Source organism: Pyrus communis, chromosome 6 (genome assembly GCF_041283825.1).
Source record: "Pyrus communis isolate YQ-2024b chromosome 6, ASM4128382v1, whole genome shotgun sequence".
Lineage (NCBI taxonomy): Eukaryota > Viridiplantae > Streptophyta > Magnoliopsida > Rosales > Rosaceae > Pyrus > Pyrus communis.
Window position 1 is genome coordinate 9391603 of NC_142570.1, and position 141889 is coordinate 9533491.

General features: G+C 38.1%; 14 protein-coding genes, 2 long non-coding RNA genes and 1 other non-coding gene across 20 annotated transcripts; 13 read left to right on the plus strand and 4 right to left on the minus strand.

The window, feature by feature from the left end:
- Positions 1-2181: 2181 nt before the first annotated feature.
- Positions 2182-4382, minus strand: LOC137723979 (uncharacterized). The gene is made up of 4 exons (XR_015963260.1): positions 4210-4382; positions 2807-2897; positions 2563-2667; positions 2182-2300 (listed from the first exon to the last, which is right to left on the minus strand). It is a non-coding gene; the product is annotated as an uncharacterized LOC137723979 (long non-coding RNA).
- Positions 4383-15058: 10676 nt separating this feature from the next.
- On the plus strand, positions 15059-15699 carry LOC148696253 (secreted RxLR effector protein 161-like). The gene is made up of 2 exons (XM_088695167.1): positions 15059-15442; positions 15544-15699. The coding sequence occupies exons 1-2, from the start codon at positions 15059-15061 to the stop codon at positions 15697-15699; spliced, it is 540 nt and encodes a 179-aa protein (XP_088551293.1).
- A 472-nt stretch (positions 15700-16171) lies between these two features.
- On the plus strand, positions 16172-16681 carry LOC137709828 (dirigent protein 5-like). Its single transcript, XM_088696212.1, has one exon. It carries the CDS (start codon positions 16229-16231, stop codon positions 16679-16681), a length of 453 nt encoding a protein of 150 aa, XP_088552338.1. The 5' UTR covers positions 16172-16228.
- An 8585-nt stretch (positions 16682-25266) lies between these two features.
- Positions 25267-26155, plus strand: LOC137711626 (disease resistance response protein 206). The gene has a single exon (XM_068450882.2). It carries the CDS (start codon positions 25385-25387, stop codon positions 25940-25942), a length of 558 nt encoding a protein of 185 aa, XP_068306983.1. The 5' UTR covers positions 25267-25384; the 3' UTR covers positions 25943-26155.
- Positions 26156-32580: 6425 nt separating this feature from the next.
- LOC137711688 (putative disease resistance protein RGA3) lies at positions 32581-35980 on the plus strand. The gene is made up of 2 exons (XM_088695735.1): positions 32581-35434; positions 35814-35980. Exon 1 carries the CDS (start codon positions 33185-33187, stop codon positions 35432-35434), a length of 2250 nt encoding a protein of 749 aa, XP_088551861.1. The 5' UTR covers positions 32581-33184; the 3' UTR covers positions 35814-35980.
- Positions 35981-36181: 201 nt separating this feature from the next.
- Positions 36182-40777, minus strand: LOC137711687 (uncharacterized). Of its 2 annotated transcripts, none has more exons than XM_068450952.2 (10): positions 40577-40777; positions 40272-40377; positions 39970-40069; positions 39237-39380; positions 38947-39005; positions 38011-38078; positions 37872-37923; positions 37368-37535; positions 36619-37218; positions 36182-36531 (listed from the first exon to the last, which is right to left on the minus strand). In XM_068450952.2, the coding sequence occupies exons 1-10, from the start codon at positions 40582-40584 to the stop codon at positions 36316-36318; spliced, it is 1521 nt and encodes a 506-aa protein (XP_068307053.2). In that variant the 5' UTR covers positions 40585-40777; the 3' UTR covers positions 36182-36315. The 2 variants fall into 2 exon arrangements, with proteins under 2 accessions (XP_068307053.2, XP_088551863.1); XM_088695737.1 differs by having other exon boundaries at positions 40272-40389; positions 40577-40722.
- A 923-nt stretch (positions 40778-41700) lies between these two features.
- On the plus strand, positions 41701-48041 carry LOC137711487 (GDT1-like protein 1, chloroplastic). Of its 2 annotated transcripts, XR_015963575.1 has the most exons (14): positions 41701-41996; positions 42441-42525; positions 42665-42967; positions 43251-43304; positions 43998-44059; positions 44435-44503; positions 44888-44939; positions 45079-45153; positions 45277-45406; positions 46312-46382; positions 46618-46665; positions 47432-47505; positions 47670-47736; positions 47846-48041. XR_015963575.1 is itself a non-coding variant. In XM_068450733.2 (12 exons), the coding sequence occupies exons 1-12, from the start codon at positions 41818-41820 to the stop codon at positions 47501-47503; spliced, it is 1200 nt and encodes a 399-aa protein (XP_068306834.2). In that variant the 5' UTR covers positions 41701-41817; the 3' UTR covers positions 47504-47629. The 2 variants fall into 2 exon arrangements, 1 of the variants encoding a protein (XP_068306834.2); XM_068450733.2 differs by lacking the exons at positions 47670-47736; positions 47846-48041 and having other exon boundaries at positions 47432-47629.
- A 10912-nt stretch (positions 48042-58953) lies between these two features.
- On the plus strand, positions 58954-63269 carry LOC137710541 (uncharacterized). Its single transcript, XM_068449593.2, has 3 exons — positions 58954-59217; positions 60372-60452; positions 60607-63269. The coding sequence occupies exon 3, from the start codon at positions 60874-60876 to the stop codon at positions 62878-62880; it is 2007 nt and encodes a 668-aa protein (XP_068305694.2). The 5' UTR covers positions 58954-59217; positions 60372-60452; positions 60607-60873; the 3' UTR covers positions 62881-63269.
- An 812-nt stretch (positions 63270-64081) lies between these two features.
- LOC137710542 (aluminum-activated malate transporter 9-like) lies at positions 64082-68356 on the minus strand. The gene is made up of 6 exons (XM_068449595.2): positions 67722-68356; positions 67125-67265; positions 66695-66970; positions 66159-66298; positions 65871-66017; positions 64082-64829 (listed from the first exon to the last, which is right to left on the minus strand). The coding sequence occupies exons 1-6, from the start codon at positions 68056-68058 to the stop codon at positions 64218-64220; spliced, it is 1653 nt and encodes a 550-aa protein (XP_068305696.2). The 5' UTR covers positions 68059-68356; the 3' UTR covers positions 64082-64217.
- An 11874-nt stretch (positions 68357-80230) lies between these two features.
- Positions 80231-85965, plus strand: LOC137710717 (calcium-dependent protein kinase 1). The gene is made up of 8 exons (XM_068449825.2): positions 80231-81256; positions 81823-81966; positions 82381-82533; positions 83151-83266; positions 83461-83628; positions 84174-84301; positions 84411-84510; positions 85371-85965. Exons 1-8 carry the CDS (start codon positions 80572-80574, stop codon positions 85452-85454), a joined length of 1578 nt encoding a protein of 525 aa, XP_068305926.2. The 5' UTR covers positions 80231-80571; the 3' UTR covers positions 85455-85965.
- A 903-nt stretch (positions 85966-86868) lies between these two features.
- On the plus strand, positions 86869-91775 carry LOC137710891 (potassium transporter 3). The gene is made up of 9 exons (XM_068450048.2): positions 86869-87104; positions 87402-87645; positions 87734-87982; positions 88107-88157; positions 88255-88515; positions 88595-88647; positions 89404-89518; positions 89711-89965; positions 90172-91775. Exons 1-9 carry the CDS (start codon positions 87102-87104, stop codon positions 91266-91268), a joined length of 2328 nt encoding a protein of 775 aa, XP_068306149.2. The 5' UTR covers positions 86869-87101; the 3' UTR covers positions 91269-91775.
- Positions 91776-92015: 240 nt separating this feature from the next.
- LOC137711332 (uncharacterized) lies at positions 92016-95765 on the plus strand. Its single transcript, XM_068450562.2, has 4 exons — positions 92016-93034; positions 93285-93440; positions 94305-94376; positions 94605-95765. The coding sequence occupies exons 1-4, from the start codon at positions 92882-92884 to the stop codon at positions 95271-95273; spliced, it is 1050 nt and encodes a 349-aa protein (XP_068306663.2). The 5' UTR covers positions 92016-92881; the 3' UTR covers positions 95274-95765.
- A 375-nt stretch (positions 95766-96140) lies between these two features.
- TRNAL-CAA (transfer RNA leucine (anticodon CAA)) lies at positions 96141-96224 on the plus strand. The gene has a single exon. It is a non-coding gene; the product is annotated as a tRNA-Leu (tRNA).
- Positions 96225-103689: 7465 nt separating this feature from the next.
- Positions 103690-109810, plus strand: DAA1 (P-loop containing nucleoside triphosphate hydrolases superfamily protein). Its single transcript, XM_068449692.2, has 16 exons — positions 103690-104501; positions 104882-105003; positions 105111-105199; positions 105334-105369; positions 105635-105731; positions 105818-105860; positions 105953-106053; positions 106435-106499; positions 106599-107095; positions 107175-107262; positions 107361-107492; positions 107677-108242; positions 108473-108611; positions 108697-108765; positions 108857-109000; positions 109193-109810. Exons 1-16 carry the CDS (start codon positions 104284-104286, stop codon positions 109304-109306), a joined length of 2520 nt encoding a protein of 839 aa, XP_068305793.2. The 5' UTR covers positions 103690-104283; the 3' UTR covers positions 109307-109810.
- An 8419-nt stretch (positions 109811-118229) lies between these two features.
- LOC137711556 (reticulon-like protein B2) lies at positions 118230-120612 on the minus strand. Its single transcript, XM_068450805.2, has 5 exons — positions 120119-120612; positions 119324-119504; positions 119072-119213; positions 118774-118843; positions 118230-118679 (listed from the first exon to the last, which is right to left on the minus strand). Exons 1-5 carry the CDS (start codon positions 120333-120335, stop codon positions 118513-118515), a joined length of 777 nt encoding a protein of 258 aa, XP_068306906.2. The 5' UTR covers positions 120336-120612; the 3' UTR covers positions 118230-118512.
- Positions 120613-123502: 2890 nt separating this feature from the next.
- Positions 123503-127568, plus strand: LOC148696255 (uncharacterized). Its single transcript, XM_088695168.1, has 5 exons — positions 123503-124324; positions 124595-125089; positions 125195-125284; positions 125480-127152; positions 127244-127568. Exons 1-5 carry the CDS (start codon positions 123503-123505, stop codon positions 127566-127568), a joined length of 3405 nt encoding a protein of 1134 aa, XP_088551294.1.
- Positions 127569-136674: 9106 nt separating this feature from the next.
- LOC137711495 (uncharacterized) lies at positions 136675-141604 on the plus strand. Of its 2 annotated transcripts, XR_011065062.2 has the most exons (3): positions 136675-136944; positions 140026-140110; positions 140766-141604. It is a non-coding gene; the product is annotated as an uncharacterized LOC137711495 (long non-coding RNA). The 2 variants fall into 2 exon arrangements; XR_015963577.1 differs by having other exon boundaries at positions 140026-141604.
- Positions 141605-141889: the final 285 nt, after the last annotated feature.

Here is a 141889-nt window from a genome sequence, read left to right on the forward strand (position 1 = left end):
CGATGTAGTACAAAATATATAAATTAAAATCTACTTACTAAATACATATACCATTGAATTTGATGGGGGTACGAAATTAGATTCAATGATTCAACCGTCAAACTTGTTTGTATATACTTTGAAATCGCATACGCAAAAAATCGCAAAAAAAAAACATTCAGAGATCAAGTAACGGGACAAAAAATTTCATCAGTTATAACCAAAAATCACAATTTAATGGTTATTTTAACTTCGATTTTTATGATTTTTTTATAGGTACACTCCTTAAGCCTACGTCACGCAAAGTTGGCAAAAAAAGGGTAAAGTATTCTTTGTTTGGTGCCAAGATCTTGCGCGACGCATAAAACGTCGCGCAAAAAGCATTTGCGCGACGGAACTTTGCGCGACTAAGGCTAACGTTGCGCAAAATACCTTTGCGCGGCGCAGGAGCTAATGCGTCGTGTAAAGCTGTTTTGCGCGACGCCACTCTTTGTTGCGCAAAGTTTCGTCGCGCAAAGTCCTTTTGCGCGACGTTTTGTGTTTTTGGTCGCGCAAACATACTTTGCGCAACGAAATGTTATGCGTCGCACAAAATTCGGTCGCGCAAACATGTTTTTCTACTAGTGTTTGTACTGTGTGGTGTCATTTTTTTTAGGGTTTGATTATTAGATGTAAGTTTATTTATAAATCTTATTTAATTGTTAATTATATCTTGTACGAATATTGACATTTCATATTTAAAGTTTAAGTTGGGTGTAGAAAGAGGTTATATGGATTCAAATAAAATTTCCCAAATCATAATCGCTTTGCGCCACTGCGGTAAAGCGCCATATATATGTAAGAGGTCTTATTATATGGGTTTTGTATTTATTTTATAATATTTCCTTTTATGAAAAGCAAAAGTTGATTTGAATGTGTATTGGACAAGGATAATGCTAAGGGGAACTAAATTTTTAATCAAATTTGCAAACCAAAAGTTGTGTCATCTATAGGAAAATAAGCACGTTAATCAATACTTAAGTAATAATTTAATCATCAACACGAAAGATTTTTCAATGTGACTGGCACACAAGGTGGTACACCACGTGTCACTATACAAATGATGAGATCTGTGTGTTAAAAGTTAATAACTTAAAAAATAATATTTATCACCAAAATGGTGTACCACTCTTATTTCCGTCACAATTAAAAATTTCTCCAACAACATAACCACATTATTTGGTTTACAAAATTTAGTTTAAAATTTTAGTTTAAAATTTTTGTCTTCCTAGCATTACTTACTAGATAATACGCAAGTTTCAGTTAAAAAGCTTCAGCGAAACAGAGTCGTTTTGGTTGGTGGGTGTTAAAAGAATTAGGGCATACCTGTCTCATCTTCTTTGCTCAGTTGTATGACATCTACATCACACCACCATGGGTTCATCAAGGCAATACCACCGTCGTCACAGCGCTTGGGCTACGACTAGAAGTATAGCTTGTTTTCTAAAATTTCGCCTGGCTATAGCCTACGTAGCCCTAGGCGTCAGTCCGTTCCTGCCTCAAATTACATCTTTATTGAGTCTTCGTTTGAATGATCGCTCACACTATAATATGTAGATTAATAACACTATAATGATTCGTATGCAATTTTCTCCACATCAACCATATCACTTGAGCTAAACACTATATATATGTGTGTGTGTGTGTGTCATCACTTGAGTTCAAACTACATAACATGTATAGGGATAAATGAGTGTTTTGTCATTTATGCTACATTCACTACAAAAAATATGGGCACTGCACACTATAAATTATTTGTGCCCTTTGAGGTCAAAGGGCACCAACATATGCGTCCATAGACCAATGGCAACCGTGCAGCAACTAAGTTTGTATCTGTGCCCTCTATGGGCGTCACCATTACTAAAAGGGCACAATACACTGTTTGGTGCTCAAAGACACAGGCACAAATAAAGGCCTTTTTGTGTCTATGTCCTGACAAACTTGTCAGATGACCTTCTCCATCCATGTTTGCACTATCTTTGTTATTGTGCCCAGTAGGTTCCATTTAAAAAAAAATAGAAATGCAAAATTTTGAAATAAAACCAAAAATTTAAAATTTTCATAAAATCAAAGATGGCAAGCAATCCAATAGTAGAAATGGAATGTCTATAATGAAACTACAGAAATATTCCTCATAAAGAACATGTTTACAAGTGTTAAAGATAAAAGACCAACAAAATAATGAGATTTTCCTATCAATGTATCCATGCATTCCTACATAATTGCCACCCGTAACTGATTTTACCCTTTTTCCCATCTCAGTGGATTATGCAATCACCTTCCTGAAATCCAAACCAAAGGAAAAATGAAAAAGGGAAAGGATCACATATTTTCAGTGATGTTTAACTACCCAAACATCCAATCAACATTGAGAATTCATAGTATCCTGAAAATCGATTTAAAATAACCAAATGTGATCAGAGCTCGTAACACCAGCATGCTTATGTTTTCAAGCGCATTCTAAGTGCTGCTTGAAATATTATATGATTAACATATTGGAATCTGGTAGCCTGTTGTTACCAATGCGTAGAAAGGGTAGCTCACCTTAAGTTCGACTCCAGACTCTAGACGTGAGCGCGCACCCACAATGGAGTGTTGAACGCTACATTCTCGCAAGAAGCAACCATGAGAAATAATTGCATCCATAATCTACAAAATTCATTTGGCCATGAGATCAAATATGTTCTCAATAATTACAAATCAAGTGCTATAATATTTTTAGAGCCAGAATTTGATCCCAAGTGCAAACCAATCCACAACTATAATGCCAGTGAAGAAAAAGACCAACCTCTGCCTTCTCGATGACTGGAGACTTCTTGAATGGCAGTAAAATATGTGGGAACAAATACATATAGACCACAATTGATCAAATCACTCATCTGCATTTAGAAAATAGATAACCCTTACATAATGTGGCATGTAACAAAGTACATAAAACAAAGAATTGAGATCATGAAGCACCAACTAAATGAACAATTTTGGGACAGTAATTGCATCGTGTACATACAAAAGTCACTGGATTCTCAGTATAATGCAATAGTTCTTTGGTGGCAGGATCAACAACCAACTGCCAAAACTGGTTCAAAGATTCAGCAAAAACTTACAGATGAACCCAAAAACGAAGTATGGCATGACGAAAAAACAAGAGGAAAGAACATCAGGAATATGGGGTAGAGTTGCAACATTATTCAATAGTTCAAGCAGTCTGTCAACAAATTAACCCTTTATTACTAACATTGTACCCATCACCTTATATCCTTTATGAGCAACCGCAATGACGAACAAGAAGAAGCAATAAAAGTAATTAACTTTTCAAAATCTTATCTATAATTCCAAGCAATAATCACAAACAATTTTGATTAAATTCCAGAAATGAATTGTATAGTGGTACGACTAACAACTACTAATTGATCTTTTGACATGTCGCAACAGGCCACCCCGCAATCAAAATTTAGGTCCAGTGACATCAATGGCACTCTAGATTAGAATTTCATTAACCTTCAATGTTTATCGTGTTTGAACTCCAATCCAAATCAGTCGTGACTATGTGTTCGATATATGCAAATGGATTTGAGTGTTTAAAAAGGATTAAAGGCAACTGCAGAAGAAGATGGAATGGTGCTTAGATAACTACACATGCTTAGAAACAGAGAGCTATTCTTCCTACTATCCAATCAACAAAATTTGAAACATCAATTTGTTGCTTTCCTAATTTTATTATGCCAATGCAAAATGCAATGCTAATTAATATGCAGTATGCTGTGTTTAAGGTTCAACAGTTCTTACCAAAGAAACATGCAAAACTCGCCAGGGCCTAGCTCGTCCCATAATCATAGCAAAGATTAAGAAATAATTAGATGAAAGTAAAACCCATAACCTCATGTATTCCACACACAAAAGTAATAGAAGAAAAAAGCACAGCAGACATGCAGCAGAGCTATAAACAATCAACGTAAACAAAATTAAGAACCAAACAGATGAGTGAATCGTTTCTGCACCTCAGAATCGCTTCAACTTCGTAAAATTTGGAGTCTGGGACATAACCCACGAGCAACCAACAATATGGAGTCAGAAGCCATGCCAAGATTTAAAATTTAAAATCCGAGACACCTAAATCATAATTTGAATGGAACATGCAATAACATTGAAAACCCATAAACCATTTTTCCAGAAAATGGGAAGAAGACAAACCATTTTTCCGAATTCGAAGGTTTCCACAACGGCGATGAAATATTGATGACGACCACGACTCCTCACTCCCTCTTCGACTCGCACCTGCCCTTCCCTCACCAACACCTCCTAACCTGACGCACCTCCCTCCCATGATCCCTCCCTATCGGACTCCGATCCCAACGCGATTTCCGATTCAGGCTCTACATCCACCGATCATCCCAAACCCGACCCACCCCCTCCCTTGATCTCTCCCTACCAGACCCCGATCTTCCCAAACCTTCCTCCATCACGTGCATGGGGTTTCTGCTAGGGGATTCTGGCGATTATGGGGCTCAAGAGCCTCCACGATTTGTCTGGAGAAGGTAGAGAGAGAAAGAGGGGTTGGAGAGAGAAAGAGACAAAGGTGAGAGAGAATTTGAGGGGAAGCAGGGCGAAAAGGGAAACTAAAGGGAAAGAGATAGAAGGGACCCGAGATAGAATTAGGGTAGAATTTTAATTATTATTATAAGAGTTAGTGGGCACAATTGTGTAATGCGGTGGTGGAAACCTAAGTTTTTGAATTTAGTAGTGGGAAACCCAAACTTGCACCATAAAAGATAGGGAGAAGTCCAATTTGGAGAAAGGGGAAACTTATTATAAATCTAATTTTATAAGCTTGTCACTTCCGATCTCGACATACGTTCCGGATTGACGCGTGACGTCATCAAGTATCCGTACGTCTATCATACCCCATCTTCAAGATATGGCAAAACATAACTCGAGCATTGATTCGCATAGTTTTTTTTTTTCTTCCTAATTTCTGATTGGTTGCTCAACCTCCAACACCCCCCCCCCCCCCAAAATTCTGATTGGTCCTTCACCATTTAACTTATTGGTTCCTTCCCTTTGGCCTGAATGGCCTCTTTCCCACAAGGTGAGAGTTTATATTCATTTAAATCTATAGTTTAGTGAAATGACTTCAAATGTTTGTAACTATGCCGTTATAATCCAGATTCGCAAATGGTTTTCATCTGTGCGTTCGTTGTCTCGAGATCTATTTGAAAACATCAATTGTGAACTTGAAAGGTCAACGAATTTTAAAGATTGATTACGAAAATTCAAATCCGATAGTTATTCGATTTAATTCCAAAAATCAATGGAATTAAAATTAACTAATGAAAATAATGTAAACGTGAAATACGAATTTAAATAACGAGATATGTAATTAGTAGTGAAATTCCGAGGATGGGATTTCACAAGGCCATTATTAGTTATAGTCCAATTTTGTTTTAATTTTGAAGCTCTATCGAAGGTTAATTGTGTTTAGCATGATAAAAGGCTTGCGTTGTTCTTTTATTATTTTTTTTCTTTTTTTCTTTTCGTTTTTCTTTTGTTTTTTCTTTTCTTTTGTTTTATCTTTTTTGTATGAACCGGGAAACATAATTATAAACCAAAAAATATATTATGTTGGGAGTATCTATATCATGGGCCAATTAGAAAGAAAATATTATTATATTGTAATACTACATAAGTTGATAAAAGGACCCAAGAGGAGTCCAGCATAGCATAAGATAGTTATATTTTCACAGTACACCAGTGAAATATAACATAATACAAAATATATTAATTGTCCTCGTCATCGCTGCTTAAAATCTCAACGGTAACATTCTGCATATTTCGTGAGCTCAAATGTGGGAGAGACAGACCTCTAGGACGAATTTGTGCTTGATAAGTGCGTGGTTCTTCAATAATAACGACAGAACTGGTAGACTGTTCAGTTGTTGTTTCAGCAGAAACCAAATTGACAGGATATTGTTCTGCCCTACCTGGGTTTGCCCATGCTGGCAATACATGTCCTTGAGGTGCGCGTACGCATTCGTTATTGAAGGGTAATGCGTAGCCAAGGCGACCATCAGCAAAAGTAGTAAGAATGTACTGATTATCAAAAGAACAAGGCGACCATCAGCAAAAATTGTAATGTTGGAAGCAATATACGAATGTGATGCTGGAGATTCAGTTCCAATTCTAACTCCACGACGTCGCCTGTCCGCCATTCTCAATGATGTAGAACTTGATCAAATTCAAAAGAAACACAAGTGTATGAAGCAACCTTCTTAATTTCCATATACAAATTAGTAAGGGAGTGTGTGGACATTTTATAGTAGAATAAAGGCACAAATCCATAATTGTGCCAACATATTCTTTTGCTATAGAGTATTTATTATTTATTAATATTTACTGGACACAATTTCTAACATTTGTGTCAGAAAAGAGGAATTTATAATTATTAAAATATATTCTCTATTTGAAGACCCAATGAGAAGTAGAGTGATTTATTATTTATTAATATTTAGTGGACACAATTTCTATCATTAGTGTTATAAAAATGAATCTACAATTATTAACTCATTTGTCTATCTGAAGACCAACTAACTTTTGCACAGAGACCAACCCTAAGGGCACAATTGTTGGTTATGTGTCACTGCAGGTAGGACTTTAAAACCAAAAACCATATCACCAAGTATAAAAGACAAACCTGCAAGAAGATAACAATCTAAAAAGCAGTTCAAAAAGATACGAATCTAACAAACATTCATTGCACCTGGAAATGATCCTTTGTAAATCTAAAACATGCCACTTAGTACTACGGTGTAGTGGTATTCTTCTTTACTTGTAAGTGAGAGATCTGAGGTTCAGCTTTCGGGTAAAACAAATTTGAACAACATTATTGCTAACTTATTTTGAGGCTAAAATATTGCACGGTAATAAACAGCTTCATACAATTATTTACCACAATTTTATAAATTTTAATTATTGGTGTGCTAGTGGAGGTAAAGACAAACGAGAGAGAACATATAGTGCCTCTGACAAATAATTTTTATAAACACAAAATATTTTTTGTGCCCATTTTCAGTAAAAAAGTTGTCATGTGACCCCACTCGACACGATTTCCGTGCCCATTAGTGTTTTGTGTCTACTTTTTTTAACATTGGGCACAATAGATGGTGCCCTCTATGGAATGGGAATTGTTTAAGCTTTTTGGTGGTCAAATTGACACAAAATTCTCAATTGTGCCCTTTATTTTGTACCCAAAGCTCATTTTTCTTGTAGTGATTTACTGATCAGCTCTCTAATATTAGTAAATCATACACATGAGCACGGATCATCTCTCTAATATTAGTAAATCATATATGAGCGGAGTCTACCCTTATTAAAAAGGTTGCCAACAAGATATTAAGTTCAAATATTTTGACCGAGATAATAAAGCTAATTAATCCATGGTTGGAGACTCAAGTCTTTATATATATATGTGTGTGTGTGTGTGTGTGTGTGTGTGTGTGTGTGTGTGTGTATTGACGCCTAGGATATTTAAGTACAACACAAGAGTTAGCCTTTATATTATCAAATTGTGCCCAATGATTTCTTCATTCAATCCGCAATTAGCAACAATGACAACTTTTGCAGAAAAAAGTGTCCTTTTGCTTGTCCCAATTATATTCCCATCTATTTTAGCCACCAAAACCCAAAATTCCAAGCGCATAAATAAACCATACAAGAGGCTCGTAGCCTAGTGCTTTATTACCATGCACGAATCCTATTTGATGGCACGAATGCAGGCAACAGCTGCATGCCGTCGCAAATGCAACCGACCTTCTCTCCACAAACTTTGGTACGCTGGATTGCTGGTTGCCTTTAACGACCCCGTGACAAACGACAAGCTTCTGTTGCCACCTGTGGCAAAACCTCAAGGCTTCTATTTCTATGACTAGGACGACTGCAGCGCTTGGTTTGCGTACACTTTGGTTTCCAACTCGAGTGAGAACAAGTATAATATGTTAGAGTAGGTTAATTAATACATATTATACTTTGGCTAGAGGGATGCCCCATTTAAGACTAATACTCAGCAGGGTTTATATTATTTTCACCTGAAGATGGACATCAAGTTGCATGAATTTTATTAATTACGCTCAAATTTGAGAAATTCTTGTATACAATGCTCTTTATATAACTAGTCATGTGAGCAGCACATGTGAGGCAATTTGGAGAGAGTTGTTGTATATGCATGCAAAGAAATAAAAAAGAGACAAGGTTCGATTATAACTATTCTTAATTAGTTTGCTTTCCTTATGAGTATGGTCTGCACTTCTGTTGTGATTTCACTAATAAAAGAGGATTAAGGATGGTTTGCCGGTGTGCTATGATCATTATTAGTGATTCTATAATTTTCAGTTATCTTGTAAAACTTCTCGTTTGCAGTTGCTTTTCAGCAAGTATAAACAATGCCTATATGTTGTATTTGAGGTTAATATGGCAGTCATATTTCAAGAATTGATTGAATACATTTTAATGTCTACAGAAAATTCAACAAAAAAGCAGTAGCATTCGCATTAAACACCAAGATTTACTTGAATTGAATTCTTATATCAATAATGTTATGATCACCAAGTTTGGTCACTCAATCATGTGGCGGCTAGTAATAATTTAAAAGCTAGCACTGGCACAGAAGCATTTCTTGGAATCAAAATATGTATGAAGGACGGAACAGATAGAACAGAACTATATATGTAGGCGGCTACCTAGGATAACTACAAAACCCTAAAAACTATATGTATGTAGTTTCGATTTAAGCCATTCTAATCTTGTGGAGGGCTATGTTGGTGAGAGCCAAGTCTTAAGAGATTGATCCCAAGTTACCAAGGAATATATCATAAAATTAAATAGAGAGGATTAAAAATGCCCGTCATGAGCATCATATATGTATGTGAGAGAAATTTGCAATTTCTTTCTTAAAAAAATCATTTACAAATTCCTCTTCTATACGTTTGAATGCTCAAAAAGGGCATCTATAGTCCTTCCTATCTAACATTTTGTGGTCCATCATTTATTCACTTGGCATCAATCCTTGGGGCTTAGAAATTACTCACTGACACACCCAACCTGAAATGTCCATGTGGACTTCGAATCAAGCTGTGTTGACCGACACCAGAGGGTGACGAAGCCATAAAGTGTAGTGATGTGGAAAATGTGAGTAAATTTAAACCTAAAAGTGCCTAAATGTAAGAGTGTGCTAGTGAGCGGGAATGAACTCATTCACACGTAATGTCAGAGCATAAGTAAAGTACAGTAAGGTAGAATGAGAATTATACTATCGGAGGTAAACACTTATACCAAAGTTTGCCAAGAATCCTCGTCGACACGAAAGCTCAACTACTAAAACCTGGAGGGGTGAAAAACAAAGGTGAGTGGGCCTAAAAATAAAGCTTTGTAAAAACCTTTTTGAAAACATAATAACCCCTCGTCGTAAAACAAGTATAGTTTCCAAAATATACATACTACGCATAGTATGAAAATACTTATTGTAACCTGCAATATCTCAAGAATTCAATACGTCACAAAATTGGTAAATAAGCATATAACTTCTAGTAATCACAATACCTCGCAGAAATAAACATATCACATTAAGTGCTCATTGACACATGCTGACACACGAGTTCATGTAGAGGTATTCTGACATGAACAGGACGGGGTGTAATAATGATTTACGCTCTAGTACTACAATCTGGTGAACACTTGCATTATGTGCATCCATATACGAGTACTAATTGCCTATAGCAATCTAGGACATGACCGGCACCTACAATTGATCCAAAGTGGGCATACGGTGTGACGTGAACATACACGTGAAACCTGGCCCTCGCTCAGGTGATTGTTGACACTAGTGTAGCACATGATGAGCAGATAACATAAATATAGTCATGCCACAATAATTCGATAATTCTAATCAACATAATACTATTCATAGCCATAAATCTAATTAAAGCATCACGTAGGATTTATAATGATTTCCTAATTCTCATCATTACGACATTTCTTATAAATGTTAATTTAATTACGGCATCACATAGAAAATTCGTTATTAGATGTATATATGGAAACTAAACAAATATATATACATATATATATATATGTATGTATGCATATATAAAAGAAAAGACTCATTCACAGATACTTACAAGGTTGCAGCCGTTCGAGCAAGTAATTGCGGATTGCTAATGCTAATTTACCTAAGCATAATAGACCCATTAGTAAAACTCAATTAAAACATTTGAATTTGGAGAAACGGATGGCGGATTCGAAATTAGCGCGTTGAAATACCCTAAGAAGGGTCTCAGGTAAATTTCATAAATAATCAACGAAAAAGTCAAAGGTCAACCCTAAAAAATCGACCGAGCCGCCTCGGTGGTCAACTATGTTAAAACTTTGAAGTTTCACTAAATAGATGCCAAAAAAGGACTTGGGGCGTTGAAATTAGCCTAGAAGGGTTTTCGAGAAAATTTTGAAAAAGTCAACTTAAGGAACCTTCTAAGAGTATTTCAAAGAATATTCTACAAATATTCCAGATACATTTTTGGAAATGGGCCGGGTAGGATCCTGGTTTGGATCCAGATCTGGATCGTGAATCTAGGCTTTAGAATTTTATGTATTTATTTTTTTTCTCGAGTCGGGTTAACCCGTTTGGGCTCGCTGGTCGGTCTAACCTAACAAAGAAGAAGGCCAGAACTAGACCGAGTTTGGCCAGGAAACTTCCCGAGCTCTGTTCAAGCTTGATTCTTAACTATTTTCATTGAAATAAAGATCAAAATGAAGCTTAGGAGATCAGGAATAAGGGTATGCCAAAATGAGGTTAAGCCAAGCCGGGATCGGCCCAAAAAAACCCTGCAAAGGCTGGGTTTCTCGTCGGAAATCTAGGGAACTTTCCCCCGTGTTATTTTTGTATCAAAACCCCCACCAAAAACCTTAGAATAACTAGAAATACAAACCAAGACACGATCCACTAAGTTTTAGGTTATTTTCGAGACTTACCCTCACCAAAATCCACGAGGTCCTCGCCGAAAAAAATGGAGGTCACAATCTGGGTTCTCGTTCACCACTTGGTTCTCTATTTCTATACTTGGACATTGGTAACTTGATGAGTGGTGAGGTTATTTGGTGGTGGTGTTGTCACATCCCTGCCCAAGCGGAACCATTTCCCGAGCCCGACTCCACTACCGTAGCACGATATTGTCCGTTTTGGGCTTACCATTCCTTCACGGTTTTGTTTTTGGGAACTCACGAGCAACTTCCCAGTGGGTCACCCATCATGGGATTGCTCTAGCCCTCTTCTCGCTTAACTTCGGAGTTCCTACGGAACCCGAAGCCAGTGAGCTCCCAAAAGGCCTCGTGCTAGGTAGAGATGGGAATATACATATAAAGATCACTCCCCTGGGCTATGTGGGATGTTACAGGTGTGATTTTCCGTGGAAGGTGGCAAGGTGATGGTCTCGGCCTCATGGCCATTTGGTGTTCGCAAAGGTGAGAGGGAGTTAGAGTGAGAAAGATGAAAGGGACAAGAGAGAGACTGAGAGAAGAGGGAAGAGAGAGGTCTGGGAGAGTGAGGGAAGAGGGACACGCGGTAGGGAGAGGGTGGAGAGTTTGTGATGTGTGGGCCTACTGGCCAAAAATAAATTATTTAAATATTTAAAATATCCAATCAGGAAATATTAAAATAATAATATGATAATTATGAAAAATATATAAAATATAAATAGTAATTTTTACCAAAGTATTTTTAGGATTTGTAGTTCCGTAAAACCTTCATCGTAACTCTAATTACGATTCTACTTGCATCTACGCTTTTGTACCGTTGAGTACTTCAAGAATATGGTAAAATAATAACTCGTACGAGTCATGAAATGACGGTCAATGAAAGTCAACAATCTCGCCTCAAATGGCATTTTCACAATTTCACACTTTTAAAATTTATAAAATCGTAAAATTAGGAACGGCTTGTTACACTCACCTAGTTTGAGGTCAAGTTAAAAGGTTAGATGGATTAGAAATGTACCATATCCTACGCGCTTTATAAAGATATGTCAGAAGGATTTGCAAATTCCTACTTAGAAGGTATTCAAGGGCAGAGCTAGGATTTGTTTTATAGGTGAGCTATCTTAAATAATTATCTAAAATAACATCTTTTGTTCCTACATAAAATATATAATAATCAAATAAAAATAAAACTGTAAAATCTAACATAATAATCCAAACAAACAAAAAAGATATAGAATAATAAATAGTAGTTTTTATTGGAATCGGCGATATAAGTATAATATTTTAGAATAAGTTAATACATAGACTATTAGCAGGACTTCAAACTAGGATCATTATAATCACAATTAACCATGTCAATAACTAAGGTTGAAGTTAAAAATATAGAAGAAAAGAGGGTTTTTTTTCAGTGTAATGTCTTTAAGAAAGACAGAAAATTTCATACACAGAGAGAGTCCACTAGAGAAAATACCAAGTTTAATGAAGCGTCGAGGCTTATAGTGTGAATAGTGAATAGAATTCATTTTTATGGTTTTGAATTCAAAATTAAAAGCTTGCTATAATGTTTGACATAAAAAAATCAAAATGATAGTATAAGGCATTTTTAATTGTTTTTTTTTATCTTATGGAGAAGCATCTAGTTGGTGCAATTGTTTTAAATAAAATATCCGGCATGTTTCTATTAAAAATATCTATAACAGAAACACATATGAGCAAAAATGCTTACAACAATAGTGTTAAAGCACTTTCCATCGTTTGCGATCTTGTTTAGTCCCCCAACGTAAATAATAACAATAATAATATGCTTGTCATTATGATTAGACAATGAATAACTTACATAACACGAATACATTCATACAAAGTCATGTGCCAATAAATAAGGATATTTGGACCAAAATTTGCACGTACTAATTTTATTAGCACTGGTACACTCACATGGAGTCATGTGCTAATAACAGTGTTCTAAAAATCGACTTAGGTGGTCAAGTAACGCCGCAATTTAGGGCAAATCGTTTCAAAAATTCGGTTTGGAGCTAGGCGGTTTGGTTTTTTTTTTTTTTTTTTTTTTTAATTAGCTGTGTCTTTTCGTTTTTTTTTTTTTAGTTTCATGGTGGTATACTTATGGAAATGGTGTACCTAATTTGCAAAGGATGGATTGACTACAAGTTCATCCAATTGTGAAATGAATTGGAGCACTTTTAAGGTGATACATACAAAGAAAAGAAATAAACTAGATACAACAAGGTTAAATAATTTAGTCTACGTCCAATCCAATGTAAGGATCATGAACAAGAAGAATTTAGTCTATCATTCAAGAATACTCCTCATTATGATTATATGCTTACTGCTTTTTAAATATTGAACTTGTTCGATGGATGTACTTTGTGTATTCTTCTACTTCTATTTTTGCATATTTTTGCATTTTATCATTCTTTTATTATCCATACAAGTATATATTTTTTTTATTTTTTTTTAAAGTGTAAATAGGCTTATTTACAAGATATATAATAAATTTACATAAATCCGTTTAGCCGCCTAGGGTTGCAAAACAGCCGAAGTTGATACGGGCCACTTCAGTTTCAGGCCATTTGGGTACTGGCTGCAGCAGCATCTCGACCTAATTCACACAGGAATCAAAATATGGTTGGGGATAAGTACAACACCCTAAGTCTTTTCATTAATATTGAACCATAATGATTCCCGGACGGCCCAAAATATTGAATATTTCGGCAATTTCTAAGTTTTCTATTGTTAAAAAAATAGAGCAAAGTACAAGACTTTGTGCTTAAAATTTTGTAAAAAAGAAGTCCGGCATATTCTATTGGAATATGTCAATATTTAAGAAAAAAGGAATGTAAATATTTTGTAATTATCAGAGTCATGTTTTAGGAAGGATATTGTGTCCTTTATTTTTGTTTCCTTTTGTAACAAGGATTGTATGTATCTTTTATTCAGAATTATGGAATACAGAAAAGTTAAGCCGTAAAATTCTATTTGGCATCAGAGCCAAATTTTCCGTAACCCTAGAAACTGTAAACCAATATTTTCTTCCACTGTTGTGTTCGGTCTACTTTTTCCTGCGCTGCTGGTTGCAGAAATCGGTTAGGCCGTGTATATTGGATTTGCAGCAGTGTGATCTTGCTGCTGCCATGTGTGGTGATGTGCTTTGTATTCCAATACAGCAGCACCGTGTTCAGTTGCTGTAACAATTTGGTCGTGCCATGTATTGGCTTCTGGTTGTGCTATGTGGATTGTAGCATCTTGGATTTTGTGCCTTTTTTCTGGATTGCAGCGTGGATTCTTGGTGGCAATTGAAGCTTTCAATCGTTGCCTTGACTTCTTACTTTCAATTTTTTGTTTCTCTTTTTGACATGAATTATTGATGTACTTAAGCAATTGGAGGATAGTCTGCTGCTTTGCCGTGTGAATTGCAATTTTGGAATGAGATTTGTGTGTTTCTTGTAGCGTGTGGTTCTGTTTGTTTGGTACTATAATTGTCGTGTATTATTATCGCATGTGTGATTACAATGACCAATACAGGTTAGATTTTAGATTCCGGTGCAACGGATCATATGACGTATGATAGAACATTGTTTCAGTCCATGAAAGATTCTCATAGAAAGTGTGTGGCAATTGCCAATGGTACTACTGCTGCTGTTGTTGGAGCGGGAACAGTGTCTATTGCGCCCTTTCTTTCGTTACATGATTGTTTATTGGTTCTGTCATTGTCCCATCACTTATTGGTTCTGTCATTGTCCCATCACTTATTGTGAAGTGGAGAAGTGGTAAAGAGACGGCCTTAATTATTTATGTGGATGACATGATAATAACGGGTGATGATTCTGAAGAGATGATGAAGTTAGAACAAAACCTTGCAGCCGAGTTCGAGATGAAGAATTTGGGAGATTTGAAATATTTTCTTGGTGTGGAAGTCACTCGGTCATCTAGAGGTATTTTCTTGTCTCAACGTAAATACGTTTTGGATTTATTAAAAGAAACAGGCATGCTGGGATGTAAACCTATGGACACACCTATCGTGGAGAAACATTATTTGAGGATTTATCCAAATCAGGAACCGGTTGACAGAGGTAGATATCAAAGACTAGTGGGGAGGCTGATTTATTTGTCTCACACTCGTCCGGATATTGTCTATGCCGTAAGTGTGGTAAGTCAATTTATGCACTCACCTAGTGTGGATCATATGGCGGCGGTAATGAGAATCTTGGCATATTTGAAGTCTGCCCTGGGTAAAGGAATTTTGTATGAATGTCATGGACATATAAGGATTGATGGATTTACTGATGGTGATTGGGCAGGTGATGTGACTGATAGAAGGTCTACATCTGAGTATTTTACATTTGTTGGAGGTAATTTGGTTACGTGGCAGAGCAAGAAGCAGAATGTGGTATCACGGTCTTCTACAAAGCCGAGTATAGGGGTATGGCACATGGTGTGTGTGAGATTCTTTGGCTACGAAAATTACTTTGGAGTCTTGGTTTTAAACAGAAGGAGGCAATGAAGTTGTGTTGTGATAATAAGTCCGCTAGAGAAATTGCTGAGAATCCAGTACAGCATAACAGGACTAAGTATGTTGAGGTTGACAGACATTTTATCAAAGAAAAGCTGGAGAAGAAGATTGTGTCCATACCGTTTGTGAACTGAGAGGAACAACTTGCAGATATTCTTACCCATGCCGTGTGTAGTAGGAGGTTCGATGACTCACTTGTCAAGTTGGGCATGAGTAATATATATGCTCCAACTTGAGGGGGAGTATTGAAATAAGTCAATATTTAGGAAAAAAGGGGAATGTAAATATTTTGTAATTATTAGAGTCATGTTTTAGGAAGGATATTGTGTCCTTTATTTTTGTTTCCTTTTGTAACAAGGATTGTATGTACCTTTTATTCAGAATTGTGGAATACAGAAAAGTTAAGCAGTAAAATTCTATTTATTCTTCAACAAAAATCCTTCCACTAAAAACTAAAATGACAGACCAATCAACCTCCAAACTCCACTATAAATGGAAACAAGTAGGTAGTTCTATCTAAGCAAGACAACAATCCGATCAAAAGTAGGAAAGTAATACCTTGACAACTTTTGCAGCAAAATTTTGTTTCCTTATTTTGTCCTCATTATTTTCCCCTCCGTGTTATCAACCAGAACCCCAAAGTTCAAAGGAGAGAAACCATGCATGAGAATGCAGCTGTATTATCACGACAAACTATTTGACGGCACGCAGAAGGATAAGACTAATGCAACATCTGCTGCAACCGTAAATCCAACCAAGCTTGCGCCAGGCTCTCAATTCGGTATGCTTGTTGTCTTTAATGACCCTATTACAAGGGACGACAAGTATCACTCTCCGCCCATCGCAAACGCTCAAGGCTTCTATTTTTACGACAGGAAAGACACCTACTCAGCTTGGTTTGCATTCAATTTGGTGTTCAACTCAAGTGAGCACAGGGGTACATTGAATATTATGGGTACGGATTTGATGCCGGGGAAAACTAGGGATCTTTCGGTGGTCGGAGGGACTGGAGACTTCTTCATGGCTAGAGGGATTGCCACTCTTCAAACTGATACTTTCCAGGGGCAATATTATTTTCGCCTCAAGATGGATATCAAGTTGTATAAATGTTATTAATTACGTTAAGATTGGAAAAATATTGCTTAGGATTAATGTGCCAGTACAATGCCCTTCCTATAATAATTGATCAGGTGATCTTTACTGGAGGGATGATTGGTTGTGAGAAAGCTGTTGTATGCACCAGCCCTTTTCTATAACATAATGCTAGGGAAATTAAATTTAGAAACTAAATTATGTGTCATTAATAGGAATGAGCACGTTTATTAACGCTTAAGTAATAAACCAATAATTAACTTTCATGTCTTTTAATTTTCAAAATTTAATCTACAAATTTAATCTCCCTAACATTACCACGTTATACTGCTAGTCACATGTCCCCTAGTGTGAAAGTGATTCCATGATAATTTTCTAGATATTTGCTTGCACTATGTAGCGATCGAGGTACTTCTATCGCAATCTTAATTACTAGTAAATATATAGAGATGATTAAGTTCTAGGGTGCTGTGACTAGTCATCACAATTAGTTTCGGAACTTCTTGTTTGAAGAGTCGTATATGCCAAGGTTAATATACAAGTCACCTTTCGAGAGTTGATAGTTCCCATATTAATTTCTGGTGATATATTCCAACAAACAATCATCATTGGCATTTTCACAAAGAATAATAACAGATATCCTATTTCTGTTGTTCATTTTTTGTCAATTTCATCAAATGATACGACAGTTCATTAGTTAATTTAACTAATTGCATTTTATGACTAAAATTGGATTGTTTTAACTTTTATAGATACCCTACAATTTTGGTGATAGACCCACTTTATTATTTTATTTTTACACTCACATTATAATCTCATCCACGATAAAAAAATAAAAAAAATTAAATGTTATTCCTCTACCTACCATTTTTCTTAAAATAACCTTTAATATATTTTATTTTAACACCTCCACCCAACCCTATCAAAAACCAAAACCTTTGACACCTGCTTGGTGGCATCTCCTTTGGAAAGAGAGAGAAACAAGAGCGGGAGGAAGAGAGAATCACGGGGGACAAAGAGAGAGAAACAGGAGGGGAGGAATAGAGTGAAGACGGGGGAGGAAGATTGCTCCAAATCGTTTATTCCAATTGGGATTTGGGTATTATTCGATTTGAAAATCTTGGTTGTCATCGTCCTCTAGCTTCCATGGCTGCCTCCTTTGTTGCATCTCTATTCTACACGTGATCGGTGACCATTGTTGTTTATCTATGAGGAAGAGGAAGAGAGGTTGGAGGTGGTATTACCAGAATTAAAAGAGAGAGTAGGGTGATGTTTGCTGCTGGAGAGGTGTGATGGATGATTGGAGACTTGATAGTCGTCGGCCCATGATGGCTGATTTAGGAGGGTGATGGATTTATTTTCGTTAGTTTTAGTTTTTCTTTATTTTGTTTTAGTTATTTAATTAAAATTATAAAGAATGTATAGATATGGATATAAAAGTCTTTTAATAAAAGGATAAATAAGTGATTAACATTTTCATTAAAAAGTGAGTGGAAAAATAACACAATGAGGATTTTTTTTTTTTTTTTGAGTACATTGATATTTTTTACACTAAAAAGATGGGGAGTTCGGCAAAGTCACACGATGAGAAGCCTCATTTGATATCAAATTCGCCATCCATGAGGTTCGAATCTAAGACCTCTTACTTCCAAATGAAAAGAAATATCACCAGACCGCAGTATTGAGTAACAACAATAAAGTGGTTTTAGTAGCACTCTTATGAAAACACCTCACATTCATTAAAATTCCAATTTTGTCCCTCATTCTTCTGAAGCCGCCCCACGCACCCACGCACCCCACCAGAAAAAGGTAAAAAGACCAAACAACCCAATTCGACGAGCACCCAACGCAACACCTCAACTCACTCGGATACTCCTCCACCTCCATCACCTCCGACGCCAAGCCGTCATCCCATGCGGCCACCGCGTCTCCGAATTCCCTATTGCAAAACCTCACCAACCAAATGCCTCCAAATAGATTTGAAGAAGCATGAGCAGGTGGTTGGAACTTGTATTAATTTCTTCCAAAACCAACTTGTTATCTAAATGAGGAGTTTTGTTCTTTAGAGAGTTATTCTGAGGTTATGAGCCACCTAAGGTGAGTGCTCCGATATTCTCTGAATTATTGTTTGTCAGCTACCACACAATAATTTAGAAAGCATCATTAATTATACTAAAATAATAATGACAATAATATATAACATATAGCTAGTCCAGATCAGAAGATTGTGTTTGAGTATTAGTAGGGTGCATATTCCCAATTAATAAAGATTCGATAATCAAAAAGGCCAGTATTGACCAACCAAAGCACATGACTAGGTTAAATGGTCTACCGGCCCAACCAACCTAACGTTAACCTTTCGCTTTCTATAAAATAATGAAATGAAAACTTAAAAAAATAGTTTGAAAACTTTGAATTTTAACGAAAACGATAAAAAAAAATGTTGTACGTGAATAGTACCAGGATTGACTTTTAAAAATAAAAATGTGGTTTTTCGTTAAGGTAAACGTACATGAAATTTTTCGTTAAAATTCCCAATAATTAAAAGAATATTCAATTTCATCCATAAGCAAAGACTCCACTAGTTGTAACACTACCTGATAAATTAACCAAATAAATCATTGCATCCTACTTTTACTTAAAAGAAACTCGAAAAATACTTCTTAAAAAAACCAAAAATATTATTATCGCAAATTAAGAGCATCTCTAATGGAAATGTCAAAAATATAAATTTCAAATGTTAATTTGATAGTTGACGTGGCAATGTTATATTTTCTCTTCCTCCAACCGATATGTTTTTTTTTGTTATAAATGATATTTGCAGAACTATTTTTTAAAAAGAAATCAATTAAATAAATTTTCAAAATCTATAATTTGTGCATTAATGGAACTTACATAATAAAATGATTAAAAAATTATTTGACATCACCTTTTTTCATATGTCAATCCACATAGGATTGACATATCTGTTCGACCTTATTCCAACCTTCAAATTTGATTACATGACATTCCACTTAGAATTTGACATCTCATTTGAAGATGGTCTAATGGAGTCAGTTTCTCACACGGAGTCAAGACTTAGAGCAAGTCCACCCTATGCCAATTAGTTAGACAATAGAGCAATTTAATCCCCAAAATCCAAAAAAAAGTCTATCCACCCCAACCTAATCAGTTGGGCTATAAGGGACCCCAGCAAAACTGCACTACTCTATCGGCAGGAATGCCTCATCTCAACGATCGAGTTGATCTAACGTGAGGATGATGTCAGCCACGTTGCTTTTTTCTTTTTTTTTTTTTTTTTTTTGTCAGGCACATAGTTTTCACGTGTGGATAAAGGTGATTGAGCCGACCAAAAATTGGTGTTGGGGCCCGCACTACAGGCGCACTCAACCCAACCGAATGAGGGGCGATGTGGCACATTATGGGCCATTGGATTTCTAACAACTATATTTCTAGACCGTTGGATTTCCAATGATTTATATAATTTTGAATTTAAATCCTAAAAGCCAGGACACGTGGTGCAACTTCGGCCGTTAGCATTTATTATTACTAGTCTATATTTTTCCTACTTAAAAAAATTAAAAAGAAAATTAACAAAAAATGTCTTATTGTATTTAGGCCTGAGTGGCACAATCTAGGCTGTTGGATTGCAAAACAAATATAATCCAACGATCTATACTAATTAGGTTATCAAAAATTTAAAAAAAAATACAAAATAAAAAATTTCCTATAAATACTCAATCATCCTCTTCCACTTTACACCATATTTCAATTTCAAAAATACTTTCAACTATCCTCATGACATGTAGTGCTACAAGATTGGTTAAAAATCTAATTGAAAGTCTATCCATATAAGTTATAATTTCAAATAATGATACGTGGCATTACGGAATAGTTAAAATTTCTATCCAAAATTAAACATAAAATTATCTTTGATTATTTAAAAATAATAATTTTAATACAATTGCATGTGCAATTCATTTATGAGGTAGAGATGCACTCGGACACTTACTATTCACTAGGCAATGATTGTCTTTACCTAATTGCATGTGCAATTATTGCCTTAATGGGATGAAGTTGCTCTTAAGTCTGTTGTATGGCAATGCAAGTCACTAAATTTGTTATGAGTAATGCTAGGAAAACTAAATTTGTAGACAATGTTTTGAAAACTAAAAGATATGGAAGTTGATGATTGGTTTATTACTTACATGTTGATAAACGTGCTTATTTCTATTAGTGACATATCATTTAGTTTGTAAATTTAGTCTCCCTAACATTACACATTTATTACAGACCACTCATTCTCTACTGACCACTTATATTATTGCTACGACTTATTATTTGAGGAGCTTAACAAATTATAATTACCATGTCCTTGTTAGGTTTTGGTCAAATTTTCAGATCTATTTTATTCAGCCACTGTCATAAAATTAAAATAAGTTTGAAATCCAATAGGGTTAAAATTAAATACCTTATGTACAAAAATGTTTAAAAGGCTTATGAGCTAATTAAGAGGTAAAATGTTAAGAGTCATTTGGTGATAATTTTCGTTTTTGTATTCCTCTTTTTATAGATATGAGCTAACAAAGGGGAATAAATCCAACGATCATATTCACAATATAAGGTAGGTTTGAAAAACTAAAACCACTTATAAACTGATCATGGCAATCCCTGAAAACTCCTTCACATGTAGTAACACCAAGATTTCCTTTAGACAAACTATCTGTGTTAAGTTTAATCTAAGGAAACCAAGGTGGAGACTAAAGCACAGGAAGAATAGTGGGCTCATTTCGAGTGATAGTTTGGATCCCAAGAGAAGAACACGAGTGTCATAACCTTGAGAAGAAGAAATGACATGAGTGTCATAACCTTGAGAGTAACCAAGTATAAACTTCCTACCATAAACCAACCTAGAATTGATAGACATGTAAAGTCGACGAAAGTAGATTGGCCGACCCTCAAAATAAATTTATTTCGAGCTTTCCAAATATTTAGAGATTATGCAACTGTTGGAAAAATGGCTTATGCACATAGACATCCCAAAACTCAGCCAAAGAATCTGAAAGAGGCAAAGAAGTACCAAATTGACATGCTAACACCTCCAAAGCAGCCTAGATATCGGACAACCGAATAAAAGATGAGCAGTAGATTCCTCAGAATTATGACATAAACAACAAAAAAAAATCAAAAGATATACCACGTCATTTTAGTGCACCCTCAGTTGGAATCTTATCATGAAAAAGTAGCCAAGCCAAAATAGATAGTCGCGGCGAAATAAAATGACGACAAATAACCTCAGCCCAAGCACAATCACTATGTTTCTTTCAAATAAGATGATAACCAGAGAAAAGAAAAGATAGGCCCCTGCTCAGAGCATCCTCCACCACATAGAAAATGAGTGGAGAAAGAGGGTCTCCCTGATGTACACCTTGAGAGCAAGAGAAAACCCATGTAGTGTGCCATTTACGAAAATTAAAAAGCGAGCTAACTATGATAAAACATGCACACAGTCCACAAATATACGAGAAAAACCAAAGCTAGAAAGCACATGGAGAAGAAAATTTCAGTTCCAAGTATCAAAAGTTTTAGCAATATCGACTTTTATGCCCACGTTACCATCAAAAGCCTTTTTGTCCATAAAATTGAACCCTTCTAAAACTAGAATCAGAAATACGTCTACCTTTCAAAAATGTCGTTTGTTCAAGAGACATGATATAATTGTATATAATAACAAAAATAAAAATGGTAGTCGAGGTAGTTGCAACGACAACGATTAGGGTGTAGAGGTAACGATAGTAGTAGGGGTGGAGGTAGCATCAGTGTTGGCAGTTGTAATTGTGGTGGCAGTGATGACAATTGTGCTATTGTTGGTGGCAATTACAACAATGATGGTGATGGCAATGGCGGTGATGTCAATGGCGACGATTGTGGTTGTGGTAGTAGTCATGGTGGTTATGGTTGTGGTGGCAATGGTGGCTGTGGTGGCAATTATGATGGTCGTGATTATGGTTATGGTGGTGGTGGCAACAATAACTGTAGTAATGGTGGTGGTTTAATGTTAGTATTTGTAGTGGTAGTGGTGGCAGTCACTTTGTTTGACAATGGATGATATGTGTGTAAAAGGATAAATAATGTCATTTAAAAAAAAACAAACTAATGAGGGTATTACAAAAATTGAAAATATTCATTAAAGACTCAACTCTTTTTTTTTTTTTTTTTTTTTTTTTGTTGGTTAAAGAGAAGTCATTGCTTTTAAAATAAGTAGGATATTTTTTTACTAAACTTTTTTTTATTACTTAACTTTAATGTAAATTAGCTTTTGATGAAAAAAATGCAATACCAGACAAAACCTTATGATGTGTGGTATATTTAACATAAAAGTTGTGTGAATAAAATGACATTTAATATTCGGAAATTATGCAAAAGCTAATGTTAGGCCGAAAACCATTTGCAGTAATTAGTTAGTTTTTTTTTCTAGCGTTTTGGCCTTAGTTTTTTTTTTCTAGCGTTTTGGCCCCAATATAATTAGCTAGGAGATAAAATTTCACAAGGTCGATATATGAGTCCTGATCGAGATATCATCTCCCAATCTCAATCCACATATCACTTTCGACACATTTAAAAAGCAAACAACCATACAATAATAAAATGTGGTATTTTCTTTCAAATAAAAACATAATGATTAGATTTTTCTTGATTAATGATAGAAATCCAGACTTCCAATGAAAAGATGCTTAGTATCTTCTTTGAATTTTATGAGGCAGACATGGACTACTCGAGATTGGACTTACCAGGACTTACGTACCATTTTATGTCACTTTTCATTTGGACCAACAGTAAAAGCTAAATCGACACCTACCTCCACTAATCTCCCACCAGAATGGAACGCAAAAAGGTGCACAAAATTGAGAATATATATGGACCCCAATCAGTCTTAATACTTTTCTCCTGCTGCAACTAGTCTTGTGCACATATAATTGTTTTCACCCAAAGGCTAAGAATATGAAAAAGGATCATTTCCGGATCCACTTTGGGATGATCTTAGGGATTCCCATATAGTAATCGTTCATCGTACATCGTTCGGTCAGTTTTCGTCAGATACTATTTGCGTTTAATTTTAAATTAAAAAAGTCAAATGATTTTTGATATACACAATGAATGATTAAGATGTGAAAATTCTTAAGATCCCCACAAAATAGATCGGGATGGAATCCAATTCCCAAGAATATCACTCTAAACTTTGGCAATTTTACATTTTATGAATCTGTCTTTGGAAATAAAACATTACTCTTCTACTTAATTTGCTTGTTTATGACTTGTGACATCTCATCCTCGTATTTCTTTTTGCTCGTTTTTCCTGGTCCATTTTTCCCCATTTTTTAACCTTACTTTTATTTTTCAATTTGTCATCATTCTTGAAGATCGAGTAACTTTACACTTTACAAGTCCACTGGAATTTGAGGCCAACACTTATTAAAGCTTTTTCTCTTTGTTATTATATTTAGCAGCCTGGCCTGAAATTTTGATTGATCTCGTTCTTGTCGTGCTCTTCACTGTACAACTTGAGCAAAAATCATAAGTGGCTAACTTTTGCTTAGAAAATATTTAAATGATGAAAGGCAATCGATAAAACTAGTTAGTATGATATATTATTTGATTAGCATCAATAGGAATTGTTCATGTATTTGGCTGTTAAGCCTACAACTTTTGGAAATTTTTTTGAACTGCTTAATGCTTGGTTTATCTCAAAAATGTCAAACGCAAAAGACGAACCGTCTTTCAGAAAACTCCTCTTAAAAAATAAAATAAATAAAATAAAATAAAAAGTAATGTTATGAAGGTTAAATTTGTAGATAAAATTTTGTAAGGATAATGCTAAAAGGACCAAAATTTTAAACTAAATTTACAAACCAAATAATGTGTCGTCAATAGGAAATAAGCACATTAATCAAAGCTTAAATAATAATCCAATCATCAACAACCACATCATTTTAGTTTGCAAATTTGGTTTAAAATTTGGTCTTCCTAGCATTATTCATTTTGTAAACCAAATGATATGAAAGCTGATGATTGAATTATTATTTAATTGTTGATTAACGTGCTTATTTCTTATTGGTGACACATTATTTGATTTGAAAATTTGATCTACCTAGCATTACCTGAAGAAGAAAAAAAAGATAACCATTCGTGTATTCTCTACCTAGTACTAGAAGTGATATTACTAGGGACTTTAATCACTACATATAAAAACACTTGGGTCATTTTCTTGGTGATGTACATTATATTATATTATAAGGTCATAGTACTGGTGGTGGGTGGCAAGCAAACCGACAATAAGAGGAAAAGTCTATTAACAGAAGCTTGGAATCCTCATCTCCATTCATACAGTAAACAACAATATATATATATATATATATATATATAATTAATTTAATTTGGAACATGATATTAACATTTTAAAAATCTCATTCTACACTCCTTACAAGTGTATTTTTCTTTCTAAATATAGAAAATTTGAAGTGTAGAATAAGAAATTTGAAGTGCCAATAACAATTCCCTTTAATTTTAGCTTTTTAGGTTTTGAAGCGTCCAAGTGCTTATAAAAAGACAGAGACAGATAGCAAACTCACAAGTAGAGCAATAACAAAAGCTCATTTTACTGAGCTTGAAGTATTCCTCTCCTTTTTGTTTCTCTCTTTGCATCTGGTCTTCATTGCATATCCCACAATGGAAGCAAGAAGTTCCTCAGTTCTAATATTCTTCTTCATGTTCCTCGCTATATCTTCAGCCTTCCCAAAACACAAAGACAAGTACAAACCATGCAAGCACTTGGTGCTATTCTTCCATGACATTATTTACAATGGAAAAAATGCTGCCAATGCTACATCTGCGATTGTGGCAGCCCCTCAAGGATCCAACCTAACCATCTTGGCACCGAATTTTCATTTCGGGAACATAGCGGTTTTCGATGACCCCATTACCCTCGACAACAATCTGCACTCCAAGCCTGTGGGCAGAGCACAAGGGATGTACATGTATGATACAAAGAACACATTCACTGCTTGGCTTGGCTTCTCATTTTATCTAAACAGCACAGACTACCAAGGCACAATAAATTTCATCGGAGCCGACCCCATTTTGATTAAATATAGGGACATATCCGTCGTGGGTGGCACCGGGGACTTTTTCATGCACCGGGGAGTAGCAACCATACACACGGATTCATTTGAAGGTGAAGTCTACTTCAGGCTCAAGGTGGATATCAAGTTCTATGAGTGTTGGTAAATTTGTGGTTGTTAATAAATATATATTTAGTATTATGAGTTTTGGTATGTGGGGAATTACTGAGAATGGTGTTCAAATATGTTCCGCTTCATGGAGTGCTTAATTAGAGTTTGCTAAGAATGCGCTTGTAGTCCATCAATAAGTGATATGCTTAAACAGTCACTTTTGTAATTTCAATCATTTTGCTTACATATACTTCTTTTTGACAAATAAGCTGCATTTTGATCCAGTGCATGAATTTTAAGACTATCCAACTGCAAGCCTCATATGGAAATGCACCATTGTTTTATGAACATATACAACTACACAAAAGAAGTTCAAGAACAGAGGGGATTTAATTAGTACTTCATCGTGATTAGGGGATGATTACAAATAATTACGATCACAACGTGGAAATAGCAGATCATGTACTAAACAAACACACAAATTTTGCCATTTTGAGAGAAGGGATGAACTTAAAAGTTAAAACAGTGATACTTTTTACGAGAGATTCTAGCATATAACCGGAAGATATACTTATTAATATGTCTCATTACGTCTTTCACATCACTTTGTTGAAAAGCAGGTTATGAACATCACTTTGGTGAAAGCAGGTTAATTATGAATCCTAAAAAAATATGAAAAGCTTTAGAGGCAACTTGATGACTTCTTGAGCGGACTTGAGAATGCGTCACCCGACTACTTGTGATTGATACAATACTAAATTACTTATCATTACTTGATTACATCATGGAAAACTCAAATGTTTTGGCTCAATATGACTGATCGCCAACGTCATTGATATCATTATTAGTAGGTGTAGAATTTTATCGCTAAGTCTCAGTAATATTAACGAACCTCCCATGTATGAAATATATATTATTTTGTTTTATATTCGATGTGAGACTCCATTCTTCTGCATATAAAGTGGGTAGAAAAATAAGCGTGTAAGTGTGTACAACAAATACACAAGATGGTAACTGCTTGTCGGCTACGACCACTATATCAAATGCTTTTCCTGCTTAATGACATTCAACAAAGATCACCCTCAAATTAACTATGTGTATCTCTTAAAACCGCAGCCCAACACCATACTTGTTGCCCCTTACTCCGGCTTGAGGGTACAGTGGCATCATCTATCGCCCTCCTCTTAACCACCCCCTCCTAGTCCATAGAACCCCTACTCCCATCCCCCTTCATTTCCCCTTGACCGATGCTTCGGCGCCCCTTCCCCTTTTCCCCTTTTTCTTCATTTTATTGGTGTTGCCCAACACCTCTTCTCCCCCACCGCTTTGTGGGCAACCATTTTCCATGTCTTTGATGGAGCCTCTGCCCAAAAATAGAGATCTACCCCTCCCAAGCCCTTTTCCCTTGATTTTGAGCTCTAGATATATGACTTTGAGTTGGTTTTCTTATTCTTGGTGGGTAGGATCCACCTCCTATAACTGATCTTCATAGTGGATTTACTCTTCCTAGTCCTGTTTGTGGGGGCACAACCTTATTTGGCTAGATATGTGGTAGCCCCACCTTACTTAACTCTCGGTAAGCGAGTGATGTGGCCTCACTTGTCAACAATGATTTTGACGTGATCTCACTTGCTAGTAATTACATTGCGTGTGTCCTAATATGGTAGTTTATTGCACCTACCGTCTTTGTGATAAATCTTTACCGGTGAAAAAATAACTTTTAGGGTTGCATTTCAAGCATCTTTTCATATCTAAACTATATATTAACATAACTTTCTTTGTCAACCAAAACAGGGTGAAAAAACAATTTGTTATTATATTACAAAGTAAAATCATCGATAGTAATGTAATTTCACACGAATCATATTTTGCTATTTTATTTTTTGAGTGTTGATCAAGCCACACACATGTCCTATTTCTCCAGCCACCTGTTAATAAAAACTTTAATGACATATTTAACCATTTATCAAAAGACTTTTAAAACCCTATTTAAACTAATTTAATATGCAAGTGACACTTTACTACAATGGTGGAAAGGTGTTAGTCTTTGCATGACGGCATAAGTTCAAATCCTGTCAGTGGCATCTAATCTAATAAAATATATCGTTTGACTAAAAAATAAAATAAAATAAATAACTAATTTAATATATTTCTAGCAAAAAAAGAAATATAAAATATGAAAAAATAGCTAGAAATGGGATGAAGAGCCCAATTCATTTCTCCCTCTTCCTCCCCCTCCTTCATTTGTCTTCCTACCCCCAACCCTAATTCTCTCTTTCCCCTTCTCCCTTGTTCTCTCCCACTTATCAAGTAATGAAATCATATCTTTCATAATCCAATCTCTCCCTACATTTCTCTCTCTCTCTCTCTCTAAAAACTCAATTTTCTTACTCACTAAGATAACAGTTTCTATATGGTATCACGTCGCTCTGCCTCACGACGATCGATCCTCTTCCGCTGTTCAAATCGATGAATATTCATTGATTTTCTCTCATTTTCTTTGAATTCATACCTACAATTTCTATTTTGAGCATTGATTTAATTTCTGTTAGTCATGGCATTGCCCTCGGAGTCATCTTCTCCAATCAAACCGACATTGCCAAACCCTAATTTTTCTTGAATTTCTGGAATTTTTCCAACATCAAATTCTTATACCTCTCTGACGATTCATAATAGGTAGTATGGTTCTGATCAAGTTGAAACGATGGAACTACCTTCCATGGTGTGCCTTGTTTGCACCTATTCTACGTCAATTTAAGCTCCTCGGCCTCATTGACAACATTGAACCATGTCCATCGGTGCTCTTGCCTGATTTATCTCTCAACCCTGCCTTTGAATCATGGTATGAAAAATATCAAAACCTACTTTTTTTTGTTGAACTCTACACTGTCTGAGGAGATTATTCCCTTCACTGTTGGTGTTTCATCATCGCATAATCTCTAGATCAAACTTGAGCAACGATTTGGTGGTGTATTGGATGCTCATATTCATCAACTACGATCTCGTCTTCAATTAGTTCAAAAAGGCTCTGAATCGATCTCTGAGTACCTATAACAAATCAGAGAAATCTATGACTCTCTCACAACTGCTAGATCTGTTGTCTCTGATCGCACCTTAATTGCAGCAACTCTTCATGGTTTGCTTGACGAATTTGAGTCCTTCACTGACTCAATTATGCTTTGTCTCTCATCTACCTCTCTTGATAAACTTCATGGCTTGCTTCTTACAAAAGAGATCTCTATGGCTCGCATAAAACAATCCATGTCATCCACCATCATTGAGCCATTTCAGGCTTCCTCTGTGCAGTTTTAGGCACCTCTTCTCCATACTTCTCCACAAGTCTTTGTTATTCAAAATCAGCCACTGCAAAACTCATTCAGGCACAATTCTAATCGAGATCGTAATAATCGAGGCTACAACACCAACAGAGGGAACAATCAAGGAAATTTCAATCATAACAACTATCAAGGCAATAATCGAGGTAACTATTCTCGTGGCAATTATTAAGGCTCTCCTGGCAATTATTAGAACTCTTCAATTCACACAGATTATAAGGTTCCTTGTCAAATTTGTGGCTCCACTAGTCATGAAGCAATTTATTGCTTTGATCGCATGAACCATGAGATCTTTAGAATAGTACCACCTGCAAAATTGGATGCTTTCTGTGCTCCCTACTCTTCCAAGTCTAATCCATTTTGGCTGATCGACTCTGGTGCCACCTCTCATATCACAAATGATATCACAAATATCTCAGCACCATCTCTATATACTAGTGAAGACAAGGTTTACATTTCTCATATTGGTCATTCCTCTTTGAATACTTCTCATGGTTCTTTAAACTGAGTAATGTCTTACTTGTTCCTCACATGAAACACAATTTATTGCCTGCTTATCAATTTCTAAAAGACAATAATTGTGCATTAACTCTTGACCCTAATGGAATCACTGTCAAAGATCGTATTTCAGGAAAGATGCTTTTGCAGGGACCAATTAAAGATGGCTTATATCCATTTCAAGCATCCAGTACACCCTCTTCATTTCCTTCAGCCTTAATAAGTGTCAAAGCTCATGTCAAAGTTTGGCACAAAAGATTGAGACATCCTTCATCATCCATCTTTAGAAGGATATTGTCTAGAAATAAAGTAGCATTACAAGAAAAGTATGTTGTTGATTTCTTTTGTGCTGATTGTTCTCTTACTAAGAATCACAAACTTCCCTTCAATACTACTAGATCTATATCTACACAATGTTTAGAGTTGCTTCATTGTGATTTGTGGGGTTCTGCCTTAAGGATTTCACTTAGTGGTTTCAACTATTACATGTTACTTGATGACTATAGCAAGTATACCTGTTAGTCACCCACCAAGGCTCTCTTAGATGGCCTAGGTGGTCTAGGCGGAGGAGTGAAGGGTTTATGGGAAGAAAGTTCAAATAAAACCCAGAATTGAAAACACTCTAGCCGCTTCGACTCCCTCTCTCTGCACCACGACTTCCTCTCCCTCGCCATCGCGACTACCTTTATCTCTGCACTCCATCGAAGAAGGAGAATTATAGAGCAAAACAGAAGAAGAGGAAACGGAACACAAAAAGAAGATGAGAATTTACAGAGTAATCGGGGAAGAAGAAGAATAGGAAAAGGTAAAAAACCCAAAGTTATAATGCTTTCCTCTTTCCAAAGAAGAAGAGGAAACCAAAAAATCTACTTTCCAATGCGTAAAAATGACACACTTTAATCAAATTTCAAAAAGACACAAATGTTTAGTCTAAAAGACATAAAAAATTTGTAAGGGATTCTAATTTTCTCTTTCCATTTTTCATTCCCCTCTTTTCTCTCTTATCCCCTGCCTCCAGACTCCCTCCATGTCCCTGCCTCCAATTTCTCCATTCTTCTCTCTCCGTTTCTCGATCTTCTCACTCCAGGGTGAGATCTTTAGTCTCTCTTATTTATTTTGTCAATTTATGGGTTTTTTTTAGGGTAAATTCCAGAGAGGGAGGCTGAAATTTTGGTGTAAATTTATGGGTTGTTGTTTTGGTTCGTATTGCAGATTTCTTCGATTTTTGTGTTGTGGGCTTGTTAGTTATTTATGGGTTTGTGTTGTCAGTTCGTATTGCAAATATGCTTTCAAGTTTTGGTTCTTTAAGGATATTTCTTTATGATTATTGTTTGATGATTTGTTGGGAGCAGATTTTCATGGAGGGATTGGTTAGAACTCATGTTGAAGATTTGTTGTATTCTTGCTACCCCGTCTAAGGGATTATTCAACATTAAGGACTTTAGGATTTACAAATGTTTATGTTTGTATTGCAAATATTGATGATTTGTTTGATGCAACCATCATTGCGAGTCGCCCCAGTTTGTATTCATTTGAGGCAAAAGCACCAATATCCAGATTAAAAAAAAATCACGAAAAAAATTGAAACGGACCGAAACCAAATCGAAAAAAAACCAAAACCGAAAAAAACCACACTAAAAAAAAAATGAAACAAACCAAACCAAAATTTTGGTTCGGTTTCGATTTTGGTGAAAAACCAAACCGATTTAAACCAAACCCAGCCCTACTTCCTTTCTTCGTATGCTCTTATTTTATAAGCAAATGATTACTATAGCATTTCTATTCACTTTACAAACTTTCCTCAAATGAATAGTGAAATACTGTGCATGAATAGTAACACATCCGTTTTTCTTAATCCATTTGATTTTTCTTTGGATGAATAGTAACAAACTATTCATGTGAGCCATCCATATATTATATTCAACAAACTTATTATTTTATACCTATGAATTAATTAATTTAAATTACTAAACATTCAAAATGTTATGATTTAAGTTAATTTATATAATATATAATATATAATACATATACTTAAAACCGTCTAGCCCGCCTAGACTTTCGCCTAAGCGCTAGGCTCCAACCCAGAGCTCGACTAGCACCTAGTTTTTTTTAGAACCTTAGTACAAAGATAAGCACCAATATCTAGATTTAAAAAACAAAAACAAAAAAACAAAAAAATCACGAAAAAAACCGAACCAGACTGAAACCAAATAAAAAAAAAATCAAACTGAAAAAAAATGTACCGAACTAAACCGAAATTTCGATACGATTTCGATTTTGGCAAAAACCAAACTGATTTAAACCGAACCCAGCCCTACTTCCTTTCTTCGTATGCTCTTATTTTATAAGCAAATGATTACTATAGCATTACAATTCACTTCAGAAACTTTCCTCAAATGAATAATGAAATACTGTGCATGAATAGTAACACATCCGTTTTTCTGATTTTTCTTTGGATGAATAGTATCAAACTATTCATGTGGGTCATCCATAAATTATATTCAACATACTTATTATTTTATACCTATAAATTAATTAATTTAAATTGCTAAACATTCAAAATATTATGATTTAAGTTCATTTATATAATATATAATAAATATACTTAAAACCATCTAGCCCGCCTAGACTTTCACCTAACCGCCTAAGCGCTAGGCTTCAACCCACAGCTCGACTAACGCTTAGTTTCTTTTAGAACATTGGTACAAAGATAAGAATTACTACTCTACGAAGAGGACCCGGCAAGGCATATGGAACCACATTGATCACACTTGCATTATGCAAGTTGCATATGGAACCACATTGATCACACTTGCATTATGCAAGTTGCATAAAAGAAGAGATGACCGCCCACTCGGTTGGGCCCTCTCCTGCATCACACAAGTGTTTTGGTCAATTGGATTTTACATTTTATATTTTGTATGGCGTGTTTGTAGCGTTTGTTTTCTGGGTTCCGAGTATGTTTCCTTGAAATTGCTATCGGTGACTTCAAGTCTTACAGCTTGCTCACCAGCAAACACAAAGAAAAAACAAAGAAAGAGCTTGCTTGTGTTGTATGTGTGTACCTCCTTCAAAACATCTCTCTTGTTTCCTCCTCAATAACTAATGGAGTCATTCTCCTTTAACGTTGTAGAGAGAGTGTTGGAAAGGCTTGCTTCCCATGCTTACCAAGAATTGTTTTTGGCATTTGATGTCAAATATGAGCTCAACAAACTTCGGGAAACCCTATCAACCATCGCAAAAGTTCTTCTCGATGCGGAGGAAAAACAGCGGAAGGATCACCTTCTCACTGATTGGTTGGGAAAGCTGAAAGACGTTTGCTATGATATAGACGACGTCCTCGATGAATTCGAGTTTCAAAAGTTGCGGATGCAGGTGCTCAGCCTTGGACTGGGAGTAACACCATCAAAGGAAAGGTACGCAACTTCTTTTCACATCGAAATTCATTCGTGTCAAGCTACAAAATGGGCCATAGAGTCAAGGATAGTAGAGAAAGGTTCGGTGAGATTGCAGCTGCAAAAGCTCAATTCAATCTCGCCGAACGATCTGCAGATTGGCATGGCATGCACATGGAGAGGGAGACCCACTCTTTTGTGCACGCCCCAGATGTTATAGGGAGAGAGAGCGAAAAAGAAGAGATTGTCGTCCAACTTTTTAAGGACACTCACACTGGCCCAGGTGATGAGGAGAATGTTTCTGTTATTTCAATTAATGGATTAGGAGGATTGGGAAAGACTACGCTTGCTAAATTGGTGTATAATGATAACATGGTAGTGACCAACTTTGAGTTAAGAATATGGGTTTGCGTCTCAGACGATTTTGATAGTAAAAGATTGCTTCGCGAAATTGTTACTGCGGCAACCAGCCAAAAATCTGGTGACGAAAGTATTGAACAGATGCAAATGAAGTTGCGACGTGCTTTGACTGGTAAAAAACTTTTGCTGGTGTTGGATGATGTCTGGGACAAGGGGCCAATGGGAATAACAGTCAAAAAATGGATTGATTTAAAATCTTTGTTAAATATTGCAGCTTGCGGGAGTAAAGTTATTGTAACAACGCGCAATGAATCAGTAGCTTTGCTTATGGGGTATGCACACATGCATCTGTTGAAAGTTCTTCCCCTCTCAGATTGCATGACCATATTCATAAAAGTGGCATTTGCAAGAAGAGAAGAGCAAAACCATCCGAACTTGATGAAAATAGGGGAAGATATTGTGAAGAAGTGTGGAGGGGTTCCACTTGCCTTGTATACCCTAGGTGGCCTACTCTGCTCGAACAAGGACGAACGTTATTGGTCACATGTAAGAGATAGTGACATATGGAAATTGGAACAAGGAAGTGACGGCATTTTACCTGCACTCATGTTAAGCTACAATGCGTTGCCAGTTTACTTAAAACCTTGTTTTGCCTTTTGTTCACTGTTCCCCAAGGACTACATATTTCGAAGTTCAGAATTGATCCCGTTGTGGATGGCTCAAGGCTTTGTTCAATCCTCCAGAGGATACCAAGAACTTGAAGATATCGGTCTGGACTACATTAGGAAATTATGTTCTAGATATTTCTTCCAGATTGAGGAAGATAATGTCCTTTTTGTACGGTTTAGAATACACGATCTAGTTCATGATTTAGCAATCTCAACAGCACAGCTAGAATACTCGTCTCTAAATTTTCGTCCTGGTGAATCTTCCACGATGATCCGGCATGTGTCAATATCTCAAAAGGAATTGTCCAAGGATAAAGAAGAAGACCCCGAATTCTTACTCCCTTTTGAGAAATTGCGAACCATTCTAATTCCAGACTTGAATAGTGAATATCTTCCTACAGAAGTTGGTGTCAACAATCAATCTTTTTTGAAGAGATGCATCTCAATGTTCAACTACCTCCGGGTTCTAGATCTTAGTAACTTGACCCTCAAGTTACTGCCTAGTTCCATCGGTAACTTGAGTCACTTGAGATACCTCGACCTGTCATATAATCAGCGGATAAAGAAGCTTCCTGGTTCCATTTGCAAGCTGCAGCATTTGCAGACCTTACTGCTTATAAACTGTGGAAAAATCAAGGAGTTACCTGAAAACATGGGAAACCTGATTAGCCTCAGGTACTTGGGTTTAACCATAAATCAGCGCCATTTGCCGGAAGTAATTGGACGTCTCACCTCTCTTCGAACTTTATACATCACTGCGTGCAAATATCTTATATCCTTCGGGGAAGGGGTGCGAACCCTGCCTAATCTTCGAACGTTGATTATAGTGAACTGTCAAAATATGAAGTCTCTGTCATGTAATATGACTGCATTGGAGAATTTGGCTATCTATAATTGTCGTGTTCTTGATCTGATGAGGTCGGGAGAAGGTATCCGAGGTCTTCAATCGTTGTGGATTGTAGGTTCAAATTTGGAGGAGTTGCCGCATTGGCTTCAAGAGTCTGCAAACACTCTGAAAACGTTGCATTTGGGATATTGTACTTATCTCGAGTTACTCCCGGAGTGGTTCGAGAATCTCACTTTTCTCCAACAAATAAAGATTAGAAACTGTTCCCATCTGTCTGATTTTCCAAAGGGCATGCATCGCCTCACGGCATTGAGAGAGTTGGAGATTTACAACTGTCCTCTAACCAGAAGATGCAGACCGGAAGAAGGTGAGGATTGGCACAAAATCGCTAATGTTCCGAAGATTATACTTAATGGGCGTATTATCTCATCGGCTGCTAACTAGGTAACAATATTCTAGTTCTTGATTTCTTCAACTGAATGTGTTAACCTGTGGTTCTTCTGACACTAAATTTTGCTATATGCCTTTTTATGTTAGTAATTCCAAATCCAAATGGTTCTCGTACTAATTTTTCGGTTAGATTTATTTGAAGGATATTGTGCTTTTGGAGTGGTTAAAATCACTTTTTAGTGCGATTTGTAGTGCTTCTTTAGGAAGTACTTGCATTTACAAATTCATGCATGCTTATAACGAAAGTGCGTATGAGTAGAACCAACGGGCACTTACTCTCGCATACATTGTAATTACTTGAACGTGTAGGATCTATGTTTTAAGTACAGATCTTTTAACTACCTAGTTCCCTAATGTTTTCAAAAAATTGCAGATCGCATGCAGAAAAAGGATGGAGCATTGTAGCCATTTTTTGGAGTTTGGAATAAGTGAGTGTGTGTATATGTACAAAGTGCGATGTGAGGATGTTTTTCCAACTTTTATGTTTTTTTTCTGAATTGTGGATGCTATAATTTGGATTAAGAGAGTGTTTACAACTTACTTAGTCACAAGGGAAACATCAACTTTGCTGGTGTTGATCCGCTCATGAAAACAAGACCAGTTATGTTTCGATGGTCCGGCCTTTTTAAGGCCGTCGTGTTCTTCCGGCTTTGCATTGACGTAAATCTGTACAAGCGTGACAGATTTGTTTATGGCACTTGTGCTTTTGAATTTGAGTTTCTCAAATTGCACAACTGGGAATACGAGTTGTAAGTTTTACTTGAAAAGAAAATGGCTCAAGAATCCCCGAGGCATAAGATTGTTGACAAGAACATTTATTGTTTTACAAGACTGACGGAAAAAATGAAAACGTCTCACAATATTTACATCTGTCTCTAAGAGAAAATTGGCAATCTTTGATCCCCTGATGCGTATGAAATAATACTCCTCTTAAGGGGTGGAAAGTACTGTGCTCCATTGAATGCAGCTGCCCGTAAAACATTTAAAGGACCGAAATCAACGGAGTAAGCCTTCTGGAACCCGTCCAGGATTGCCATCATCGTGACATTTGCTGATTTCCGCTCTGCTTCGTATTTCTTCAACAACGATACCTGCATAAGTTTAGAGATACGTCATCAAATGAGTCGATTCAACCAATGAATTTTGATAAGTAAAAGACTAAAAGAAAATTCACCTACCTCGGCAATATCTGCTCCCACTGCAATTCCCTCCGAAATGATTCTTGAAAGAGCAAACGCGTCTCCAAAACCCAAATTAACCCCTTGTCCAGCCAAAGGGTGAACGGTATGTGCTGCATCGCCGATTAGAACCACATGCTTTGACGCGTAGTTGTTGGCATGCATCAAAGACAATGGAAACACCATTCTTTCAGACGCCAACTTCAACACTTTCGGTGGAACTTTGAAGCAATCATTGGCAGATAAATTCGCGTTTGTTTGAAACCAAGAAAATATGCCTCCACCTCCCGAGGTGCTTGAATTAGGATGTGGACCAAATCCATAATCCAGAGCATAATTGACATCTTTCACAAATTCATCCTCAGCCTTTAATTTACGGTCAGTTGCTTCTTTCGGTTTCATGGTCCAAACAATATTGCTGAAATTATCACCTATTGGCAAAAGTGCAATTGGCCCAGCAGGTAGAAAGCGTTGCCATGCACATCGGTTTTCCACACTATGTTCGACAGTACAAATGATTGCATTCTGCGAGTAACTCCATCCAGTTGTCTTAAATCCTGCCAACTCTCTAACACGTGACTTGGACCCATCAGCTCCAACCTGCAGTAAGACTATGTGACTAGATGCCAATCCATAATTTACGAATTACAGTATTTTCTGAAACTTTGCCATTATGACTTTAGCTGTTTCTGTGATCTTATTATCATTTAAAGGGGAAATAGAATTCTTCAAATGCAACCGAAAATTACCACCAATTTTGCATATAGACTGTTGCCATCAATTAGATCAAGCTTCGCTAAGTTCCCCTGCTCATTCAACCCAGATGACGTGCTTCCCACCCCCATGGATAAGTTTCTTGGCTGTAAAGTCATTGTGGACAATCTGGAAGGGTAGATAGTCTTCTGGAAATCTGTATTCTGTTAAAGTTTAACCTTATTAGCAAATAGAAAATATTAAGACTTGCATGCAACAAATGAAAACAACACATATGTCATTTCTCAAAAACACGACAGAGAATTAAGAGAAGAATGGACGGTGGTTTAGAGAAACTTTTTATCAAGAAAAAAAATGTCAGGAAATGATATCTTCAAGGAAAACGGATAGATAATAATAAATATGAGAACACACAACTCAGCCACCAAAAATAAAGAGACAAAACAGAACAATATGAACCAAGAAATTACACGAGTGATTACAGGTTTCGTTTGTAATAAAATAAAATAAAAAATTAACCATTCAGCTTTGCTAGATACCTGCATACATGACAATAGAGAACTGTGCAGTACTTTATTCTCCACTACACACCTGATCATAAGTCGAAATCGGCATCAGATCCTCCTAGTAATGCTAATAAATGAATTGCAAAAAGAAAAAAAATCATCTACTTCTTACCCCAGAGAATCTTTATGTACATCTCTTGCATCGTACCTTGTATATCCTAAGCCAGTATAGTCCCAAACCTACAAGAGATCATAGAAGAATAGATAAGTCTTTCACTAAATTCAACCTCCACCAATCATCCATCATATCGCGTCAGCTAGATGGAAATATTTAAAGAGCACTGTAATTCATTTTAAGACGAAACCACAGTGAGAGTAGGACGCAACAGAACAGAGTTGGGAGAAAATATAAATTCACTATAAAAGGCCATTAGGAGTTGAACTATTGATGTAAAAACAAAAAGAGAAGTTCAGAACAAAATTTTATTTAAAAACATCAACTCCGTCAAGCTTGTACATAATAATGAGCCTTGTATAAAATTAATCAAAGTACATACAGCATATCTTTACCAAACCTTTCAATAGTGAAGCACAATTCTCTCATTGGGCTATCTCCCTTTTAGTTGACAAGACCAAATTCACTGTGAGAGAAATTATTTACATAATGATTATTAACTAACGCACTAGCCATGAGTAATTACTGTGGTCCCATCCTAAACCCCTAAACATTGGTCAAGTTGTATTATTTCAACGAAATGCGCTCATTCACACAATCTCTCATCTATCAGATTCTGTTGCCCATTATCCCTTGTCAATGATCAGACAGTAGAGTTTGCAATGGGACTAAAACAAACAAGTCTGGTCTGAGACCATCTATCAATTCGTTTCTCATGATCAACTACAATAAAGATGTGTAAAAGGTATAAAAGGAAACTAACGAGGGAAAACTGAACAATTAGATATGTATACTAGTGGTTGAGATCATGATTTTTCAGTAGTGAAAGGTTTATTAATTTGAATCAAATCTGAAAAATACAGTAAGTCAACATGGGGACACAAACAGAATGGTAACTACTAAACTGCTATGAAATTTGGAAAAGTCAGTCACCTGCATTTGATCAAAATATGCATGTCTATTCTGTTCCACATATTTCCAAGCGCCAATATCTGTAAAGTACAACTGTTATTGAAATTTCATAACAAGTTTAATATTTGTTTCTGACTACCCAAGAAAGCTGGTTAAAATAAAAATAAATAAGCATGTCAATCATTCCTACAAATGGGGAAAACAAGGTACATCTCATCTTATTTGAGCTCACTTAACATGATTGCTAGTGGAGAACGTGAGAAATTGATGCTGGCACATACAAATAACAACAAATATGTTGAGTTCAATACCTTTGAAGAGAGATATGGTCGCAGGTGTTACTGTACTGACCCTTGGATCAGGGGGGTCTTCTTTCTTGATGCTAAGCCCATTTGATACTGCGGGATTGCTATCAATGATGGCAACTTTCAATTGCTTTGTCAATGGCATTTTTGCTAAAGCAGCACAAGAATAAGACGATAGATTGAAATTTTTAGTGTATCAGTAAAGAAATGTGCTACATCACAAAATAATTCAACAAAAATCTTCTCCTACTAAAGATGAATTTATTATTAGATTATTTAGCTTGAGCAACAAAAAGCACAACATCACAAACTAATTCACAAACTTTCTTCTAATCTCTTTTGACCTGAACCAAACCAAAGTAATATTAACCAAGTGAAGTCACGTCTTTAAGCACACAATACGGTGCTCCACCAAACCCATTCAAAAAGTCACTCATGTAAAAGTTGTCAGTCTATCTGCTGTAAATCTAAGGATCCACACTAGATGAATCATACATGTTAAGTAAGTCAATACGAATGAAAAACTCAATAACTGTTCAACTGGCCTTCGACTTGTAACAAAGCGGGAATATGCCGGGTGAAGGAACTAAAATGAACCGGCGACATGATATCAACCGTAATTGCAACTTGATTTAGTTAAACAACTTATTCCCTGAGTCTCTAACACAAGAAAGTACATAATCATCTACAACAATGAAGTTATTAACAAAGTCTAAAACAAACAAAAAACACTACCTACCCAAGGAACAAGCAAGAGCCATGCCAACCATCCCTCCTCCAACAATAGCAATGTCATACGGATTGCTTTTATTCGAAAAATTCGGCTGCTCCACACGACCCTGTGGATTTTAAAACGAATCATCAAACCCAACAATGGGGAAACATTACTATTCTTGCAAGTTAATCCACTTTACTGGGTAAATACAAAATATACTGAGCTGTAAAAAAACACTTATTTCGGGTCCGATATATGGCTAGAAAAAGAAAACCCAGATAGCAAAATATGAATAACATGTAATGGGTGAAGTTCAAGAGATTTACATTGCCCGGTTGGGCACCATTGGAGCTGGAAACTTTTGCAGCTGCGTCAGTACACAAAGTCCTTTGAGAAAGCTTCAATCTTTTGATACTTTCAGCAAGATTTCTTCTGATAATCAAGCTGTGTTATGAGAAAATAATCACAATTAGACTAAATCCCAACATATTTGAACCTTAATTTGCAGAGCCTAATCGCATATCAGCAAAAACGAATGGAAAAAGGCGTGAAATTGTGGCAAATTCGGGACCGGATGGAGGCTAGGGCACATAATGATTGGAACGCTGTCGTTTTGATGATCAAAGCGTACCTGTTCATTGTCGAATTGCAGGAGCTTCCACTGGTTCAGACTTGAGAGAGAGGGAGAGAGATTCGCTGAGTTGGAGAAGCGGTGCTTGCTTTTGTCTCTATTGGGGAATTTGGCTTGAATAGCACTGTTGCTAAATCAATAATCTGAACTATCCATTTTCCTGCCCGTTACTTATACGGCATAGGGATATTTTTTCGGTTCAATTTTTATCAAAATGAATTTGAAACACATTATTAATATTATTGTTCATAAAAATAAAAATAAAAATTCTCCTAAACACAAATTTGTACTAGCTTTTTTTAACGAAAATTTATTTTTTCTAGTATTACTCACGTAAAAAATTCTTTATACTATCCATGTGTCATTATTTGCATAAAAGAATCGATTAAAATTTCAAAAATCTGCTATGGCAAAATATCAAGGCCGTATCAACAATGTCATCGGTGACATATGAACGCCATATTGACAACATATCATAGCATATGGACTGCTAAGACTTTGTGACTTGATAGGGTTTCCAACGAGATCGATCCTCTTCAAAAGATTGCCAATGAATTTGCATCCAGGATGAGGAGCTGAAGGGCATGTTGCTGGCCATTGAGTTCTTGAATAAAGACTTTGATGAGATGCGCAACGTCAATGAAGACTTTGTTAAGGCGAATGAGCAGTTGAAGAGCGAGAAGACGGGTCATGAAAGCGCTCTTGCCTAAGCTCAAGTCGACTTCTATAAGGTGGGCTATGTTGATCATCTTCAAGGAAGGTCACATGACTATATATTTTATGAGGGGAAGCCTAAAGACTTTCTCTATCTTCTCAGAGGATCTGCTCAAGTTCGATTCCTATATAACAAGTTTATGGGAAAGGGAGGATGAAGAAGATTGATGGGAGAAAGGGGAAGAAATAAAGAATCTTGACCTCACATATTTCATGCATATCACTAACACAAAACGTAAAAACAAAATAATTATCAAACGACCTTTAAATGTGTAAGAAAAGTATTAAAAAAAAAAAAGTATGCGGGTTTCACAACATAATTTCGAGAAAATAGCGGGGGTAAATACAATTTCAATAAAGCAGATAAAACGGTAAGGATGTCTTGGCGCTTCATCATCCACCCTCTCCTCCCATTGCTTATCTTTCCCACTTGAGTCTCAAACTGTCAAACACTTGCAACCCCAAACACCAAAAAGCTTTCACTTTTAGGGAGAGAGAGAGGAGAGAGAGAGAGAGGGAGTTCCAGAATGCGGAGCATAACTCTCTCGGACAGCTTTTTGGGGGTGCACTCGCCGCCTTCGCCATTTCTAAAGCCCCCCAAGCCGCCATTGTTATGTTCATCCTGTTACTTGCTTTCTTTCAAATTGCGCTCGAAGAAGCTCATTTCCAAGATTTCTCTCCCAAACCCAACTCTCGTTTCCACCAGGTGACTCCAGTACATCAACTCCCATCTCATTTTTTTCGAAAAGTTTTTCGAATTATGAATAGAAATTATGGGTTGGTTTCTCTTTTTGTTGGAAATTTTTGCCTTGTTCTTGAATTTTGGTGTAGAGAAATCCAATAATTTTTCCTTTTCTTACTCAAACGGGCTGGAAAAAAAAAATGGAAATGCGAAACTGATGAAATTCATATGGAAAATGTTGTTGCAAGATTTTTTTTGGCTTAATTGCTGATATGGTAGACGACTAGCCGTGCCACTGTGTTGTTTGCGGTACAAGTTATATGTTTGGTTCTAAGTTCTAATTAATAAATGCCACTGGCATTGCATATATTTTCATCAATAAGAATGCAAACAAAAGTTGCTTTTTTAAAAATGTAGGTGAAAAATGGAACTGAATTGTAAAATGAAAGCAGGATTCTTGTGTTTCAGGTCTTCAAGAAAGTGGAATGCGGCAGACATGTCCGAGGAATGGATTGGACGCCTTTTACAAACTTCTGAAAATCCAGATGGCCTTGTAATGAATCTTCATGCCATTTCTCATTTATAACCTTGAAAGAAACAAAAGTGTATCTTTTTGTTCTCTGAGCATAATTTTGTAGTAGATGTTGCAGAAGATATGCAAATATTAAATGAAATTACCGATTTTGATGCAGGAGTTACAGTACCTTAATCACAAGAAATGTCGGGTGACCACAGAACAATTTCATGTTGTGGATGATTACGTGGCTTTAGATACAGTCCTTGCAAAGGAAAACTCAAAAGCGGATAGTCACATGGACAGAGAGATGCACATTACTTATAATCGATTCTCTCATTTTTGGAAGGCTATCATGCTGTGTGGATTTCTTGCACTTCAAGGCTCTGAACCTGCTTTTGCGGTTTCTGATCTTGCAAGTGGGTTGCCCTCAATTCCTTTTCTGGGGAACCTTGGCGATCTTAGCACAGGTTTTGCTTCAGTTAGGAAAATCTCCCTCTAACTTATGTAACCTGGCATTTTTGTTTTTGTAAGTGAAGCCTGAATTGTAGTCAGCACATCGTCTTAAATTAGAGAGAACAATCTTCTGTTAGGCTTTGATGACTTCATTATATTTTAGTGCCCTTGAGCTTTCTATTTAGGATAATTTCTAGTGTACACGTCTTCCTTCTTTCTTTCTTTTTTACCAAAATTAGGATAACCATTTATTAACATGCATCTCTGATGACAAGTAAATATAAGAGTGCGTTTTCCTTCTGTTGCAGGCATTTTTGCTGATCTTTTTCTCAGAACTAGGGGATAAGACCTTCTTTATTGCGGTAAGAGCTAAACATTTCATACTCCAGTAGTACTTCAATGTCAAGATCTTAGTGGACAGGGTAAACTTGTGCATATGGCGATTGATCTATTTTTGTAGACTCCATATGAACATTTTTCTACGCATCAGAGAGATTTTCATCTTCCTTATTTATTTCCCAATTGTCTTATCAACTGACTTATCAAATATTGTCCAAGTCTAACGAAAAAGGTAAAGTTAGAAGAGAGAGATGCTAATGACTTTGGGTATGTTTGGGTGAGGGACTTCCAAGTCCCAAGGAATTTAGGCCAAGTAAAAAACGTTAAATAGGAGGAATTATAAATTCACCCATATGAGCATTACAAAGACATGAAAGAGCTATTTGTGAATGACTCCTTCCATGCAGGTCATTTGCAAAACCCTCTCGCATGTCTTTGTAATTCGCAAGTGGAACATTTCTAATCCCTCCTTATAACATTTTGTAATCCATTCCTTACTAATTTGGCCTCAATCTCTTAGGACTTAGAAGTCCCTAACACAAGCATTGCCTTCGGGATGAACCTAATTCCACAGGAACTCTCATAGTTGATTTGTTCTTTCTCTAATGTTATCTATTTTTCTTTATAATTAACATGTGCATATAAGTTTTTTTAGTGTTACATAAAGATAAAATGCTTTGATCATGCATAATTTTGAAATTTTCTGTTTTCTGCAGGCACTTTTAGCAGCTAGGAATTCAGCTCCAGTTGTTTTTATTGGGACCTTTGGCGCACTTGCGTATGTCATTCTGTTTGTGAATGGTGTGATACAAATGTTCTTTTGCATGATCAACTTCTGTTTACTAGATTATTGGAAAAGCGTTGTGTGAACATTTCCAATAATGTGTGAGCATAGGTCAAGCTGTAACTTTTAGGTTAAGCATGAAATCCACATGGCAAACTGATGCTTTTTAAAGCTAATAGCAATACATAGCATTTCAAATCTTATTAACCAAGTAATTGTGTTTTGAGCCAAAAATATTTTCTTTCAGTATGGTAGTTACGAATAACACACACACACACACACATTCCTTATACAAGTGATCCATATTATCCAGAACTATTGTTTTGTAGTTGCAGTACATCCTTAAATCGTAGAATTGTTTACTTACAGGGCAATGACCATCATATCTGTTGTTCTTGGACGAACTTTTCACTATGTCGATGAAATCCTACCATTCAGGTATTTGAGATTTTCATTTCAGTAGGTCTTGATCATTGTATCTGTTAATTGTTCTTTATAAAATTATGCTATTGAGTGGTGTAGTACCAAACATAGCTTAAATGGTTTCACGTGGTATATTATCTGGGTCACAGCAGTAATAAATCTTTTCTGGTAATAAAGAGAAGCTGAGAAGATGAGAAACTTGGTTAAATTAACTTGTGGTAGGTAATTGCCAAATGCTACACGTAAAATGATGCTTTTGGTCTGATTTCTCGGTATTCATATAATTCTTAGGTCCTCTGCCTACTAGTATACATCACTTGGATATGTCTATACAATTTGTATCTCTTAATTATACTGTCATTTGTTATGTATCACTCTGATTTTGTCTTTTGAGTACAGATTTGGCGAGACTGATCTACCCATTGATGATATTGCTGCAGTTTTGCTCTTGGTAATTTAATGCTTTGATTCTTAACGAGAACAATAGAACTACGATGCTTGCTTATAAGCATCCCTTTTTCCTTTTTGTGCTGGCATGACCACCAAATCTTGAAATCTGCTCCATAACTATTAAACATACGTAATTTCAGGTTTACTTTGGAGTTTCAACTTTGCGTGATGCCACCTCAAGTGATGGTATGAAAGCAGAAGATGAACAGAGGGAGGTAAATAATGGACTTATCAAGACTGTTTTTCTTTTCTTTTTTATTCCGTCTTTGTTTCCTTTTGAAGCTACATTTTTCTTTGTAATAGTTAATCTTGTTGTCATGTATGCATTCTTGAATTAGGCAGAGCTAGCTGTTTCAGAGTTTTCAGGAAATGGTTCTGGAATACTAGCTGCTGCTAGCACCGCCGCTAGCACCTTCCTTCTAGTTTTTGTTGCTGAATGGGGAGACAAATCATTTTTCTCCACAATCGGTGAGTTGGATCATATATGCTTCAAAGTTTTGAGATATTTCTCCCCCTAATGAAAGATCACTCTTTGATTTCCTTTTCTTTTAGCCTAGGAAGAGTAACAAGATGTTAAAATTAAATAGCTTATTCTGATGGAGTTGGCATTTTGAGAATGGCTAATGTGTATAGTTCAACTTTCAATTAATTTGAAGGAAATTTGTTCTATTCTCAATTTATGAAAGAACAAAAACTAACTCATTGAAAAATGTAAAAGCGAGTAACAGCCAAGAAAATGTTGAATTTTCATACCCAAAAATGAACATACAGAAAATAAGAAAAGCAGTAAGTGAAATTCATTTTAACATCACACATTACTTTTTATATTTCAGATTGTGGAGTCGGTTATACCGCTAATGGATGACCACACTTCCTTTCTTTCTGCCTGAAGAAAGTACCAAGTTAATCTTATATGGCCAACAATGATGCTAGCATTTTGCGCTGAGATTGGCTAATATGTCGATTTGTTCCCCAATTTCCGTTGAATTTGAAAGACGATATTGTCATTTACCAAAACACAAAATGAATTAATTCCTTGCAACATGCAACGTGTAATAGTCAAGTAGAAGATAAGATAATGAATGTGTCAAACTTCATGTCCTTATAGGAATATGGAAGTGAATTCATCTGACGTGTGATGTGCTCTTGCTTATTTAGTTCCAATTTTGTTTCTGGTATGTTTAAGTTTAACGGCTTATCACACTGCTATAAAATGCTATTTTAAGATGGTGAGAAAGTCTGGATCATAGATTATATAATACATTTACGTCTAAGTTTGTATGGAGCCAGGGAACATAGGTCCCACTATTTTGTACATACAGTCTTCCTTTGATAATTTACATTAATAAGACAATGGTTTGCTTCATATGCAGCACTTGCTGCAGCCTCTTCACCCCTTGGAGTCATCGGGGGAGCGCTAGCTGGTCACGGTGTTGCAACTTTGGTAATGTTTCTTTTACTGCTAATTTTTATTATGGACAAGAAGATATTGGCCATTTGGAGGTGCTCTTTGATGTCGTAGTTAATCAACTATGTGCAATTTACAGCAAATCAATTGACATCAATCTTGTCCCTTGTCATTTAGATTAACTTTTCACTTTCTCCTTTGACTCATCTTTGTTACTTATTTGTGGACCTAAGCTATTGTTCCATTTCCTCTTTTCTTTTTTTGGGTGCAGCTTGCTGTTTTGGGGGGTTCTTTACTGGGCACATTCTTATCAGAGAAGGTAACACCGAACTTTTCACCTTTTTACTCATTAGCCAATGTGCATCCTCTGAAGTTGATTTCGTTAAGCAGAACCGTCATGCAACTATGTTTCCAACCTTTCTTGTTCAATGGAAATGACATGATTCTGTCGTTTGGTGTCGACAACTTATCAAATATTTCAAACTATCGTAAGACATGAAACTTCACATAAAGGTAGCGAATATGATTAAACATGTCATGAATTGGTCCGAAATTATCCCCAACCTATCTAGATTACAAAGTACTTTCAAAACTTCTTGTCTTGGTTTTTTTGACTTCCGCTATTCTCCTATTTAGTAGAAAATAAGTAGTGCATTGAATCGGTTTGAACAATGTGGAATACAGCCAGTGGAATTCCTTTTAGTCACAATCTGTAGACATAGAATATAAGCATCAAAATTCTGTGGCAACCGAAAATGAGTCAACAGCATCCTTCTCTGCATGCTTTTTAAAAAAGGTTGTTTGGTTGGACTAGCACATTCATTCACCATATCAGTTTTATGCCTTGACACTTTCCCAGGTTGAATCGCTAGCAGTCGGCCTATATGGATTAAAAAGGAATTTTCTTATCCTTCCCAATCGAACGCCACTGCTAACGATACATTTTCCATTGTGTCCAAATGGAAAAATCATCGTATTGCTCTTCAATATGACTTGTACTCTTAAGTAATTTCTTTCATGGATGAATTATGTGTAAGCACACAGCAGACGAATGGATGACAGTCGTTTTCTACTTCCTTCTGCAGGCCATTGCGTACGTCGGAGGCGTTCTTTTTCTGGTGTTTGCAGCTGTAACACTGGTTGAGATTGTAAGTTAAAGGTAATAAGATTCCCATATTCTTTTGACTTGATCATAACTCATAAGCACGTTGTTTATTGTAATTATTGTCATCCTGTCCCTATTAATCAGTTTATTAGTACAAACATTGATTCTTTGACTGAAACATCTTTTGCCTTGGGGGTTTTGAACAATACTGAAACAAGGCGGTTTTGAACACGAGACTTCAGGTGCAACAATAAACCTGTTAACCACTTGAACACAAAACTTCAGGTGGAGATAGATTCACACGCCTTTTCTAGCTTCTCACATGCACACATCTTTTTTGATTTCTAGCTGTTGAATTGAATAATCGAACAGAAACGAATATGTGATTAAACAGGAGTGTGTGAGAGACTAAAAAAAACGTCTATGTAAAGTGCGAGATAGAAAAAGTAGCAAAAATGGAAGGAACGTGGCACGCCCTAACCCATCAATAGAAGCATTAGAGGGAGAATCAAAAGTGATGGAAAAATGATGATTGTGGAGGCAGACAAAACCCCACTCTCTCATCTTCTCCCTCTTTACTTTTTACGTGAGCCTTGCTTTCCACTTTCCACTTTGACTCCGTACGCTGCTGGTCTCTCAGTCTCATCTTTCTCTCAAAATTTAAATTTCAAGTGCTCCTCCACTTTCTTCCATTTCTTTCCTTATTTATGTAATATAGTTGTCACCCTTTTCATATTGCTTTGATTTCCATCTTTCTTAAATGCTTAATTCGATCCCACACACACTATTTTATTGAGTGATGTTATTAATCTCATGTTACAACTGTTCTTTTCATTAATATAATTGGGACACATTAATCTTGTCGTTGACAAATAAGAGTATAACACTACCTGAAGGTACACACAAAAATTTCTCTTATTTTCTAAGGAGTAGGGGCGGTTTTTCTTTTTTTTAGAGAAATAAAATTATAAGATGTCATTTTGGATATAAGCGCAATGCTAAACACATACAAGATGTCATCTTGTTAGTCAATTTTTTCAAGTTTTGATTCGTACATACAGTTCTTAAACTTCTGGTAGCTCTACTAAATCGTACTATTATTTTTTATCTTTGAAGTGAAACGATGGAGGTTTTATTGAAGCATTATACGGACATATAATCTTTGAAGAAGGCGTCCTAGATTAAATCCGGAGGCTTCTCAAACCAATAAGAATCAAAATCAGAAACTAAGATCAACTTGGCCATTCTCTACTAAACCGTACTAATATTATATCAAAATGAATCAAACTCTTAACCTAACCTAATCGTAACTCAGTTCCCCACGCTTCCTAATGAGGCGGCTGTATTCTTCACCTTTATCATAAATGATGGAATTTTTTCAAGCGACAAGATTTCGTGGGACCATTTTTGTGATGCATATGGTTGGTAGGGTCGATGAGCTTTTGTCCCACAAAATTAGACGCAGACAAACATGCAAAGTTGCAAACTGCAAAGCAAATGCAGTGGCCTTCCACGTGATTAGTGGCACGTGCATGAAACGGCACCCAAGCACCACCACCAGCGGAGGGGCCGCCGAATATGATAGAGCATATTCTCGGTTGGAAATGTTAAGTGAAGGCACCTGAACTCGACCTCTCCAGTCTCCACCCGATTCCCCAGACCAAACCCAAAAAAAATCAAACTTTGAAACCGTTAAAGTGGAATATCAACGATGTCAACACTTGAAACAACCTCGAACCAAACACGTGTATCGGATTTATCAAGAAAATTCTCCGCTTTTTACGTGCTATTGTGAGTAACACAATCATGATTTATTTATTACTTGTTTTTGTGATTTATTAGTTATACAAGTAGACACGTATGTAACCTTCTGTTTTTGTAATTTATTAGGTATGTTTTGTATGTCTCAAACTATTATTTGTATGTACAAGATATACAAAGTAACACACTAACGAGGGTTGGCTCAGTTGGTAGGTCTCTACCTTTTGTATCGCCCTACCACGGTTCGGCTCTCCCTGCCAACAGTTCTCGTTGGTGCACGATATGTAAATTTCTATGTGAATTTATATTAATGATAGCTGACAGTTAGGTGTCACGCATATATCATTTCAGCTCGAGATTGTGGGTATACCCTGTTGATGGTGATGAGAATAACCAAAAACAATGGAAAATAACTCAATGATGACTTATTTATGGGGTATTTTGTTTAAGGTCACAAAAAGATTTGAACATGAGCTCAAAGTCCATAAAAGTTTTGTGATTTAAGGAGAGACAAGCAATGTAACCAGTAAAGTTATTTCGTTCAATACGCTAATCTATTTTTTAATGGAAAAGTAAAAAGCTAATCTAGGTACAAAGTAGATGCGAAATTTAAATGATGCATGAGAAAAGAGGTTTAGATTATGGTTCAAAAGACACTTTAGAAGCTAACTCATTTCTAAATGTCCGACCAATCCATATATATATGTACGCGACGAATTTTTTTTGCAATCCAACGGACCACACCCAAAAATAGATGCAATCCGACGGTGCAAAACTCAATTGTTGGCTCTTACGTGTCTAGATCATGTGGGAGATAAGAATAAGATAAGGGAAGAAATTTTTTTTGGTTGCCAATGAGGCATAAGCTTCGAAGAAAAAAAAAAAGATTAAATGATAACATTACGAGATAACGAGATTCCAGCTATATCTAGGGTCGGTCTTGAGAATTTGGGATTCTAAGCGAGCCTTCGAAGTGTGTTCTCCGACCCCCGACTCTTTGTGTATTGGTTGTGATTCCTTACTTGATTGACTTGATATTCAATAAGGAAAGCCTATATAGAGGGTTTTAATTAAGGAAGTTTTGATGAAACACTCATGTTACTGTTCACTTTTAACGTTAAGGACATTTTAAGCCTAAAAAGTCACTCATGATACAATTCACTTACAATTTTATTTTGTCATTTTGATTAAAACTAAAGTTTTTGAGGACTTTTCGTTAGTTTTCCTTTAAATTAATAACTAATCATGTCTTTAATTCCTTTGAATTTTCTACTTGTCGTGAGCAAGAGAGCTGGGAGAAGTCATAATCAGCAACTTAGGTCTTCTTGAGGGTTAAACTACTTTGAAATGACCTCGTCAGCTTAATGAGAACATTCTCGTCACTTGTGGGTAAAAGTCCACATGTCAATTCTATGATTTTCTAAATTATTTCTCACTCCACACAAATCATAAAGAAAATCATACAGTCCCACATCACCTTCACTTTATTACCCTTCACAACCAAAGTGTGAGCTTCTCTTTCCTTTCGAATTCTTTTATTATTTGCTCTTTCATGTTGATTAGGAGTGTGAGTTTATTGATAAACTTTAGTTTACTAAAAATTACATTTTGTGTTTGATTATAATTGTGGAAGGTAAAGAAGACTATTCACATTTAAAGTGTAAATGAGGTGTAAAGTAAAGCTATATGTTTCAAATAAACGGGCACCTATATGCGACGCGCTAGGAGAACGCGTGATGAAAGGTTCCAAAACTAACCGCCAAAGCCACAGAACCAGGAAACAGAATACCGCGACGGGAAAGGTTCCGCAGTTTTCGTCTGCAAGATTTCGAAGCGCGTGGAGACCACTGGAGTCGGAGGAAAGGAGGAGAGAGAGAGAGAGCGCAGAGCGGTGACGAGCCGCTGATGACACGAAGTTCAACACATGTATACGTCATGATGACGTGTGCATCTCAATTTTTCCACAGCTCATCGATTTGGAGGCGGCACATAGAGACCGACAAAGCAATAAACAAAGAAAATGTCACCGGCCGACGTCGTTACGACTCCATATGCGGCGGTTAATGTAAATGCTTGTATATGTTCATCGTCCCCAATCCCTTCTAAACTAACCACTCCAGTTTACGTTTGGTTAAAAAGTTAACCATAGTTAAAGTTAATCGGTGCTATTCACTAATCACTAGGGATATGGATTTGTACTGTATTGGTCTCAATCTTAATTACTTGAAATTCGTTTGGAACTGTTTTTAAAATAGTTGAAACCGTTTTTAGTTTAATAAAAATATTTTTTAAATCATTTTTTTTTAATAAAAATACAAGTAAATCTTGAAAAAAAACACTTAAGGTACTTCATGCAAGAAGCACATAACTAATGCTTCTTGCAGAAAGCACTTCAGGAAGTGCTTTTGAACTCAAAAAACATTTCGTCTAAAAACACTTTCAGTTATTTTAAAAGCAGTTCTAAACAAGTTCTTAATTTGGTTTGAGATTACACAACAGAAGAAAATTAATTGGAGATGTTGACTTACACCATGGTGCATAAGGGCTTGGATTTGAACATATTTTATTTTACAATTAATTAATTTAATATTAATGCTTAATTACAAACCATACAAAATGACTCGAAAATTAGATCAATTTTTTTTTTTCAACAAAAGAAAGGTAATGTGTATTTGTTCATGATAAGAGAGCATGGTCGTTTTCTAATAAATGTACATACATTGTTTTGTTGGTTGGTGGGGGGTGGTTGTTAATCCAAGAGACTTTACTTGGACGTTATCGAGCATTAAGTTGTTTTCAGCAAATAAAAATTCGGCAACTTACAAAAATTATAAAAGTTTTAGGTGGTATTGGATCGCAGTTGCGGAAGGCAATTCTAGTCATGCATATGGTGTGGGTTCGGTTCTCCTTGATTTTCCTCTTGTTAATTAACTATCTAACGTAACGATATCGTTCAACACAAAACAAAATTAAGAATGTTATTTATTTTAAGGTAAATTACATTAAGCACCCTTGTGATTTAGGGTATGTGGTGGTTTCGTTTTTGTCTTTTAAAATTGACACTTTACTATCATGAAGTTACAATTTGTCACACTACATACTCTTTCATATGCACTATTTATTTGACTACTATTTTTTTTAGACGACACTCAATTGCGGAGCAAAAATTACTCCCAAAAAAAAAATAAATCAAAAGACGAGAGTGACCTCATTAAATGGGCAGCGCTCACAAATATTCTCATTCGCGGTTCAACATCTCTAGAGACTCAAGCAACTGCCTATGACATCACTAAGCTACCATGCTCGTGGTATGGAAAAGTCAAATGTATTAAAAATAAGATTAATTGCCAAATTATATTTTTAATACATTCCTGGTTGAGGGGTAACTCAAACAAGTAAAGAATTTTCATCTCTATTAATCAAGGATACTTACCTGACAATTTTAAGATATTATCTCATACTTGATATCTTAGAATTATTTTTTCCTCATCCATTCTATGGATGACTCATCTTGGCCAATTGGAAGTCGCCACATGAAAGGAAGAACCTTACCATAGTTGGCCACCTACCTATGAATGCTTCACCTACACCATTTACTGGTAAGCTTTTACTACTTACTTAAGCTCTAAACACTCGCTCTTTTCAGAGTTACTAACTTAGGTATTGAAGAACCATTGGCCAAACCCCCTCCCACCTTGTAAGTGCGTGAGGTTTTGCTCATTGATCAAAGGTGCTTACTATTTTGTAGGTACAAATTCGTCTAGACTGAAGACGACAGATTTTTGCTATCACAAATTGGTTCTTTCATTGAGAGCATGATTTAAATACTCGAAGAAGGCTCTCGCATTATTCTTCGAAATTTTTGTTACGTTGAATTTCCCGTACATCCCTAGTCATTGAATTTTTTTTCCTAGAAAAGTTCCTTGATCAGTCAATAGGGAAATAATACATTGGTAGGAAATTTCAAAACCACAACGAACAAGATGTCCCATTTACCCATACATGGAACAGTCAATGGAGCAAGAACGGCAATGACCACCGCAACCCACAACTACGGACTGCCATCAATGCCGCTGCAACAACAAAAATAGCAATTATGGACCCCAAGCCGTAATGGCTTCGTCCACAACATGCAGAAACCCATGATGAATGCCCAGATCCGCACTAAAAGACGCTCACAATAACAAGTGATCGACCTAATAGAACCATTGTTGCATGTTAGTGCTCAACCTAGAAAAAGGTGCAAGCCCAAAAGGCCCAATGCGCACAGTCTTTGGAAGTAGGTTTAGTGGGCCCAAGCCTAACGCACAGAGGCCATTCACAAATGTGAGCCCAATGCGCCCATGCAGCAGCTACACGGGTAAACCTGCTCCGTCAACCTAGATTCGGGCCCCATACGAATGTGCTAGCAGGCATAGGCTCCACCCTCGAACATCCTTTTACATGCTCCATCCAGTCGAGTACTTGAAAAAGCCAAGCATAGATACATAACCAACAGATGAGGTGGCATAGATTAACATAACCTTAAGGTGGTAAAACCCCATCATCGACTACTTAGTCAACGAAACACTTCCCGTAAAGCTGGAGTCAAGAAAGCTCAAACAAAAGCAACACGATACTATGTGTGGAACAACATACTAGTTCGTATATCCTTTACAGAACCACAATCTCCACTGCATGGCGCCTCCCGACGACCTGAAGGTTTTGAGCTCAATCCGCAAAAGCCTTTGTAGAAATCACTTAGGAAGCCGCTCCCTGGCGCAAAAAAGTCTCAACTCAGGCTACTACTGGCCTACTATGCATCAAGATGTTGAAGAATTTATACAAAGGTGTGACAGTTGCAGCACTTCAAGCCAGTGCATGCACTACCTACTAACAAGCAATTGACCTGATAGGACCATTGTCGCTTGTTAGTGGGTGCAAATGCATGACGATCGTAGTGGCTAACTACTTCACCAAATAGGTTAGAAGCTGGCCCATGACGATAACCACGCAGACGGACATAAAGAAATTCAACTGAAACAACATTATCTGCCAATTGGAATCCCACATTTCATCATCATCGTCATTGACAATAACCTTGTGGTTCGTAGGCAAAGACTTTGCTAAGTTCTTAGTACGTCAAGCATCACATGTAAACACCATCAGGGTAACAAACAATCTAATGCATCTATCAAGATTATCTTAAACTACCTTAAGAGTCTCTCGTGTACAAGTAAGACAAATGGTTAGACAAGCTTTGTAGTGTTTTATGGCCCTATCTTACCCAATGACGAGCTATTGGCGAAACTCCATTCTCCCTAGAGTTTGGTTCAGAGGCGATCATTTTTCCTAACGTCATCGTGCCAAGTATCAGCACTATATTGCCAAGTCCCAAGCAGAACAAGAAGGAGGTAACCAATTACCCATGCTTGGTAGAGAAAAAACACGAGAAGGTTGTCACCCGCATCACAGTTTACAAGCAACATCTCATCTATAACTACAACAAAAAGGTGATGAACTAGCAGTTCTAGCCTAGAAACATAGTCAAAAGAACAGCCTTCACCTTGTCCATAAGGAAGACTCTAAAGTGAAGAATCCTGCATTCCGTCATCACCGCTTGGACCTTGTCAAGGCCTATCAAAGTTCAAAGACTCAAGTAGATTGATAAACAATACCTCATAGGCTGAGAATGATTCAAGTTGTCTTACAGTTTCTACCTTATTGTAGAGCTCAATACACTTATCCTATTTTTTACGAAATTTTGAGAAGTCATTCACAAGTCTGGCTTAACTATATGCTCACAATAACTTCCATTCTTTTCAATACGATAGGGTAAACTGATTTCTCAACAATTATCTGGGTATGCTTTCTAATACGAGAGGGTAAATTATTTCCTCAACACCCCATAGGGTATGCTCTCCCCTCGGGAAAAGGTAAATCGCTCGAATATCTATATGTTGATGGGTTTGGTTGCCATGGTGTAATTAAGTGTACAACGAGTTTTTCGTTCTCGGAATCAGCCACAATGGTCTTTTTCAAGGCCTAACTAACTGAAAGTCTTCTAACCCTTAGACTAATCCATGAGAACCCAAGCCTCTATACCAGAAAAGGCAAAAGTGCAATTCGTTTCCCGAACAGCTGCCCATAAAGGTTCACGCGGTTAAGCACATTTGGTGTGACCAATTAACGATCTTCATGTCTTTACAAAATCTTATTTTCGTTGATGACATGCTACGCAGTCCACAATTTTGTAAACTCATAACTACAGTTTGTCCCTTGGATGGTTGCTCATAAAGGTTCATGCGATTGAGCACCTTTGGTACGACTAGCTTGAATACGCGGCTGAGCACTGTTGGTGTGACCAACTAGTGCTCTTCTAGTCATTATAGAACCCTATTTTTGTTGCTGACATGCTACGCATTCCACAAGTTCTATAAACTTTTAAGTGTAACACACTTTTGGGGTACTTGGAACTCTATCTTCGTTGTTGGCATACTAAACAGTCTACGAGTTCTAGACACATACTCACAGTACACTCTTGAGTAATTGCCTGCGAAGATTCATACAACTGCAGATGTTTGCTATGACTAGTTATCAATCTTCGTGTTCATATAATAACCTATTTTCACTGCTGACATACTACGTAGTCCACGAGTTTTATAAGCTACCAAGTGTAGGATAACCCTTGAGTTACTTTACATGAATTTCCATACAACTGCAGGTTTTTGCCTTGGCCAGTTAATGCGTTTCCTTTTTACACTAGTCCCTAACGTGTTGTGCTGTTAGCCACGCAACCAACGCATTCCTTGGATTGTCGCCCACAAATTTTGAACAATTACACACTTACAATGCGATAGTTAATAATCTTTGTGTCCCAAAGATCTTTAGTATATTGTGATGCAAGCCACGTAACTCAAAGGATTGAAGAATCAATGACAAGCTAAGTCGTCCACGGTCAAGAGGCAATAACTCACGATAAGCCCATTAGCTCAACGTCCCAAGAAGCCAAGGCTCGCGGCCAAAGTGGTTACGCGGACCCGTCTAATTAGAATTATTTTTTCCTCATCTATCATACAGATGACTCATCTTGGCCAATAGAAAGTCGCCACGTGTAGAGTAGAACCCTACCATTAATGACCACCTCCGTATAAATACTTCATCCACACTATTTACTGGTAAGCTTTTGCTACATACCTAAGCTCCCACTCACTCTTTTTCAGAGTTACTGATTTAGGCATCAAAGATCTATTGGCCAAACACCCCCTCCCATCTCGTGGGCGCGTGAGACTTTGGTCCTCAATCAAAGGTGTTTATTGTTTTATAGGTACAAATTCGTCAAGTTAAAGATGGTGGATTTTTGCTACCACCTCAATGAGCCCACTTTAAATTGAGGTCACATATATCGCTATTCATCACCATCGATTATCTAGATTGTTAAGCTTTTCATCAAAACTTTCTTATTTCTTATTGATATAACATTTTTTATACAGTACAATGACGCTGCTAATGAACTACTCTAACACAACAAAATTGCACTAAAACACTACCAGAAAATGCTAAACAAACGGCTTTCAAAATAGCACCATACAATGTTCATTTGAAAGTTCATTCAAAAGGTATTGCAACTAGTCATTTTTAATTCCCCTTATCTAACTTTCGTAGTATTTTCTAACAAATGTAGCCTAGGTTTTGTAAAACTTCAAAACCACGCATAGAGAAGAACATGCCAACAAAAACACATTTTTAAATTCTTATAAATTTATCGGAAACTACTAAAATGATACTGTTACATTATACATTGAACTTCGTATGCAATTTACATACGAAGATGAAAATTACATACAAATTCTAATGTTTAAAATAAATTTTTGTTTTCACTTTGTATATAAGATATCTTGTTTACATTTTAAAATAGTAGTTTCTTGTATTTAACACTTGAATTTCCACCGGATTAATGCCTTTTGTTGTATAAATGGAATAAGTCCGAAGCCATCACATTGATATCACCTCAACTCAACTGGTATTATCTGTAATATGTTTTCCTTTTGTCTTTCTTTAACAACTTTCTTAATTGCAATTTGCATGTATCGTGAAATTAAAATAATGAAAAATTAAACATTATTAAGATGAAAACAAATTGCACATACCTTGTGATTATCTATGCAACTACGGTCTAATTTCACAGTACTTTCGGAATTTGACAACGGAAGAGACGACGAAATTCGTAGGGTATTGTTAAATGACTCTTTACAAAAACCAAATTGCACATATAGTCATAGATGGTGTGAACACGAAAATTCCACACACCATTGGATATGCTTGACTCATAATTGCATAGGAATTCAATTGATAATTAAAATAAAGGACAAAGAGTTGTTGTCATGTATTTTGTCTTCAAAATTAGGCCATATTTAGATTTTTATTTAGTTTGTATCTAAATATAAAAGGTGGTGTCATCTACACTCCCTTTTTGACCTTCTACACTCTCAAATTTTGGTTGTTGGATTGAAAAATTGAAAATGATCATAGAACAAAAATTTACAGGGGCCTGTGAAAGGTCACACACCCTAAAAACCCTAAATTTCAATCTTTAAAGCTTTCATACTAAACCCAAAAAATGTAAGTTTATAATTAGTTTGTATCGGGTTCATAACTAAAGCAATACAAAAAAGTTATTGAGTGTATATGATACAACACGTGACATGATTTGTTGTAGTATATTTCTGTTTGACAGCACATACGTGCAGATGAACTTGGGATTTACCGTTTCAGATTTAGTTATTAATTTGGGTTGTTAAACTCATAATTAGGATTGAATTTCCTTCCCTCAAGTTCCTTGAGTGCTGCGTCTATGTGTTATCATCTTAATGAGGTTGGAATGACGATAACAGTCGCTGATTTGTTTTAATGGGACATAAATACAATAACACTCACTGATTTATATACTCGTTTAAGTTGTAATTTTAGAATATGTTTACTTGCATATTTTTCTAGTTAATTCTTAATTTGGATTTTTTACATACATATATTTTGCCTTCAATGTTTAGATTTAGTTGCGTTATTATATAATGTGGTATGTTGGTGTTGTAGATTATATTCTCTATATATTACATTATTTTATTACCTAACGAGGAATATAAAATCAAAATAAAATGTCATCGAAGCACAACATATTCAACCAAGTTCTTGTTAACTTGTCAGAGCGAGGATGTCACTGGCAATCCAAATCCACCTCCCTTATCATTATCCTTACCAAAACATCATGTCATGTGGTTCATCGAATACAGTATAACCTTTTTACGGAACATCAACATGTCACGTGATTCGTCAAATACACCATCTAACTAATCGTCTTCGTAAAGAAACAAACTAAAGTAAAATGTCAACATGTTATTGTGTACATAATAAAATTCTTATCTATATCACAAACGTTAATAACAAGCTAAACTCCATCTCACTCATTATTATCTTTACACCATATCAGCACTTCACGTGATTCATGAAACGCTTCGTGTAATTTCTCATTTTGGTCAAAAACATGGCTATGTTCATTCATTGTCTTTGCCTGCACATTGCAATAATAGTAATAGGAAATCTATTTTGCCGCCTGCATATTGCAATAATAGGAAATCTATTTTACCAAAATAAACGTGGAAAATAGGGAAAGTAAGAAATAAAAAGACCGAAGAGGCAACTTGTGTGGAAAAAAATAGGAGCCGTTGATTACCATGATTCTCTCTCTCCCTCTCTCCCTCCTCTGACAAGTAAACCTGGTAATGCTTTCACAATCCACTGTTTTTCCACGTGCCTCCCCTATTTTCTTATTAACACGCGCACTCCTCCACCTCTTGCTTCGTCATTCCCGCATCTCCCTCTTTCTTTCCTCTCTCTCTCTCTCTCTCTCGCAGACACATCCACTCTCCAGCCGGCGCCTCTCAAGAACCCTAAAAACCATAACATCTTCCCCGCACCGCCGCACCCTGACGATTCCGATCCCAATCCCAATCCAAATCCGAATCTGAGGTAATTCTGCAAAAAAATTTGTCGCTAATTCTCGATTGGTGCTGTTACGGCGACGCTTGAACTCTGTTATTTGAAGTGTTTTGTCAAATTTTTGTTCCAATTTCTGGAAATTCGGCTTTGTTGTTGTAGTTTCGATGCCAAATAAAAGGGGAGATTTTGAAGAATTCTGCTTTCATTTTCCTATAAATTTTATTGTTTTTATTTAATATGTATACATACATACATACACACATACATATATATATATATATATATATATATATATATAAGAGTTAGGTTTTAGATATTAGATTAAGCAGCTGTTTGGTTGAGTGAGCTGAAGGTGTTATGAATTGGATTTTCTTGTCAGCTTAGCAGAGCTTGTGCTCTGTTGATTTAGTTTCTCGTTCCCCCTATTTTATTTTAATTTTCACGTTTTAATGAAATTATGTGTCGTATTACATTAATTTGCATGACAAATCTGCTGACAAATTTGCATTTTCTTTGCGTTTTGTTTCGATTTATTTGCCAATTTTGTACCTTTCAATTTGTTTTCTGCTGATGTCTCTCTTATGGTTTGTGGTTTCCTATGAAATGTTATGTTGAATTTGATATAATGTTCTTCTTTAGATCTCTGGTTTTTATTTGTTTTGATGTTTTCGTTTGTAAAATACTGTCGGTTGTGAAAGAAACAATTTGATTTGATGCTTTAGGATTATGTATATTATGTTTTGTGTTAATTTGATGAACTGAGTTAGTGGTTGAAACAGTTTGTTGACAGTGATCTTAGATGGTATGATTTGTCCTGTTTCGGGGTTTTTTTATTTACTTGTTTCCGACATTAAGTGTTTGAATCTGTTCGGGGAGCATTCAAGTGGTTAGAAATTGAAACCCCATTCAATTTGGGTATGACGAATTCGTTAAATCATGTATGTGTATATCCCCCTTCCTTTTTTTTTTTGTGTATTTCGTAATCTGCCTGAGGGGCAAAAATGTATTCGGTGCTCCTTGAGATGTCATGTGAGAATTAATTGGGTCGATACGTTCTCCTTTTATGATCTTGTTTCCTCTTTAATCATTCTTTTTCTTTTTTTCTTGTCTGCCTACTGTTCGATCGTAACTGTCTATATTGCTTCATATTCTTCTTATGATAACCTGGTTCTTTTGCTTTCTAGGCTTCTGAGGCGCTGGTTTCTTTCACTGCTTATGATGATCTGCTTTCTTCTCAATTTGGAGTAGATCGAAACGGATTCAAGGTTGTTATGATCACCTCTGTTGTTTCTTCCTAGAATTCTATAGCTGAACATTTTTTTTTATACTTGGAACTTTTATGTACTCTTTTCCAATGGGTGGTGTTGTCGCCTATGGGATTTGGCTACTTTAGTATAATAATTCTTTACTCTTGTGCAGGATGATTTATTGTCACAATGAGGCTGTAAAGCAATCAAAATTTCTAAGATTCATGTACTGCTGCAACTGATCAGTAAAAGTTTGGTATAAATTCCGTGGACGAAATGGATCGGCGTGATACATCAGGATTTGTTAGTGGGGGTGGGATGTACTCTCCCAGAGACATCTAACTCTAACTTGGTAGATAATTTTATTTAGCCCAGAAGTTGGCAGACTGTTCTGTTGCAATTCGATTAGGTCTGTGTATATTATTTTAGTTGTTACTTAATGGAAAATAGGTTGCAGAGTCTGGGTTTTGCTGCAAATGTTTCTTCAAATGCCTTCAGAATCTTGGGCAACTCCATGGAAGTTGGAGGAGCTGGAGGTGAGTATTCCACAGATACTATTTTACGGCTTAATTCCCCTGGTTTTTCAATGGCTCACATGCCAAGCCCAAAAGGAATCAAACGAAAGTGGAGTTCGGTTGGTGGATCTTTGACCCAGCATGTTGGCTCTTCACTGGCGCTTGGGCTTGGCCGTTCAACGAGTTCCTCAGACAGCAAGGGGAGCTCAGCTACTGCTTGCACTACAATGTCTTCAGCCAAAGAAACGGATGAGGAGTCCTCAATGGATTTCGAATTGGACTTTGCTCTTCATCTTGGAAATGAAAGGGTACCCAGCCCGAGGAAACCTGCTAAGAGTGCACTGGAACTTATGCCCAAGGTTGACTTGGAGTTAAGTCTCTCCACTGGGCTGTCTGAATCCGAAATCACTTGTGTCAATCCAAGCCCCACTTCGGCCCTTTCAGGCAGGGAGTTGCCATTGGATGCAGGTGGGGCCCAAAATGTAGATGAAGGAGCAACTTCATTCCCCTGGAAGCGAAGGTTTGCCATGCAACCATTGCAGACTTCGTTCAACCCAGGGGCTAGCCTCCTCTTCAATGAGGTTTCACAAAAGATTGACTCAACTGCTGCTGTTCCGGATCTCTCATCAAGCATGTTAACCACACCAAATAGCTCAGTAACCTGTTCTTCTTCTGTTATGACACAGAAACAACAGTCGCAGCGCAGCTCTAATTCAAAGACATGCCAGGTGGAAGGGTGTGGAAAGGGAGCCAGAGGTGCTTCGGGCCGTTGCATATCTCATGGTGGTGGTAGGAGATGTCAGAGATCTGGCTGCCACAAGGGTGCTGAGGGCCGGACAGTGTACTGCAAGGCCCATGGTGGTGGTCGGAGATGTGAATTCCTTGGGTGCACAAAGAGTGCTGAAGGACGTACAGACTTTTGTATTGCTCATGGTGGTGGTCGGAGGTGCAGTGAAGAAGGTTGCACTCGAGCTGCCAGAGGGAAATCAGGATTGTGCATCAGGCATGGTGGTGGCAAGAGATGTCAAAGAGAAAATTGCACAAAGAGTGCCGAAGGTCTTTCGGGCCTTTGCATATCACATGGAGGTGGCCGTCGATGCCAAGCTGTAGAATGCACAAAAGGGGCGCAAGGGAGCACAATGTACTGCAAGGCTCATGGTGGGGGGAAGCGGTGCACTGCTCCTGGTTGCACCAAGGGAGCTGAAGGGAGCACGCCCTATTGCAAAGGCCATGGTGGAGGGAAAAGGTGTGCATTTGAAGGTGGTGGGCATTGTAAAAAGAGTGTGCATGGTGGTACCAACTTCTGTGTAGCACATGGGGGTGGCAAGCGATGTGCCATGCCTGAGTGCACAAAGAGTGCAAGGGGACGAACTGACTACTGTGTCCGACATGGTGGAGGAAAGAGATGCAAGTCTGAAGGGTGTGGTAAGAGTGCACAAGGCAGCACTGACTTCTGTAAGGCACATGGTGGAGGAAAGAGATGCTCATGGGGCCATCCGGGATCAGTTTATGGCGTCCAAGCTAGCGCCCCTTGTAACTCATTTGCAAGGGGGAAGACAGGCCTCTGTGCGCTCCATAGTGGTCTGGTTCAGGATAAGAGGGTTCATGGAGGTATTACTTTGGGACCTATGGTTCAAGACCCTAAACTTGGGAAGTCGGAGAAGATGAAAGAAGTAGTCATTGCTGACGACATGAATGTTGATGTGATGAATATCGTGAGGGGCATAAGGACTTCAGCAACTGGAACTTATTCTGACTTGAAACATGGCGGTCAATCTTCAGTCCCCACCCTCGTTCCCGAAGGCAGGGTGCATGGGGGAAGTCTGATGGCTCTGCTGGCGGGTGGCAGTTCAGATGCCAACACAAACAGCATGGGAAGCAACTCATCTGGGCCAAAGAAGTCCTACATGATGCATCAGAACTGGATGTAAGGTTATTTCCTATTTCCTCACCCTTGTTCTCTTATTCGGTCTCGGTGGTTGGCAAGTGTTTTCAGATAGTCAGCATGTCTGTGTCCTATGTTTCTTAATCTGGTTTAGTCCTTTGATATACAATAGAAGTTGTTCTCATTCATTAGTTCGAATGGTGAGAACCCGTTAAGTGCTTAAAAGATGTTAGTGTAACAGTTTGTTACGGGTATATCAAGGTAGGGCATAGTGTTACAATTTGGAGTCAGGTGTTTGGTGTTCTTTCCTGTAAATATGTATGAATGTCTGTCAGTCCAGCAGTTTGCTTGTGAATACAGGTTAAGGTTATACCGCCTGTAGCTTCTGTCAGTTTGTCAGACATTCTGGTGCAGTAAAAGCCTTTTCTGAGATCATTATAATCTGTTTGCCGTGTTTGGTATGCTGGTTTGTCTTGCAATTTAGTTCCTAATAAATTTTCAGTGGTTTTGTGCTTTTGAAGGTATTGAGATTTGATAGGCAATTGGGAAATTGGCCGAAATCATAAATTTACATGTCTCAATTGTTGAAATGATGGCTTTTGATCAATTTGTCGTCTATGTTTGATTGATATGCTGTTAGTATTTGATTTGATCCGTTCAACAATTAGCAATTGAGATTTGTAAAACGATCATTTTCAGTCTATTTCCCTAGATGATTTGCATGACTTGTAGGAGTAGGTCCAAAAGTTCTTTTCAGCTTAAAAGCACTTTACAGTTTACAGGCCATTAAACTGCTTATAAAGTAAAGAACTCATATGGGTACATGTTCTTAAAGGTAAACAATGTCATCCAAGAAGATTCCATCAGGTTAGGGTTCCATTTGGATGGAGGATTTTGAAAGTAGGAACTAACTAGGATTTGATAATAATGCTAAATTTGCTACAAAAACTTTAAACATTAGGTTGCTTGCTTAATCGAGTAACAATTTGTTTTACTTCAGCGTTTCGTGAAATTTTAATGATGATTTGAACTCCGTTCGATTAGCGTATAGAATCGCTCAGTGATTAACTGTTTAAACAAAATGATATGGTTTGCCAACACAACTGATAGCAAGGGAGGGGGATTCAAACTCGGGACTTTGGGTGCAAAGGGTGAAAGCCCTTAAACAACTGAGTTACAAGCCAACTTGCGATAATAAAACCCGGTAATGATGTACTATAAGTGATCTTTTGGAAATCGGCCGAGAATTAGGAACTTATTTCTGGATTTTCATTTTTCGTGAAACTGCAACACGATTTTTACATGATTATTTTTCATGAAAGCTGGTATATGTAGTGGGACATTTCCCCTTGTATTTGTATACAAATCTTCTCCCGTGTCAAGTTAGAACTTGGCTAACTTAGAAAGCTCATCAACTGCTTCAACCAAGTGATCAAGCCTGGCCACAAACTCTATCAGCAAGGAAGTGAAGTTGGCCAGGGACAACGCCTTCGTGCTTTCCAACGCCTTCATCCGTGTCAAGAAGTCGCCGGAAGAACCCTCTTCCTCAAAAGCATCAACCTGTAGAGGCGGCCATGAATAATGCTGTCTCCTCGACTGCTTCCTCATTAGCTCATGGTAATTGTTAGGCTCCGTCTGCTGCTGCTGCTGAGCGCTTTGGTTCGAGTTCTTGTCAAGGCTATTGCTACTGTCGAGATCAGCCAGTTGGCTCGTGAGATCGGAGAAGTTGTTGGATAAGGTCTGAGAGAGCTTGGTCAGTGGCTTGGTATATCCGTTCGTGTCCGGGGGGTCACAAGGCGATGTGAGGAGGTAAGAGTGCACGTCAATGGCGCGTTGGAGTCGCTCCGTTGAGCTGTGGAGTTTCTTGAGTAGGGATGTTCTGGTGCTTCTTTTCATGTCGCTGATGTCTTGCCCTAGACTCCTTACCAGTTCTGCGGCCTGGCTTGTCGCTTCTTGGATCTCCGATTGGAATGTAATCCGGAGGTTGTAGGGTGCCTAAACAGTAAACACCAATCGAGTAAAAAGATTAATACTATCAGCAGATTATCATCAAGATTTGCGTTTGTTCTAACCCAATTCACCCCATTGAAAACCAATTTTAACCGAGTGCTCACTACACATTCTCGACTCTCGAGTGAAGCTGGGTGTATCATTTTATGTTTATCTCTCTTATCCTGTGACACATTCAGTGAGAAACGAACTAAGCACAAGAAAATATATACCTAATTCCACCCAGTTTCTAATGCCCCATGATCTCCACCAACATTTGTTTATTCTGAACAAATTCAATTGCGATTGTGAATCAGGTCATAGGAATATCTTTCCATGCTTGAGACTGACGATTAAAAACAAACCACAATTGATCATCGTCATCTCTTTTAGCACTAGTCAATTAATTATTATTTTAGTAATAATTATTATTATTATTATTCTGGTGCCAATTCTTAATTCCTGGTCCCCTAAATATTGGAAACCACTAACAACAGCAAGAGAATAAACACATCGTATAATTAACTTGTATTATTTTATTCCCAGCCAGCTCTTAAATCTTTCCAAATATTCCCCAGCTCCAAAATGGAAAGGGGTTTATGTATTTTATGTGGTTGGTAGATATTCAATCTGATTGTACATCATATTTAACTAATTACCTGCAAGTAGGCATTTCTTTTCACAGATGACCGCAGTTTGAGTTGTGTGCAAACAAAAATTTAGAAATGATAAGCACATGTCCTTTAACTTTTTATATAATCTTGCTTAATCTTGTAGATTGTTTTTATTTGGTTTATTCAATCCGATAGTCAAAAATAAAGATGAATGTGTATGAAGCTCGAAAAGGGATTGAAGGTGGTTCACTCCCAATTTTCTTTACATAATTTTAATGAGTTACTATGCGTATGTGTCAGACTAGATTTATATGCAAGTAAAACCGACTCTTAATATGTCGGGAGCGAAGCAGTGTTCATTTGAGAAGTCATATGCAGAAGGGTTCATGTATGTACATGGAGGAGGAGAGGAGTGGAGGAATGGAATATATACCTGAATTTCAGAGTGCAGAACTCCATGAAGTGCCATGACCTGGTAAGCACAATACCTCAAAACTGCTGCAACTTTGACATATTCTGACCAAGGATAGAAGAAGTGCTTGAATCTGCCGTGTGGGGGCTCCCATTTTGCCGACACAGCCTTGCATTTCAACAATATAGCCAACACATATGATTAAACTTTTTCAGGTAACTTTTGGATTTGCGAATTATTATATAGATTATTCGTTGGAAAAGTATTAAAACCAATTAATTAAAGAGGTCTAATAAACTAATTTATTACCAAAGCTTCCAGTTTTGCTGATGAGTTCAATGTGCTCCGGCATTTCCTATAGGCAGGCTCGTCTGGAAACTCGCCCGTAACAGTTTTGGAGAGTTCTGGGTGCACAGACCCATCATCTTCTAGATATTTCCTAACACAATCTGAGAATAATTTTAAGAAAACATATAAATGGTTATTCTCTCTACATCATGACCAAATGCAATCATCTAATTCAAAATCAATTAACAATTAATGAATATGATAATTTTTTCTGATACCATGTTATAATGTGAACATTCAACTAAAAGCATCGGGTTATGTGTCAAGTGACTTGTTATATCAAATATTATGAGCGGTTAATAGTTGAAATAAATAAATATGTGACAAAAAAATGTGGTCCATGTCTAGCATGGTATTATTAACATGAGATTTACATGCACGATATGTTTTTAGGTTTGTATATGTTGCATGCAGGTTATTATATTAACATGGGATTTGCCATTTTTATATTTCACCGTGGTTAGAAATTAAAAATACCAATCGATTATTGGGCACACCTTCAAGTGAGTCAGCCACCGAGTTAAAGTTATTGACTAGCTCCTTGTGCAATTGCTCACCGGCCCAAATAGGGCAAACAAGCACATTCACTAAGACTGCTACAAAACCTCCGATGGCGATCGAGTAGAGTCGATCCATTGCTGTCCTCATCGGGTTTCCCATCGACAAGCGATACCCAGAAACAACGATCAAACAATAGGTGAAAAGTACGACCCTGAATCCATACTCATATGGCACGAGTGATGGCCACAACTTCATGAACGATGTAATGGTTCCTGCATAAAATTCATCAATTAATTCCAACAAAAATTGAAGTGTTTGATAATTTGATCAATTTCTATACATGCATATATGTATATATATTTATATGTATGTATGTATGTATGGCTTTTGTAATCATCATTTGGGGATATTCGATGCGCGACTTACCGATTAGGAAGATGCTAAAGCCAATGATGATAGGTTCAGCTACTCGTCCAGAGCTTAGTGCTATTTGAGCAACACTAATGGCCAAAACTCCGGCAAGCAAACTCCCAAGAGCTCGGTTAAATCCTCTGTTAAATGTTGCACCTAGAAACACAATGATATATGTTACATGGAACTTCTATGTATAACTACTAAGTTGTTTGGTTACATATCAAAGTCTATATACATGATTGAAGAGAAAATATTTGCTTCGTTGGGTTCCAATAGACAATACATGGTATTGATATTGCATACTGATCGATGTTTTGCCTCACTATGTTTACTCATTTTGACCAAATATTGACATCATATTTGATATTATAAATTTGTATCCGTGATCAGCTATCACTACTCATGATTTAATATGTTAAATATTGATCTTAAATTACTTGCCACACACACGTCATGTTTAGTTGCATATACGTGCTATTTTGTACCATCCACATAGTAACCCTAGATGTTAACTAGTTTGCATGTAAGTAAGGAATGAAATAACATCAATATATATGTGCTTATAAATGCATGCATGGATTCATGCATCCCAGCGCATACGATACGTACCGACCGTATATTCGAACATGATGGCAACCGTGAGGATGGACCAAATGATATTGGTGCCAAAAACTTCATAAGGTGCTCGGAAGAGTATGAGCAGGGAGACAAGAAGCACTGCCAGCCCCACTTTCAGTGAGAATTTCACCCTGTTGCTGTCTTCTCTGGCAAATTCCCAGACTTTCCACACCCAATCCTTAAAGGGGAAGCCTTCTTCTTCTCCTCCTCCTCCTCCTCCTCCTCCTCCTTCTCCCTTGCTGGATTTCTCATGGTGTTTGGCTTTGGTCACAGAACAAGGGATGTTAATGTTAATCTCAATATTATTACTACCCTTTTTGTCATTCATTCTCCAATGCAGCAGTATTCTCTCCCCCAACTCTTCTATAAGATGCTGTTTCTCTAAGAGCCCCAAACTGTCTAATTAATCGCTTATAATAAAAGCATTTTTTGAATAAGCTGGGGAGAACAAGGGAGGAGATAGATCAAAAACTGCGAGAATAGTGATTGAGTAGTAGGATTTGAGGTGTGTTCATCAGAAGAGAAGTGAGTAGGTTTTAAAGAGGAGGGGTGGTAGCTTTGTGTTGTGGGTAAGTAGGTAAAAATGTACGTCTAGTCAGGATGTCATATATACATGAAGAGAATACAGTACGACAATGATAGAGAAGAGAGAAAATGAAGCTACACCCTGAAGATAAAAAGATGCTTAATTACAATAATGCAGCCTGCACTGCATGGATATAAGAGAATTAGAATCTCAAATGCCGTTTTCAATCGCCAAACACGTTTACTATTCCAAATATCGACCTTCGCCATGTACTAGCGAAGGTGGTATTTGCAGAATATCAGTGTATTACTAACAATCTATTTATTCGTTTAAAGTAATGTTAATTGAAAATCGTATATAATGATATTGCAACGACTAAAGTTGGTCACATACGAGGCATGTGGTAAAAAAGACAGGAAATTAACGAAAGTGATGATAAGTTGTTGGGATATATTGAAAAATGTTCAAGGAGTATAGATTCCAGAAAATGAATACAAGGACTAATTAAAGTGAGGATCCGGTATTAGCTATTCTTTACTAGGAATGCTAGTAACTTTCTCATTTGAATTTTTTTGTTCTACCTCAGTTCTCTTCTCATTCTGCAACTGCGATGTTACATGACGATCCAAGTTGTTTGTCATCACTCTTTAAAGATAAACTCTGCAAAAAATTAACCAAGTCTAAAATCATTTAGTCATCTAACGACCATTTAATAAATAGACGAACTATGCTATTCAGTTAAATACTGAAATTTTGAGAACATTAAAGTTTTTTGTATAGTTGATCTTTAAAGAGAGAAGTAGTTTAAAAGATTCATATCACCATGCAATATTGAAAGATGAGAAGAAAAATTGAAAAGGTCGCTAGCATTTTCCATGCATGATACACTCAAAGGAAAACTTGTACTTTTTTCCTCTTGGGATTAAGCTAGGCCATATATTCAATTTCATCCTTAATGAACTAAGAAACACTAGTGCTGCTTGGGCCATAAACAAAAATATGCATGTTATGGGGTTGGACATCCTCAAGTCGCATGACTTTAACCCACCAACTTCGAAACCCAAAATCAAGGCTCGGACAACCATTTCATCTCTCTCCAATATGTCCGAGGGGTCGAACATGAGTCTTTCCGAGACGCGTCTGCCACACAAAGTACCAGAGCCTGAGAATATCTCATCACTTTAAATGCATACGTACGCATCATCCAACATGCTGAGGCGTTGCAGGTGAAATCATATGCGTACCTGGAAAATATCAGATCCATCATCGTAACTGCGTCCTAAACCTCTTTTGCCGTTGGCAGTCGAATGAAATACCTAATTACATTGGGTTCCATAGAGTTGATCAGCTATCCTTTCACGATGGTGTTCTCCGGTGTCCATTTAGTGAAGGTCGAGTCAGTTGTAAGGGGTTATAGATTACTTCCAAACAAATATCCCAATTTGTCTTTGCCAGTGACAATAAACATCTCGAAAATTTAGGACCAAACTCTATAATTTACACCATTGAATTTGATGCCAATTGGCGAAGTGGATGTATCATGGTGAACAATTTGCGTCACCACTTAGGGAATCATCGTCGGGTTCACAACAACTTCAGAAGTAGGAGTCGAAGTAGCAGGGGTAAATTTAGGTGGATTAAGGTTGATAGAACCGGTGGTGGTTCCACCATTAGGGGGTAGATTTTCCATGGAAGCTTTTTAGGGTTTTCAAACGAGAATAGGTCTAGCAGAAATCCTAGAATCTCTGCTCTGTTACCATGTTAAATTTGGGTTGCAGAATTCTTCAATGCATTCTTCTTACTTCGGAGGCAGATATATATAACAACTTTAACTTACAAGGCAATAATAAATAATAAAGTCGATCTACCCTAATTACAAAGAAACAATCAGAAAACAAATCCCGCTAATTACACCGAGAATGTAAACTCATGCCAACAGTAAAAAATGAAGCAAGAGGAATATTTAGGTCATCTTTAACCGAGGGCTAGCCAGAGGGCTCGTTTTAGCCCTTTGGTCCTCCAAGATATTATTATTTTAATGAACAGTACATAGCCATATTTGCCTTCATCTCCAACCAAGGGCCAAAGGGTCAGAGGGCTCGTTTTAGCCTTGTCACAAGAAACCGTCTCCAACCGAGAGCCAAAGGGCCATAGGGCTAAACATAATTTATTATTTAAAAACTACAACTTAAATGTCGTTTAAGTTTCATGTTGTTAAATGTTTTTTTTATGTAGTATAATTTTTATGTTGGTTAATGTTATTTAATGTTGTTTCATGTTCCACAGCCCTCTGGTCTAGCCCTTGATTAGAGACGGTTTTTGGGCTATTTTCGGTTCTCTGGCCCTCTAGACCATTCGGTTGGAGATGGCCTTATACAACAAATTAGAACTTATGTATGCAAAAAATTAGAACTCAGATGCTACGACTCCTTTCACAAAGAAGCCTTTTTGCTGTTTCTTCTTGTTGGTATGTTGCCTATGAATTAGAATGTTATTACTCTCTATATTGCTAATTGCTTTTATCGTGAAACCTCAACTTTTGTTATGTTTTCAGAGTATATTAGCACATGTGTGAAGCTCAATAACTACACGTGCTCTATGTCTCTCAGTTTGTGTTGTCCATATATTAAGCTTTGAAATACGCCTCATATGAGGGACATGCAAAAATGAGAAGAAACGTCTCACATCGGAGAAGTTTATCAAACCTTGCATGTCCTTATAAAGATTATGTTACTCCCTATATGGCCAATTATAAGGATATCTCAACCTACTTCACAGACTAATGGGACAATTTAGGTCTGGTTTGGTACTGAGGTGATTCTGAAAAAAGCTGGTATCAAAAAAAGCTGGGAGCTGTTTTTGTGTTTGGTAAACATTCAGCTTCAGTTTTTTTTCACAGTTTTGGGTGAAAAAAGCCAAAAACAAGAAGCTGCAAAACCCAGCTTTGAAAAACTGGTTTTTTTTCACATCTGTTTTAAATAAAAGTTTACCAAATACTCAGCTGCTTTATTTCACAGCTGCTTATTCTCACAACACAGCAGAAGCAGTTTTTTTTCAAAGCACAGCAATACCAAACTAGCCCTTACTCAAATGAAAACTTGTGTATCAAGGGAAAAAGTTAGGATTTATTAGGTCATCACTTTTGTTAAAAGGGAACGTTTCTTAATATTTACCTAGAAAGGTAAAGAGTGAAACAATAGGAATATTGCATAGAACAAAGAACTTAGAAGCTACAACTCCTTTCACAAGGAAGCCTCTTTGCTCTTTCTTTGCTATAGGAGTATTTCCTAGGATTTGGATAGGTGATCAATGGTTGCTTGTTGTTCTGGTATATGAACAGGTTGTCAAAATAATTATATTAAATGATTTTTCTTCTATATCCCTAATATAATCTTCAGACTTCAGCATTCTCTGGTGGCTACTTTTATATAACTTTGCCTCAATGGTCTAAGCACAAACATGTTCTTTCTTTCCTCTTAACACGAAATCATTGGTATCTTGTTAGCTATCCGTCTAGTATTTTATCATATTTCATCCTTTTATGCCTAATTTATTCCTAAAATTTGACATAGAAATATATGCTATGATTCTTTAATTACCATAGCCATGTATTTTAGTTTTTGCTATTAATTTATTGCATAATGTTACACAGGTATCTTAGACTATCTGTATTTATGAGTAGAAAGGAATTTTTCCCCTCTTTAGTTTTTCCCCTCATTTTGCAGTTAAATATTGAGGAACATATTCAAGGAATAAAGTGATTAAGAACATGAGAAGTGATTAAAAACAGCTGACTGGATGGCCAAGGCCAAGAAGTGACTAGTACTACGATCTAGTAGTATTCTTCTTCACTTGTATGTGAGAGGTTTTAAGTTCGATTCTCATCAAGGTGAATTTGAACCACATTATTGCTAGCCCATTATGAGGCTTAGCCCACTCCCCTACCCTTTTAATATATATATATATATATATATAAAATATCTTTTGTTTAAAATAATGATCTCAGAAAATTTAAACTCAACCCTATATAATCAGCATTCAATAGAAGTAGCAATTGGGTAGCAAAGTTAAAATAATTTGTCATGTCACGTAGGAAAAACGCATTTCCAATGGAGGTAGCAATCCAACTAGCAAATAAAAAAAATAGTAACTGATCTTAGAGCAAGTCCACCCCATGTGGGTAGGCCGGCTCACAGCACACAAATAAGCCAGCCTCTTTATTTTTTTTGCTCCAGCCCAAGCCAGTCTCTAGTCCGGCCCAGAATGTTCTGAGCCATGGGACGGGCCATCTAACATCAGGCTTGCGTCAACTTGATATCAAAGCGCACTTATATATATATATATTTTTTTTTTTTTTTTGTGTTAAGCACGTGTAACACACATGCGAGTGGGGGTGCGTCCCCAATAAAAAAAGGCGGTGGGGCCCATTTTTGCAGCGCACCAATTCTCACCCTTAAGTGGCCACGTGGTGCGGTATAGGCCGTTGGATTTCCAACGGTCAAAAAAATTTGAAATTTGAACCCAACGGCTAGTTGACGTGGCGCGTTCTAGGCCGTCTGATCCAAGGTCAACGGTCCACCATTTTCATCCCAAAAAAAGGGAAAAAAAACCAAACGGTCAGAAATATTACCGTTGGCCACGTGTCAACATCTAGGCTATTGGATTTGAATCTTTTTCAAATCCAACGATTCAGATTAATTAACTTAATTAAAATTATTAAAAAATTATTAAAAATTGTTTTAAAATACAGAAAAAAAATTTTAAAAAAAAATTATAATTTTTTTTCTATAAATACCTAACCATCATCTTCCACCTTACACCACATTTCAATATTTTCAACACTTTCAACCAAAGCTTTCATATACTTTTTTGTGAGAAAATGGCTACGTGGAAGCTTATCGAAGATGTTACGTTGTGTCAATGTTGGGTTCAAATTACTCATGACCCGCTTACGGAAGCTTTTTGCTATAGGCTTGGTAAAGACACAAGAAATAGTCAAGGTCGTTGGAAAAAACTCAACATATCCTTTACTTGTTGGAAAAATGTTGTCTCTCATGCTTCTAGTAATGTTTGTAGTGGGACAAGTTTAGCGGATCAGGTGTCAATATTTTTATTTATTTATATGTATTCCACCTGCATCAATATTTTAATTTATTTATTTGTGTTACACCCGCATTTTATAATACTATCTTATCCCACATTTTATAGACATTACAAACACAAGCATTCTACAATGTGAAGAACCACAACAAATCATTCAACAAATGGGAATGTTGGGAAATTGTCAAAGATTGTCCCAAATACAAAATTGTGCCAACTGGTCCAGAAGTTGTCATGCATGACGTCCTTCTACATAGTTCGCCAAAAGCAGACCTGGCAGAACAGGAAGGCAGCACATTTGAAGAGACGGAAGGGACGCCTGAAGAAGTGCCGGAGATGTAACCAACTTGTCAATCCCTAAGGCCTTAACGTAAAAAGGCTGCAAAGAAAAAAGGGAGTTCTTCTAAAAATGACTGCACAAAATATATGGACGAACTTTCATGCCAATGTGAATTGAACATGGCACGGGAAGTGGCTAAAGATAAGGCAAAAGTTGTGGCTATGGAAGCAATCTTAGTAGCTACTGAGAGACGTGATGCAGCTAATGAGAAACAAAGAGAAATACTTAATCGAAAAAGCCAGGTGGTTAGAGAAAAAAGGATGGCTTAAGCAGATCATGACACTATGAACAAGTCTCTAGAAGGAATGTCTCTGAATTCTAAATATTTTTGGACATTGGAAAAAAAAAGACGTGGTGCGAATGAGGATTGCAAAAGACATGGAAACAAGTCGAGGAGGTTCTAGCTACACATATCCTAGCAACGAAGATCCTAGCACCACATATCCTAGCTCCTCAGACTTTGTATAATTTCTTATTTATTTTAAGTACTTTATGTAATTTCTTATTTATTTGTAGTACTTTATGTAATTTCTTATTTATTTTTAGTAATTTATGTAATTTCTTATTTATTTTTAGTACCAAAGAAAATTATATAAACTCACCGAATAAACTTAAAAAAACACACGAAATAAAATTTCATAAACTAATAACCACATCCTTCCACCACAAGTTCCTTTTAATCTTCACCTTGTTGCAATCTCCACTGGTGCTCAATCAAGTCAGTTTGACAGGTTAAGTGCCAGTATGGTAGTTGCATATTTGTGTACCGCTCAATGATCAAGTGATTGTAATGCCCATCCCGTTCCAATGGCTCGTGTTGTACGGGATCTTCGGTGTGGTCATGAGCACAATAGATACGTGTTCTTAAGTTGTTCATCGTGTCCGGCTCGTATTCATCGACGACATCGTAATCATACTGATCTTCCACAATCATATTGTGGAGGATGATACACGTCATCATGATGGATCGAAGATCCTCGACAGCAAACATTCTGGTAGCAGCCCTGACAATCGCCTAACGAGCTTGCAGGATACCAAAACAGCGTTCCACATCCTTCCTACACCCCTCTTGACATTTTGCAAAGTGTTTTTCTTTTTCACTTTGTGGATGTGGCACTGTTTTGACAAACGTTGACCACGTTGGGTAAATATCATCTGCTAGGTAGTATGCTCATTCGTATTTATGGTCATTCACCCAATATGTGACTCTCGGTGCTTTTCCTTGCAGAACCTCGTCGAGCATTGGAGATTGGGCCAGAACATTAAGGTCATTTTGAGCTCTTGGAAAACCAATGAAAGCATACCAAATCCAAGTATCAAATGAAGCCACCGCTTCCGAAATGATATTTTTGGCTCATTTTTTGTCGCCATAAACTCCTTGCCATGCACTCGAATAGTTTTTCCAAGTCCAGTGCATGCAGTCGATGTTTCCAATCATGTCAGGAAAACCTCGCATCTCAGCCTTCTTCAAAAGCTTTTGCATGTCCCTTGGTGTGGGTTTCTGGAGGTACTCATTAGTGTACAGGGCTTCGACTGCGGAGCAAAACCGCATGAGGAACTCCAAAATAGTTATTTTTCCCATCCTCGCTATCTCATTCACTTGATCTACAGATGCTTCATATGCAAGCATCCACAAGGCAATCGTAAAGGAAGAAAACCTAGAACATGAAAAACATCTTTTTTTTTTTTTTTTGCACAAAGTATGGATCATGGTTGCAAATAACACACATGATTTTGTTGAACAAACTTCGTTGCATTCTAAAATGACATCTAAAAATATGATCAGGGAATACACTGTTAGGGATAAAATAATCTTCCAAGAGATATTTACCTCGTCTTTCCGTCTTTCTATCAAAGTTTGCGGCACGTCTAGGTTTGTCTATCTGATCCACAACTTCCATGACACAACGGGAATGTGAGGCCCTTTGCCTTCTATCTTCATCATCTTCATCCTCTTCCATTGCGAAAGCCTCATCTCCACCTTCCTCCGCATTGAACAATTCTTCATGTTGTGCCAACAATTTTTTCTGGTGCTCATTGATTTCATACAATCTCCTTGAAGAAGACATTGTAAGAACTCAAGATTTAAAAACGATGAAGAAAGATTCTGAGCTAAAAAAGAAGGATTGAGTTTGGTGTATGAATGAGGATGGATGTAGGGTTTATATAGACAAAAAAAGAAAGGATGTTGTTCTTGACAATGTCATGTAGCACTACGTGATTGGTTAAAAATCTGATCGAAATTTTGACTAAATTATTGCAAATAAATAGTAACACGAGGCGCGTCGGGATTGGTTGAAAATCTATCCATAAAATAGTATGTGTGGATAATGACATGTGGCGTGACAAGATTGGTTGAAAATCTGATCAAAATCTTGGCTAAATTATTGTAAACAGATAGTGACACATGACGCGTCGGGATTAGTTGAAAATCTTATTGGACATCTATCCACAAAATAGTACATTCGGATAATGACATGCGGTGTGACAAGATTGGTTAAAAATCCTATCCGAAATTAAAACTACATTTATTTATTTATTATTTTATAAAAAAATTAGGGTTAATCTCAGTTTACTGTTCTAAAATTTATTGGTTTTTAACATTTAATACATCAAGTTTTTTTCATCCCAGAGTGGTACATGAAGTCATAATTTTGGAACACTTTCAAACATCCGTTAGGGTTGCTGTTAAATCAACCGTTAACTGGTGACGTGGCACCTACATGGACAATAACATGGTGCCACATGTCAATATGGCCACGTGGATATTTAAAAAAAAATTAAAATTTTAAAAATTTGGGCCCAATCGTCTTCCATTGAGAGGAAGAGTTCTATCTCCGGAAGAGTTCGATCTCCCTCCCTTCTCTCCTTCGCGTCCCACCCACCTCCATCTTCTCTGAAGTACCCACTTTGTCGTCGCTATCTTCTCCGGCCACCTATATCCCACACCCACTTCTCCTCCCGACAACCGACTCCCAAACTCCCCAAACCGCCATTTTCACCCACACACCACACCCAAACTCCCCAACGAACACGAATCCAAGAAGATCAAGATCAGCAACGGCTTCACCAGCAGCACCTCCCTTCACAGAGAACCCATGTCCCCCTCCTTCGTCTCTATCCCACCTTCTACGGCTCATCCGTCTACAAAATTCACTTCGCCAACAATAAGAAACAGCACCGACCTTAACTTGTAAATAACTTACAAAATTTACATAGATCCGCTTAGAAATTTGGATTTAACAATTTGATTCTTTCATCTGATCCAAAACACACTTCAATGTTCTGGAAGGTAAAGATTTTATCCTATCTATTTTTCTTGAACAAAATTGTTTGGTTTTTTTTTAATAATATTCAAAGTTTTCCATTTTTAATCTCTTTTCCTTAGAAATTGTTTTTATTCCAAACTTGGTTTGTGAAGTTATTAGGTTTTGATTACCCATAAACATATATTGCTAGGAGACGGCGGTGTGGGTGAAATAGGGGTGGTGGGACTGAGTGTAGCAGAACAAAATGTAGACGGGCCGCCATGAAAAAGGGAAGGAGTTGCAGACCTGGAGGAAGAACTCGTGGGTGAGTTGGAAGGCGGGGGAGTTGAGGTTCGAGTGGAAACGTGACTCGGGTGAGTTCTGTTGCTGGTAGAGAATGGTGTAGACCCGAAGGAGGTGGGCCGGGTCGACTAAGGATGGGACGGCGGTGGCAACTTGGGTGGGTGCGGGGGATCGGGTGAGTTCTGTTAAAGAAGAAGACAACCTTTTTCTTTTGTAATTTTTTAATTTTTTAATTTTTTAATGTTTAATTTTTAATTTTTAATTTATTTTTAATATCGACGTAAGACCATTATTGACACGTGACGGCCGGTCATTGTCTATGTGGGTACGATGTCATCAGTTAACGGAAAACTTAACTGCCAGACTAACAGATGTATGAGACTGTCCCAAAATTAACACTTTAGGTATGATTCTGGGACGAAAAAAACTTCATGTATTAAATGTTGAAAACCGCGAAATTTAAGGGTAGTAAACTGATATTAACCCAAAAAATTAATAATATTTTAAATGGGCTGGGTGCCAGCACATTTTTTAGACTTTGTGCCAATGCATTTTTTAGAGGTGGAGATGCTTTTGGCCAATTACTGTTCATTGGGTATATCACTGTTCACTGAGTGGGCTAAATAGGCTAGATGCTGGCGTATTTTTTTAGGGGGTGGAGTTACTCTTAGGCCATCTCCAAACGATCTGGCCAAAGGGCTATAGGGCTAAAAATAGTTCGAAATGATACGAAAACATCTCCAACCAAGGGCTAGGCCAAAGCGCTTGTGGACCCCATCAGGCCAAAACCAGCCAATTAGGCGAACCAACTGGCCATCTTCAGCCAGCCAGATGAGCCCAACCTACTTTCTTTTTTTTGGACGAATTTTTATTTATTTTTTATAAAAAATTTCTAATTATTTACTTTTCACCATTCCATACTATCTTACCCCATTTTATTTCAATTCTTCACATTATATTCTTTTCCAATAATTTTTCCTTTAATTTTTTCAATAATTTTCAAATGACCACCTCTTTCAATAATATTCCAATATGTTCGAAAAACATTATTTTAATATGATAGTTTAATTCAATTAACTATATTAATTCAATTAAAATAATAAATTATGTTTGGCCTATGATCTTTGTGTAACATCCCACATCGTCCAGGGAAGTGGATCCTGTAAGCCTTATATGTATATTCCCATCTCTACACAGCACAATGCCTTTTGGGAGCTCACTGGCTTTGGGTTCTGTCGGAACTCCGAAGTTAAGTGAGTTCGCGCGAGAGCAATCCCAGGATGGGTGACCCACTGGGAAGTTCTTGTGTGAGTTCCCAGAAACAAAATCTTGAGGGCGTGGTCGGGGCCCAAAGCAGATAATATCGTGCTACGGTGGAGTCGAGCTCGGGATATGATGGGGGCTCAGGCCGAGATGTGACAATTTGGTATCAGAACCAATCCCTGGTTGGTAATGTGCCGATGTGGACGTTGGGCCCCTAAGGGGGGGTGGATTGTAACATCCCACATCGTCTAGGGGAGTGGATCCTATAAGCCTTATATGTATATTCCCATCTCTACATAGCACGATGCCTTTTGGGAGCTCACTGGCTTCGGGTTTCGTTGAAACTCTGAATTTAAGCGAGTTCGCGCAAGAGCAATCCCATGATGGGTGACCCACTGAGAAGTTCTCGTGTGAGTTCCTAGAAACAAAACCGTGATGGCATGGTCGGGGCCTAAAGCGGACAATATCGTGTTATGGTCGTGTGAGTTCCCAGAAACAAAACCGTGATGACATGATCGGGGCCCAAAGCAGACAATATCGTGTTACGGTGGAGTCGAGCCCGGGATGTGGTGGGGGCCCGGGCCGGGATGTGACACTTTTGACACCCTCGGTTGGAGATTATTTTTTGTCACATGGCTATATTTGGCCTATGACCCTTTGACCCCTTCGGTTGGAGATGGTATGAAATATAGTATTACACTATTCATTAAAATATAATTTCTTGAAAGGCTATATAGGGCTAAAGAGAGTCATCTGGCTCTCATTTGGTGTGAAATGGCCTTATATATTTACATGGTCAGTTGGTACTTCTTCAAGTTGGCATATTAGGACATGCACTATACTTTTCAAACCCATGATTTGTCACGTAACGCCTTCATGTTTTGTGTCCAGAAAATGACATGAGCGTCACACATGACAAATGCTCAGTTTGCTTGCTTCAAATATTTTCATTGAAAATGGATCTTCTTCCCTGTGTGCATGTGGAGTTTGAGATCATGCAGATTCCAGCGCTGTTTTGTACTCAAAAGGTTCACTTCTTTTGTTTATTTTCTCCCAACTTTAACGTGTATTTGATTTTCTTAACTAAATTAGTAAATTTTGGTATGCCAAATTGTAAAGAAATACTACTAATTAATCATGGCATGTTTTCTTATTATCATACATACTAAATCGTATCATTTATCACATACCTAGCAAATATTACATCGGAGTATTAATTACTAATTCAAATCTATAATCTAATTATAATATGATGCATAGAATCAAAACGAGAACATTTTCGTATATATGTTGTCATAATATTACACGCAAATATCAATTGTGTTGGAAAATAAACCCAACACACGGTGGAACTCGACGAAGAAAGTTAGAATTTCATCATAAAACCAATTGGTAATATGAGGAGTAGCCCAATCTCTTATAAACATATGCAAGGTCCCTCCTCCCATCAATGTGGGGCTCATTCTCAAAGCACCCCTTCACATGTGACGAATTTTTAAGCCTAACACGTGAACGACATAACATGATGATGTGGAATGCATGTGGCCGTTTGACTTCACACGTAGGATAACCTGTTCTGATACTATGAAGAAAGTTGGAGTTCCACCATAAAACTAATTGGTTATATAGGAAGTAGTCAAACCTCTTCTTTTGTTTAGAGAATGGAGCGATTTTTTCCTCATGGTACCTATACAATGATTTTACGACTTGCAAGGTTAACGTACAAGTTAATTCTTTGGAGTTCAAAATTTCAGTTGGATACGATATAGGCGTGTTCCAACGTAAAATTTTGACGTTATGAATCATAATTTCCAAACCAACTTGCAATCTAATTTTTATTTTTATTTTTCAAATAAAAATAGAAACCCTTTAACCAAGGTCAACTCAATACCCCTCTAGAAGTCCATTATTGTCGATTGACTCGCACAACAACCCCACTCTGTATACTCCGCCACCCAAAACGCCGTCCACATTGACGACGACCCACCGTCGACCATTTCCCTGTCCTAACATCCCTAAATCTTCCAAATAAATCGTTGACCCCCAATTGACCAAAAAAAAATGGGCAACAACTGCAGCAGCGGCACTCTCCCCTCCTCCGCCCAAGACCCGGCCGACCACCACCACCACCCATCAAACGGTGCCGTCCGCATCCTCCCTCCCAATGCCCCCGCCCCACCCAAACCCAAACATCACACACCCCCAACCACCACCTCCGCTTCCAGCACCGCTCCCCTCGGCCGGGTCCTCGGCCGGCCCATGGAAGACGTCCGGTCCACCTACACCTTCGGCCGCGAGCTCGGCCGCGGCCAATTCGGCGTCACCTACCTCGTCACCGATAAGCAGACCAAGCAGCTGTTCGCCTGCAAATCCATCGCCACCCGCAAGCTCACCAACCAAGACGACGTGGAGGACGTCCGCCGCGAGGTCCAGATCATGCACCACCTCACCGGCCACCGCAACATCGTCGAGCTCAAGGGAGCTTACGAGGACCGACACTCCGTGAACCTCGTCATGGAGCTCTGCGCCGGCGGCGAGCTCTTCGATCGGATCATTGCCAAAGGGCATTACTCCGAGCGAGCTGCGGCCAATCTCTGCCGCCAGATCGTCACCGTGGTCCACTACTGTCACTCGATGGGGGTTATGCATCGGGATTTGAAGCCGGAGAACTTCTTGCTCTTGAGCAAGAACGAGGACTCGCCGCTCAAGGCCACCGATTTCGGGCTTTCGGTGTTTTTTAAGCCAGGTGAGCTCAACTTTGAGGGTGTGAATATCATGTGTAGTTTTGTTGCAGTATATTTTAACATCTGTTATATAAAACCCCCAATCTTGAAAGCTGAAACAAGCAATGTGTTTGCTTCAATTTGTATGTTGATCATATATATATTTAATTGGTAAAGCTATCGGTTAAACCAACTCCACCCACACCCCCCCCCCCCCCCCCCCCCCCCCCCCCCATCACCTACCCTCGTGAGTTATATGTTACTTGTTTCCGGTTATTGTCCGTCAGGATTGGGTGAACCCCAAATGCTTGTGGGGATATCAATTTATTGTTGGGAGGCAAGCATTTTGTTCTGGTGGTCATTGCACCAAAAGAGCGCACAATCCTACTCTGCTTGTAAACCATGAATAACTAACAAGCATGTTATGGTTGCCACTTTGCCCGAGTGTCCTTACTCCTATTTCTCGGTATTTTGATTGTTTTGGGTCTTCTGTCAACCTTCCATGTTGCTTGTATTTTGAATTTGGAAACTTGTTCCTCGCCTTCATTGTTATCATACCATAGGACTTTACAGTTCATTTTTTATGCAGGAGATGTATTTAAGGATCTTGTGGGAAGTGCATATTATGTTGCTCCTGAAGTGCTACGTCGTCGTTATGGAGCTGAGGCTGATATTTGGAGTGCAGGGGTGATACTATACATTCTACTTTGTGGGGTACCACCATTCTGGGGAGGTATGGCTCTTCTTCCTTAAGAGTAACTGTATTCAGAGATTTTTATTTTCTTTAACAACTGCCATGCAGTGGTTTCTATTAGTGAGTAGAAATGCAGAATTCTAAGTATTCCTTCATGAATGTGTCATTTGTTTCTCCGTTGATACCGGAAAATCTCATGATGAACGCCTACCATATTAGCTTTATTTTTCCATCCAATTCTGATAAATCGAAGCCTTTTTTCTTAAACCAAGTAATGTATAAATACTTTACTTCCGCTCTAACAAGTGAATTGACTTGAAGTATGCATTAAGTCAACACTCAGAAGCAGCTAGAATTTTAGGATATCACCCATTTTCAGTTTATCACTTTAGTACAAGTTGCCACTTAAAGGGGTCATCAGTTTCACTTTTCTAAATTGTATTTTATGCGCAGAGAATGAACAAGGTATCTTTGACGCAATCCTTCGGGGACATCTTGACTTCGCATCTGACCCTTGGCCTTCCATATCCAGCAGTGCCAAAGATCTTGTGAAGAAAATGCTCCGAGCTGATCCTAAGGAACGACTTACTGCAGCTGACGTCCTAAGTAAGTTTCACAATGACATATTCCTAGACATGGAATACTTTAAATATTGCATGCTTTCTATTTTAATTTTTTTTCGTTTTTTGGTTTTAGTGTTTCTATAACTGTTGATGATTCACTTTCCCACACCCTTCCCTCTCGCAACCCTACCTACCCTCATCCCCAAAAACCAAAAATTATAAAAATAGAATTGTTGAGAACATTTATGCCTACTTTCTCGACGTAGAAGCGGGCATGATTTTGGATAACGTGTAGTTGTGATTGTGCTCGAGGAATGATGACATAGTATCATCTCCTTGTTGGCATCATGTTAACAAATTAAACGGTGAATGTTATGGAGGATGCTCCTGGTACAATTCCATCTAAGCGGACTGGCTAGCCATATGGTTTATCAGGAGGATCAAGAGAACAGTATGAAGAAGCTCAATGGATATGGTGTTGAGTAATTATTCTGAATAGTTAGGTGTAGTTTCATAATTATCTTTGCTAGCTCTGTAGTTTGACTTATTATATTTGCTAGTTCCTACCATTAGATTTTTGTGCTTCCTGTGTTAAACATCCTCCATGCGTTGAGGCTTTTTCTTAGCTACAGTTTCTGAACCACTCAAAACACAATGCAGGCCATCCATGGATGCGAGAAGATGGTGATGCATCTGATAAACCTCTTGATATTGCCGTTCTATCTAGAATGAAACAGTTCAGGGCAATGAACAAACTCAAGAAAGTAGCATTGAAGGTAAGAGCATCTTTTATCAACATCGTTAGCATCCTCTTTGTGCACTGGAATGAGGCTGGTGGAAATGAATCCTGGGCTTGGGGATGCTGCTAGTCCAGCCCATGTCATGAGACTAGAAATTTGTCAGTTTCCTCATGCATGCTTGTTTCATGACCAAACATTCAATAAAGTTGTGCTTTATTTCTTTCTTGCAGGTAATTGCAGAAAATCTTTCTGAAGAGGAAATCATAGGCTTGAAGGAAATGTTCAAATCCATGGACACAGATAACAGTGGAACAATTACATATGAAGAGTTAAAGGCTGGCCTTCCAAAACTCGGTACCAAGCTCTCTGAGTCAGAAGTGAGACAGTTGATGGAAGCGGTAATATCTCTAGTCTTCTTACTGTTAGTCCAACGTGAACTTCATGATTCCAGTGTTTTTGGTAATTTCGTCATTAAGAGAGAAGAGAAACAAAAGACATGAGAAACCCAAAAAAAAAAAAAAAAAAAAAAAAAAAAAAAAAAGAAGAGAAGAGACTTTTGATTTCTCTTACTCATGCTGGATAGTTACCGATAAAAGTAGAGAGGAAACATTAGTTGAGGACATTTTTGAAGTAGTTAAAAATAAACAAGATCTGAATGTCACTTTCCCCTCCAATCTCTCCATTTGTGGAGGAAAGTGAATGAGGAGAGAAAATAAGACTTCAAAACTATTTTCGAAACATCATTCTCTTCACATTTACCCATCCATTTCTTTAATTTTAAACAAGCTTTTGTTCCAAATTTCCAAGTGCTTCAGTCTTTGTTAACCTATAAGTCTACATCGGTTAGCTGTGTGGCTTGTTCAGATAGTTGATGTGTAATTCTTCAATTGGATGACCTATTCCCTAATCCTACATAGTTGAAAAACTCTGGTTTCATTTTCAGGCTGATGTGGATGGAAATGGAACGATTGACTACATCGAGTTTATAACCGCTACTATGCACATGAATAGAATGGAAAGAGAGGACCATTTATACACAGCCTTTGAATATTTTGACAAAGACAAGAGCGGGTAACAGTTTATTGTCAGTAACATAGTTATGGCTGTGTTTTACCCCATTCTCAATTGTATATCAAACTGTCACTTTTTAAAATTATGTTTTGACCTCTTCTCATTTTAGGTACATCACGATGGAAGAATTGGAGCAAGCACTTAAGAAGTATAATATGGGCGATGAGAAAACAATTAAGGAAATCATTGCAGAAGTTGACACGGACCGTGTATGTGCCTAATCTTTTGTCTTAACATATATATATATATATATATATCTTTATCTTGATATGTATTTTCTTCGCTCTCTCTATGTGTGTGTGTGTGTTTTTAATATTGATATTTTCCTCCTATTTACCACATAGGGGAGATTAACAAATTTACATCAAGGAAGATATGTCACTAAGGCCTCGTTTGTTAGAGGATAGGACTATTCACTATATTGAACGCAGTTTGAAGGAAGAAATGATGAGAACTTCCATGTTTTGTCCAAGAAGGTTACTCATGAAGAAAAGCTATCCTAACTAATAATCCCCACAAAAATTGTAGGGTTAAAAGGACCACTTTTTCTTCATGAGTAGCCTTCAACTTGGACAAAATAAGAAAGTTGTCATCCATTTCTTCTTTCAAAATGCCTTCAATATAGTGAATAGTCCTATCCAAGCCAATGCTCTCTAACAAAGTAACAAATGATGCCTATAGGATTAGGGTTTGACTGTTCCTCAATATTATAGTGAATATCATGTTGAGAAGACGACTTTGCTTACAGTGTTGATTTTAACCACAAAATTGCAGTTGACATCCTGATACCAAAACTGTAATGGCCATATGCTGGGACAGGGGCAATATAATAATTCCCGTGTTTTGAACCGAATCATTAAATCAGGCAGTCTCTGTGAATTTGAATGGGGAAAAGAAATCATGTTACTGAATGCACCTTATCTTCTCATAGTTACACCATCGCACCATACTAACAAACTGATAGACTAGTACCTCCTTGTTCTTGTTTATGTCTTGAGTGTTTTTGAAGCCTTGATGTTTCTTCCAGAGTGTTTCTGTCGCAGTTAATGAATTCCGAAATTATTTGCAGGATGGAAGGATTAACTACGATGAATTTGCAGCCATGATGAGGAAGGGCAATCCTGAGTTGGTCACAAATAGACGAAGAAAATAAATTAAACACAGTTTGAATGTTTTGCTGGGCTGGCTTAACCAGTTTTCTTAATTTTGCGGGTTCCTGATACACCTTGAGATATGTACCACTTACAATCTCAGTTTAGCTGTTTGGGATTGCAAGTCCTTGGCCTGCCCTTCGGCAGGATAATCCTTCTGCTGTTTGCAGGGGAGATTTCTCCTTTCTGGCAATTTATGCGGTGCAGTGTAAGAGCAAATGCGGGTTCTCTAACCCCAACTCCCAAGTTATGTAATCCTCCCTATTTTTCCTGTCTGTTTCACGGTTTTTTTACCTTGTAACTGAAATGTTGGTTTGCTCGTGAGCCACACTATCCTTGCAACTGAAATGCTGGTTTGCTTTTAAGCCACACTATCAATAGGGCAATATCAAAGCAGTTGAAGCTAGAAATGTAATGATTTGGATTTTGCCTACATTTTTTTTTGCCTTCAACAACTGTTCAAGGAAAGCTATTTATATATATGGATGAAGATTTCTTCTGGTTTTTTCAGCATTTAATGTTTCAACTCCATTAATTTTGTTGGACAAGAAATGAAATTAACATTCAACAAGCAATGCAAGGCATAAAGAAAGAAATGGAAAAACCAGATAGGGTTGATAGGGATGGTAATTCTAACTGTTAAACCCGATAACTATTGATAACTGTCTGAATGGATTGGATTGGATTAGGATATAAAAATTTGGGTATATTTTGGAAATGGGGAAAGCTGTGAACATTATTTGGTTATGGTTTTGAACCGATAACACCAGCAATTTAAGTAATTTTCACAAAATCGGGTTTGAATCGTTTGGCAGGTAAAGAAGGGCAAAGAGGAGGATTGCAAATAATAGTTGATTAGGTTGCTTTAGAAATAACATTAAAGTCGATTTTAAAATCCATTCCTCAGTTTTACAAAACCACAAAGACAAAAGAAACAAACTGTTAGAAAAATATAAAACATGATATCGTTTGACTCAACTTCACGAGAACAAATCATCTTATTCCTCATGTCTCGCAGTTCTACAACTTCACACTTGAGGTCACTAGAAGTTTCACACAAAGTGGTCCGAATGGGCCTGAAACTACTTTTGTCCTTTAGTGGCTTTGCCGATGCCTTTTTCATACTTGCCACACAAGGATACTTAATTAATTTTGGATAGTGTTTCACACCCATTTTACATTCCACACATCTTTACTAATTTTTTGCTATTAATTTTTTTTAATTTATTTAATTTGACGGTCGAAAATTAAAAAAAAAAAAGTATTAGAAATGAGAAGTAAAAATGGACGAATGGATAAGAATATCCTTAATTTTCTGTGAAATATGTTACTTCGTAAAATTCCAAGGGATGAATCCGCAAATACACTTTTGGCACCCCAATAAAAAACACACGTTTTATCAAAAGCCGAATCCATTGCTCTGGACCTGTGGGAGGGCCCACCGAAACAGAAAAACTGAAACACACCGAGAAAATCCCGGCCGCAAAGGAGACCCCGCCAGATTTGGATCTCTGATACAACGTTCGACTCTTTCGAACTCGATTCCGTCTTTTAATCTTTCTCAAAAATTTCTGTGGTTTCGATTCTCTAATCATTTTCTTGAAGATTCAAGCGGCAAGGAGGGCACAGAGATCCGTCCCCGGCTGGCCATGGTAAAATCCTTCACTTTTCTGTTTGTTTCTCGAGAAAAATCACCCAGAAAGTGCAAGAAATTTGTTTGAATCCCGCCCATTCGTTAGTTTATGCTAAAGTTCATAATTTTGTCATGTTTCATTAAATTCCAAAATAATTTAGTTTAGTTAAACTGAAATCGAAAACAAATGAAAAAAAGGTTAGAAATTTGGGGTTGCCTTGAATAGAGTAATTGATTGTGTTTAATTAGTTAAATGTTTGGTGTTTAGCTTAAAAAGATTGAGAATTTAAGCACTTTGTTTGTGTTGTTTAAACAGGTTAACAGAAGAGGTCAATGTAGGGAAAATGCCCTTTTCTTGTATAAGAGTTTTGGTTTGCTTTTCGGTGCTTTGAGCATTCCCCCTCTTTATGTTTATAAATGTGCATTTTCTGGAGGATTGCTCAATTACCAAACCGACGATGCAATATTTGGGGTGTTTTCAGTGATTTTTTGGACTCTTACTCTTATTTCTTTGCTAAAGTATGTCCTTGTCATGTTGAGCGCCAACGACAATGGTCAAGGTAAAGAGCTGATGCACTTTTCCTCACTGTTTGCACAACCTTTTGCTTGCTTCATTGATTTATCGCTGTGTTGTTGGGTCATTTGCAGGTGGTGTTATTGCATTATACGCACTCCTTTGTAGAAATGCAAAATTCTGTTTGCTGCCTAATTATCAGGCATCTGATGAGGAGATCTCCACATACCACTACCCCGGTTGTTCCAATACGAACAGGCCCACTTCTCCATTGAAAAGGTTTATCGAGAGACATAAAAGTTCAAAAACCTGTCTACTTCTTGTAGTTTTATTTGGAGCTTCCATGGTGATTTGTGTTGGTATCCTCACTCCTGCAATATCAAGTAAGATTTCTTTGTCTGACCTCATTGATCCTTTAAATGGTCCGGTTGGACTGTAATGATTGATTTCTATGTTCGTGCATGGTTCTTTTACAACCTCTGCTAAAAAGTCTTTGGTCATTTGCAGTTTTTGCATCTGTGGAGGGGCTACAATTTCAAGCAACGAATTTGCATAGTGGTGAGCGATATTTTCCACGTTAAAATTTTCTTCACTTCTGAAATTTACCTCACTTTATCTCATGCCATTTTAGCTACAAACTCTTCTACACAACCAGGTGTGGTGGTTCTTATTGCCTGTATTTTATTGGTTGCCCTTTTTGTTTTGCAACACCGTGGCATCCACAAATTGGCCTTCATTTTCACTCCAATTATGATCCTTTGGCTACTGTTAATTGCTGCTGTTGGAATCTACAATATCATCGAGTGGAATCCAAGGGTATATCAGGCTCTTTCTCCTTATTACATTTACATATTCTTTAAGACGACAGGAAAAGATGGCTGGCTTTCTCTTGGAGGAATACTTTTATGTGTGACTGGTAAGTAGAGCACTTGCATTTTTCTTTTTGTTCCTTAGCTTTTGCTCCTCCTAATTGTGCAGTGTTTGTTGAATTGCAGGAACTGAAGTCATCTTTGCGGATCTTGGCCACTTCAGAACAGCACCAGTAAGGGTATGCACTACCAATATTGGTAAAATTAGGCCTTTCAGTTCGTGATAAGCTGTGGGTTTGTCCATTGAAGTCAGGAATGAGCAACAATATCATTTTGTTTGTTTGAATTGTTTTTGCATTTTATAAGAGCTTTGAGCCCCACTGCTTTGGGATTTTCCATTGTGGTGTGAAGAACAGGTTTTAGGACTTGAGATTACGGCAACAAAACACTGGTGTTAGAAGTGAAACTTATTGTCTAGATGTGTAGTTCTTTTTCGTAGGTTGATATGCTGAATGGGTTTCTGAAATAAAATCGAACTTTCCAGTTAATAGTTACGAAACTTGTTTTTAGGAGAAATATACACTGGTATATGCTGGTCTAATTTACATGGAGAATGATCTGATGGCAGAAACGCACTCATGGTTTGTTTGTAATATATACAATTCTCTTTTTTTTTCCTTTTTTTTTTTTTTTTTTTTTGCTTTGAAAAGCGGCCTTAACCTGCAGGAGTATCTCTAAATTCCATACCTCTCGCCTTAAACAACTTTTCGAGACCTGGAACTTTTTGTTTTAGACTTTAAAGATTATCTCACACCTTCACCAGTTGCTAGCTCGTTTCATAATCTGATTGAAGCCATTTCTACTTTAAACAATTTCTTTTCAAAAGTGAATCTTACAATTGAATTTGATCCAGCTGGCGTCACCTTACTCCACTAGTTTCTACGTCAGCAGTCCTAGGTGGCAAGGGGAAAACTAACACATGTTGCTATGTGCAGGTTGCATTTTCTTTTGTGATTTACCCATGCCTAATACTTCAATACATGGGACAAGCTGCGTTTCTTTCGAGAAATCTATCTGCAGTATCTATGAGCTTTTTCGCTTCTGTTCCACGTAAGCTTCTAGAGCTTTTCCGTTGATTCAGGAATGCACTGGCGTGCATACTTTACAGCCTGCATCTCCCGTTAACACTTGACATTGTGAAAATTGATGAGCATTGTTGCATTGCAGTATATATTTTTAAAGAACTATTCAGTTAAGAGCTGCTGATTTTTGTCCTAAAGAATGCTCATGTCTTTTCTGTAGCTCCCTTATTGTGGCCAGTACTTGTGGTTGCACCTTTGGCTGCCATTGTTGCCAGTCAACCTGTTATCTCTTCCACATTCTCAGTTGTCAAGCAGTGTCAGGCAATACGATGTTTCCCTCGCGTCAAGGTTGTACATACAAAGAGAAGGATATCTGGTCAGATATACATCCCTGAGTTGAACTGGTTTCTTATGATCATCTGTCTGGCTGTCACAATTGGATTTCAAGACACAATTCGTATAGCAAATGCTTATGGTATGTCATCTTTGCTCTAAAAAATAAATTACAAGATATTATTATTCTTCTTATTGACGAGTATGTCTGAGCCATATATGTGCCATTGCTAAAGTACGAGGACTCGTAATTTTTGTCAAGTGATGGTCAAAATAACAATAAATTTCTATGTCATGTTTATTCTTTATTTTTGTAAATGAAAGCTTATCCTGCTTTTCTAATATCAGGGATTGCATTTTTGGGTGTTACAATCATAACTACGTGGTTGGTATCGCTAGTCATCAACCTTGTTTGGCATCAGAGTTTCATGCTTTCCCTTTTATTTTGTGTACTTTTCGGTTCAGTTGAAGCCGTCTACCTTTCATCTTTGTGCGTGAGAATCCTCAAAGGTACATGGCTTCCCCTGGTTTTGTCTGCTGTCTTCTTGGTAGTTATGTATGTCTGGCAATATGGCACGCAGAAGAAGTATTTGTATGACTTGCATAACAAGGTTTCAATGAAGTGGATGCTCACGCTGGGTCCTAGTCTTGGCATTGTTAGGGTCCCTGGAATTGGCCTCATCTACACTGAATTGTCTACCGGAGTCCCAGCATCATTTACTCATTTCTTAACCAACCTACCGGCTTTTTACCAAGTGATTGTCTTCGTTTGTGTTAAAACTGTTCCTGTTCCTTATGTTCCCCAAAAAGAAAGGTATCTTGTTGGCCGTATTGGACCCAAATCTTTTGGGATGTACCGTTGTATGGTTCGGAATGGGTACAAAGATGTCTTTAAAAATGGGGACGACTTTGAAATTGATGTGGTGATGAGCATAGCAGAGTTCATCCAAATGGAAGCAGAAGGTTCTGGAACCCCTGAAGGCACTGTGGACCGCCGTATGGCAGTTGTGAAGACATCTGGGAAGTTTGGCACGGTGTTGGTTATGGCACAAACTTCTGGCCTTGGAGAAAGCAGCAGTTCAAGTTCTTCAGCGATTGTGAGCAGTGCCAAGTCTCCCACGCTGCAGAACTTGCAGGCCAACTACGAGCAAGAAGCACCAAAACTCAACTATTGGAGGCGGGCTCGGTTTGGATTGCTGGATGCAAAATGCAAAGACTCCCGCCTAAAGGAACAGCTCCAGGAACTTGTGGAAGCAAAACATGCCGGGGTAGCATATGTAATAGGTCAGGCATACTTAAAGGCGAAATGGAATTCATCGTTCTTAAAGAAGTGCGCTATCGATGTTGCCTACTCTTTCTTACGCAAGAATTGCCGCTCTCCCGCTGTTACTCTGAACATCCCTCATATTTGTTTGATCAAGGTGGGCATGAACTACATCGTGTAACGCAAACCTCCGACAATACATCTTCTGATGTTGCATATTTTGGCAGCAAAACCTCCATTGTGCCTGCTTTTGTCCAGAGCAAAAAGCACTTTTGGTTTGTGTGAATAAGTTCAGATTCTTGGTATGGAAGATATGTGTGCTCACTTGGCACAAAGCATGGGTGGAGGAGGTTCCTAACTTCATGTCCATGTCAAGTTGTCTGGTGTAAGTGGTTCCAAAATAATTGAATTTTGCCCCCACAAAATTTGAAGCCACATTCTTCGTATTTCCCCCCGTACCCCAGAGCATGATAGAATTTTCAGATTTTGCTGTTTCATTCGAATCGATTTTTGTTTACAATAGGATTTTCTTTGTTTTTGGTTTTGTTTTTTCAGCTCAAGGGAGATTGAGAGTTGAGAGTTGTTCATACACATTGTGTCATTCAGAATTCATTACAAAACAGATTCATTGAGTTTGTTTTTTCTTTTGATTCCTACTTTATTAAAATTTTCATCAAGTTTATACCTACTTCTGGTAATAAGATAGGGATATTTATTTTGCACGCCTTGTGTCGGTACATTTTTAACAACCCTGGATATGGGGGGATTCTTGTATACGACCGGGGACGCCCAAGTCTTTCCCTTGAAAATGGACACGCTTAAATGGATCAAATGAACCGTAAGGGTTCGTTTGATGGGCTGTATGAGATTGGACCTTTGAAATAAGATTGAATTGATAGGAGTCAGTTGCATAACTAGGTGTGTGGTTGGGTTACATAAACCCATCATATTTTCCTTATTTCGGATTTGTCGCCAGTCTAGCCCATGTTACAATTTTTTCTCACCAAACATTGGCTGGGTTACAATATAATTAGAAATAACTCATTTCATTATGCCCACCAAACGAGGCCTAAGAGATTTGCACTCATTCTTCATCTTTCAACTCATTTATATCTTAAAATAAATCATCGAGAAAGAAGAAAAGAACGAGAGTCAAACTCATACCACATTATTTATGTGTAAGTTTTAGAGGAGACAAGTCAGATCAAAGCACCCTTATTTTAGGGTAAGCAAAAGCAAACCACTAAAAGTCTGATACAGTCGGTTGAGGAATGGAAATTGTGTTCTTACTTCCTAATTCCATATTTTAGAGAGTTTTAGCGAAACACTTTCGGTACCGTTCAATTTTGACGAAAAATCATATTTTTATTATTTTATGATACTATTCATTACACCTTTATTTGTCATTTTTCATTAAAACTACTTTTTTTTTTTGAACTTTTCGTCAGTTTTTCTCATATTTTATTTCCAGGGAATTGGAAAGTAACTCTTATCTCTGTATCCAAACACCCCTCTTAAACCCATGGATTACAGCAGCCACAACCGGGCGGTACCAACCAAAGTTCCAAACTTTCTTTCTTTCTCTCTCCTCCATTTCTTTCCTAGAGAGAGAAAAAAATCCAATTCCCCTTGTCTCTTTTCTGGGAATCAGGGAATTGAATTAGGCAAGACTCCTCTACCCCGACATCCAAACAAACAGAGATTCAAACCCGCCAAACAAACAAACCCCCTCCCAATCCAGACTGATATGCAACGGTATACGGAGCTCTGAAGTCTGAAGGACTCGCTCACAACATGTTGAGCTCCACTTGCTCTCACTCTCTTATCCACCGCCCTTTCCTCCATTCCTCCGCCGCCAGAGCTAGGGTTCCGACCCGACCCGGAGCTTTACGTCCAATTTCACGGAGTTTTAGGATCTTCGAATCTCAATCCAGACCGTATAATACGGTAAGCAGCTCTGGAATTCATGTTTCCTGTTGAAAATTTACAGCTTGTTCACTGTTTGGTTGCCGGGAAAATGCACGAAAAATTGAAAAAATTTGGACCTTTTTTCCATTGACTGTTTAATTGAGCTGTACGGATTGTTTAGGGAAGTAGTTGTTAGAAAAATTGAAAATTTTGGGGCCAATTTTATATTATGCCGTTAAATTTGTACCTGGAAGTTTACATTTCCGTGTTTCGGGTTATTTTTCTGCAGAGGTGGACTAGAATTTCATGTTTTAGGCAAGAGAAGTTCTCTTCAGAAACACCGAAACCGGAATATATTGAACACTTGGTACCCGAGGAAGTAGTCAAGTCCGACTTCGATGATTCTAAGGTGGTTAAAAGGGATTGGGGAGGAACGCTCCGAGAGGTCATATTTCTTTCCTTTTCCCGGTTACAAGGTCATATTTGCTTTATTTGCTTATTCATTGAGAATCTCAGGTTGTTCGCATGGTATGTAAAGCAACTGGATAGTGAATAACTTATAGAACACCGGGATTTTTTGTTTTCGACTATATTAATGAACTTGTTATGGATTAACGGTTAAGTTGAATTTGAGTTTCTGACATGTTGGTGAACTGCATTATGGATCCATGTACATAACGTGGTAGTGTTATATCAAGTATAAGCTATCGAGGTAGTAGCGTTCAAGATCATTGAAATATTCGCCACATCACTTAGAAGGAGTTCTTTAACTTTCACACTTGCAATTGACTTATATTAAGATACTAAGCTGAGTGAAGAAGTTTGTACCCTTTGAGCGTACGTTGTTTAATGGAAATTTTAGGCAGTAATAACTTGCAGTAGCCATTCCGAAAACCTGAATAAGTTATATAGTTCTTCCAGTATGTGAGTTTTGGTGAGCGAATTGCCTTGTGGGCCTTGTGAACGAAACACCTAGGGTAGGTTGATTGTATGGGATATATGTCCAGAAGGACTGGAACCAATAATAGGGTATATGATTAGGACAACAAATTCTCTTATGTTTACTTTGCAGTTATGCTTCAATGGTTGTCAAGAAAAATGAAGGGAAAAAACTAAAATGTTGATTCCAATTTCCTTGTTGCTCAACTGATTTAACGAAATAAATGATACATGCACGCACACACAAGGATTGAATCCTATAAATGTGGCAGGAATATCCTGTAACCACAATTATCGCTTTGATCTGGAAAACATATCCATGGCTGCATCAAGGTTCTCATTTTTCCTTTTCTGGGGGCATAAATTTCAGGCTGCAGATGCAGTGTCTAGAGTAATTGGGAGTCGTTGGAGTGTGCCGTGGTCAGCAGAGACCATATTGCAGGTAAGTGTTTCAATAATGTATGGTAGAACTTCAAATTGAATGCAACTAGGCAATAGTCATGAATTCCAGACTGTCACATCCACCGTCTACTTTTAAAGGATAAGTTTTTATGGAAGAATAAAAAAGAAAAGTTATGAAGATAAGGTGTCTAATAACCAGGAATTCATGAAGAAAGAGACTGTTTCCCTTTGTTATTGGCAAAGTTGATTTGATGTATAAATGGTGCAGGTCATGCTACTATGGGTTGCTGCTTTCTGCTTCATAGGTTCTTGGATGGTTCCATTTGCAGCTCACGTGGCAGGTTTCAGCAGGGAATCATTAACGAATAGAGGACAAGCCTTATTTAGCCTGGTGACTGATGTAACTGAAGGTCTTGTTGGAATTATGATAATTTGTCGCTGCTTATCACGTTTTCGCCCTCTTCCTCCGGATTGGTTTAAATTTAGCTTGAAAGGGACCTGGCAGTTGGATGTTGCTCTTGGATGCCTAATGTTTCCCCTTGTCAATCAGCTCTCACAGTTCAACCTCAGTCTGCTCCCTCTTTTGCCTTCCACCCCGGTCACGGTATCAAGTGTTGAGCAATCAATTATGGCACGCGATCCAGTGGCTATGGCAATGTATGCAGTAGTAGTTTCAGTCTGTGCTCCCATGTGGGAGGAGATACTCTTCAGGGGTTTCTTACTGCCTTCCTTAACCAAGTACATGCCCGTGTGGTCTGCGGTATTGGTGAGCTCAGTTGTATTTGCTTTAGCACATTGGAATGTACAGAGGATTCTACCGCTTATTTTCCTTGGGGTGGTGATGGGCGTTGTATTTGCACGGTCAAGGAATCTATTACCATCGATGCTCTTGCACAGCCTTTGGAATGGCTTTGTATTTTTAGATTTAATGAAATAATCACAAGAATTGTACTTTGGGATTCATTCATCAGTTGCCAATCCGATCTTTACAGAAGCATGCATCCAGATTTGTGGTTTGCATTTCCTTGGAGGTTCGAGGACCGTCACACGAGTAGCTGCTAGCTTTCTTTAAGTGATGGTGTTGGTTAAGAAAATTTCAGCAGAATGCAGTTGAAGTCCACTAAATTAACGTGGTGAAGTCGCAGAGGTTGAGCGTCGAATTCAAGTCCGTCCAGCGTCGAGAGGGGATCAGCATCATACCTTGTTCATATGTAAGATGTATAACAAAGGGGAAAAGAAAGAAAAATGAAGAGAAAATGTTGGTTTGGGCGAAGATCTTCAAGAAAGCAAGCATAGCAAAGCAAATCAGGCTCTCGTAGTTTTGTTGGATTGTCTTGTCTGATGTTTTCATTTTCCTTCTTATTTTTCATTTCTCTTCCCCACTGGCCTGTAGAATAGACTATTGATTTATAAAGACACTATTGACCTATGTGAAAATTGTGAAACCTATCCAACTTTCGGAAACCTATCACGGTTAGAGAGAAATCTACAATATCACGCTGTATTTAGTTCAAACGTGAAATGAACAAGGTGAGATTTAAAGGCTAAAGCTAGTAAGCTACGAGGCATTGTAGCCACATTGTTGGTTGATATGTCTCAAGCCCAATGGTATACAACATACAATATTAGGACTAGTAATTTAGAGGCATAACAAGGATGTTATAATGTTCACCAAAACAAAGGATACTTGAAAAATACATCGAATAAGAGGAGAAGTTAATGGAAGGTGTCAGAAACGAGGTAGGATTAATAAAATTAATATTAACTTTGTTAAATAATGCTTCGAGATAAGTTGCACACGTAAGCCAGGATGGTCGAGTGGTCTTAGGCACCAGACTCAAGTTCTGGTCATTTAACAAGGGCGTGGGTTCAAATCCCACTTTTGACATTCTTTTATTTTTAGTTCTTTTATTCGGTTGTCGATACTCTATAAATTAAAGAAAAAGAAGAATGAAAACAACATTTCCAACTACTTGCAAACTGCGTATGCAAGAGATGTGAGCAGCTTTGAAGTAACGTATCTTACCTCAAGACCCACTCTGGTGATACAATGGTAGAAGATATTGATAACCCTGGTGATACTCTATAAATTAAAGAAGAATGAAGAATGAAAACAACATTTCCAACTACTTGCAAACTGCGTAAGCAAGAGATGTGAGCAGCTTTGAAGTAACGTATCTTACCTCAAGACGCACTCTGGTGATACAATGGTAGAAGATATTGATAACCATGGTGATACAAGGCAGAAGATATTCATCATTTAAAGAAAAAAAAGAATGAAAACAACATTTCCAATTACTTGCAAATTGTGTAAGCAAGAGATGTGAGTAGCTTTGAAATAACGTATCTTACCTCAAGACTCGCTTTGGTGATACAATGGTAGAAGATATTGATAACCCTGGTTATACAATGATGAAAGATATTCATCATTCTTATGGCTTGAGAGAGATATGGTTGGAAAAATTCTACAAAAGCGCAAGAAAAAAATTATTAAACAATTGCTCAAAAAAAAAAAAAAAAAAAAACTACATGGAGCAGCGCGTTAGGCCGCAGCCTAGTTAGCTGCACCACAGACTTAGTGCACCAGACCTAAGGCCCTTTCTCTCTTACCTCTCTCGGCCCAAAAGGGGCAACGACCCAAATCATCAAGAGTGCTCAGGCGCCCCTGGGCTTCCCTCTCGCTTTCTCTCTTCCTGCGCAAGGGCCCGAGCCCAACGCCTAAAGCCTGGAAGGCCCAGCCCGCCCTGGCCTTCCTCTCGCCATGCCCAGCGCGCTGAGCTGACTCAGCTATACTAGAATCAGCAGCACGAAGCCAACCCAGCCATTTGGAAGAGAGGGATGTGGAGAGAACTCTGTGAGCTTTGGGTTTCTGGGTTAAGCTTAGATTTCGAAGAGAAGGAAGTCTAAAGAAAGGTGAGAAGAGTGAGTTGGGTTTTGAGATGACCTCATACCTCTGATTTTGAACGAAGGGATGCGAGAGAGAGGTGAGAGGAGTGAGCTAAGTTTTGTACTATATTTTCTGTTTTAGCCGGAAAGTTCCATTTTTTCCAGCGATTGAAGCTCCGACAGACATAGTAATGTAGGGTGTTTAGTTCCAAGTTTCAACATCAATCATTTATGGAATAAATGGGTTGTTTGTAAGATGAATTAATACTTAAAAGTTAAATTAGGGTTTGTGTTCCATGTTGGGGTCTATGGGCTGTGGAATAAACTTTACTTTTTGACGTGCTAAAAAAATGTGATGGAACAATTTCTGGTTCAAGTGTTCAATTGCAGAAATTTGTGAAAATTTTTTCATAATGTGCATGTGGTATGCATGGCTACAACTTAATATGAGAAGCGGGAATGTTCACTAGTTATAATGCACGTATGTTAGGCTCCAAAATTTAGCGAGTATGATCACAACCTTGTTGGCCTTGACGAAAAATAAAATTAAGAAAAAGCTTAGAGGACGTTAAGGGTCATGCGTGTCCCTCAAATAACAACAACGAGTATCATGTTTTTCACGTGCACGGTTAAGCGGTGGTTGATATACGTAACAAGAATTTTCAAACTGCCACTCTAACCTTATATACGTAACAATTGTGTTTTAATTGTATCCACTATACCAATAGATTGCTATTAAAGTTTCTTATTAATGCAAAAAGCAGCTCGTTGCTCGATCTCTAGTTTTGTGCATATGATGTGCATGTACTGTACATATGATGTCCATGTAGTGTATATGACGTCACATGCGATGATGCTATTTTTCTAATTTCGAAGAGAAATATGTGAACTCTGGGTTTTTGGGTTGGCTCAAATCTGTGAACATGTCGTGTGCATGTCACTCAAAATAGATGATTTTTAATGAGATTTCCAGAATCTAGGTTCAGGTCAAAGATTTGTAAACTACAAATCTCTCTAAGGGATTTCCGGAATCTAAGCCCCACATAACCAACCCCCAACGCCGTTAATTGCACAATGCACGTCCACTACAAAACCAACGTCGTTGCACGTATTGATACAGATAACAAATTTGGGATTTTCTTTGAACTTAGAGGGAGAAGGCATTCATTAGCGGAGGAGAAAGAGAGATTGCAGCAGAAAAATGTTGTCTTTAGTTTTTCATAATGGATTTTCTTCAACATCTGAAATTTTTTTTGGACTGCAGATTGGTTTTGAGCCAGATGGGTTCTAAATGGGATTTCGAATTTGGGAAAAAGATGATGGTTTGAGGAAGAAATCCTCAATATGCAACTGCAAGCACAGAAATGTGTTCATTTCCCAAAAGGGCCAATCAGCAAACACAAACAATCTTCAAATAAATCAAATCTTCCAACTGGGTTTTCAAACTTGGTGAAGAAGATGATGATTAGAGAAGAAATCCCCAATCTGCAACTGCAAGCACAAAAACGTGTTCATTTCCCAAAAGAGCCAATCAACAAACATAAACAATCTCCAACTAAATCAAATCTTCCAATTGAGTTTTCCATTATCCTTCACTAATCTAAGAACATCCAATCAATATTAATTTTAGAGAGAGAAAGGGAGGGGGAGAGAGAGAGAGAGTAGAGAGAGAGAGAGAGAGAGAGAGAGAGAGAGAGAAATTAGAAAATAGGAGGAAATAACTCATTTATATACGAGGGCAATTTGATCATTTCAAGGTGTAGGAAAATTCTTATTTCTGTCTGATTTTTGTGCATGATGTGTGCATATTTAGAAAATCTTATTATTGTTCCAAGATTAAAAAAAAAGTTTTTTTTTTTTTATTTACTTCCCAAAAAAATTTTGTTCGACAAAAAAAAAAAACAAAAAGAAGTTGTACTAAATGGGTAAACAATAAAATAATAAATTTAGAAGTGTGGATTCTAAAATTGTGAAGAAGAAAATTGTGATCTTTAAACTGTCGGACAAGTTAACAAACTAATGTCTCAGGTGCGACATTAAGACATCCCCCACCATGCCCCACAGCTAGAAAAGACTTTTCAGTACGTTCATAGCACAAGCACATATGCATGTGTTATTATTTAAGTGAAAGAAAATTCAACAGTAAATTTTTTATCCACTTGTGTTGACGTACTACTCCTTATTTGAAACATGTTGAACATATCTTCACAGCTAGCCCACACGATGTGAGTATGCTGCGACCCACATAATAATGGTATCAATGTTGCTGCTGCTGGTCCTGATTCCTATGGACTCTGCTCTCAATCTTACAAGGTAGATAGGTTAGCAAAATTATATAATTCCATTGGCAAAAATGTCATAATTTTCTATCCCTTTTTTAGAAAGAAGGATAGCAATGTCATTAACATTATAAATATTCTTAATCACTAGAGTTATAATTTTTAATTTAATTCCTATAACAAATGGTGACCTTCATGGAAAGCAAAAAACTCTAAGCCCCCTTCTTGCCGCCAACTCTTACTTTTTGGTGGGGGTCGGTGACAACTCCCCTACTTGCCAATCCAAGCTACTCCTTCCTCTTCTTCTTTGCTTTTGTATATCCTTTTCTTTTGGCCCTTAATTTTTAGTTTCTTTGAGTTTTTGCCTTAACCTTTATGAGCTTGTTTCAGATCGACTAAGCTTTTATGCCCCATTTTTCCTCCGATATTTCTCCATGTCATTAGTCCTCCACCTGCCGACCTCTGCTACTCAGCTTATCACGTGTCTCTCCTTGACAGCACATTTGGCGTCAGTTATTAAAGTGCTTTTAGCACTATTTGTAGGATAATGAGACCACTTTTTGTGCAGGTGGCTTGCTCACCTCTACTTTCAGTTCATCCAGTTTGTTCGTGGGTTCTTCCTCTTAGGGCAGTGGCGGATCGGCAATGGCAGCACAGCTGTGTGGTAGAGTTTGCAATCTTCTAGATCTAATGTTCTTGTGTGTTTGCTCTTTTGAGCTTTTCTGTTGTATTTCTTTTTTGGGGTATGCTTGTTTTTTAATTGCCTTTAGATTTTCTATATCATGTATTAATTTTTTTTATTAATTAAAGTAATAAGGTTTGACCAATAGAAAGACACGTGTAGACCTGAAGTGGTTGTAGTAATGTAAGGTTTGACCAACAGTTCGTTTAATATCTAGTGGTCTTCCAAGATAGTCTATCTACCTCCGCTACTGCAAATTAAGCAGACGAAAATTTAGCTGCAAGTCAATATTGTACTATTTCAAAATAAATGGTGATTACCCGCATGCATGTAAAATGTTGGATGTGATGAGACACTGGTTTACATAAACAATGTAGAAAAGTGTTTTTCAGAGCAGTGCTACATATTTTATGGGCTTCATTCTATGCACGCATGCATATTGATCAAACTTTAACGCTGATTTTATACATGCATGACAAGAATGACTAAGCAATTGAACAAACATTAAGCACATCTAATTGTACACATGGACTTTGATTACATTCGAATTCTTCCTCTCTCAATATCGCTTGAAGATCAGGAACCTAGAACACTACGTATTCATGTATGGGAAATCAAATATCTGATAATCATTGTTCTAAAAAGCGGCGCTAGACGGCTGATCACCATCCCGATTAATGTCTAGGCGTTTGAAAATTAAGAAAAAGCCTATAGACCTACTGAGGCGCCTGTCTAGACCGCCTAGGCACCTACCTAGACCCACCTAGGCACCTACCTAGACCCACCTAGGCATCGACTCATTTAGGCAGAAAATAGATAACTTTCATTTTGCATTTTATTTTTCAATAAATTGTAAGAGACTTGTCGAATATTTAAATGAGCACACATTATATGCTTGTTCCCCATGTCTTCATTATGCTCCAATACTTCATAATATATGTGTCATTCTATTTTGTAGTTTATAATGAAATTTTATATATATATATATATATATATATATATATATTAAGTATAAAAATACACTTATTTACATGAAATATAATGAATTTAGTTAAACCCACCAATTCCGCCTAGGCGCCCGTCTAGACCTCACCTAACCTTCTAGACGCTAAACCCCAGCTCGCTGCCCGACTAGCGCCTAGCGTCTTTTAGAACCTTGCTGATAATTCCCTCCAGCATGTGCACAACACAGGCGACCCATATCAGACTCTGTCACAGCTACGTCCATCATCCAACAGATACCATGAACCATGGCTAAGTGCCAAATTATCAAGGTCTGGAAAGTTCATCACAACCGTCCAACGTCACCCTCACTTGAATCCATATCCAAGTGGGTCTCAGACTTCAAGGTCAAGGTATGAGTGCTGAACAAGTGCAGCTACTAGAGAGGTCCTAAGTTGGTAGGAGTAATGCCATTGAAACTTATCCTCTTCGGCCATTTGGGGGCATCCGGCTACATGACTCATGAAACAAACGTTGATTTCGAAGTCCGCAACATATATCATACCAAACCAAATATGGCAAGTCCACAGTTTAGATATTCTGAATTGAATTCCAAATTTTAATGTTTAGGCTTGTACTTACTCCCATTTCGTGACATCTTAATTATATAATAATTTAACGATTTAAATAATTATGACGTGTAGTTTACAATTAAGTTTAATTTTTTCTTTAAAAGAAAGATAATTTCCAAACTGCGTTACTAGTTTTGCCTTTAGGTTTTTCTTTGTGTTCGTGCATTGTGTCCTCAGTTTTCGCCGTCTGCGTCTTCGTTTGCTCTTCCTTCACTATTGCGTTGATGTATAATTACTCATGGTTGGAACAAATTCAATAAAGTAAAGTGTGGACTTTACTAATTCCCCAATTGTCTCCTAGAAAAACCATGGAAGGAAGAGAAATAAGGATGGAGGAATAGAAAGTGAGATGGACCAGCAGAACATCACAATCCATAAATAAAACATAAAAAACACAACCAAGTGACCAGCTGATATATGAGAAAGGGTTACTTGATTTAATTAATTTAAAGATTCTTTCAACCATATGGGAAATTTTTTATTCAGCCACATAGCAAAGAGAGGGCAGACAGTAAAAGTTAACTATCGGTTTCGAAATTCATTTTTTTAATATAAAAATTAATTGTAGTTTACATGTCATGTCTTAAATCATAGATTATTATGATGGTTATGTAGCGAAAGACGAGTAAATGTGTAAAGCTTTAGAGATCCTGAATCATTTTGCAGTAACATAAAAATTCGATCCCGTTTTGTATGATTTTTTTATTATTTTTAAACAAGTTTATTTATTATACAAGGGTGCAAGAAAAGGAGTTCGGACACATAATTTTGTGTGCAAGAATAACATTCATTGCTGCTTGAGCTATAAGTTCTCACAATCAAGCTACAAGTTACATCATTTAATGATACGAGTTGCAATGAGGAGAGAACTTTACTTATAGCGAAGATGCAAATGCATGTTTCAAGCTAATCATGTATTGTCACGTATGTTTCAAGCTAATCATGTATTATCACGTGTTTTACCATTTTTACATAATATGTGTACATACTCTGACTTATTTATAGTAGTTACATTTTACTTGTATGAAAATTCTTCTCCACAAGTACAATCACACTTGAAATAAATATATCTCGTCATTTTATTCATATGAGTTAAAAATGAAATCTCTATCAATCAACAGTGTAACAAATATGTATCATCATTTTATTTTCGTGAGACTAAATTGAAACAAAACCAAATACTAGTCTTGTTTATCCAAACGATTTCCAACCTTAACTAGACTAAATTGTCACAAGATATTCAAACTTAAATGCATAAAAAAATTTGTGAAAAACAGTCCTATAGTTCCATTTTTGTATTATTTATATTTGGGGTTTTGTTTTTTTAGCAAATGATTTTTTTTTAAGTACATTAATATGTTTACATTATGGGGAGGTCTGAGGGGAAGTTCGGCTAAACCACACAATCAGCAACCTAATTTGTTATCGAATTCGTCATCCACGAGATTCGAACATAAGACCTCTCACTTCCAAGTGAAGATGAATACCACCAAACCGTAGTACTGAATGACAACAAATTATATTAGCTACACTAAGGAGATGAAGAAGTTAGCTAAGTCTTATAAGGGCTAGCAATAATGTGGTTTAAATTTAACATAAAAATTAAACATAAAGTTTCTCACTTACCAAGTGAAGAAGAATAACATTAAACCGTAATAGTAAATAACTTCCTATTTGAGTTTTATGATTTTATTTTTATCTTTTTAGTATATCTTTGAATTTTTTTTTTTTTTTTTAACAAACCATATATCTCTTAGAAATGTTTAAAGTGAGCGTCGAAGCCTTAAGAGGGTTTTCAAATCCCGAAGGACCATCTAATAATAAAACTGTCCAAACCGAAACCCAGCCCCTCCAAAACTCGACACGTAACCACAAAAACAGTGCCAGCCACCACTCTTGCCTTTAAAAACTTGAAGAAAACCATCGAGAGACATGCCTGCAGAAGCGGAAACCAAACATCTTCACTACCACTCACCGCCCTCTCTCCGCCGCCATCAACCCACTTTTTTCTTCTCTCCCGGCGATCCGCTTCTTTCGCACCGACCCTTTTCTCTCCTCTTCACATGCATACAAACTCCCTCACACGCGACACGGAAAAAAAAAACAACAAAAAACAGAGCAATAAATATCAGAGGTTGAGAAAATTCGTCTTTTCGGGTTGTCTTCAATTCTCTGTCCGACCCAGAAAACTACTTTCAAGATTTTTTTTTTTTTGGTGAAAGAGTCAGATTAGAAACTTTCGAGCGTTTTTGTGAGAAAATTATTGAATTTTTTTCGTGGGTTTTGATCATTTTCTTATGAGACTTTGAAGGGTGGTGTGAGTTGTAGCGGTTAATTTAAAAAATTAATTGCAGAGAGGTTGAGTTTTTGTGGCGAATTTGGTGTTTTTAGCGACGAAACTCTGATGGTTTCGATTGTTTTACGATTTGCGTACGTTGTTTGATAGATTAGATTATCGAATTATAAGAAAAAAAACAGAGAGAGAGAGAGAGAGAGAGAGAGAGAGAGAGAGAGAGAGAGAGAGAGATGGAGCAGAAAGGCATTCTGCTGTCGGCTTTGGGGGTGGGAATGGGAGTGGGAGTCGGTCTTGGGCTTGCTTCCGGCCAGACGATGAGCAAATGGACCGGAAACGACACGATGTCGAACGGCGTTACGCCAGATAGGGTGGAGCAGGAGTTGCTGCGACAGATCGTTGATGGAAGAGACAGCAAGGTCACATTCGACCAGTTCCCCTACTACCTCAGGTCACCACCTTTCCCATATTCCTCAGTTTCCAATCTTAATATAGAATTTGATTTTCTTAGAACTTTGTGATTTTTATGGTTTTCCGAAATTTTGTTCTAATCACATAACAAATTTGAAAAACACTTGCGCGCAAGCGCTTCTATTAGAAGCACATAGCAGGTCATTGTCGAAAACGCTTTTGGTGATCTTCAAACACTTTTTAGTTGTTTAAAAAGTACTTCCAAACGTTCCTTGGTTTAAGTTGGTGGCTTTTGCATTGTTTCAACATTGTTTCTGTTCATGACATGTAACATTATATGATGTATCGGACTTTATTCAGTTCACATAATTTGATCCGCAAATTTGATGCCTATATCCTACTTTATGAATGAATTTACAGTGAACAGACGAGAGTTTTGATAACGAGTGCTGCCTATGTCCATCTTAAGCGAGCCGAGGTTTCGAAGTACACACGCAATCTTTCTCCTGCAAGTCGGGCTATTTTGCTCTCAGGACCTGCTGGTTTGTGATCTGCAACATACGTTATGATGTTTGTATTTACATGTTCTATCGTTGTAATCACTCTTTTTTTTTTTTGTGTCTTTTCTCCCACACTTTTTATCTTGAAGAACTTTACCAACAACAGCTTGCCAAGGCTTTAGCCCATTACTTCCAAGCCAAGTTACTGCTCTTGGACGTAACGGATTTTTCTCTAAAGGTGAGTGTGAGAAAATTAAATTATATGTATATTGTGTGTGTATATATATCTATATATACATAAACAAACTTGTGTGCTCATGCGCGCGGTTTTTGTTTCTTCCGCTAATTTTTGTAATCTATGGGATTGTACAGGTGCAGAGCAAATATGGCAATACCAACAAAGCATCTGTAAGCTTTCTTTAAACTATTTCCAGCATGTTCTCCCGTGAAGTTAATATATAATGTGTACCTTAAGTTCACTATCACGTTGTCGATAGAACATGGACTACATCCATAGCCATATGAGAGCATTGATATGATACTTCAATTTTTCCAACCCTCTCGAGATCTTAGTTTTAAAAGAGTTTCCATAACATTATCTGCCTCCAAATTTCCATGATTGGTTGCATACAGTTATTCATTTACTCATAGTTTGTAATCACGTGTGGTGTAGTCTTTTAAAAGATCCACTTCAGAGGTGACACTAGAGCGGTTGTCTGGGCTGTTTGGATCATTTTCGCTCTTTCCGCAAAGGGAGGAACCGCCTAAAGGTATTGTGGAAAACTGTCCTTATAAATAGAGTATCATATGGTTCTGCACCCTCTGGCATAGCACTTACCAGGAAATCCGCTTGCAGGTAATTTACGAAGGCAAAGCAGTGGTGTGGATCTCGGATCAAGGTATTGGGAGGGTTGTTAGAAAGTGAGATTGATTACATAAGAGGGTTTTAAAATGGTTGTCTTTTAACTATACCTTTATCCTGCACCTGCAGTGGGCTAGAAGGTTCTTGTAAGCCTTGCATGCTTCGTAGGAATGCTTCAGCTTCAGCTAATATCAGTAACCTTGCTTCTCAGAGCACTCCTGCAATTTCAGGTTCTTTCTTATAATACAGATAAAATATTATTGCAAGAGAGAGCTAGCCGTTCGCTCTTTACTCATATGTTTGTATGTTACTATCTATTTACAATGTCCCTTTAAAATCCTATGACTTGATCCAGTGGTTGTGATGGAGGTTTGATGAATCTTTGAAGAACAAAAGAAAGGAATTTCTGTTTGAAATATTCTTTAAGAAAATTATAAGAGATTGCAAACATCATGATCCTTTGTGTTAGCTAAAACACATGCCCTTCGATGCATTTTTCATGTTAAGAACATATTTGGTTTCAACTTTCTTCAATGGTATACACTTGTTAGTTTTTTTATTTGTCCGCGTTTTGTTCTTTCGGTTTTTGATGAACCCTTTCCAATTCTTAGGTGAGTTTAAGCGCACAAGCAGCTGGTCTTTTGATGAGAAGCTTCTTATACAGTCCCTGTACAGGGTAATGAGTAGTGCTTTTATGCTACATTATGGTTGGTGATATAAAAAGTTTCTAAAAATGGAATATAGATTGGTGAAACGAATTTTTATTTGCTTTCAGGTTTTGGTTTTTGTCTCGAGTACTAGTCCCATTGTGCTGTATCTTAGGGACGTTGACAAGCTCTTATCTAGATCGCAAAGGATATACAACTTGTTCCAGAAAATGTTGAAGAAATTATCTGGAGCCGTGTTGATCCTTGGTTCACGTGTTGTGGATCTCGGTAGTGACAACAGAGAGGTCGAGGAGAGGCTTACTGCTCTTTTCCCTTACAACATTGAGATCAGGCCTCCCGAAAATGAATCACATCTTGTCAGCTGGAAGACTCAACTGGAGGAGGATATGAGAATGATTCAGGTTCAGGATAACAAAAACCACATCATGGAAGTTCTTTCGGCTAATGACCTTGATTGTGATGACCTTGGTTCAATCTGCATCGCAGACACAATCGACCTCAGTAACTATATAGAAGAGATTGTTGTATCAGCAGTTTCTCATCATTTGATGAATAACAAAGATCCTGAATACAGAAATGGGAAACTCGTCATTTCCTCCAAGAGGTATGGTTTTTATTTCTTATTTATAATGATTTTTTCACTATGTACATACCGTGTACCTCACGTTTTCTCTGTAAATCAGTTTGTCCCATGGATTAAACATATTCCAAGAGGGAAAATCCAGTGGGAAAGATACAATGAAGCTGGTAGCCAAGGTTGAAGTGCCTAAGGTTTGTTGGACGAGCATTGTAATTGTATTATTTTATAACTCAAGGATTACAGATTGAGTACTAGATTAATCATTCTCTGGTTAATCTGTTGATCATAGGAAGGAGGAAATGAATTGTCTGTTGGTGTAACAACAGAAACAAAAACCGAAAGCACTGCTCCTGCTGCAGAGACAGCAGCTGCAGCAGCAAAACCGGATGCTGACAATTCAATTCCAGTATCAAGAGCTTCTGTAAATCACTAATCTCCTTTTAGTTTCTATTGTTTATGTCATTGTATTATGTGTCTTTCTACTCGTAGATTGTATGTTGTTTATATATTCGACATGCTTTCTGAAGTGTACTATATGTGATTCTCTTCCCACCTACTTTTTCATCAGTACTGATATTGAGACATCACCATATACTACTTAACAGGCAGAATTCGATAATGAATTTGAGAAACGCATAAGACCAGAGGTCATACCGGCTAACGAGATCGGTGTAACATTTGCTGATATTGGTGCCTTGGATGAGATTAAAGAATCCCTTCAGGAATTGGTAATGCTGCCGCTGCGAAGACCAGACCTTTTCAACGGGGGCCTACTAAAGCCTTGTAGAGGTATACTGCTATTTGGCCCCCCTGGAAGTGGGAAGACTATGCTGGCAAAGGCCATAGCTGGAGAGGCTGGAGCAAGCTTCATTAATGTATCCATGTCTACCATTACCTCTAAATGGTTTGGTGAAGATGAGAAAAATGTCCGAGCATTGTTTACCCTTGCAGCCAAAGTCTCTCCAACCATCATCTTTGTGGACGAGGTTGATAGCATGCTCGGGCAGCGAACAAGAGTTGGAGAGCATGAAGCTATGCGGAAAATAAAAAATGAATTCATGACTCACTGGGATGGGCTCTTGAGTAATCAAGGAGACCGAATCCTTGTTCTTGCTGCAACCAACAGACCATTTGACCTTGATGAAGCAATCATCAGGCGTTTTGAACGAAGGTACCAAATTACCAATGCATCTTTTATAACTTCTAATGCTGCCATATATTCTGTTTATTGTTTTATCCTTATGGAGTCCAAGATAACAAACTGACACCTTTAAAGAGAAATCGATATGATAAGTTTTCAGTGAATGTTAGTGGGACATAGCAGTACTATCAATGGAAGTAGTAACATGAAGATTGCTAACATGATTTTTTTTCCTTATGATAATGCTGTGTTTGAAACAGAATTTTGGTGGGGCTACCGACAGTGGAGAACAGAGAGATGATTTTGAGAACCTTGTTGTCGAAAGAGAAGGTGGAAGCACGACTAGATTTCAAGGAGGTTGCAACTATGACTGAAGGATTTAGTGGAAGTGATCTTAAGGTCAGCATATTTGGTTATATATTTCTTTGTTTAGAGGTTCGGTGTATACTTAGGTCTGATCGACTGCAACATTACTTTTACGCAGAACTTATGTACAACAGCTGCCTATCGACCAGTTAGGGAATTAATTCAGGCGGAGAGAAAGAAGGATCTGGTAAGGAAGTTTAAATCAAGGCATGCTGGAGTGTCTTAGTTTCAATGAAAGATGATCCTAATATTTTTTTTACCTGTGTTTTGGTTTTTAGGAGAAAAAGAAGACAGCTGCACAAGATGGTGCGGGAGAACGGAATCCAGAAGCTGCCCCAGTAACAAAAGTAGAACATAAAGAAGAAAGAGTGATCACCCTCAGGCCCCTAAACATGGAAGACTTCAAGCAGGCGAAGAACCAGGTATGTTCACCGATTGAACTGCCTTTCGAGATGTGGCTCCTTGGAATGATCCACTTTGGTTTTTGTTACGTGCACTATTCACGAACTTAAACTTTTCACCAACTCTACTGCCCACATCAGGATTTTGCATTCAGTTTGTTTATTTCATTTGTATATTAAAGGTCGGCTTTATTTGTGTTATTGGGAATGCAGGTTGCAGCTAGCTTTGCAGCTGAGGGAGCCATGATGAATGAATTGAAGCAGTGGAACGATCTATACGGGGAAGGGGGGTCACGAAAGAGAGAGCAATTGAGTTACTTCCTATGAGATTGGTGGTGTAAACTAGTACATTTTTCCACGGTTAGTTTTGAGTATCAATGGTCAAACACTTCTTGTTCCTTCAGTTCTTCCTGGCACAGGTAAGTCAGTGACCAAATTTGAAGACATGAACAAACAGAATTTGACCGAAGCATACGCTGTATTAGGATGTGGAAGAGAACAATCTTGTATTAATCTTATGATTCTCCTACGGTTTGTGAAGGACATGCAAATGCTCGGATATAAACTTCTTTTTGTCTTGCTTCTGCGTTCTGAGAATAAGGCGTGACAACTACGAATATCTGGATTGTTGTGAACTACTGTTTTCATATGTAATACTAATAGGCGGAACACCGTGAGTGTTTAGATCGGTGTATCTAACCATATACAGCTTTCTCTTCGTTTGTTTCTTTGTTGCTAAATTCCTGCAGAGAAACTGGAGGACATTGTGATTTTACTGATTTGTTTTAGACGTACATGAGAGTTGAACATGTTCAAGTTTTTTCGGTTTAATTTTCTGTGTATTCAAGTATTCTATGGTGAATTTCACGTGATTGTGTGGCTTAGGCATTCCCCTCCCATTTGAGTTATTTTTCTTTGCTTTCCGTGGATGAGCTAACAAACACGAATAGTGCTATGGTGATCATATTTTTAGGTCACATGAACTAACCATACCGCGTAGCATAAAAAAAAAAAAAAAACGTGCGCGTGTGTGTGCGCGGGTGTAAAGCAATCGAAGAACAATATAAGAAGTGAATACTTTGGGTAGAATATCTGAACCTCTTCGCATGCCGATGTCGAACAACATTGTTCACCCACAAACGACTAAGATGTAAAATCCAATCCGATCCCAAACTTGGCACGTTAAAAAGATGCGGGACATGCGCCCTAAAAACGAAACGGTCTCAAGAAAGTGGCGAAGCCAACTTGATCTCTCATCGTTCAGTTTGTCTATAGATGGGTAAATGAATGTGTGCGAGAGAGGAGAGTACGTACCATGAAAAAAGGTGCTTGAATGAGAAATAGAATAGGGGGAAACCCTCTAAAGAAGGCGAGGGGTCCTCTTGATTTTAGAATCCAGAGGGCTAGCATTTTGAAACGGTAATTTGCATGTTGTAGCACACAATCCTCACATTCAGGCTGTGGATTCAACAAAATATAGTTGAGTTTAACTCGTTCACTTCAAAACAGTGTCTTGTAGGCCCAAATCACTACTCGAATCCCAAATCTATAATGTTTGGACTTGGATGTCAATTTTGAGTTTGTCTAGCTACTCTTCCATCCACTCAACCATTGGTTCTACATTATTTTCTCAATTGCATGGAGAAAGGACCTAGTTATTTACTTTTAGGCTTATTTTTAGCTATGGTTCTTGGAACTCAATTTTGATCATACTTTAGCCCCAGTTATAACTCAAAAATCACTGTTTTACTCTTTCAAATTCAAAATTTGCTCAACTTTGTCTTATTTGTTTGAATTATGTTAAACATCTGTTAAGCTTACTTATGTAGCATGAGTATGGTCCACTTGTCACTGATGTGGCACAAGCATAAGGTCCATCCAATTAAAATTACCACATAAATTAAAATTGCCACATTAATTAAATTAAAAATAAGAAGAAAAAAAATACCCACCCCCACCAGCAACCCATAAGCCAAGGCCGAGATATTTCTCCCACCATCTTGTCATTTGGCGTGGCCTCAATCCAACCTTCGCTCTGGTTTTCTCTCTTCCTCCTACTTCTCTTTTCTATTTTTTTTGGGTAGTGTTGTTCACATACCCCTTTAACCTCCCACATCCTTGTTAACTTGTGTTTATTAATCTTCTTCAATCCATTCGATCCGACGGCCAGAAAGTGAGAGATGTGGACAAAAATCGGTATGTAGATAACACCATCCTTGTTTGTCTCTCCTCCATATTGTTTTCTTTCTAGTTTGTCTCATTGCTTTTCATTTCATTTGATTTTGATCCCATGCTCTCTTCTTCCTACATCCCATCCTCCCATTTTATCGATCTTCTGCCCTTTTACTTTATTTTCTTCTTCTTCTTCTTCCTACTCTACAAAATTTTAAAAAGCTACAAGATATCATAGTATGAGATATAAATATGTGGCCCATTGCCAACTATGATGAGATTACAATTTTATCCTTACACGTCCAACATATTTGACGGCTTTTGGATGAGTAAACAGAAACAAGGTAAAGCAGAACAAATTTTGAGTAACTATGAGTTAACAATGTTCTTCTTGTGTATAATAGATGTGGTTATGGCGTCAAATGTGCTGCTGACTTCTGCACCGAAGCGATTATAGCCGAGGAAGGAACATGTGTCGACCTTGGGTTATAGAATCTGAAGACAAGGTTGCTAGATTACTGCGAAGTTCAATAATTAGTTCGACTTTTGTTGTGCCAAACAAGGGGACCCTAGGAACACCTCAATTCGCCGAAACTGATGAAATGACCTATTGAGACGAAAGAATGGAGAATTCTTCGTCCATCAAGACTTGGATAGATAACCAATTAACTAATTGCAGTGTTGTTAGTCCAAACTAAAGGTGCTCCTAAATTGCTTGGCTTTACGGCTCCAGTAGCTAGGGTTTTTCCGTAGAGCGTTTTGAGTTCAAGGGGTTTTTTCTATTGCAGAACCTTCTCTATTTATAAGCTAAGCCTCTACGGTAAACAAACATCTTGAGGCAGCGCCTTAATAGGACTGTACCTGCTCGACATCTGCTTGAATATTCCCCTTATCTATTAGCGGCCAAAACTTCATCTCTAATTCCAGTTGGGGCTCTGAACTTGATCTTGTTATAAAGTTCATTCATCGTTATCTAATTGGGTATTATGATCCTTGGGATAATTCATATTTATCCAATGATTAATCTCTAGCAATTTTAACTCGTATAGGACTCGATCAACTCACCCACGCTTGATCTCTTCACCATTCTTTCTTCATAAGGACTTGGTCGATTCTATTTAGGGCTAATAGCCCACTGGCCTCAAGGACGCACTGAACCAAGAACCGTGGTCCTTAGGTCAACCCATCTTGGCCCAAGCTGTTAATTTAGGCGCAAACAGTTTCAGGAAATAAAGTGAGATTAAAGTTAAGTTTCAATGCTAAAAATAAGCTTTTATTCTAATTTTCACTTTCTTTTTGTTTTTTAGTGTGATTTATCCAACCTGGTTCATTCTTTAGTCGTGGTTGCAGATATATAGGTGAACTCGTTGTAAGAGACGACGATCATCAGTATACGTACTACTATGAGTTTATTGCAATGATTGTAAGGGGTTGTGATCATCTAGAATGAATAATGAACACGAGAGTTATAGCAAGGATATTGAACATGTTTTTTACAAGTGATATTATATTTTAGTCTAAACTAATTTGGATGCATCATGGATTCAAAGTTGAGTGCATATGATGCAATGGTGAACTGACAAATATGGCCATGCCGACATCTACAAAATTAAATTTTTAGATGAAGTAGTTTACTATTGTTTACAAACATAATCTAATGAATTATGACTAATCTCTTGTTGAAGATTAGAGTTCTGTAAAGAGATCAAGAATTTAGAGAATTTAGAGAGAGAGAATGTAGAGAGAGATTGTGTTTGTTGAAGAATGATTCTCATTAATTGTCTGAAAAATTACAAAGTGTATGTATACATAATACTAAATAATGCTGACTAAGCATTTTTACATAACTAACTTTAACAAACCAAAAATTAACAATTAAGCTAGGTATCCAGGTATTAATTTGATGCATTATGATCATGGTTAGTAGGTGGTCCTTCAATATCCTTAACACACCCCTTCAAGTTGAACATAAGGGAGCAAACTGAAAGGTTGTGACTAAAAGTAACAAATATGTCTGTAGGTGAGGATTTAGTGAAAATATTAGCAGTCTGTAGTAAAGTAGCATCATGATGAACACTGATATGACCTTGAAGAACATTTTCTCGGATGTAGTGATAATCAATCTCGACATGTGTTGTTCGAGCATGAAAAACTGGGTTCTTAGTTAGCGTAATAGCACTCCGATTATCACAAAAAATGATAGGAGTTCGAAGAAGAGGAAAAGAAATATCTTGCAATATTTTACACACTCAAGTGATTTCTGAAGCAATATTGGCTAAAGACCTATACTCTGCTTTTGTAGAAGATCTTGCCACAGTGGTTTGTTTCTTAGCACACCAAGAAATCAAATTAGGACCCAAGAATACATAATAGCCACTGGTAGATCTTCTATCTACTGGCAACCTGCCCAATCAACATTAGACCAAGCTGTGAGAACCTGTTTTCCTCGTCTGAACCATAAGCCTAAGTCAATTATACCCTTTAGGTACCTTAAGATCCTTTTGCCAACTTGTAGATGTATAGTTCTAGGAGCATGCATGTGCTGACAAACCTGATTCACAGCAAAAGCTAGATCAACCCTTGTCCATGTCAAGTATTGCAGTGCACTTATAGTTGACCTATAAGATGTAAGATCTGAAAGAATAGTGCCAAAATGATCCAATTTGGCTGAACCAACTGGAGTAGAGCAGGGTTTGACACTAAGCATGTCTGTTTTCTTGAGCAAATCCAAGGCATATTTGGATTGATTGAGAAAGAAACCTATAAAGGATATTTGAACTTCAATTCCTAGGAAATAATGGATATCTCCAAAATCTTTGATAGGAAACAAAGATTGCAACTTGGAAATTATGGAATGACAAACAGTAGTATAACTATGATGATATCATCCACATAAACTAGGATAAAAGTAATGGAAGAATCTCTCTTGATGAAGAGACTTGTATTAGAGTAGGAATAAGTAAATCCCAATGAGAGAATAACATTATAAAATGCTTTATACCAGGCCCTGGGTGCCTATTTTAGACCACAGAGTGATCTCTTCAGTTTGCAAACATGATGAGGTTTGGCTTAATCAATAAACCTAAGAGGTTGCACCATGTATACATCCTCTTTGAGATAGTGATGAAGAAAGGCATTGCTCACATCCAATCGATGAACAAACTAATTATATGTAACTGCAATAGAGAGAAGCATCCGAATAGTTGTAGGTTTAGCTACTGGGCTAAAGGTTTCATAGAAATCAAGACATTTTTGTTGATGAAATCCCTTGGCTACTAGCCGAGCTTTGTACCTCTCTATATAACCATTAGCCTTGTGTTTTATTTTGAACACCCATTTACAACCTACCAAATTATAATGAGGATTGAAAGGTACTAGATCCCAAGCACTTGTGGACTGCAGAGCTTGGTACTCATCCTTCATTGCTGCCAACCAATTTTAGTTCTTGGAAGCTTAGAGATAACTGGTTAGTGTAGGAGGAATAACAGTGAAAGATCAACAGTGGAGGGAAGATGATGTTTAGTTGTAGTGAACACTTTAGGTTTGTGTATTCCAGCCTTAGCCCTTGTAACCATTGGATGATTATTAACTGGAATAGAAACCTATTTAACTTCTTCTGTGGGTTGAGTAATTGGTACCAGAAGGGGAGAACTAGCAATAGTATGAAAGACTTCATTGGGAGATGCAGTAGGTAATGTGATGCAAATGGAAGTGGTATAGTGAATGAAATATGAAAAGCTGAATTGGTAAAGAGTGGTTTTGGGGAAGTGGTATGTGAAAAATTAATTTGCTTGAAAGGGAATGAGGCGTCATCAAATACAACATGTCTTGAAATGTACAACTTATTGGTAACTGTATTTAGACATATGTAGCTACTGTGGTTTAAGATATATCCCAAAAATACACATAACTTGCTCTTTGTGTCTAGTTTGTTAGAACTATATGGTTGTAATCAAGGATAACAAGCACAACCAAAGGTCTTCAAAGTGTGATACTTAGGTATAACTTTGAATAATAACTCACAAGGACAAAAAGAAAACTGAGATGACATCCTTTTGATGAGATTCACTGAAGTTTGAAAGGCTTTTACCCAAAACTTAGAAGGCAAACCACTGTGAGATAACAGAGTCCTACCTATTTCAACCATATGTCTGTGTTTCCTTTCTGCACACCCATTATGCTCAGTAGTGTGAAGGCAACTCAATTGATATGTTATACCTTGATCATTGAGGAAATTTTGTAAAACGGAACTTAGAAACTCACCCCTTAAATTAGATCTCAAGCATTGAATCTTACCATCAAACCAATTATGAACTTTCAAAACAAAATTCTTAAGAAAAGAACAGACATTAGATTTTAAGTACAAGGGATATAACCAACTATATTTGGTGAAATCAACTAGGATGAGATAGTACTTATATCCAGTACATGAAGAAATGGGGGAAGGACCCCATACATCAACATGAATGAGAAGACATGACCTAGTGGAGGTACAAGGTAAAACAAAAAAATGGAAGTCTAGAGGTCTTCCTTAATTGACAATCAAAACAAAAAGAGTGTTTGTGTACTAAACCAACAACATGTAGGTTACTTTTATTAACAACCTTATTTAAAACTACATTAGAAGGATGTCCAAGCCTTTTGTGCCATATATGGACGTCTACTTTAGCTATCATGAGTGCATGAGGAGAAATGGTGATACCAGATACGCCATTAGATGCATTCAAATAGAAAGGATACATACCTCCTTCACTGGGGCCCTGGAAAAGTATCCTCCCAATTGTTGGGCCATTGACATAGAATCCAAACAGATCAAATGTCAGAGAACACCAATTATCATGAACAAATCTATATATTGATAGCAAGTTATAAGATGCCTTAGGAGCTAAAAGCACATCATTTAGTTTAAACACAGCTTTAGCAGTTTAAATAAATGCAGATCCAGTGTGAGAAATGCAGAGACTTTTACCATCACTGACGAATAGTTGTTCAGTACCAGTGTATGGAATTGATGAGTCAAGAGATGCTAGATTAGGAGTCACATAACGTGAAACACCACTATCAGTGAGCCAATAGCTTGGAAAAAATGAAGCAGTCATGGCAGACATGCCTACATGAGAATTGTTATTAAATCCCTGAGATTACTGAGACGCAAGTTGTGAGAAGTGGCCATAAAAGAGGACAAGATGACCATGCTGATGACACAGTTGACAAAGAATAGGGTGTCCAGAGAAGAATGATGATTGACCAGCTTGATAGTTGTTAGGAGTATAACCAGAAGATGATGATCGATTTTGATTCAGAGCAGGTCCAAGAACACCATCAGAATTGCTATTAGCACCAAAATTGTGATTTTGATTAGATCGATTGCGATTCTGAAACTTTCCTTGAAAATTTTCTCAAAAAAATTGGAACCATAAGGATTTTGATGTGTTGTATAAGCATGAAAAAGTGCTAAGGAGGATAAGGAAGTAAATCAAGTCTTACGCTTCTGGAGAGAAATTTCTTTGTTGAGAAGAAGACCGTGAAGTTCATCAGCATTCACATTTTTAGAGCACGTCTCAATTGAATCAACAAATGATTCATACTCATCATGCATGCCAGAGAGAATGTAAGTAACAAGATCCTTCTCAAAGATCGGCTCACCAGCAGCGACCAGTTTATTTGAGATCTCTTTGAAGAAATTGAGATAGTCAGTCATTGAAGAGTCACCTTTCTGGATAGTATGAATCTTGGATCGAAGGCTGTGGATATGAGTGTGCGAAGCATCAGTAAAACAACGCTCAAGTGATTGCCAAAGAGATCGTGAATCTTCCATCTTAATCGTCAACGGAAGAAGATCATCAAGAAGTGTAGAATTGATCCAAATTGTCAGAATCTGATCCCGTTCACACCAAATCTCATAAGATGGGTTGAGAATTCGAGAACCAAAAGAATCACAAACAAATTTCGGTGGACAAAGATCTTCGCCATTGATAAGCCCTAAAAGTTTGAATCGTTTCAGAACAAAAATGAACAAGCTACGCCAAGTAATGTAATTCTACGATTGAGTTTAGTCGGAACCATTCAAGCGACATTCTGAACTATAATTAATGCCATCGAAGTATTTGGAGGACAAAACACTTTGCCATGAGAATTAGGGCCAGAAGAGGTTGTAGGAGAAGGAGAATCAGAGGAATTCATAGTTGTTGCCATTGAAGAAGCAGACAATTTGTAGAGAATAAAGAAATTGAGATAGGTAATAGCTGCTTGAGAGGTAAGAAAGGGCAAGAAAATGCATGCAAACGAAAGCAATGGATCAAAGTCGTTAGATGGCAGCGAAGGATACCATGTTGAAGATTACAGTTCTGTAAAGAGATCAAGAATCTACAGAGAATTTAGAGAGAGAAAGAATATAGAAAGAGATTGTGTTTGTTGAAGAATGATTCTCATTAATTGTCTGAAATAGTACAAAATGTATGTATACATAAATACTCAATAATGTTGACTAAGCCTTCTTACATAACTAACTCTAACAAACCAAAACTTAACAATTAAGCTAAGTATCTAGGTATTAATTTGATGCATTGTGCTCATGGTTAGTAGGTGGTCCTTCAGTATTCTTAACATCTCTATCCTTTTAAAGAAAAGTGAACTTGTTGATGGAATGACAAGTCAACACAGTATATAGGAAGAAGAGGTCAAAAAGGGCAGAATGGAAGAGAATGGAAATTTGCTTATGGCAATATTTTACTTTAAACTAATTTAAACTGCAAAGAAGCGAAATCATAACCTTTTGAGTAGCTTTACATAGATTCAATTCTAGATAAGATGGCAACGTGTATTCTCCGGTACCAAAAAGAGAGGATTTTTATGAAGAGAGATTAAATATTCACACTTCAAATTACTTTTCGCACACCCTTTTATTTGTTTAATATACTTTTTAATATTTTACACAACACTAACACTTGATAAACAAATATTAAAAAAATTATAAGGGTGTGGGGTAAGTAATTTGGAGTGTGTGAATAAAATCTCACTTTTATGAACAATCACAAAATCATTCCATCCAACAACAGACATTAAGCAAAGAAGAAACTGAAACCCAAATGTACAGAATAATCATTGATTTGAAGTGTACTAGCATGATCACCAGATCACACATATCAAAATCTCCATGAAAAATAAAACCAAAATTATCATATATGTAGCGAAAACAAGTACGTAAAACAAATTCACAAATTCATCCCCATCGTGAATCCAATGGACTCGCGAATGGAGAAGAGGACCCTAAGCAATCATGGATAAGATGTGCAAAACACCCTGGCAAAGCACGGCTAACAAAATATGTCAGCTAATAGAACCGCTGCACGACATCCAATCTAAAACTTCTTGTCCTTCAATTGCCCCCTAGGAATTTTACTCATAACCTTCGCGTCAAATACTGCATACTGTTTCTTGATCTCAATCAGTGCCTTCTCCGCAACTGCATCCACCTGGTCGTCGTATTTCTCGTAGAATACAGGCAGCGTGAAGAGCAAAACCACCGCTGTGAAGAAAGAATCAACACTATGGTAAGAACGTGCGCAGAAAGAAATGGCAAATTGTAGTCATAACTAATATGTACAATGTAGTTTCCTTACCTATGTACACCAAGGTCAAGAAGTTGTACCACTTGCCCAAGACAGACACAACCCACAATCCAGCAATCACCTAATCGACCATAACACCATCCACAAATACGAAAAACATGAACAATCAAATCACCACAATGATATCTAAAACATCCCTCTCATACGAATACAGATTCCAATTCATATATTCCACAGTTATTTACAATCAAATTGCAAATCAAGCAACAATTAAATCATCATCATGAATCGCGGAGTAACATGAACACCATCAATTAGAAAAGAAAGAGCTAGAGCACAATAAACATACAGAGAGGAACTGCTTCAGATCCTTGCCAGAAGCAATCTCCCGCAGGATAACAAAAGCCCGATTGATCTCCATTGTGATTACAGACGCAATCTGTAGAACCGACTTTTCTGGAATTTGAACTTGTGGAATGTGGGGTGGAGACCTGAATGTAACAAATTGGTGCTAAGTGAATCATTCCAACATATAAAATCGAGATCTTCACACCCGAACACAAACAGAACAAAAAAACAAAAGAATCGAACACATGCTTACTTGTTAATGAAGGTTGAAGCGTTGGACCATAAGAACAACGAAGCAATCCCAAGAATCAACAAGTGGGAGACCAGAGTCAGCAGGTGGTATTCAAACAATTCAAAGAAAACCCATATGATCGTTAAGGCGATAAGAACACCTGCGGACGCCTTCTTGTCCCTCCACAGGAAAACATCAGCCGCTGTGACATAATCATTCAATTTTTCATCATACCATAACAAAAAAAAACTTTCATTTCTTGCACATTTTGGATCGCGGAAATACAAAACCACGTAATCAAAATGTCATTTTGCAAAATAGTTAACCCAACACAAGGTTCAGTAAAATAATTAGTTGGATTAGCAAAACTGGAAGAAGAATGTCAATCAATTTTACATCAAACCAAAAACATAAATTGCATTTCTTGCAAATTTTCGATAAAATCCAAACCACGTAACCGAAATGCCATTATACAGAAAAGTTAACCCGACGCAAAACACGATTAGAAAGGTTCAGTTAAAAAATTAGTGGGATTGGCAAAACTGGAAAAAGATTAAAAAACGAATTAACACCATTAACAAAGTAACCCCAACTTAATATATACACAATAATCATAATTTAATAAAACAAACAAACAGAAAATCACTCCCAGAGCATTAACAGAAGCGAATTAAGAACATTACCAAAGAAAAGTCCAATTTCAATTAAAAATTAAAATCTTAATTAGCAATTAATCAAATCTACAAGCTTCATTCACCAGATCTAGATGCATTAGCAGAAAGATCAGAAAGAAACGTTTCGATTCCCATACGATACCTTTTCCGCCACCGAAGACGTGGTGCACGGGCTTCTCCCTCCCAAAGAGCCTGTTAACCTTGGACTTCAACGACGTTGAATGGCCACCGCCAATGCCCTTGTCGTGCACCACTCCCGACGACGGCACCACCGACGACGAATCGTGGCCGTGGATCTTGTCGGATATCCTGTCCATCAAAGACTCCGCCGCCTTCACTCCGTCCGTACGCTCCGCCATTGCAAAAACGCTGCCGTTTCACAATCCCCAAACAAAGAACCAAAAGAATACTATCCGTTTCTTTTTTAGCGTTTCTTAATTTCCTCACTCTCAGTCGCTCTCTTTCCCGCGTTTAAATAGGCGGGATATAAACCCCATACGCTAATTAATACGAGCCGCTAAAATTAACGGCCGTGAGATTCGACGACAATCTCCGTTGGTCCGGCCACGGGGGTTCTGCGTACGTGGCGGCAGGAGAGGCGTTGTCTCAAATCACATGTGTGACATTTTTGGACTTATGGCATGCCACCACGTATGGCGAACAATTGGCCCATAGAATTTTTTTATTTTTTTATTTTTTTATTTTTTTAAGAACGATATTATTACTATATTTATCTACACTAAAATAAAAGGATGAGTTTAGCCTCATAATGAGTTAACAATAATATGGTTCAAATTCGCCTAAAACGATATTATTACATTAACATAGGAGATAGGTTCAGCCTCACAAGATGTTAGTAATAATATGGTTCAAATTTACCTTTGCATAAAAAACAGCATTATTATTAACTTCCCAAGTCTATCTCTCCTCTGTGAGAGCTTTCTCTCCGCCGTGAGAGCCTTCTCTCCGCCGTGAGAGCCCTCCTCTGTGAGCGTATTTCTCTTCTTGGTGAGAGTCTGATCGAGCAACCTTGAACACACGTCAGTTCCTGGTGTGAGAGTGCTTGCTTATTCGTGAGTTCCGCCCTTGTGCGTGTGATTACAGGTTAGTGTTTCGATCTGTGTTATGTGCTTCTCCGGTCAAGCTTTTGGGCTTTGATCTACTGGGTGGTGGGCAACTGAGTCTCTGGAAGCAGGGAGGTTGGTGGAGAGAAGGCCTAGGGTGACGGATCGGGATTGGGATTCTTCAACCTAGGTCGATCTACCCCGCGAGGGCTGCAGGGGATGTTGTGCTGATCTGAGTGGGGGGTTTGATTCTGTCAATTTGGATTTGTGGTCTGTGCGTTTTGGGGCTGCAGATGTAGTGAGTATTACCTGGGGCGGTGGGCTGCTATCATACTGGTAGGAAGTAGGGGGGATGCTGTAAGGGTGTATGGTGACGGTAAGGGGGTGCGGCGTCTCAATTTTAGGGTGACTCTCTCTTCGAGGGGGACTGGGGTGGGTTGGGGTTTTATCAATTTAGGGTGACTCTCTTTGGGGGTACTGGGGTGGGCGCTGTGATTGGAGTGGGAATCATAAAGTATGTCAGTCTGGGTTGCGGAGGCTGGGTCTGTAGGTGGACAGGGGTGGGGTTTCATATTTTGACAATTTCAGTATCGAGGGTGATGGGGATTGCTGGGGTGATCCGAGAGAGGAATGGAATGGGTGATCCATCTTGAGGGTGTGTGTGTGTGTGTGTGTATGAGTGGGTGGTTTCTGATTTTGGGAGTCTAAAAAGAGGACTGGTCTTTCGGGCGTATGAATGAGGTCTAAGCCTCAGAGAGAAGAATGAGGCCGATGGATGAGTAGTTTCGGTAGAAAGGTCATACACTGCCTTTGAGACTTTTGATGCCATCGATCTGCTGAGACCTTTGATTATTGCAGGGGTGATAACTCCGATCCACTTTGGTTGGGGAGTGGGGGCTGCAGCGATTGGGAGGAGTGGTGTACCACCAGTAAGGTTGGTCGATTGGTTGCATTGCTGTGGATACCATAGTTGTGTTGATTTTTTTAGCCGAGTTGAAGAAAGGGATTAGCTGGTATACTGGGTGGCTTATAAGTGTGGTCTGAGGTTGTTTACAGAAAGTAAAGGTTTCTTCTACGTCTCAGGCTGGGCGAGTGGGGCAGAGGTGTTACAGTGTGATGGCGACTAGTGGGGTGGATGAACTGGTGGTTCAACTGAACCAAACACTGGAGTTATCAACTATGGAGCAGGGAGTTAAATTGGTTGGGAAAGTATTTACGCATAAACCAGTGAACAAATGGGGAGTCAGGAATATTCTTAGAGCGGCTTGGAAAGAATTGGGTGAGGTGGAAATAAAATGGGTAAGGGAGAATGTATTTATTATTGCGGTCAAAGATGAAAATGTGGCTTCAAAGATCATTGAGCAGGTCCCCTGGGCAGTGATGAAGAAGGTGTTCTCGATCGTGAAATGGCCTCCGGAGCTCGCCTTAGAGGAGTTGGAGTTGAATGCTGTTCCATTTTGGACTCAAATAAGGGGAATCCCGCTGGGCTTAGCCTCTGTTGAGAATGTTCAGCGTGTAATCAAAGAGGCTGGGAAATTTATAGTCATGGAAGATCCCGGACACGCTCATGGATTTGTACGAGTAAGAATCTTAGTTGATACGGAGAAGCCATTATTCAAAGGTTGTTGGATTCGAAGGGAGTCAAATAAGGAAACCTGGGTGGAATTTCGGTATGAACGGCTTCAAGATTTCTGCTACAAGTGTGGACGGATTGGGCATATCAATACAGAATGCTCCGCTGAGATGCCTGGAGAAGGGGAGGTAGCGTATGGAGAGTGGATTAAGGCGTCGCCGATAAGAGAAGTGGTGATACCAACGAGAGTGGAGTGTGTGGGCAGGGGGGAACGCCGGCAGGCTGGGGCGGTGCGCGAACCGGGTTTCATGTCTGCACAGAATCAAGGTAGATTACGAATGTCAAACTCACAAAGAATGGAGAGTAATCAAACCACTGAGACTGGGGGAGCATCTCAGAGTCGTGGCACAGGTCAAAAAAAATGGCGTAGAAGAATGCGGGGGGAGGGAGAGGATTCGTCTTCCTGCTCTGAAATGGAAAGCATCAAAACAGTGGGTGAAGGACAATCGGGCGATGTCCAGGGGGGCAATGACACTTTGTCCGCCCAGGGTGAGGACCCAATCTGGGGCAGTAAAAGAAGTGGGGAAGCACAGGATTTGGTGCTCACTCAAGCTCCACAGAAGAAACTCAAGGGCCCGGTTACGGAGGAGAACTGCCAAGGTAGGGAGGCAGAGATAGGAAGGAGGTTAAACAGCAAGGATGGAGGGCTAACGATGGAAAGAGCGAACCGTACGGCGGAGGAAAATAAGGAAGAAATAAGTGAGAATACTGGAAGACAAGATGTAATGGAAGGGGGGTCGGACTTTGATAAAGGTAGGATGGTGACACGGAAGGCGGGCAAGTGGGCTCGGGGCGGTAGCGGCTGGCCTTCAACAGCCGCAGGCCAGCCATGAGTTATATCTTCTGGAACTGTCGTGGGCTAGGGTCGAACACGACAGTCAGGGCTCTTCATGGGCTTATTCGCAAAAAGAGACCCTCTATGATCTTTTTATCGGAGACTAAGATGAAAGATCATAGAATTCTAGGGGTGAGGAGGAGATTGGGTTATGTTCATGGATTTGATGTTTCGCCAGTTGGAAGTTCTGGAGGATTGAGCTTGTGGTGGGAGGACAATCTGGAGGTTAATATTATCTTTTCGTCCAAGCATATTATTGATGCTGTGATGAGAATTAAAGGGCAAATGCATTGGAGTCGGATTACGGGTGTGTATGGAACGCCGTATAGAGGTGAGAAAAATCTGTTTTGGGAATGGATGGTTAACCACTTTACCCCCACGGACATTCCTTGGATTTGTGGCGGGGACTTCAACGAATTCCTGTGGGATCATGAGAAGTCTGGTGGAGTTGAGGTTTTGTACAACAGGCCTAGGTTCTTAGAAGAGTTTCTGTCTTCCTCTCAGTTGATGGACTTGGGTTTCAATGGGCCGACCTTTACGTGGAGAGGGATGAGAAAAGGGGATTGGGTGGAGGAGAGGTTAGACAGGGTCATGGCGAATAAGAAGTGGCAGCAACTCTGGCCGAACTCCCAAGTTATGCATGACATGGTTTTATCATCGGACCACTGCCCAGTTATTCTTATTTCCAATATTGAAGGGCAGAAAGGAAGGAAGATGTTCAGGTTTGAGGCGTATTGGGTCTCGGAGGAAGAGTGTAAGAATTTGGTGGAAAAGTGCTGGGATCGGCGGCATAATGGCAGCCCTGTGTACAGGTGGGTGAGATCTTTAAACGATTGCCGCTATCGTTTAAGCAGGTGGAATCACACTAAGTTTATGGGGCGAGGTAGCAGGATCCATGATCTTCTTTCCCAGTTAGATTTGCTCCAGCGGGACTGGGGTCCAAACTATGATGAGATAAGGGAAATATCTCGGCGGATTGATGAGTTAAGACTCCAAGAGGAGAGTTATTGGTGCCAGTGATCGAGGGTAAAATGGTTGAGGGAGGGGGATGCTAACACTCAGTTTTTTCACTCTTCAACCCTTCAGAGGCGGAGGAGAAATAAGATAGTGAAGCTTAGGGATGAGAATGGGAACTGGGTGGAGAGTCCGGCTCAGGTGCGTCAGTTGGTGGATAATCACTTCACTTCAGTTTTTAGCTCGGCAGGGGATCGTAACTGGGGGTCGCTCCTAGATTGCATTAATCCATCGGTCTCGCCAGAAATGAATGAGGCGCTAATTGCACCAGTCACGGAGGAGGAGATAAAGGCGGCGGCTGGGAATATAGGAGGGCTGAAGGCTCCTGGCCCCGATGGTTTCCAAGGGATATTTTATCAGACATACTGGGAGATTGTGCGGGAGGGTGTTTCTGCTTTGGTTAGAGATTTGATTCAGGATGCTGCGGGTTCGAGTTTGATAAATCAGACTCATGTGGTGCTAATTCCCAAAGTCCCGAATCCTGAAGTTGTGTCGCAATTCAGACCGATTAGCCTGTGCAACTACTCGTACAAAATTCTGTCAAAGATTCTTGCTAACCGGTTGAAGGTATTATTACCTAAAATCATCTCTCCTTCTCAGAATGCTTTTGTGACGGGTAGACAAATTCAGGATTGTATTGGCATAGCCCATGAGATGTTTCATTATCTGAAGGGAAGGAAAGCTCGGAATAGATTTGAAATGGGGATTAAACTTGATATGCAGAAGGCGTATGATAGGGTTGAATGGGATTTTTTGGATGCGGTAATGGAAAGAATGGGTTTTTGCAGTAGATGGAGATCGTTAATTAGTGGTTGTGTTTCGTCTGTGAAGTTCGCTGTTCTCCTAAATGGGCAGGCTGGAAAGTCCTTTGCTCCCTCGCGGGGTCTCCGTTAGGGGGATCCTCTTTCTCCTTATTTATTTATTTTGGTGGGGGAAGTTCTTTCCAAACTGATTCAGGGTGCGGTTGACCAAAGGAGGTTGGAGGGTGTCAAAATAGGTGGATCCGGACCCGTGATTTCTCACCTCTTCTTTGCGGATGATACCCTTCTGTTTTTGCGGGCTGATATGAAAAACTGCGGGAATTTAAGACATCTGCTGGACAATTTTTGTGTGGCGTCGGGGCAGAAGGTAAATTTGGAGAAATCCAGTGTATTTTTTGGGGCTAACGTTCCGAAGGTGAATGCTGAGCAGATGGGGAACGCCCTTGATATGAAGGTAGTAATCAATCCGGGAACATATTTGGGGGTCCCTACCATATGGGGTCGGTCGAAAAAGCGTGGTCTTGCTTATGTAAAAGGAAGAGTAATGGAAAAGCTACAAGGGTGGAAACAAAATACTCTTTCCCGTGCCGGTAAAGAGGTTTTAATTAAGGCTGTTATCCAAGCTATCCCGGCATACCCAATGTGCATTTTCAAATTCCCAGCCGCTGTTTGTAAGGAATTGGATGCGTTGGTGGCTGGGTTTTGGTGGGGATGCAAGGAAGGAGCCCACAAGATTCACTGGGTTTCAAAGGAGGTTTTGGGTTTGCCAAAAGACATGGGTGGTTTAGGCTTCAGAAATTTTCAGGAATTTAATGATGCTCTGCTTGCTAAACAGTGCTGGCGTTTAATCACGGAACCGGATTCGCTATGGGCTAAGGTGATTAAGGCTCGGTATTTTCCACATAGCTCGATCTGGGATGCAAAGAAGGGGGGGCGGGCCTCTTGGGCGTGGAGCAGCCTCATCTGTGGCAGGGACCTGATTAGGGAGGGCTCACATTGGCAGATATTGGGTGGTCAGGAGGTGCGGGTGTGGCAGGATAGGTGGCTTCCATCCTTGCCCCTTGGACACCCGAAGCCGGTTGGCCAGGTTGCGGTTACTCCCAGTTTAAGGGTCAGTGCACTTATCTGTCCGGAGTCGGGGCGGTGGAATATTAACTTTTTACAACCTTTCATATCGGGGGAGGCTATGCAGGCGATTGAGGAGACGCATCTTGGAGATTTAAGTCGTAAAGATAGACTTATATGGGATACGAGTAAGAACGGCTCTTATTCGGTCAAGTCAGGATACAGATGGCTGCAAGGAAGATCGCTGGCGAGAAGGGATTTGCGTCGGCCTTCTGTTCGTGGGGTTCCCAAAGCGTTTTGGAAGGTGATCTGGAAGCTGGAGGTGCCCCCCAAGTTACGGCATTTCTTGTGGCTTACTGTTCATAATTGTCTTCCTACTCGGGAGGCACTGTTCCGACGAAGGTCCTCTCAAACCTCTTCTTGTCCTATTTGCTGCTGCCATGATGAAACCATTGAGCACATTTTCCTTTCCTGCTCTTGGGTTGAGCCAATTTGGTTTGGAGGGGCATTGGGTTATAAAATGGATCGTCTTTCTCTCCCTTCTTGGTCGGACTGGATTCAGGGGGTTTTCTCTCCAAATTTATGCAACTCTGGAGATATAATGTGGAGACAATCTTATATTGTTTTTACCTGTTGGTGCATTTGGAAGGCTCGCTGTGATTTTGTTTTTAAAGGGGTGCCCATTAACCCGTTAAAGGTCCTGGCTGCTGTCTCTGCGGCGGTGAGCTCGTTTTTTAGTGCAAAGGCAAAGGATGGGGATAGAGGAGGGGGTGACGGAAGGAGGAACATTCAAGTTACGAGATGGTGCGCTCCGGCCTACCCTTTTGTGAAGATAAATGTGGATGCTAGCTGGTCCAAAGCATTAAAAAAAGGGTTTTGTTGGATTGATTGTGAGGGACATGGAGAGTAAGTTCGTGGCTGCTGCGCGGCATCCTATTACTGCTCCTTATGCTGCAGCAGCGGAGGCTTCTGCATTGTTGCACGGGTGCAGGCTCGGTGCAGAGCTGGGTGTAAGGTATGTAATTCTGGAATCGGACTCCTTGGATGCGATTAAATGTCTTTCTAGCTCGCTGTCTATGGGTAGTTGGGAGGCATACCCGGTGCTGGCTCGGGTTAAACAGTTGGGGGGGGGGATTTCTTTGATTGCCGATGGTCTTGGGTGCCACGGTCTGCTAATGGCGTGGCTCACAAGATTGCATCGATTGGTTTTTCGGAGATGAGTGATGTTGTTTGGGTCGTTAGGCCCCCATCTTCGTTGGTCTATGTATTGAACAATGACGGATTACCTTGCCCTCATTAATGGGTTAGGGTGGTGATGGGGGTGACGCCTCTACTTGGTGGAGGGGTCGTTGTGGTTTATCCCTTGACACTGCTTGGTATTGTTATTATGTTTGCCTCTCCGTAGGCCTATTTATGATATGGTATTTGGTTTCCAAAAAATAAAAAAATAAAAAATTTACCTTTGCATAATATCAAATCTAAAACTTATCACTTAAAAGTGAAGATGAATACAACTAGACCTTAATAGTACGTGGTCCTGTGCGAAAAGCTTAGCTCTTAAGCAAATATTAAATTCAGTTTTTGTTTTTTTTTCTTTGGTCAAATTCAATTTTGTTGGAAAATTTAATAAAGAAAATTAATGAAAAAAGCTTCAATATTTTAAATTTTAACCAAAAATTAGGTAATTGGTGTGACATATGTTCTTATCAATATGTGATTGCGTAAATCCTAAGCAAAGATAGAATAGGAATCCTTTGGGATTTATAATGAAATATTCCACATCGACCAACGGAGAGAGGGTGATGTGCCTTATATGTACATGCCTACCTCCATATAGCACGAGGCATTTTGGGAACTCACTAGCTTCGGATTCCATCGGAACTTCGAAGTTAAACGAGTTTGGGCGAGAGCAATCCTAGGATGGGTGACCTACTGGGAAGTTCTCATGCCGAAACCCAAAAACATAACTGTGAGGGCGTGGCCTAAAGCAGACAATATCATGCTACGGCAGAGCCAGTTTGGGATGTGATAGAATGGTATTAGAGCCACTCTATCGTGTGGTGCGAATATGCCAACGAGGACGTCGGGCCCCTAAGGGGGTGGATTGTAACATCCCACATCGACCAACGGAGATGGGGTGATGTGCCTAATATGTACATACCTACCTCCATATAGCACAAGAACTTTTGGGAACTCACTGACTTCGACTTTCATCGAAACTTCGAAGTTGAGCGAATTCAGGGCGAGAGCATTCCTAGGATAGGTGACCCACTGAGAGTTCTCGTGTGAGTTCCTAGTAACCAAACCTTGAGGATGTGGTCGGGGCCTAAAGCGGACAATATTGTGCTACAACGGTGCCAAGCCTGGGATGTGACATAGAAGATCTTTCCTAATATACTTTGTATTACTTGGAGAGCAAGTTTCTCTCCTCCTTATTACTATAAATAAAGGCACAAGGACAGGGGAATTAACACACAATTCCTCAACTCTATTCTCCATCAATCAGGGGAGTATTACGTTTCAATTTTTTTTTTTAATTGATTAAATTTTGATTTTATTGAATTCATATACTTCTATTGATTCAATTTATTTATTTTTCTTATGTTGGACGTGATACAAGCTTGAAGATGAAAGCCAAAATTGAAGAAATAACCCCTACAAACCCGTTCACAATATTCATCACGAAATCCAGGTTCTTTTAAAACAACGGTTTTTATCTCGATATTTTTTCAGCCTTGATTGCATGAACCTTCACTATAATGCAAAACCCAACTTTACGATTTACAAATTTTAGATTCTACATAAATTGTTTATGCATTATATCCATAATTTTGCTATTATGTGAATTGAATATGTGTGAATAAGGAAGAAAAAGGAAAGAAAAAACAAAAAGATGTTAATGGACCTAGATGCCCTAGTCTACTTTAGACTGGGCCTAATTTGTGGGAGCCCAGTGCTTGAGCACCAAGCTTGCACTGGCCTGTGTCAAAACCATGGCTTGCAGCCCACGACCGTGCCAAGCCTAGTTGAGCCACATAGCTCCTGGCTCCAGCAAGGACGACGTCGTTTACGACATCTTATTCCTCTAACCTAGGGGTGGGCATAAAAACCGCCAAACCGCAAAACCGCATCGAACCGTAAGAAAAAAAACCGAAAAAAACCGTGTTGACCGAAAAAGTCAACTTTGAGTGAAAAACCGAACCAAACCGTTCAAACCGGTTCCGGTTCCGGTTTCGAATGACCAAGAACCGGCCGAACCGAACCAAACCGTTTTATTAATAATAAATAAATAAATAATATATACACACATATGTCATGGTATAATAGGTTGAAAAATAGATTGAAAAATTGTGTACAGGAGCTGCTGCTTCTTGCTTGCTCTCTGAAGTCTGAAAACTTGCAATTTGTTTCATCATTTTTTTGTTTGTTGACTGATTGACCAGTGCATATGTATTTTAGTTGTCTCTTTTTGTTGACTTAGTGCCACTACCAAAGACATTTGCATTAAAAAAGATGTGTTGTATGCAACTTTATGTAATCAGAAGATGTATTTGAATGCATAATGATTTGGTGTTCAAATAATTTATTATTAGGAACCGTAAACCGGCAAGAACCGAATCGGAACCGGTGTAGACCGAACCGTAATGTTCTAGTCATAAATTTAAGTGGAACCGCACCAAATCGAACCGTTAATATATTTCGGTTCCGGTTCCAATTTAGGGGTGGAACCGCACCGAACCGCACCGTGTCTAACCCTTTGCATCTCGACGGAATCGAGGACTGCCCCCTCAGCCGCACTCATCACCAAATCTTGGTGATTGCAGGACAATGGTGATGCCAGAAGTTGTCCACCACCGTTGATCTTGACGACGAAGATCGATTTTCCCGGTCGAAACACTTCACTGAATTTTTTTTAGACACCCATTGTGATTCTTGGAGCCTCCCAAGTTGTCTCGTTTTTTTTTAGATTCCATGGCAACGGCTTCGACTTCTGTGATCCATGCTCGCCGTCGTCCCCTATAACGCGGTCGGCCTTCATTGTTTCCCGACAAAACCCCTCACCCATCGTAGAGGGACTCGGATCTCACACCCCAACGGCCTCGGCTTGTATTGCTCTCGGCCCACACCCAACTTGGAGCCGTATTTTAGGCCTACAAATCAGCAGCCTTTGCTGCTTGAGTCTAGAAACTAAGGGCCCCAGTTTTGGGCTTAGGACCTCACTGCCCGTTTTGGTTTTTAGCCTGCATCAAGCAGCCAGCCTAGCAGCCCATTCTCGGCTTTGGGCTTAGTCTTTTATTTTTTGGGCTTTCAAACTTTTTTTTTCCAGTTGGACCTACAGTCCACTTCATGAAAAAAAAATGTTTTTCTTTTGGGCCTATTTTAGTTAGCCCATATGAAACCCTAAACCCTATAAATTGGGATTTAGTTTTCACTTTTTCTTTCTTAGCCCATATTTGGGCCTGGGTTTTGTTAAGCCAATTTTTCTCTCCGGCCCACAGCCCAGTCAACTAAAAAAATAATATTTTTGGACCCGAAGCTCCATATATATATATATTTAGGGCCGTTTCCCTAACCCTTCACACAAAGGGTCCCGAAGTTACCCACTATACTATATTTGTTTTCTCCTGCTTTTTATATTTATGTATTGTATATAACTTGCATTTGTTTACAGGTATTATGAACTTAAAGTTCATACTTTTGAACCCAAAGTTTTGGAATCGAAACCTAAAGTTTCTTAACAAGCAACACTCATGTTGAGACCCGAAGTTCTCCATGCTTAAATCCGTTTAAACCAAACCATGTCTTAGAACCTAAATGTTCTAACTTTGATGTTTATGGAAGTTTTATTTCCTAAAACACCAATCACATTCTTGTTTCCGCCATTCAGCGTATTGTTGAACCTTAACAAGTTCGATTTCACTGATTTGGAAGTTTCGAACAAGAAACTACTTTATGTGGATACAAGACATGAAACCTTGCTTGACTACGACTAGTTGTGAAATCATTGTAGCCAGTTCTTCATTCGAAGACTTATGCCTGAAGCAAAATCAAATGGAAGTACCTCACTGTTGAGGACTCTATGGCTCTTTGACATGCTATGGACTGTTTCCAATCATGCAAAGATGAATTTTTGCCCGAAGTAAAACATGATTGAAACCTTTACGTCCATGAATAAATACAATCCTAAAGTTTATATCCAATCGAATTTTGACTGGAAGAAAACCTTTCTCGTCCACCTAAAAACTTCAAGAATAAGGGATAGTATTCCCGAACCTTAACCTTGTAGAATCTAACTCCGTTTTGATGGAATAGATCATTGGTTATGCACTTTTCAGTGCTTCTACCAATGTTGTTGAGGAGTACCATTCCCGTAGTTGATTTGTGAGACTAATTTTGCTCCACGTAACACACTTGGAAGAGCAAAATTTGACATGGAAGGTCTATTGGCCGAACCCCCTTGTCTTTTTGATTTATTTTGTGAATAATTTATTTTATTCTCGAATTTAAGATTGGTGTTTGGATGTCACTATTGTTCTCGAATAAAGAGTTAATTAACGAAATTACCACATATGACTACAATTAACTCATGCTTAGGTATGTTTTGTGGGGAAGATAGTTGTCTGGTTCTATGCTAACTTCATACCTAATCATCCCCTGACAACCTTTCAGGCTTATCCAAAGGATTCAAAAGGGGACATTTGTGGACAAATTCAACCACTCTGTGGACTATTTAGATACTTTATAGTATTGGTTGATACTCCTACACGTTGGTCACACGTGTAGCTATTGTCCACAAGCTGCATTCTCCACACTAGTAGCTTAGATGTGCTCACCACCCTGATTATCTGATCAAATTTATTTGATTAGATAAGTCGGAGAATTTACCAATGTTCTAAAAATTGACCTAGGCGCTAGGCGGTGGCCAACCGTGGGGATTAACGCAAAATCAGAAGCAAAATTAGGACAGGGATTAGGCGGGCACCGAGGTGACCTAGGCGGGCGACTGGGTGGCCTAGGTGGTTTGCGAATTTCAATTTTTTCTGTGTTCGAACTTGAGAAAGGATGAATGCTTCTGTTTTTTCTGGACTTCATGCTTCTGGTCTGTGTTAGCGAAGAGGAAGAAGATGAGAGAATTAGTTTCTCTCTCTTCTTTCCATACCCACATGATCACTTTTAAACTATTTAATTTATTATTATTATTTTTTTTTTTTTGTCCATTCAAGTTTGGACAGCTAGTCTTGACTTTTCTTAAAGAAAAAAGGTTGTCAGGCTATTAATGGAGCACTCATCTCTTCTAGGACAAAGGGCAGACTAGCTGCCATCTACAAAAAATTAATAGCATGACAAAAAATTAATTTTTTTCTCATTAAATAAACATTGATTGTCAGGCTATCAGTTCATAGCATCAAGTGCTATGGATTTTTTGGACTTGTGAGATACGCATATTATTAATCTTTTACTATCTTATTCAAGGATTTCATACAAGTATAATTTTTTGTAAGTATCAGTATACACTTATTTACAAGATATATAAGAAATTTACTAGAAATCCGCCTAAGCCGCCTAGGTGCCCGCTTAGACCTCGCCTAGCCGCCTAGGTGCTAGGCGCTAGTCCGTCGCCCGACTAGCGCCTAGCGTTTTTTAGAACCTTGGAATTTACATTGAAAAACTTTCGATGGATATTACATGTTGGTTGGGTTTTGAAGTTGAACATCTAGTACCCCATGTTCATACCCAAAACAACCAAGTAGAATCATTCATTAAATGCCTTCAAATGATTGCGCGATCGATTGGTCATACGTACCAAAGTTCCTGATCTCTGCTTGGGGCCATGTCATGACCCAACCTTATAAACCGCGTGTTAGTTGGTTACCAGATACGAACCCGACATATCACATCTACGCGTCTTTGGTTGTGCGGTCTATATGACATTTGCGCCACCCTTACGTACAAAATAAAAAAGGATGGAAATCTATGTCGGTTATGATTCTCCTTCTAATATTCGTTACTATGAACCTTTGACAGGCGATCTCTTTACTGCTCATTTTGCGAATTGTCACTTTTATGAGATAGTCTTCCCATCGTTAGAGGGAGATAAAAACAACGCGAATTATTGTGGACGTCCCCACTATGTCTCATATCGATCCCAATCTAGATCGTCAGAGTATAACCAGACACTTCCTCTGATCTAGTAAAAGTGACGAGATCACATATACCAGCTGCAAATGTGCCTGCAAAGATATGTACCAAATTTACAATGAACCTTCATCCCAAAAGCAGGAACGCCACAATTGTGGCCGACCCTTGTACATTGGCGGCTAGCCAATCAATCTGTCATGCGCCAGAAGCATGGCAGATCACTCGGTTTAAGGATTCACTTCTGCAAAAATGGAGGAATATGGAACAAACAAATCTGCCCCTCAATCACTGTCTTAAACCTTTGCATCTCATGAGATTAAATCTGGATTACTCCTGAGACCTGAAGTTCTTCGTCCAATATGCTAGTTTGGATGAGATATGGAATTGGAATGAGATTATCATAGATGATGTTTCATTTATATGGTAACTATCGACGTAAATGAAAAGCAAAGATAACAAATCGCGTTCCGTTGATTAGTGTCGGCGTAGAACTGATTGATCAACTAAAAGAATTAATCTATGATGAATAAGATAAATGAAGTTGTCACATCCCAGCCCGGGGTCCACCACATCTCGGGCCCGCTCCACCACCGTAGCACAATATTATCTGCTTTGGGCCCCGACCACGCCCTCACAGTTTTGTTTCTGGGAACTCACATAAGAACTTCCCAGTGGGTCACTCATCATGGGAGTGCTCTCGTGCGCTACTCGCTTAACTTCGGAGTTCCCATGGAACTCGAAGCCAGTGAGCTCCCAAAAGGCCTCGTGCTAGGTAGGAATATGAATATACATATAAAGATCACTCCCCTGGACGATGTGGGATCTTATAATCCACCCTCCCTTAGGGGCCCGACGTGCTCGTCTGCACACACGACCAGGGTTAGGCTCTGATACCAAATTGTCATATCCCAGCCCAGGGTTCACCACATCCCGGGCCCGCTCCACTATAGTAACACGATATTGTCCGCTTTAGGCCTTGACCACGCCCTCATGGTTTTGTTTCTGGGAACTCACATGAGAACTTCCCTGTGGGTCACCCATTATGAGAGTACTCTCGTGCGCTACTCGCTTAACTTCGGAGTTCTTATGGAACCCGAAACCAGTGAGCTCCCAAAATGCCTCGTGCTAGGTAAGGATGGGAATATACATATAAGGATCAATCTCCTAGGCGATGTGGGATCTTACAAAGTAGTGCGATATGATGCCTTATAGCGCAAGGCTTCTTTCATACGTCATGTGATTGATTGCAGCATTATAAACGTGGTTGTAGTATTTCTGGGATCTTGATACAAACCTACATGGAGTTTCCAAATGACTTACATGTACTTCTTCAAATAGTTCTAGACCACAATAACACCTTCTTGGTTTTCGAGAGGCCTTCACTTTACGGATGCAAAACTATCCGGAAGGATGTGGTATACCCGTCTAAGTGAATATTTGATCAGTAGGGATATATGCCCCTGCGTGTACAAAATCAGAAATTGCTAGAGTTGAGAAAACTGACTCGCACCTAAAGTTAGACTTTAAGATGATTGATCTTGGAAAACCTCAACATTACCTTGACCTGAAGTTTTGAGCTAGTTTTGATGTTATTCTGGTCCACCACTCGAACTAGACCCAGAAGGTGTTAAGTCTAAGTATACCCTGATCGTCTATATGCTAGATGCAGATGAGACCTTTACGGAGGATATGAAGCATAAGGTTCCATATTGCAACGTGAGGTAGCCATATCTAAGTACCATGGGCATTTGTTGTACTTAGCACAAATGCACTAGATCGAACATCTTATGTGCTGATAATCTTTTAGCATAAAGCAACACTGCACCTAACACGCCACCACCAAATTTGGTGTTAAAGACATTTTTCTGTTACTAAGAATTTGGGCTTATCTATCCCTATGCATCTTAGAATAGATCACACCCCCTTGATCTTGGGAATGATGCTTACCTTGTGAGATTTGCTGAATCAGACCATCTGTTTGATCTCACAAGGTACGTTCCCGAATGGTTAAGTCTTTACCATTAAGGAACATCGCAATATCTTGGAGGTCAACTAGATAGACTTTTTGTTGCGAAACCTTTGAATCGTTCCAAGACTCACTATGTCTCATCACGTGAGAAATATGGTCGAGAACTCTTGTTGAGCATATTCAAAATCTCTGCAATTTTCATCCATCGTTGAGTCCCAACAACGATCCATGAATACAACGTTATATGTATTGACCAGATCATAATACATCCAACAAGTCAACACCAAGCATATTATGTCTACATTAGCATGAGCATTAGAAGATTGAAGTCAAGCAGTCCAATCCCAGACAACCTTGCCAACATCTACACGGAGTCACTATTGAAGTCTACATTCCAGAAGCTTGTCCAAGGAATTAGTATGCGTAACTTCTCATTTGCGATGCTTGTAGTTTCATTTGGAAGTTTTGTGAAACTCAGGGGGAGTATCCAGAAGTATACTTACTTGATCTTAATGTACGTGTTTTTTTCCAACGATTAGGAGCATTTTTCCCACTGGGTTTTTGCTACCTAATTAGGTTTTAACGAGGCACCTATCCTGGGCTGGTCATATCCTTGTGAGCTCTTCTACTTGCGTCCAGAAAACGTATAGTTTTGACTTAATGCAACTTCTCACTTTTCTCCTTAGCCTATGGGTTTTGCCATAGCGAGATTTTGTAAGTTTTACCACTCATGCATTCTTCTGTTCATTTTGAGACTCGCATTTGCTACTTGTGCCGACTAGACAAGACAACTTCATCAACTACTTCTACATTTGCCTGAAGATCTGATGCGCCGTCTACTTAAGTATTTGCACACTCAAGGGGGAGCGTTGCGACATATGTTCTTATCAATATGTGATTGCGTAAATCCTAAGTAGAGATAGAATAGGAATCCTTTGGGATCTAGAAGATCCTTCCTAATATACTTTATATTACTTGGAGAACAAGTTTCTCTCCTCCTTATTACTATAAATAAAGGTACAACGACTGGGGAATTAACACACAATTCCCAAGTCTATTCTCCATCCTTCTCTCTTCCCTTTGCCGCATCTTTCTATTAAATATAGGGCACAACAGTAATAGTTTTATTTAATGGTTATGACAAAACTTCATGTCAAAGCAGCCCGTTAAGATTGGCCCAAACAAAATAATTTTCGAACTTCCGGTTTTACCCCTAACATCATTCTTGCTAGGTTTGACGACTTGAATACCATGACGTTGCTGAGCTCTGCGCCCAGTCAAAAGAAGTATGTAATAGATATACATCTGATCCTCCAATTCAAATTTCTCCAACTACTTCCTAATCCAATTGCTATTTATTTTCACACTTCGACAACCTAATTCCCGTCCACCCTCTCTCTCCCTCTCTCTCCACTCACCTCATTCCCTCTCTAAAATCCTCAATTCCAAGTCCGATTCCGATCGAAGCGTCTTCAATCAACAAAAAGGTACTCAAAACTCTCAAACCGTTGCTAAATTAGGATTGATATTATGTACTTCTTCTTCCTCTCTGTTTTTTTTTCGGTTTTTTAAGAATTATTATGTAAAAACCTGTTCCATTTTTTGTTTCTGCTTTTGATTCATTGGTTACGAGCTTTTACAGCTGATTGTGTGTGTGTGTGTTTATATATAATTTTTTTTTTCTTCTTTAAGTATAATTTGATGTTTTTGACAATATTCAAAGGTTGTTAGAGTTGTTATCAAAATTAGTTAGTTAAATAGCTTAGGCTGCAAGTTAGTCATGATGGCTATATAAACTGTATTCTCATAGTTGTAAAGATTAATTCAGTATCAATGTAATTAATTACTTTTTCTCTCTTATTCTCTTTCTGCATTTCTGTGCTTCTCTGCACTACTGTTAATATGGTATCAGACCCACCAGGCTCACGCCATGGATTCTGGTTGTTTCTTCGTAGTAGTTTGCAATTTTTTTTTTTTCTTTCCTAGTTTAGTTTCTTTCCAAATTTCCATTAAATTTTCAGTGCTTCCGCGAGCTTGGGTTGATTTTCTGCGATTGTTGGTTGATTGTTCTGAAGAATATTGTTTCTTCAGGCCAAATAGAAGTGGCAATTTGTTTTTCTTTTCAGTTCTTGAAGTCGGGAATTTTTCAGATTTTCATCGAGTTCTTAATACAAGGAAAGAAGATGGGATGTCCAACAATTTTTTGGATCCTGTGGAATCCCTTCATCTCAATCGGCGACTGCTACTGGTATTTCTACTACCATTGGGTTCTAAGAAGGAGCATTATTCAGCCCTTCAATCAAGGCCTTGCACTGCTCACCCCAATTGTCCCTCTGGTGCCCAATTTTTACTCAGCAACGTCAAAATCACATCTGGGTTTTTCATCTTTCGTGCGTAATCTGTGATTTCAGAAATCGTAGCGGGTCTTGAAATCGTAGCGTGATTTGAACGCAGTTGGTTAATGGGTTCTTGCATGTTCGATCCTACTCGTCAATGAAAAATCCAGGAAGGTGATATATTTGGAGTTTGGGTATGATTACATTCTGACTTCTTGGTTCAATTTCACTTTCTTGAGGATTTGGTCATGTGAATTCTTGGTTCATTCTAAATTCTGCAAAATATGGAACTGTTCTTTCTGGTTAATTTTTTGAAGTGGTGTACTCTAAAATTTTTTTTTTTCTTTCCATTTTGCTTGGGAAGTGAAAGTTGTGGCACGAAGCCATTAGTAATTGAAATCTGTGTGCTTTCTCCGTCGCTTCTTCTGATTTTCTGGATTCATGATTGGGTTAGTGATGCAAGTAGATATCCGTGGTAATTTCACACACCAGGTGTTCGACGATTTGCTTCAACCATGTCTTGTTGTCTATACTTCATTTGCTTCTTCATTATTGAGTGATTCTTGAGACTTGGTGATTATGGAGAAGAGAAAATTGACTTTGAAGAAGTGAAAATGGATGTGGATATCATGGAAATAGTAGAATCAGATGTTGAATTCAAATCAATGAGTCAGGCACTTGAAAGTCATCAAAGTATTCATGCAGAATGAATAACCATTCTCTGTATCCGATCAGTTGCACAGTTGGTTTTTGGTGCTCAAGCTATACCACTTCTCAGTCAAGGTTTTACTATCCCTTCTCAGTCATTCTTTCATTAATGAAGATTGTTTCTGATTCAATTCGTTCTGTTACTAGTAGTTCATTTTCTAATTGGCTAGATATGAACTGGTTTATAACGTCTCAGTGAGAATTTTCTTGGGAATTTTGGAAGTGTCAAGGCCGATAGCCGTATACTTCAGATTTGTTCAGATTTGTGCACTCGAAAAAGGCCGATTGCCAAGAGTGTGTTGAATGCATTTTGTTTCCTCCATAAGGCCGATAGCCGGAGTGAAAAGTTCTGTCTCAGATATTGTGTGTTATTCCTTAAAGGCCGATAGCCGGAGTAATGTTCTTGAAAAATTTTGTTTGTTGTTATTGTGTGCAACTCCATTAAGGCCGATTGCCGGAGTGCAGTTCTTGTTCCCTTTCTTCATTGAAGGCCGATTGCCGAAGAAGGTTGTGTTTCTTGATTTCTATGATTGTAAGAAGTTGATTGCTGGATGGTCTGCTTCAATCTCAAACTGGGCAATCCCAGTTGAGATTGAGGGGGGATGTTGACAATATCCAAAGGTTGTTAGAGTTGTTATCAAAATTAGTTAGTTAAATAGCTTAGGCTGCAAGTTAGTCATGATGGCTATATAAACTGTATTCTCATAGTTGTAAAGATTAATTCAGTATCAATGTAATCAATTACTTTCTCTCTCTTATTCTCTTTCTGCATTTCTGTGCTTCTCTGCACTACTGTTAATAGATGTTGTTTTACTCGCGATAGTATTGGAGAAATTTGGCTCTTCACTAATTTTTAATTATTTTTTAAGCTCCATGAATTGGGTTTTGCAGTAATTAACATAATAAACCCAACACGTTCCTACACATTCCTAGTCATATTAGTACAAAACCCCTACCATGTTTGAACCGCTGGTTTAATCTGGGGGTGTCAAAACTCGAAACTTAGTAATTGGACATGGGGTTTAAAATCGTAATGTTTTTTTTGGTGTTTGTGGATGAAAATCATGGATTTGTGCATGAGAATTTATGTGGTGTTATTGTTGTATATGTAGGTGCCCTGAAATTGTGTTTTTGTTTCAGGCATGTTCAGTTTAAGAAATAGTGATAGTACTCGTGTTCAGTTCTAGAAATAGTCATATTCAATTTAAAAAATAGTAATAGTACAGGGTTCAATATAAGAATAGCATATCCGAGAACTCTCTCAATGTTGCATGCGTGCATTTTATCTTTTAACTATAGCTCAGTTCATTTCAACTTTGGTTTTTGTTCCTTATAGCATTATGTTTTCGTTTTGTAAATTTTCTTTTCATATTGCCACTGTTTCAGTGGTCTCTTCTTTGCAGCCCTTTACAGCATGAGTATGGAGTGCTTCCGTATCACAAATTGGATTGTTCATTGCTTCCTAATCTCTGTTTTCATTTTCAATTCCATTCGAATTCACCATTTTTCGAATCACCATATTAGGAGTCTTTGAGGATGAAGGAATTTGGGGCTATTGGGTTCTAGGCATCCGCAGCATGAGTATTCGCAACATTGGGGATACTGCTAGGTACATGCACTTCTTCATGACATTTCTTAACAAATTTCTCCAATATGTATTACAGTTTCCCTTAATTTCTTCATACATATTATAGTTCTAATCAATCTTTTTCGACCTTTAGCATTCCCTTATACTACTGTTAATAAGTAAGTTCCATGTCTGCAAACCAAAAAGAACACATTTTTGACTTGTTATCTATATATTTTGAAATTTCTCCAGCAATCTGGGATGATCTATCAAATATATTAGTTATTAGATATGTATATATGCAGGTGTACCCCTTTGTGTTTGTATGCATAATTTTTAAAAATTATTTATATTGCTCTGTGAAAATTGCATATTTTTTATTATTGCTCCGTTGAATACAAGGTCAGTGCTTGGAAACAAAAATGCCAAAGCAAATTAAAGAAAAAACTTAAACATGATTAATGATTGACAGCTCAATGGAGCATTTTAGGTACTTCATAGTAAAACCTATGTAGGAAATGTGGATAAATCGCCCCGAATTATGGAGGACCTGGAGTTCTCTGCAATTGTTTGGCTTAAAGAGAATTTCATGATTTTGAATATTAAAATAAAAGTTATTTTCTTGGAATGGTGATTTATGGTTATTAGTTTGGAATTAGCATTTGTTGTTTGGACACATGTACTGTTTTTGTGTTAGGTAGTGTAAAATAACTTCAAGAAGGATAAAGATGGCTGCTGGAAGTGGTTCGCTGGGAACCTGGTATCAGGTGGTGCAGCTGGTGCTTCATCTCTTATTTTTGTATATTCTCTGGACTATGCAAGAACACGTTTGGCAAATGATATCAAGGCTGCCAAGAAGGGTGGTTGAAAGGCAGTTTAATGGTTTGGTTGTGTTGGAATTATCGTGTATCGTCAGCTTTACTTTGGAATGTACGATTCTCTGAACATGTGGTTCTAACTGGTGGTTGTAGGATAGCTTCTTTGCTAGCTTCTTGTTTTCTTGTTGGGATGGAGAATTATAATTGGTGTTAGATTAGCTTCTTACCCCATTGACACAGTGCGCAGAAAGATGATGATGAACTCAGGAGAAACATTTCAGTACAATAGCTCCTTGGATGTGTTCAGGCAGGAAATCTCGACGGTGGGCATTCCTGGCTCGAGCACACAATTCCCCAAGGAGTTGGCACTTTGGTTGGTTGTCGGGCTCCTGCGTTGGGATGCTGCAAGAGGAGGACACAGTTAGTTCTGAAAGGTGCCTTTGTGGGGCCTTAGGTGTAGGCCTTAAAGCTCACAATCAAAACTAGCTGAGTGCAAAGGCGTGCCACTGCTATCTCAATATGGCAGATGTAGAACAAATGTGTTTAAGTTGATTACTTGCGCCCTAAGTTATTCTAACTTCTTGTTATCAAAGGATCATCGTAGATGAGTTAAGTCTACATTAAGTTCTTTTCTATGCCTTGAGATCAAGGACTTTCATTTATCTTGTATGCTTATAGGGTGGAAGTCCATATTTGATTAAGTCATCAGTTTAGTTCACTTTTAATCTTCTTATGATAGCAAAAATCACTAAGGAAACTAGATCTGAGAATTGATGGAGCTTTGAATCATTAAGAGATTGGAAATGACTTGAATATATACTAAGGAATACATTATAACACTAGATCTATTAATTGAAAGATGATACAAAGAGAGTCGGGCAAGATTTCACCTTATCGGGCAAGGTTAAATGTCTTGCAGTCTCTTCTCTTTGCAATTACAAAAGGGTTGAGTACTACAGAGGGATGAATGGTAAATAAGTTTACACAAGAGAATCAATACTAT

Bases quoted from the DNA above. Each gene is read 5' to 3' on its own strand.
- LOC148696253 (XM_088695167.1), top strand. From the start codon at position 15,059: ATGGACACACCTATCGTGGAGAAACATTATTTGAGGATTTATCCAAAT. The intron at 15,443-15,543 runs GTATCACGGTCT...GGTTTTAAACAG, and splicing joins AGAGCAAGAAGCAGAATGTG to AAGGAGGCAATGAAGTTGTG.
- LOC137709828 (XM_088696212.1), top strand. From the start codon at position 16,229: ATGAGAATGCAGCTGTATTATCACGACAAACTATTTGACGGCACGCAG.
- LOC137711626 (XM_068450882.2), top strand. From the start codon at position 25,385: ATGGAAGCAAGAAGTTCCTCAGTTCTAATATTCTTCTTCATGTTCCTC.
- LOC137711688 (XM_088695735.1), top strand. From the start codon at position 33,185: ATGGGCCATAGAGTCAAGGATAGTAGAGAAAGGTTCGGTGAGATTGCA.
- LOC137711687 (XM_088695737.1), bottom strand. The intron at 39,381-39,969 runs GTAGGTAGTGTT...GTGCTGCTTTAG, and splicing joins GGCTCTTGCTTGTTCCTTGG to CAAAAATGCCATTGACAAAG. The intron at 36,532-36,618 runs GTAGGTGAATTT...AAACTTATGCAG, and splicing joins TGGGAGCAGATATTGCCGAG to GTATCGTTGTTGAAGAAATA.
- LOC137711487 (XM_068450733.2), top strand. From the start codon at position 41,818: ATGCGGAGCATAACTCTCTCGGACAGCTTTTTGGGGGTGCACTCGCCG. The intron at 41,997-42,440 runs GTGACTCCAGTA...CTTGTGTTTCAG, and splicing joins CCAACTCTCGTTTCCACCAG to GTCTTCAAGAAAGTGGAATG. The intron at 44,504-44,887 runs GTATTTGAGATT...TTTTGAGTACAG, and splicing joins GATGAAATCCTACCATTCAG to ATTTGGCGAGACTGATCTAC.
- LOC137710541 (XM_068449593.2), top strand. From the start codon at position 60,874: ATGGAAAATAGGTTGCAGAGTCTGGGTTTTGCTGCAAATGTTTCTTCA.
- LOC137710542 (XM_068449595.2), bottom strand. From the start codon at position 68,058: ATGAATGACAAAAAGGGTAGTAATAATATTGAGATTAACATTAACATC. The intron at 67,266-67,721 runs GTACGTATCGTA...TTGTGTTTCTAG, and splicing joins CATGTTCGAATATACGGTCG to GTGCAACATTTAACAGAGGA. The intron at 66,299-66,694 runs GTGTGCCCAATA...AATTATTCTCAG, and splicing joins GGTGGCTGACTCACTTGAAG to ATTGTGTTAGGAAATATCTA.
- LOC137710717 (XM_068449825.2), top strand. From the start codon at position 80,572: ATGGGCAACAACTGCAGCAGCGGCACTCTCCCCTCCTCCGCCCAAGAC. The intron at 82,534-83,150 runs GTAAGTTTCACA...AACACAATGCAG, and splicing joins TACTGCAGCTGACGTCCTAA to GCCATCCATGGATGCGAGAA. The intron at 83,267-83,460 runs GTAAGAGCATCT...TCTTTCTTGCAG, and splicing joins TCAAGAAAGTAGCATTGAAG to GTAATTGCAGAAAATCTTTC.
- LOC137710891 (XM_068450048.2), top strand. The intron at 88,158-88,254 runs GTGAGCGATATT...CTACACAACCAG, and splicing joins AGCAACGAATTTGCATAGTG to GTGTGGTGGTTCTTATTGCC. The intron at 89,966-90,171 runs GTATGTCATCTT...TTCTAATATCAG, and splicing joins TCGTATAGCAAATGCTTATG to GGATTGCATTTTTGGGTGTT.
- LOC137711332 (XM_068450562.2), top strand. From the start codon at position 92,882: ATGTTGAGCTCCACTTGCTCTCACTCTCTTATCCACCGCCCTTTCCTC. The intron at 93,035-93,284 runs GTAAGCAGCTCT...ATTTTTCTGCAG, and splicing joins AATCCAGACCGTATAATACG to AGGTGGACTAGAATTTCATG. The intron at 94,377-94,604 runs GTAAGTGTTTCA...TAAATGGTGCAG, and splicing joins CAGCAGAGACCATATTGCAG to GTCATGCTACTATGGGTTGC.
- DAA1 (XM_068449692.2), top strand. From the start codon at position 104,284: ATGGAGCAGAAAGGCATTCTGCTGTCGGCTTTGGGGGTGGGAATGGGA. The intron at 105,200-105,333 runs GTGAGTGTGAGA...GGGATTGTACAG, and splicing joins TAACGGATTTTTCTCTAAAG to GTGCAGAGCAAATATGGCAA. The intron at 108,243-108,472 runs GTACCAAATTAC...TGTTTGAAACAG, and splicing joins ATCAGGCGTTTTGAACGAAG to AATTTTGGTGGGGCTACCGA.
- LOC137711556 (XM_068450805.2), bottom strand. From the start codon at position 120,335: ATGGCGGAGCGTACGGACGGAGTGAAGGCGGCGGAGTCTTTGATGGAC. The intron at 119,214-119,323 runs GTAAGCATGTGT...TGTTACATTCAG, and splicing joins GCTTCAACCTTCATTAACAA to GTCTCCACCCCACATTCCAC. The intron at 118,680-118,773 runs GTAAGGAAACTA...CTTTCTTCACAG, and splicing joins CTTGACCTTGGTGTACATAG to CGGTGGTTTTGCTCTTCACG.
- LOC148696255 (XM_088695168.1), top strand. From the start codon at position 123,503: ATGAGTTATATCTTCTGGAACTGTCGTGGGCTAGGGTCGAACACGACA. The intron at 124,325-124,594 runs GTGAGATCTTTA...TCAACCCTTCAG, and splicing joins GCAGCCCTGTGTACAGGTGG to AGGCGGAGGAGAAATAAGAT. The intron at 125,285-125,479 runs GTAATGGAAAGA...AAACTGATTCAG, and splicing joins AATGGGATTTTTTGGATGCG to GGTGCGGTTGACCAAAGGAG.